Consider the following 144,179-nt stretch of genomic DNA (forward strand, 5'->3'; position numbering starts at 1 on the left):
TCGTCTTTCTCCAAGCTCTTATAAATCACCTCGCTCGGTTTAAGAAATTGATCGACTATGGATCACAACTTCAAAAGCGCTGTTTGTTGCTTGCCACGACTTTGCTCAGCCAGTGTTAAAGCATTCTTTAACAGCGTGTTAAAGCATTCTTTAACAGCGTGTTAAAGCATTCTTTAACAGCGTGTTAAAGCATTCTTTAACACAGCGTAGTTTAATCCACCGTATTGTTATCATCCCAACTATACTATGCAGCGTCTTGATCAATCCACTGCTGGACGATGGCCTCCCCACGTAGGCGTCTCCTACATTTGGCTTGTGGTGGCCACACTCGGCACCACGTGGGCTCGCACCACGTGTTCTGTAGGGTGGTGGTCCACACAAGCCGCTCAGTATATGCAGGAACAACCCTGGTTTGCTTCTAATATCTGACGAGATGTGGCTATGGGTATTGCTCGTGATCGAGGTGCAGGCTAGGCGTATTTTTTGTAAACTTCGGGGAATTTCTGTGGAAACAGACGTCTTGTAACCAGCTGCAGGTTGGTTCAACACGGACCTGTAAGTCAGTCTGGCAAACATGAAATCGCACATGAGTGGAGGAATCGGCAAAGGACATCTAACAAAGCATTCGCATTGCTGTGGAGAACACCATACGGGTATTGGCATCCTATCGCGACCTTCAGGGAGTGCATTACGCTATCAACACGACAAAACGCGGAAGAGTTGCCCACAATTGCGGATGGCAGCTCGGTGGTAACGTTTGTCGAGGACCTTTGCTCGATTCCCGACACCTGTGGGGTTTGTTTCCCCTCTGTCCTGCAGTGCGAATGTTCAATTTATAGTCAGGGCCGACATCAGTACAATGTACACGATCCCAATCCTGGGCCTTCCATAGATCGACTCGGCGTCAAAATACAGTACCTTTGCGATATGTAAACACCGTCACTTTGGTTGAGATTCCAGCCACCCACCCCCTCGTGTGCCGTGCCGGCCTTCCTAGGGGCTCGCCAACAGCGATTGCCCCCCCCCCCAACGGCCTCAGGCTACACGGGGGATGTTCTCCATGTTGCGAATGGGATTCCTCAATTATCCGAACTCCCTTCTCCTTACAATGCAACTCATTAGCCAAAAACAAACTAACCTTGCAAATTGACAAATGGGATTACTGCACACATAGCAATCAAGGCCGTTTTTACGCCTGCCCTTCACCAAAGCTTAATCTTCATGCAAAGCGCGTTGGTGCCATGCACGCCGTGCGCCGTAGAACAAAAGAACATTTAAAAAAAACCCTCGGCCCGGCCAGACCGCGGTCCCGCGCACTCCTCCCTCGTGGGAACACGGAAACCAAACTCGCTTGGATTTGCTTCAATATTTTCAGGTAGTACTGATCAAAACCTCAAGTCATAAATAATTAAATGGTATGCACTTAATTCTAGATTTGAAGCTTTCGTGACTGCAAGGATTCATATTCTTAGGTTTTTTCGGTAAAGTCACGTAGGTAAAAACATTAAAATTAATAAAAGTAAAATAAAATAAAAATCACGACGTTTCGGAGGCAACACAAGCTTCCGTCTTCAGGTGGAACCGTCACAGCCACGACAGCTGTATCAAGTAAATGAGAGATTGCAGGAGCTACCACTCCGTTTATATAATGGTTGGAGAGGGGGGAAGGGCCAAGTACAGCACACTTTTTATTCATATGGTAAGGTGAGGCTTAAGAGGGTGAGCCTTTGTTATGGTTTGTGACAACTAAACATGGTGAACATGGTAAACATGGTACACCTGTAATAGTTGTCTGTCAAATAATAAATAAGATTGGTCAAATAAGTGTAGTTAAATCTTTTTTGCATGGTTAATCACATCTTTACAATGATTACTCAGCTTGTAACCATCATCACGGTTGAAATTACTTTTATTAATTTTAATGTTTTTACCTACGTGACTTTACCGAAAAAACCTAAGAATATGGTATGCACTTCCCTGAAGTTTCTATCTATAATATATAATGTAACCAATATCCATGTTTTACTCTGGGAACTCGGGAAATTAACATGTATTTGGTAGTAGAGTAGTTCAACTGCTGTAAGTGCATTTATTGAGAATGATCAAGTGTTTAAAAAAATAAGTAATATTATTAAGTTGCCGTGGTGTTGTCGATTCACATGATACAAATTAATAAAGTGCAGCTCACTGTGGCTTGTTTATAAACTTTCATTTCTGAAGATGTGCGCATCAGCCTCTTGGTCTGATGCGGTTGAGAGCGAATGAGTGGTCAGCACCCGCCGAGTGCCAAGATAGCAAGTCTCCGAGCAGTAAACGTTGACAACATTGATCCAGGATGGCCCTCTGCTGTCAGAGCCGTGTTACTCCACTCGAGACGAAACTTTCAAAAGCCCAAGATGCATTTTTTCGATTTAAAGCTTTCGTGACTGCAGGGATTCATCTTCTTGGTTCTTTCGGTAAAGTCACGTAGAAGGGAAATAATAAAATAATAAAATTTTCATATAATAAAAGAATAATATATTACTTTATTATTTCCCTTCTACGTGACTTTACCGAAAGAACCAAGATGAAGCCCAAGATGGTCGAATGTGCAGGCGTGCACCAACCCAGTCGCTTTTCCAATAGAAGTACTTCCTAATGTACTCGATTTCCCTTCCATCGTCTTTCTCCAAGCTCTTATAAATCACCTCGCTCGGTTTAAGAAATTGATCGACTATGGATCACAACTTCAAAAGCGCTGTTTGTTGCTTGCCACGACTTTCTGGGCCTTTGCTCAGCCAGTGTTAAAGCATTCTTTAACAGCGTGTTAAAGCATTCTTTAACACAGCGTAGTTTAATCCACCGTATTGTTATCATCCCAACTATACTATGCAGCGTCTTGATCAATCCACTGCTGGACGATGGCCTCCCCACGTAGGCGTCTCCTACATTTGGCTTGTGGTGGCCACACTCGGCACCACGTGGGCTCGCAACACGTGTTCTGTAGGGTGGTGGTCCACACAAGCCGCTCAGTATATGCAGGAACAACCCTGGTTTGCTTCTAATATCTGACGAGATGTGGCTATGGGTATTGCTCGTGATCGAGGTGCAGGCTAGGCGTATTTTTTGTAAACTTCGGGGAATTTCTGTGGAAACAGACGTCTTGTAACCAGCTGCAGGTTGGTTCAACACGGACCTGTAAGTCAGTCTGGCAAACATGAAATCGCACATGAGTGGAGGAATCGGCAAAGGACATCTAACAAAGCATTCGCATTGCTGTGGAGAACACCATACGGGTATTGGCATCCTATCGCGACCTTCAGGGAGTGCATTACGCTATCAACACGACAAAACGCGGAAGAGTTGCCCACAATTGCGGATGGCAGCTCGGTGGTAACCGTTTGTCGAGGACCTTTGCTCGATTCCCGACACCTGTGGGGTTTGTTTCCCCTCTGTCCTGCAGTGCGAATGTTCAATTTATAGTCAGGGCCGACATCAGTACAATGTACACGATCCCAATCCTGGGCCTTCCATAGATCGACTCGGCGTCAAAATACAGTACCTTTGCGATATGTAAACACCGTCACTTTGGTTGAGATTCCAGCCACCCACCCCCTCGTGTGCCGTGCCGGCCTTCCTAGGGGCTCGCCAACAGCGATTGCCCCCCCCCCACCCAACGGCCTCAGGCTACACGGGGGATGTTCTCCATGTTGCGAATGGGATTCCTCAATTATCCGAACTCCCTTCTCCTTACAATGCAACTCATTAGCCAAAAACAAACTAACCTTGCAAATTGACAAATGGGATTACTGCACACATAGCAATCAAGGCCGTTTTTACGCCTGCCCTTCACCAAAGCTTAATCTTCATGCAAAGCGCGTTGGTGCCATGCACGCCGTGCGCTGTAGAACAAAAGAACATTTAAAAAAAACCCTCGGCCCGGCCAGACCGCGGTCCCGCGCACTCCTCCCTCGTGGGAACACGGAGCCAGGCGCGATCGTGTCCGGGAGGCGCGAGGCTGTCGCGGTGAGAGCTGCGGAGTTCGCCGCGCCGGATCAGTCCCACCAGGTTTCACGCAGCGCCTTGCGGCCTCGTCTATCCGTTCGGGTTCATCACGTCCAGCGCGGTCGGGCCGAGCTCTCACCGCCCCCGACTCCCCATTGGGAGGTGGGGGGCTCGCTCTGCCGCTGTCATCATCTCGAGCCCCCCATCGCGGAGGGGCTCTATCAAATAAGATCATGTGTAAGTTGTAGAAGTATCTCGAGGGGAAACGGCGCCACACACACGGACTCGCACATGTGCGGTGTGTGATCTATGTGTAGGCTAGGTGCAAAGGTTGTGTGTGTGTGTGTGGTCGCGAGTGTCGTGGTGAGTGTGGTGGTGAGTGTGGTGGTGAGTTTGGTGATGAGTGTGGTGATGAGTGTGGTGATGAGTGTCGTGGTGGTGAGTGCAATCAGTTGTGTTTCACACACAAACTCTCTCACTCCACGCCGCTCCCCTCTGTTCTCACCCGCCACGTGTTGCCGTATTTATACCCGCGCGCAGGGCAGTGTGGGTAACAACTACGGTGCGCGGGCAGCCAATTACGTGAAATAAAAAATCGCGTTCTGTCTCGTTCACCACCTGCGCATTCAATGACGAGTTAATTGACCGATTAGTGAACTCACCACCCTCGTATTTACTCGCCATTTAGCTAATCCACATACTCATTTACTCACCCACCAATGCAGTCACTCATTCCGTCACTCACCAACACTCTCCCACGAACACATTTAATTTCCTGCTTAGGGGCCGTCCATAAATGACGTCACGCGATTTTGGACGATTTTTGACCCCCACCCCCCTCGTCACACGGCGTGACAAAAAGTCAGACCCCCCCTCAAATATGACGTCACAAAGCTCTGCCCCCCCCCCCCCCCAAAAAAAAAAACATGCTTCAAATCGCTTTAAACTATTGTCATTGTAGTACGTATTTAATGTGGCGCTGCACTCTGATGTAGGAGAAAACATTTATTTAAAAGTCTAATTAATCAAATAGAACGTGTTGTCTATATTTATTTAAAGTTGCGCAATTTGACGTGACGTCACATTTCTCACACCCCCCCCTCGTCACACATCATAACAAATGTCTGGGGGGGGGGTGCAGAGCTTTGTGACGTCATATTTGAGGGGGGGTCTGACTTTTTGTCACGCCGTGTGACGATGGGGGTGGGGGTCAAAAATCGTCCAAAATCGCGTGACGTCATTTATGGACGGCCCCTAAGCAGGAAATTAAATGTGTTCGTGGGAGAGTGTTGGTGAGTGACGGAATGAGTGACTGCATTGGTGGGTGAGTAAATGAGTATGTGGATTAGCTAAATGGCGAGTAAATACGAGGGTGGTGAGTTCACTAATCGGTCAATTAACTCGTCATTGAATGCGCAGGTGGTGAACGAGACAGAACGCGATTTTTTATTTCACGTAATTGGCTGCCCGCGCACCGTAGTTGTTACCCACACTGCCCTGCGCGCGGGTATAAATAGGGCAGCACGTGGTGGGTGGGGTCAGAGGGGAGCGGCGTGGAGTGAGAGAGTTTGTGTGAAACACGACTGACTGCACTCACCACGACACTCACCATCACATTCACCATCACACTCACCATCACACTCACCATCACACTCACCACCACACTCGCGACCACACACACACACAACCTTTGCACCGAGCCTACACATAGATCACACACCGCACATGTGCGAGTCCGCGTGTGTGTGCGGCGCCGTTTCCCCTCGAGATACTTCTACAACTTACACATGATCTTATTTGATCGAGCCCCTCCGCGATGGGGGGCTCGAGATGATGACAGCGGCAGAGCGAGCCCCCCACCTCCCAATGGGGAGTCGGGGGCGGTGAGAGCTCGGCCCGACCGCGCTGGACGTGATGAACCCGAACGGATAGACGAGGCCGCAAGGCGCTGCGTGAAACCTGGTGGGACTGATCCGGCGCGGCGAACTCCGCAGCTCTCACCGCGACAGCCTCGCGCCTCCCGGACACGATCGCGCCTGGCTCCGTGTTCCCACGAGGGAGGAGTGCGCGGGACTGCGCTCTGGCCGGGCCGAGGGTTTTTTTTTAAATGTTCTTGTTTGATTTCTACAGCGCAAGGCGTACATGGCACCAACGCGCTTTGCATGAAGATTAAGCTTTGGTGAAGGGCAGTCGTAAAAACGGCGAGTAGCGGCCTTGATTGCCATGTGTACAGTTGTCAATTTGCAACGTTAATTTGTTTTTAGCTAATTAGTTTTGTTGTAGGGAGAAGGGGGTTAGGTCGGATAATGGAGGAATCTCATGCGCAACTTGACGTGACGTCACATTTCTCAACCCCCCCCTAGGTGCGTGACGTCATTTATGGGCGGCCCCTTACTCGCCCACCCGTGAACTTACCTCGTAGTTCACTTGGCCATTAACTAATTCACGCAATCACGCACCCATTTACTCACCCACTCGGTAACTCAGCCTTTCCTTGTCACCCACCCATTCACTCATCCACCCATTCACTCACCCACCCATTCACTCACCCACTAATTCACTCACCCATTCACTCACTCACCCATTCACTCACCCACCCATTAACTCACCCACCCATTCACTCACGCACCTATTTACTCACCCACCCATTAACTCACCCACTCATTCACTCACCCACTCACCCACCCATTCACTCACCCACTCACCCACTCACCCACCCATTCACTCACCCACTCATTCACTCACCCACCCATTAACTCACCCACTCATTCACTCACCCACCCATTCACCCACTCATTCACTCACCCACCCATTAACTCACCCACTCATTCACTCACCCACTCACCCACCCATTCACTCACCCACATTCACTCACCCACCCATTAACTCACCCACTCATTCACTCACCCACCCATTCACCCACTCATTCACTCACCCACCCATTCACTCACCCACCCATTCACTCACACACCCATTCATTCACTCACCCACATTCACTCACCCACCCATTCACTCACCCACTCATTCACTCATCCACCCATTCACTCACACCCATTCACTCACCCACTCATTCACTCACCCATTCACTCACCCACCCATTCACTCACCCACCCATTCACTCACCCACCCATTCACTCACCCACCCATTCACTCACCCACCCATTCACTCACCCACCCATTCACTCGCCCACCCATTCAACGTCTGACAGTTCGCCAGCGTTGGTTCAAGCAAATGACTGGTGATGAGACACTGAATATTGATAACTGCTCCAGAGTTTGCTTGTTGAACCAATTCTGCTAAAATAATCTTCCTCTTTCGTGAGGCTGATGTAGATGTAGAACACCAACTCCAATTTCACATTCAGGTGGTCAAGTCGGATAACCGCGTCAGGAGTAACGGAGTGTATCGCTGCGATGTCTCCTTCGTATTTGTGGATCGGGAATTGCGCCGTCATATGTTGGATGGTCTGATCTGGAGACTGGATGATCATCGTCGCACATTGTGCGGCTGAAATTATGCACTCTCAGAAGGCCGTGCGGCTGATGGGATTTGTAACTAATAGGATTACCACCGAGATTTGAGAGATTCTAGGATTACCACCGAGATATGAGAGATTCTAGGATTACCACCGAGATATGAGAGATTCTAAGATTACCACCGAGATATGAGAGATTCTAGGATTACCACCGAGATATGAGAGATTATAGGATTACCACCGAGATATGAGAGATTCTAAGATTACCACCGAGATATGAGAGATTCTAAGATTACCACCGAGATATGAGAGATTCTAAGATTACCACCGAGATATGAGAGATTCTAAGATTACCACCGAGATATGAGAGATTCTAAGATTACCACCGAGATATGAGAGATTCTAGGATTACCACCGAGATATGAGAGATTCTAAGATTACCACCGAGATATGAGAGATTCTAGGATTACCACCGAGATGAGAGATTCTAGGATTACCACCGAGATGAGAGATTCTAGGATTACCACCGAGATGAGAGATTCTAGGATTACCACCGAGATATGAGAGATTTTAGGATTACCACCGAGATGAGAGATTCTAGGATTACCACCGAGATGAGAGATTCTAGGATTACCACCGAGATGAGAGATTCTAGGATTACCACCGAGATATGAGAGATTCTAGGATTACCACCGAGATATGAGAGATTCTAAGATTACCACCGAGATATGAGAGATTCTAGGATTACCACCGAGATATGAGAGATTCTAGGATTACCACCGAGATATTAGAGATTCTAGGATTACCACCGAGATATGAGAGATTCTAGGATTACCACCGATATATGAGAGATTCTAAGATTACCACCGAGATATGAGAGATTCTAAGATTACCACCGAGATATGAGAGATTCTAGGATTACCACCGAGATGAGAGATTCTAGGATTACCACCGAGATGAGAGATTCTAGGATTACCACCGAGATATGAGAGATTCTAAGATTACCACCGAGATATGAGAGATTCTAAGATTACCACCGAGATATGAGAGATTCTAGGATTACCACCGAGATATGAGAGATTCTAAGATTACCACCGAGATATGAGAGATTCTAGGATTACCACCGAGATATGAGAGATTCTAAGATTACCACCGAGATATGAGAGATTCTAGGATTACCACCGAGATATGAGAGAATCTAGGATTACCACCGAGATATGAGAGATTCTAGGATTACCACCGAGATATGAGAGATGCTAAGATTACCACCGAGATATGAGAGATTCTAGGATTACCACCGAGATATGAGAGATTCTAGGATTACCACCGAGATACGAGAGATTCTAGGATTACCACCGAGATATGAGAGATTCTAGGATTACCACCGAGATATGAGAGATTCTAGGATTACCACCGAGATATGAGATATTCTAGGATTACCACCGAGATATGAGAGATTCTAGGATTACCACCGAGATATGAGAGATTCTAGGATTACCACCGAGATATGAGAGATTCTAGGATTACCACCGAGATATGAGAGATTCTAGGATTACCACCGAGATATGAGAGATTCTAGGATTACCACCGAGATATGAGAGATTCTAGGATTACCACCGAGATGAGAGATTCTAGGATTACCACCGAGATGAGAGATTCTAGGATTACCACCGAGATGAGAGATTCTAGGATTACCACCGAGATATGAGAGATTCTAGGATTACCACCGAGATATGAGAGATTCTAGGATTACCACCGAGATATGAGAGATTATAGGATTACCACCGAGATACGAGAGATTCTAGGATTACCACCGAGATATGAGAGATTCTAGGATTACCACCGAGATATGAGAGATTCTAGGATTACCACCGAGATGAGAGATTCTAGGATTACCACCGAGATGAGAGATTCTAGGATTACCACCGAGATGAGAGATTCTAGGATTACCACCGAGATATGAGAGATTCTAGGATTACCACCGAGATATGAGAGATTCTAGGATTACCACCGAGATATGAGAGATTATAGGATTACCACCGAGATATTAGAGATTCTAGGATTACCACCGAGATATGAGAGATTCTAAGATTACCACCGAGATATGAGAGATTCTAAGATTACCACCGAGATATGAGAGATTCTAAGATTACCACCGAGATATGAGAGATTCTAAGATTACCACTGAGATATGAGAGATTCTAGGATTACCACCGAGATATGAGAGATTATAGGATTACCACCGAGATATTAGAGATTCTAGGATTACCACCGAGATATGAGAGATTCTAAGATTACCACCGAGATATGAGAGATTCTAAGATTACCACCGAGATATGAGAGATTCTAAGATTACCACCGAGATATGAGAGATTCTAAGATTACCACCGAGATATGAGATGTTAGGATTACCACGGAGATGTGGGAGATGACTTCCTCAGTGCCCGCTCGCCCAGTGAGATGTGATGGCGGTGGCACTTGTCTGAATTTAAACATCAACTAGATCTGAAGCTTTCGTGACTGCAGGAATTACTATTTGGTTCTTTCGGTAAAGCCACATAGAAAGGAAATAAATTAAATAATAGAATACGACGTTTCGATTGCAACACAAACAATCGCCATCAGGTATAACTAAATTTGAGAGACAAAACACAGACACGGAGACACACACAGACAGACAAACACAAGCAGAGACACAACACAACTATGTTGTTGTCTCTCTGCTTGATGAAGATTGCTTGTGTTGCAATCGAAACATCGTATTCTATAATTGTATTTATTTTCTTTCTACGTGGCTTTACCGAAAGAACCAAAGAGAAACATCAACTACTTAAACCGTGGAAGTCAGGATTTCGTTTGAATAGATCAGGGGTGGGGAACGTCCGGCCCGCAGGCCCGTATGAGGCCCGCGAAATAATTTGGTCTCTGGCCCTGCCAAGGCAACCGCAGGCGGGACTCGAAATTCAATAAATCTAGGAGCAAACCTGGAAAAGCAGTTGCGAGTAGCAACATCATTAATACCAGCTAACATCACACGCCTCGCCAAAGAGAAGCAGTTCCAGCAATCCCATTAGGGGTGAGTTAATTAAATGTTAACCAAATATAACGGCCTAATTTTTAAGTTGATAATTTTGTATGGCCCGCGAATGATGTTATAAATATCAAAATGACCCTTGGCAGAAAAAAGGTTCCCCACCCCTGGTATAGATAAACAGAACAGTGGAGACAGAAGAGAGTGGAACTGCTCCAAACGTCAGCTGCGCCCATCTCTGGTGCCGAACGGAGAGAACTGGGTAACTCTGCTCAGTGTTGGGGCCTCAGACTGGAGCTAATCCTACCTTCAACCACGGAAAAAAAAACACGCATGTATTTTTCACTAAACATATGGCAGAGAGAAACGGTTAATTTTTTCATGAATATTGCTCTGAATAGAACTGAAATGCACATTGCAATCACAGCGGTTTGGTGCTGATTTATTATCATCAAATAAAACGTCATCATTCTACATTTATATTGAAAACACAAGTTATTGCCACCACGCCAAGTTAAATTCACCAACTATATGAATTGGCCAATGTTCAGGAGACTGAAACACAGAACATATCAGCATTGGCGAATTCCAGTGTCGATTGCATTGATTTTTCAAGAGGCCTCCGCAGCATTAAACGCCACCCTCCTCCGTGCAACTTGCAGTTTGGTTGTGATGGTGAATTGCTCCTCGTGCTTAGGTACTCGCGAGATTGGGGTTATGGATTATGTCGAGATGGGTGCAGAACTCAACATGCCAAATGTATACCTCGAATGAAGTGTTTCAATTATGTTTTAGAACAAAAAAAAACTTTCTTTCACTTGAGCATTAAAGAGCTCCCAAAACTCAATTAACATTTTAAACTATTTACCAATTGAAGGCTACCCGAATTTCTACGACTCGTTCAGATGGGTCCTGTTTGGAATATTTACCCAGTTTGAGATTCATATTCAGGAGGAATGATTCCCGAAAAATAACCATACATAAGAGAAAGTGACCAGTTTATGGGAAGGCAGCCATGCATAATATACCTGCTTGCTGCACCTGCTACAGGCAACACTCCTCTTTGCTCAGAGTTGCTGAAATTGAAAGTGTCATCAATGAGAACCATGGTAAATAAAAACCCATTCACAACTCCCCAAAGCACATCTGCTCAAGTGAAAAGAGTTTGGTTCCTACAAAACATACCAACATTGAATTACACACAAACACGTTTTAAGTATTTTCAATTGAATAAAAACAATGTAAAAGTTCGTTTCTAATTTAACTTTATTCAGCATTTCTGCGATGTCTGAATTTAAGAGCAGATGTGAGCAGCCTCGAGTCTCATGCCGAGGTCTCGCTAGCGCTGCTGTGGTACACAAGCGAGACTCTTGGACGGGGGAGAGGGTTATCCGGCCCAGTGAGCTCGGCCTTTTGGGTTCATGGCCTTTAGCTGGAGCAGCTATCTTGCAAGCAACGACGTTGACATAAAATTGCGATCGTTAACCTAGGCAGCTATGCAACGACTGGAAATCGCAGCAAACACCGCGGACAATAATCCTGCTGTTTCGCTTTAGCTTCAACACAAACTCCGAGTAAAGGTTTAAGGCCGGAGATGCCATCGCATTTAATAGATTTATAAATGCAAAGCCGGGTCCTTATGTGAACTCGTTGGGACCCAAAAATGCCCGAGCCAACCTCTTAACACTGCTGCTGAGAAAAAACAAAGCTGACCATGTGTAGTCGTTTAAACTTGAAGTGAACAAGCATGACATCAAAACCGATGTTGTCCAATTTCGCTGTGTGACGCCACAATAGCTGTGTACCGATATAACATTCATCCTCAATCGCTAGTCTCAGATCTATCCCACTCTCGTACTGCAACTGAAAACAGCCCTCTGCACAACCTGTAGGGGTCTCCGGTTAAAAGCTCTCCAGCCGTCGGGAGAAGGGAAAACTGTTAAGGCCGAGGTAAAAATGTCAAACCTTGCATGGGGAGCGGGAGGGGTTTTCTCAAAGTGAACAGGATGTCGGGTGGAGCAAAAGCAACACGCTTGAGGCCAATTCCTTCGGAGATATCGAAGTTCGCTGTAATCACACTTCAGCAGGATACTTTTTTTTCCACAATTGAATACTAATTTTATCAACGAGCAAAATTTTGAATTCACCAGCAAAAATAATGATTGTTGAGGTCATCTTCCGCTGAAGACAAGCACCTCCTACATAACGCACCGCGTGGTGCGGCCGATGCCCCCAACCCTCTTCTGCTCCTTGGCCGGCGTGCTCCCTCTTCACCGCTAACCGTCCTCGCTGGGTTTACCAGGTCCAGCAAAGCCAAGAGGTAAAAACCATAGGATCAACCCAAACAAGTACCCTTTATATTCTTGGTTCTTTCGGTAAAGTCACATAGAAGGGAGAACATTTTTCAAATTTTCTTGCTGTGGATTTCACACCTGATGATGATTGCTTATGTTGCAGTCGAAACGTGAGAATTTTTATTGTTTTATATTTATATTATTTTATTATCTCCCTTCTACGTGACTTTACAGAAAGAACCAAGAATATGAATCCCTGCAGTCACGAAAGCTTTAAATCAAAATTTAAGTACCCTTTAATTTGTTTAAATATCGCAATATCTATGCTACGGTGACAAAATGAAACCGATTTCTACAGAAATGTTTCTCCTTTAAACTTTGGCCACCAGATTTGATGCACGAAAGCCGCCTCCGTTACTTTTCTAGGCCAATGACGAGGCATATTACGATCCAACCATTTACTGCACCGAGTAATATCAGTGTCGTGGAGATGCTTGCTGACTCAAGTTACTTAATAATGATGATGCTAGTGAGTTTTAATTAATATTGGATAAATAGCAACACGGATGAGTCTCTAGAAATGTGTTTGTGGGTGTGGATAAGACTTGATACTACAAGCTATGAGGACACATTCCTGTGCAGCTGTAGTGAGAAATAACAGCAACGTTTGTAAATTGTTCGACAATTATTTTGCTAATTAATATCCCCCCCCCCCTTCATTCACTTCGATCAACTCCTGCCACGAGTTCCAGCCCACAGCTCACTCAGCGCAGGGTCTCACTCTTCTCAGAGCACGTTTCTCAGCGCCGTGGCTCTCATCGATTATTTGATGGCCCAAGTGACAAGATGACCGAACTGTCGGCACAAGTGCCACACCTGCCGATTGCCCATTTGGATGACTGACAGCAATCTGTCCATCTTTACCATGAACACACCGAGTGTATGGCTGGTGACAGTGATTTGACAGCAATCTGTTTTGGCTTAAAACAGGGTGTTGTGATAGAGAATTGATGAGATGTCTGGTAGTGGCAGTGTTTTATGGACAAGACAAACCACGTTGGAAGGGTAGAGCTGTCAGCCTTAGTGTTAGCAGATGAGTGTTTGAGGTAGCAGTAATGTCAACGTTAATGTATGGGTCATGGATTTGGCCTTTGAAAGCCAACCATAAAATAACCTTCTGGCCTTTTAAGACACGTGCATGCAGATGCTGCCAAGAATGTCTCAGAAGAATAGGGTGAGAAACTTTTAAATTTGGTTTAAAACAAGGGAACGGTGTTGGTAGATGTAACGAAGATGGGTAGGAAGCGTGCGGAGGGTGGAGAAGGGCCGGTCACCGAGACAGGCATCGTCAGGGCACCCAGAGGTCGGTGACCTTGATGGTCAGATGTCGACTCGACAGCAACTGTAGTAATTAGCGGAAGCAATTGCGATGTATGGTGATATTAGCGGCACCGGTCGCGATGACTTCTTGACCTTGAATAATTGGAATTCTTAACTAAAAAAAACATTGCTAAGGTTTCGATTTAAAGCTTTCGTGACTGCAGGGATTCATCTTCTTGGTTCTTTCGGTAAAGTCACGTAGAAGGGAAGTAATAAAATAATAAAAATAAAACATAATAAAATCAAATAATTCTCACGACGTTTCGGCTACAACGCAAGCAGCCGTCTTCAGGTGAAGAATGAGACACTGCCAAGTTAGGAGCTTATATATAAGCTGAGTTGGAGGTGGAAGAAGAAGAGAGCCTTAACAAAAGAATGTGCATATCAATAGGAATTTAGCATATTCATGGGAAATGCTTAGGAGGTGGGCGGGGGGGTTTCAAAGTCATATTATGCCCATGCATTATGCAGGATCAGCAGCACCAAAGGGAGGGGGGTAGCATTAACAAAGGGAGGGCATGTTAATAGTATGTAGAAGCAATGAAACATGTGAATGGGAAAACGGTGGCAGGGGATCCGCAGCGGAGCAAATAATGCCTTCCCTGTGGAGAACACAAGATACACAGTTAATGCCAGTGAGTGGACTGCGGTCTGAAAGTCACCATAAACGTGAACAACAATCAGTTAAGATCCGAAGTGGTTTATTACGTCCTTCCAATGATTGCTGAGCCAGAATCCATCTTCTCGGTTGAAATTGTCTCCGTGTTTGTATATGTGGATCGCCTCATGAACGAATCTCTCATGGTAGCCAGATGGCTTGCAGAGAACCTCTGTCTTGGAGAAGGCTCAGCAATCATTGGAAGGACGTAATAAACCACTTCGGATCTTAACTGATTGTTGTTCACGTTTATGGTGACTTTCAGACCGCAGTCCACTCACTGGCATTAACTGTGTATCTTGTGTTCTCCACAGGGAATGCATTATTTGCTCCGCTGCGGATCCCCTGCCACCGTTTTCCCATTCACATGTTTCATTGCTTCTACATACTATTAACATGCCCTCCCTTTGTTAATGCTACCCCCCTCCCTTTGGTGCTGCTGATCCTGCATAATGCATGGGCATAATATGACTTTGAAACCCCCCCACCCACCTCCTACGCATTTCCCATGAATATGCTAAATTCCTATTGATATGCACATTCTTTTGTTAAGGCTCTCTTCTTCTTCCACCTCCAACTCAGCTTATATATAAGCTCCTAGCTTGGCAGTGTCTCATTCTTCACCTGAAGACGGCTGCTTGCGTTGTAGCCGAAACGTCGTGAGAATTATTTGATTTTATTATGTTTTATTTTTATTATTTTATTACTTCCCTTCTACGTGACTTTACCGAAAGAACCAAGAAGATGACATTGCTAAGGCTTCTAGATTACCATTCAGAAGGGTTTTGGGATTTTTGACAAATCCCTCGATAACATTGTATGCGTGTGAAAACAGCACCCAGAGAAAATCCACATGGGAAGAACGCTCAAACCATTTTCTGTACTGCCCCTTAAGAGAAATTGCCTTCAAGCCGATGAAGTGGGGGTATTTTTTGCACATCATCACGAGTTCACCCGTGTAATTCACCAACCTGACTACTTTGTAACTGGATTAGACGTGCATCATCGCTCCGGCACTCCGTGTAAAACGTGGTTGAAACTGCTCATGAATTGGACTTTTTTTTGTTGGTGGTGTGATGTAGTAATTTATTTTTTATGAGATGCCAACCTAATCACAACCCAAGGCGCAAATATACATTCTAAATTCAATACCAAAACACGGGATGGACGTTGCAATATGTAGGAAGGCTTTATGTGGGCAGCTCTGAGTTGCTTGTGGTTCATCGTTCCGGCCCGGTCACAGCACAGCCATGCAGGGCAGCCATGCGTGGTAAATCTAAACATATTCTTAGGTTTTTTCGGTAAAGTCACGTAGGTAAAAAATTAAAATTAATAAAAGTAAAATAAAATAAAAATCACGACGTTTCGGAGGCAACACAAGCTTCCGTCTTCAGGTGGAACCGTCACAGCACGATAGCTGTATCAAGTAAATTTACTTGACGGTTCCACCTGAAGACAGAAGCTTGTGTTGCCTCCGAAACGTCGTGATTTTTATTTTATTTTACTTTTATTAATTTTAATTTTTTACCTACGTGACTTTACCGAAAAAACCTAAGAATATGAATACTTGCAGTCACGAAAGCTTCAAATCTAAAATCTAAACATCTGATAATGGAATCCTACAGCAGCGTAACCCAGTGTAATGTCTACATTTTGTCACTAATTTTATCCCAATTGCGCTGTTGGGAGTCCGATGTCGAATGAACGCAATTTAAGAACTGCCTTCATCAGCCGAGCCTCGTGTCAGGCCAAGGAATGCCCACGGAGAATGACAACACCAAGCCACAGTGGAGTGACTCGTCACGAGGCCATGGGTGGTGAAGAATACCAACTGTTGCACGTTTCATGTTTGCTGCAGAGGTTCATGGTTCAAATCCAGCAACAGTCCTGATTATTCCTGCGGTTGTAATGACCGTCAAAATACTACGGACCGTCTGCTTCACAGTGGACGTCAGAGTCAGCATTTGCCAAATTTAAACATAACCCGCAAATTACTCAATTGGAACTATACATATCAATCATTATCCCCTACTGGCCGACTAATGCCCCGGGTCATTCTTGTAAATGAGACTCATGCTGGTCTCTTGAAATCTTACCTGCTTAAACAAAATAAACTTGAAACTAATAGAACACACCTTCATGTTCTGTAATATGTGGTCAAATAACCGACATTTATCAATTTCACGCATCAAGTGGTGGCCTGGACTGAGTGAACTAAAAAAACAATCGGTGAAATGTTGTGCCGTCATTGGCCATCTAACATTATCCGACTCATGTCAATGTCCACACTCGAGGCAGCTCAGCCACAGTGAACACAGTAGGAGACACGTCCCGAGTTAGAACCCAGGATCCTGGCTGTGATGCCTCGTTAATCTGGTACAATAGTTGAGCCCCCAACTCACCCAGCCACCTCCCCAGCTACTTTAAAATTTAATTTAATTTCAACATTTTAGTAAGTAACAACCAATGTTGAGTTGACTGGCCATGCTTGAGAGTAGACGCAACACCAATGATTACATTTTCTACTGCAGACTCATCAAGGCCATGCCCAGACGTGCTTCTGCAGGTTTCCACTTACGACGTTCACGAAACACTGTGCAAGATGCATAGATTGTTATATCTGCAGATGGGATTATTGAAGCATAGTCAAGGCTTTAGAATACACTCGCTAAAAAGTGCAATTATGAGACTTATGACAGACACAGAAGCTGAGGTTGCATGTGGAACTTTCTACAGGCAACAAGAGGGCGATTACAGATCAAAGTGTCACCTCCATAGTGACCAGCGACTCGGAGTCTCATCACCGTCAGACTTTGAAGATCCAAGGGACGCATGGGGGGGGGGGGGGGGGGGTGAGAGGGCAATGTGACGTCACTGTCAAAGACGAAGAGTCGATTGTGGACATTCTAACAGAGTTGATGTGCACGAGCACCCATTTAGCCCCCCCTAAAGGGGTCACACACCAACCTATGGATTTGTTGGCCAAAGATAGCCGGCGTTTTGCAACGTAAAACAGTGATGCGACCTCGTAGAGTGCCTAGTGAGCTTGCTGGGCGTGCATCGCCCGTTGTCGGCCTGTGAACGCTGCGCATGCACCACGCGCCACGCCTCTAAGCCCTCACGCGGGCTGCCAGGCCTTAGCCAGCGTTACGCCGCCTGCAGCCACTGTCTCACGTCATCAGTATTTTACAAATGGTAAACTTGCCGCTGAATAAAACTTCAAGCAAACCCGTATGCCCAGCCGTATCCTACAAATAAAAACGATTCGTGTCAGCTATCTTACATCGAAGTCAAGTGAATTCAAAATATCTGAAAACGTTACGCGCCGGGCAACACGACACGCTTATCCCCCGGCTCCAGCTGGAGCGACCGTTACACGCAACGGTCTACAACCACTTCTGCATTCGTCTCAATCAAAGTAGGGTCACTTTAAAATTTACATTTATAGGAACAACCCAAAAACGTGTACATTGTTTTGTTCAAATGCGTGATTTGGCAGCCAAAATAGGATTTTACATTATACTTTATTCCTCAACTGAAATGGTAGCTGCCAGGGCCCTTTTCGAGCGGATGTGCTGAGTGCGCAGCCGAACTTTAACAGAGTTCATGTCCATCGTGTCCAAATGTCACGAACATTGGGCAAGAGATTGCTTCAGCGCCAGGTTGGAATCTGGGTTTGGAACACGAGCAAAAATCGAGAGAAGAGCAGCTCAGGTGGACATGGCGTCCACACCTTGACATCTCAAGACACGGAACTTGGGTGGCAGTCCCCCTACTGGCTCCGCCGTGACCCCACGCGCCAGCGCCACTGCAGCTGTCATTTTCTGCACGCTACGATGTCAAAGTGGAGCAGCACTTTCGCTGACTTTGCTCCAGGAAGAGAGCACAAGTGAACCATGACAATTGTGGGCTTAGGTTTGAAGGTCCCTTATTGTGCAAGTTTACAATGCGCTCGTAGAGTGAAGGGTGCATTTATAAACATTTTAAATGTTTACGATGAGATTTTCAATGAGGTATGCCCCTGCTTCAAATAAATCAGTCTATGCTCAGGTGACACTTCCTTCTGCCTCGGAATTCCAGTCGTCAAAGTGCTGCAGTCGAACTTGTGGGATGCATGGCCGCCACGTGTAAATGCTGCACAATAATCTCCCCCTCCTCTCGGTGACTGACCCCACGACTGGCCGTCCTACCTGACATCTGTGAAAAAGATTCAGATTTTTAATCCCTCACCCCTCGGATTTCCACTTAACAAAGCATACCCCTCCCCAGTAGCGATTCATTGCACTCGTGTCAGGTGACCGATGACGCACGGCTTAGTTGCATCCGCAGTTTGTTGCACACTGCTGTTTGGGTTGCTCCTGCAAGTGAAGTGTGAATGATTTATAGGCCTGCGTAGCATTTCCCCGGGAAGTCGCCATGCAGGACCGTGATGGCGCCAATCCAACGGCGTCTCGATGCCTCTCTGTGAAAGAACGCACGACGCCGGCAAAGCAGATAGGCGCAACCCAGCGATACCGTGGACGTGAGCATAAGATGACGGACCTTGCGATGAACCACTGCCTCCCTTGTCATGCCGCTCCGACAATGCCTCAAGCACTAGCATGAGGGGGCACCGTCTAAACCCGTGCTCTCGCCGCCGAACACGGCGTCCGCGGTGCCCCGGCTTTTACAAAACGCGCAGCGCGCACCGTCCTGCTGGGGGCGTCTTCACGGAAGACGGCGGGGCGGAGGGCGGGGGGCGACGTCAACGACGCGAGTCGGGCGGCCGCGTCAGTAGGTGAGGGGGTTCATGATGAAGAGGCGCTCCTCCTCCTTCTTGATCCAGCGAAGCAGCTTGGTGATGGCGTTGATGGCCGCCGCCTTGGTGACCAGAGGGCTGAAGCAGGTGTACAGTTCGAAACCGCTCGTCACCTGCGCGGCACACACGCGGGCATCGAGAGCACCGCTGTAACTATCACACTGTTGTAACTGAGCTTTAATCACCAGGAAGGTGCTTTTAAAAAGTACGTTAAGCACACACACACTTCACAGCAGTTGTACGTTGATAACGTTCATCTGAACCGTGACTAACGTGATGGTCGTACACTTCCTACATTGACCGTATGGTGATAAACGTGAGGGAGATCGACCTCTGTGGAAATGAATGGCAGTCGGCCAGTCACCTGAAGAGAAGTCTCCTCAAGGGTCATCCCCACGGAACCTGCAGCTCACCCTATCGCGAGTGCTCTACTCATCAGTCCTCGAGCACGCACGTTTGTCCGTATGTTTATTTCATTGCCCAGAATCCTTTTTCTCAATGCACAATGTTTATGGTTGAGTGAACCCCCAATCCTCTGGATGCATTGTGTATTCCACAATGTGCATTCTACAATATGTATTCCACAATGCGTGTGTCATGACGATTTCTTGTGTTGTCGCTGAGGCCCGCTGGAGCCCAGCGGTGGTGTGGAACCACACCGGGACCTGTGCGGCGCTGGTTCAGTACTCGGACATCAATCGTGAGCCCTGCATTTACACTGCGAGATAATTACATGTGAGAACAAAACGGATGAATGAGAGGTTATGGAGAGTGTATAAAGTTTGTGCCCATGACCACATCACCTGGAATGCACCCAATCTCATCAGATCTAAAAAGATAAGCGGGGTTGAGCCTGGAGAGTGCCCGGATCAATCGCTGTGTGCGTTGGTGGGCGTAGAGCGTGTGGCGAAATCCGCTGTTGTACTTTCCATCTATGGTCCGGCATCTACGCCACCTGCCATCACCAACCAGCAGAGCGAGATTTTGTTACATGGCCGCCACGACCCTTGCTGCGTGTGGCAGCCCTCATCAAGCATCGGAGTGACCCGCGAGTGGCCGGGCGGCAGCGTGAGGCCACAGAGGAGGCCCCCACGTGTGCCTGCATTGGCACTCACCCAGGCGAGCAGCGTCTCCTGCTGGCGCACGTGGTAGATGAGCTTCAGCGGCCGGGCCGCGTTGTGCAGGCGCCCGTGCAGCTGCTGGTAGAGGTCAAAGAGTCGCTGCCTCGACTCAGCCGAGCAGTACGGGGCCTCCAGCTCAGGGCTGAGACACGCACAGATACACACACACACAAAGGTCCCCCGTATAGCCTTAACAGACTTTTGGGGCAAGTGCTGTTAGTAAGGCGAATATTATAATTTAATTATGAATCATGATATCGGCTACGAAAGCCAACGTGTTAGGCATGGACCGTAACGAATGCATTCAGTCGCTGTGTAAACCGCCTTGCACCGGCGCTGTGACCCCCTTCCCACCCGCTCCCACCTGGTGAACTGCGAGGTGCTGCGGCACTTGTACATGAAGTGGCGCAGGTCCGGGATGCCGGTCTGCGCCACGCTGTACGAGTCGCTGCCCAGCGCCGCCAGCACTCCGCTCAGCGCGTCCTGCCGCCGCATGCGCTCGAGCGCGCGGCGCCGGCAGTCGGAGGCGGTGAAGAAGGCCTCGCGGTCGGCGCACAGCAGCAGCAGGCACAGGTTGCAGGCGTCGTCCAGGTAAGAGACATGCGCGTAGAAGAAGCCCGACGAATTGAATTGTGGCAGGCAGATGGGCAGCCACACCTCACCCTCGCTGAACGAGGTTCGCGATGCGCTCACCAGGTTCAGCAGCAGGTGCAGGTCGGCCGGGTGCAGCGATTGCTCCTTCAGGCGCACCATGCTCACCTGCGCAAGAGACAAAGATCCCCCCCCCCTCCGTGTAGCCTTTGAAAGACCGCTGGGGCAAGCGCTGTTAGCGAGCGCCTATTAAGGTCGGCAAGGTGCACAAGCGGAGGCGTGGCAAGCAGTACGCCTGACCCTCTTTGTCTCTTAAGTAGTCATGTTTAGTACAAACCGTATCAGGTATTAATTTAAGTCGACTTAGGGAAGGCCCAGGACCAGTTCAGATATCACTCACAGGGCCGTAGCACATTGCGATAACCGCAGCGCCACCACTCATACACACGTGCACATGTACGCACGTGCAGCCAAACACACAAGCACAGGGCAGTGAAGAAGCCTCCGGCTTGGTGATGCCAGGGCTGTCTTCTAAAGCTTTGTGGTGGGACTGGTGGACCTGCAGACTTCATCAAGAGCGTGGCATGCACAACGTGTGAGGATACGAGGGGGCCAGGAGGTAACAGCATCGTAAGTAGGTTATTGATCATTCGATGAGGAATTTCATCCCACACGCAAATACTAGGGACACATTCGGCTCCAGATCCATGCTGAACTCCGCAGTGACTGGTACCCACTAGGTGATTCTTGGCCAGGATGACGGAGAACACCAAGTCCTTGTCCTTGGCCTGCTGCAGGCTCTGGCTGACGGAGTCACGCAGGGAGCCGGGAAGCGGCAGGCAACGCACGGCCGACAGCAAGAAGCAGGGGTCGGTCTCCATGAGGTCCAGCAGGCTGTCGAGGAAGCGCTCCGTGCCGGCCAGCAGGCGGCGCAGGTCGTAGCTCTGCTTATTCTGGAAGACGCGGTTGAGTTGCGTAGCCGTAAGCACGCTCAGGATCTGACTGTAGACATACTGCAGCTCTTGCGCCAGCTGCTGCTCCGACTGGCGGCTGCGCGACACGGCCACCAGCACCAGCGGGCCCCGCTGCAGGAACACGACGACGTGCGTGCCTGCGCGCCGGGAAACGGCGAGGATATGGACAGCAACATTGACGCCACAACTGCGCAAAAAGAAAACAACACTATTCTATACTTGTGAATGTTCCGGCGCTAGATGCCAATGTTGGGGTGTACTTGTCATGAGAGGGCATCAGTAGTTTTGCTGTTCCTCCTCCTTCGTTGAGGGAGTGCAGACTCCAGTGGTTTAGTTTAACACGTAGGCTTTCGCGGTCAATATTACAGTGGTTTAACTATATTAGGGTTAGGATTAGGCATCTACGTGGCCATCCTCACCCCCCAACTTTAAAATCTGGGCAGGATCCTCCTGAAATCGTCACGACTCTCATGGCCCAACCGACAAACCCAGTACAGCTCGCGTGCCAGCACATCAACGCGCGTGGCAGGGCGTGCGTCCTCGTCACCTGTGTGTATGGAGCGGATGGCGTTGCGGCTGGCCTGCACGAAGGAGACGAGCGCGAGCATGACGCCCATGATGGAGGAGAGCGCCTCCTCGCTGCCGTGCCGCGAGTAGATGGGCTTCCCCGCCTCGCTGAGCACGAAGATGTGCTTGCGGTGCTGCCTCCACTCGGCACTCGTCACGTCCTCGCCGTCCCGCGACGCCGCCTCCTCTTCCTCCGCCGCCGCCGCTGCCGAGTCCGACTCGGCGCCATTGGCCGCGTCGCGCTCCGACGAGACGTCCGACTCCGACAAGAAGTCGGCGTCGTGGGGGCTGATCACGATGCCCGCGTCCTCCTCGTCGTCGTCGTCGTCGTCACCGGCGGCGGCATCGCCACCCTCGGGCCTGCGGAAATGAGAGCGTTCATGCGGCCCAACTGGTCCGCTTCGAGCGGCCTGCGTTCACGCGGACACAGCTACGCCAAACAGGGCACAGCCAGGACGAAATGAACCGGTGCTTCACCAGTTCATGCTGAGATGCAAAGGGGAACGATCAAATGTCTAGCGTTTGACTGCCGATGTCCCTTGAGTTATAATGACCACTGGCGTTTCTCTTCTGGTCGGTAGCCAGGTGGTTCTCATATGACAGAATTGACACAACACTACTGGATCTCAGCCACCCGTGTGATTAAACTAACGAGTGGGTTTTCAAGTGTAGCGAGTTGATGGTCTCAACCCAGGCAACAATAGAGACACGAAATCATTTAATTAATTTTGGTTTTTCATTCAAAATTTGCTACATTACGGATCTGAGAATTGAAAATATTGGTTTGACTGTTATAGGACAAAAATATTTCGCTTCAGAGTGGAGGAAAATGAACCGCTTTGGAGTGCGGAATAATAGCGTAATTCGAAGGGATCACACAATAATGTATAGAAAACATGCGTCTGGGGGCCATCCTCAAACGGAAGATTTCCCTAGGGATTCTTCACGTCGTGGTGTGATGCCCACAACGCAAGAGGGGAATATCACTGTAAAAACACAGAAAAAAAGTTTCAAATCTCATTTGTATGAGACGTGTGAGCGTCGAGACCGGATTACAAACACACGGCCAGTGGCTGTGCACCACGTGGAGAGTGGGAGAAAGGAGTCCGTGCGCGCCGGCGCCCCTCACCGCGCCACCGTGCCGTCTGTGTGGTCGCCGAGAGGCGCCATCGGCCGCACCGCGACAGACGGCGCGTCGCGTGGTTGCCGGGCGCTGCCGTCACCGGCGGCGGTCGCTCCGGGCTGCGCGTCCCCGGGATCGTCGCAACCCAGCAGATCGGCATACGTCTTGACGGTGAGGAACATGGAGCTCCGCTCGTGATGCATGGCGCCTGCCGGAAAGTGGGAATGACGCGCCAAGTGAGACGCACGACACACAACCGCACACCCTGACGGCTCACTACAACACCCTAACAACTCACTACAACACCCTGACAACTCACTACAACAACCTTACGGCTCACTACAACTCCATGACAGCTCACTACAACACCCTTACAGATCACTATCACACACTAGCGACTCACTACAACACCCTGACAGATCACTATCACACACTAGCGACTCACTACAACACCCTTAAAACTCACTACGACACCCTGACAACTCACTACGACACCCAGATAACGCACTAGAACACCCTTACAGCTCACTATCACACCCAAGCAGCTTACTACCACACCCTGACAGCTCACCATCACACTCTTACAGCTGACTATATCAAACCCTGATGGCTCACTGTCACACCTTGATGGCACACTACCACACACCCTGACGGCTTCCTGTCACATCCTGACAGCTCGCTACAACAACCACATGGTCGTGTGGCATGGGCCGGTAGCCAGGGGCCAGGGAGGCAGTGAGATGCCCTCCGCCCACGGCCCACGGTGTGTAGGGAGCGTGGGTTCCCGACACTACAGCTACATGTGCTCCTCCTCTGCCACATTGTATCACGCGTCGCTACACTTATAACACGATCACGAAGGGTTGTTTTAGTGAATAATCTGAAAGGGTACCCTTGGGTATTACAGTTACACAAGGACACGTATTACCTGACCAATTTAGAGCCTCACCGAACCTCAGGGATTTTATATGGAGGGTCCTGCTACCACAAAACGACTTGCTGTACTGCCTCGCACAAGCACCAATGACCGGGGCTCCTGCTACAGCAGAAATTATTCAGGACTCCTATGCCACTGCGCCGGCATTGACGCTATTGAGTCGGGTCACAGCAAGGTCTCTTTTATAATGTAAAGCACATTCGTCATAAAATATGGGTATCTCAAGATAACGCGCAGAGAAGATGGACATCTAATGGGAGTTGGTGGCAGCAGAGTGAACATAAGCATACAAAGCAAAAGAGATGGTAAAGGGATTGTGGGGTCAAAAAAAGTAAAATTTTGAGGCAAAAAAGGAAACTGAACAAGGGGAGGAGGCAGCAATGCAAACAGCCAGAGTCAGGATAATCTAGAAACGGGCGACACCAGAAGAGAATCAGCGACCTCCGACTGAATTAAGATGACGGGGGCTGTTAATAGGGGTCCTTGGTTGTGAGTGTGGGGAGCGCAGGCAAGAGAGCAGACTGAGGTGGAGAAGGTAGGCATGGATGGGAGGGTCCACAGGGTGAGGGCGGGCGCGTCGCCGCTGTGGTTGGCCGGGAGCAACAGCAGAGCGGCGTGCTCTCGCTTGCCCCAGCCGCTCGGAGAGCCCCGCTCCGGCTGAGCGGGGCAAGCGAGCGCGCACCGCTCACGCACTCACCCGGAGCGGGGCTCTCCGAACGGCTGGGGCTTCCGTCTGCGGGGCCCGGAGGGGCCAGGCTGCCGGGGAGACCCTCGGCGGAGCTGGGCGGCACCGCGAGGACCCCCATGTCCTCCTCCGCCTCCACCGCCTCCTCCCGCCCGTCCTGGGCAGTGCAGTGTGACCGGTGCACGGCTCCCTCAGAGGTCACGGGCAGCGAGGTCGGAGATCGTGAGTGCGGCGCACTGCTTGCTACCGCGTCACCCCCCGGGGGGTCAACATCTCCCCACTGTACAACGCCAGGCGAGAGCACGATTGTGTACACATTACACACGAGTCAAGCACACGTGCACACATTACACACGTGCAAGGCAGTCGGTGATTTTGCACTTTCCCTGTTAAATTTACAGGTCCGGCCACTCCAAGAGCAATGCTTCACCTCCCCTAAAGGGTAGGAGATTCCAAGGTAAACTGCCACATTATGTCCTCAAAGTGTATTTGTGTAGCACCCGACAGCCTCCACGCTCACACCGAGCCATGTAACGTGCACGCCATCGGCTAAGAGAAGCACGCACGGAAGGACAGATGGGCGCGCGGCACCGAGCGTTGTGCTCACCTTCTCGCCAAAACCTGGGACCTCCTCGAGATGGGCGTCATCGCCCCTCGCACACATGGGCGCCACGCAGTTGGGCACAGGGGGACTCGTGAGAGCAACGCAGATGCAGGGCACGGGGGCCTCGCCGGGGACGTGCCCATTGCCCTGCGGCAGAGTCGCCATCGTTGCGGGCAGCACGTCTACACGAGGACATGCAGGACACGCGTGTCAAATCGCAAATCGCCAAGCTGCGCTGATGGTTCTCACGGCAGTACAGTTTGCAGTTGCATATTTAGATCTCTTCTACTGCCAAGCAAGCACCGAAATGTATCATACCCGTCTCACTGTTCTCTAATGCCATCTCCCAACAACGTGGGGCAAAGCGGAGCCCAGTTTGTGGTCGGCGGTGATGAAGAGCCAGCTCTGCATTTTACGGGCGGTGCCAGATGCAGACTAATTGCTCTCTATTGTATGGCATTTGAAAAGCAACTGCCAAAATATTATAGCCGAGTGTTGAATCTGGCAATCCATGCGATCACACTTCACGAGAGCTTCAACGTGTCCGTGCATAACATATGGCAGCAGTTGCTATTTCCTTCACAATTGGAGAATGAAAGAGGTGCCCTGTTGTCAATCTGGTTAAGTGCAATCTGCTCATCACATAAACCAGCACTGCCCATTACAAGCTTACATAAAGAGGAACAAACTCTGTGCATCAAGCAGCTTCCGATGCCATCGCATGGTTTACCAGATTCAACACGTGGCTATGTTTTGCTAGTTTATTTTTAAATTCCATACAATAGAGAGTTTAGTCTGCATCTGGCACCGCTCGTAAAATGCGGAACTGTCTCTTCACCACCACCCACCTCAAACAGTGCTCCGCTTTGCCCCACGTTGTTGGGAGATGGCATTACAGAAGGGTGAGACATTTACGATACATGTAGGTGTTTGCTTGGCAGTGCAAGATATCTCAATATGACAGCTGCAGGCACTCAGAATGAACTCGTCCAATAGCAAGGGTGGTGGTGCCATGGTAACACTCGTTTCTGACAGAAATACATTCCTGGGTTCGATTCCTGATTTGAGCATCTTTCTGCATGGGGTTTGTACATTCTCTCTCCCCCTATTCTGCATGAGTTTCCTCCAGGTTCTCTGGTTTCCTCCCAGAGCAAAAAAAAACCCCATACAGTGTAACTGGTTTGAAGCTTTCGTGACTGCAGGAATCCATACTCTTTGGTTCTTTCGGTAAAGTCACGTGGGTATAAAATAAATCACGACGTTACGGGCGCAACACAAGCTCCGTCACCGTTTAAAACAGTCTGCCTCAGCAGCAGACCATGCTTTCCCACCTGATGACGGACGCTTGTGTTGTGCCCGAAACGTCGTGATTTATTTTATACCTACGTGACTTTACCGAAAGAACCAAAGAGTATAGTGTAACTGCTGTTGGCTAAACATCCCAATGCTGAAAAATGACCTGGAAATTACTGCACGCCGAAGCCGGCTCATTGCTGCGCCGGGTCTTCGATTAGTTTGCCAGCTAAAGACGGCCGGGGAGGCACCGAGGGATTTATGGTTGTGATCATTGTGACCAGCGTCACGTGGAGTGTTGGTTGAATTGGACGCCCATGGCACTGCTTCCTTTGGCGCGACCCGCGCCTCCTCCCAGCCACCACGTGCCGAGCTGCTATAACAGGCTCTGGTGGTGAACTCAACACAGAAGGTTTCATTGTTCAAAATCTCACCAAACCCACAACGGCATTCCTACATGTAAATGTGTAATGGGCGTTTCTGGAACACAATAGAATGTTTTATAATAAAGATTTTCTGCCCTTTTATCAATCCACAGTTGGTCGTGGGCGTTGTTTAATCAAACATCACCACACTGGTCATTGCTGGCCCTCACCCTTATCACTGCCATTGGGTCTGATCCCAGGGCCTGCCCAGTTGCATTACGGCAGTGTATGGGTGGCACGGGGACCCCAGGATCTGCCGCTGGTACATCACAAAAGAGTGTGCAGGGGAATCTCCTGGGCTTTCCACCATCTATTCAGTGTCATCCTCATACCCAATGGTCAGTGCCGATGACAGATGCATCCTACTTATTTCAATCTTTAGCATCTCTCACGGAGAGACCTGTCCAACTGCTCACATTGCCCCACCATGCCAATAGTCTGTGCCAATGACACCGAGACTCTGCTAGGCCTTGCCACTGACAGCAGGGTGGTGGCGTGGGTGGTTGGTTCTGATTGAGTGGGGGTGCCTGGACAGCAGATTAGGGCAGTCATTTAGTTCTCTCTTGTTGCTGGACTCTAATTTGTGTTATTATTTTTCCGTTTGGTTTGTCCAGGAAAGCCCCGCCGAGTCTCAACTCTTTTTCAGGAGGGTCCTGACACGTTTTAGCAGTAGGGGGGACGATGTTGCTGATGTGTGTCATCCCAACAGAGTAATTTGCAGCTGATTGTTCGGCATTGGGATGTTTTGCCAATACCAGTTACGCCGTATGGTTTTTGCTATAGGAGGAAAGCAGAGACGCTGGGGGAAAACCATGCAGAACAGGGGAAAGAACAGACTCCACAAAGAAAGGCACCTGAGTCGGGAATCGAACCCAGGTACTTTATGCCGCGAGGCATGAGAGTCACCTCTGCACTATCACCTTAATGCTGAGGGTCTTGGCAGTGACTGATGTGACCTGGTTTGCGTCGGTCGCCCTTTAGCCTTGCGTCTGTAATGTCCCTCACTGCCGTAATCTGTTGTCTTTTCCCCTCTCGAATAATAACGATAATTTATATCCATGTGGAAACTTAATACTGGAAGGATACTACACACTGTACAGGAACAATTATCTACAGCGAATAACACAGAGGACACATCAAATATCATCAAAACTAGCCATGGTGTCTGAACACAACGGTAATTGCATACAACTAAATCGAGTTAAACCTGGACACAATATTAAAATCATAACGCTCTCTTTTGCTCTTTTGCCCAAGTGATTGCTGTGGCTTGTGTTTTGTAAGCGTTTGGAGATACAGTGGCAGTTAAGCACTTAATAAACACAGATCCTTTTACCCTGAGTGTGGATAAGAGGCCTAGTGAAAGGACTTCAACTGTGGTGCTGAGGTAATCTTCCAAAGCTGTTTTCTGACACGATGTGACACTGCACCCCTCGCTGTGAGGGTTCAGGAAATGATGTCACACTGCACCCCTCTCTGTGAGGGTTCAGGACACGATGTGACACTGCTCCGCTCGCTGTGAGTGTTCAGGACACGATATAAACTAAACTATTTTAAACTAAACTATTATATTTACCAGGTAAAGCCAACTGAGCCATTAACTTTATCAGAAGCGATCTGGTCACAAATGATAGCTCAACGAGTGGCTTATCACATGTAGGAATGTATAGTCGCAGCCAAATTATCTAAACGCATGTCTCTAAAAGTGGAGTGAAAAACCGGAGAACCTAAAGAAAAATCCACGGGGAGAACATGCACATTCCAAATATATAGGCTTCAGGGTTGTGATCAAACCACTTCCTCCTGCATACCAGGTAAGAGAGAAAACATCTCAGCACCATGTTGCCCCACGATGTAACACTGCGCCCTTTACTGTGAGAGTTCAGGACACAATGTAACACTACACGACTCACTGTGAAGAGTTTAGGGTGGGAAGTAGTCTCGTGACTTAATGCCCATGGCATAATTGCAACCCAATGGAAAGCAAAAAGCCAAAATACACATTTACCACAGCACTTGAAAAACAAAATCAACTACACTAGCAACAACGATTTTCATTTAGAGACATTTACTCAGGAAAGCTTTATTGAGTCTCAGGGCTACTGAAAATGTTAATGAAATCAGTTTCCTGCATAATACATTTTGTAAATGTAAGAAAAAACTTGAGTGGCCAGAGTAAACCCAAACCTCCATTACTAGGAGGCTTGAACTTATAATCGATGTATGAATATTAAAACTAATAACGCGTTGATGTTTACCCATGCATATCTGTTGTATGGGGGGAGCAGCCGCACAGTGGTTAGCACAATGCTCTGTGAACCTGGATACCTGAGTTTGATTCCCGGCCATGGCTTACATCATTGCCAAGTGAAGTCTGAAATGGTTGTGGGGTTTCCTGTTAACCAACCTGCAAACAAACCCCATAGCCAACACTGACGAACAGCTAATTATGATTGTATACATAATATATGTTGTATATAATGGGTTTATGTGACCCTTGGAGGGACCAGTGGTAGCTGCTTTCACGATGTAAAAAGATAATGGATTCTTGAATCAGACCACAACTCTGCATTGTGACAATTCATCGAATCACTGGGAATGATGAGTATTCACACTGCTTTGCAATCTGCAGGCAGCCTGCTGAGGCCTCCTTGTCTCTCTGCCTCCTGCAGACCCTGCTCAAAGGATTAGCAAGGTTGGCTATGTACGGTACAACAGAAGATAAAAAATACATACTACAGCTCTCACCGATGCTCGAACCATCATTCAATCAATGAATTACTTAATGGTTTGCGGCCTTATCGCCAATCCCAGCCTCAAAACCCCACACCCATTCCACACCTCCCATTGCATGGAAGGACAGGAGGTGCTGCGCGGACCCTTCACTTTAGGGATAACGTCACCTGGTCTCGGCGCAGGGCCTCCCTGACTCACTCCGTCCTCTCGGTTCCACGCCGCCCGTGCCTTCGCGAAATCGGCAGTGGCCTCAGTGGAGATGCCGCGCTGCGAGCCCAGAGACCGTGGCTCCACTGTGAGGTACGGCCATCTGGGTACGGCCTTGGCTCCCGTGCAGTCGACGCAGCTTGATGTGCGGAGGGCCTGAGTCGGGGCCGAGGCTGGGCTCTGTGCCACCTCAGTTGTACTCGTCCGCCTCCCGTCCTCTCTCCCCTCTGGGATAGCACTATTCAAGTGCCATAGCTGAATGAACAACTTAAACCGGCAGTGCTCGCTCTGTAAAACACAAACAGAGTGAACACTGTAATTGACAGCATCGAGTACATCCACAGTGCAGTAGCAGTAGGTGTTGGAGTAACAGCGACCTAACCCAAAAAACGTTATCATGAAGGGTGGCGTTTGCCTGCAGACTGCTCTACATGATATAATCACAACTGTCTGGACCACAGGATGGGTTCCGTAGGATTTGAAGGATGATCTGGTGGTCCTCCTCAAGGAGCATAAACTATCACATTAACTCTGGTCATCCTCGCAGCGACTTTTGCCTAGCCATCGAACAAAGACGCGCGCTTTGAGATGCGCTTCTGCGGCCGTCTGGAACGCTCTTCCTTCCAATATTAGGAAGCCACTGGAGTTATGCACTTTTAAATGTAGATTTAAAACGAATTTCTTCATTAAGTCTTTTATGTGTTGAGTTTGTTGTTTCCCTCGCACCTCCGATTAGCGCGGTTGGCTACGTACGGCACAAAAGAAGTTCAACATATATACAAACGGGCGCAGTACGGCCTATAGCAGAGATTGGCTGATGTGGTACAGGAGGATGTGGAGCTGAATGGACTTTCCGATGACTGGTACCAGTGGTGTCAAGATCGGCGTCTCGGGAGGAGGCTCGTAAAGGACGCTACTGGGCAGTTGGAGGCAATCGCCCTCCAACAACAGTGGAGGGCAGAGGAGCGACGCTCACGAGCGGAGCGCCGGAAGGCTAAAACAGAGCAATTTGGCACAGTAGGGAGCATATTTGGTGCATCAGGGGCACCGCAGTGGCGATAGAACGACCTCGCCTGATATACACGAGGTTGTGGGTTGGATCCCGACCGTGACGCCTGGAAATTTGGAATTTGAATGTTCTCCCCGTGGTCGCGTGGATTTTTCTCCGGCTCATCCGGTTTTTCCCTCTATATTTCAACAAATACACTAAATGCGCGTTTAGGGGCCGTCCATAAATGACGTCACGAGATTTTTGACGATGTTTGACCCCCTCCCCCCCCCCCCCTTTGTCACACGGCATCATAAAAAGTCAGACCCCCCCTCAAATACGACGTCACAAAACTCTGCCCCCCCCCAAAATAAGTATAAAACATGCTGCCCCCCCCAAAAAAAACTATAAAACATGCTTCAAATAGCTTTAAACTATTGGAATTGTCGTGCGTATTTAATGTGGTGCTGCACTCTGATGTTGTAGGAGAAAACATTTATTTTAAAAGTCTATTTAATTAAGTAGAACGTGTTGTCTATATTTATTTAAAGTTGCGCATTATGATGTGACGTCACATTTCTCAAACCACCCCCCATCGTCACACATCGTCACAAATGTCTGACCCACCCCCCCCAGGTGCGTGACGTCATTTAGGGACGGCCCCTTACAGTATTTGGCTGCTTTACATTTCAACATCATACGGAACTTAGCTGAGCTATCATATGCGGCCAGGTTGCTTCTCAAAAAGTTTTATAGCTCAGTGGGCCTTACCTGTAAAAATATAAATAGTTGTAGTTTTTAATTTAGTGAAATCTGCCAGTCATCTCAATCAACCCATGGCACCTGGGTCTGCCCCGTGACCTCCTGCCAGCGGGCGTTCGACACTTCACGTGGCCTCAAGGTGCACATGGCCTGGCACAAGCGTCGTGGTGACATCACGGCCACTTAGTGGCGAATGTCGGCTGTTGTTTTGCTTCTTGTGTGTGCACGTATGTGCCTGTGTGAGTGTCTGTGTGAGTATAGTGGAGCGAATGGGGAGCGGTAGTGTAGCGGTTAGCGCGTCTGCGCTACGAACACGGTCACCCGAGTTCGAGTCCCGTTCAAGGCCAACACCGATGACGATTGTCTGGGCCTCTCCTAGGTCGACTCTGCCTCAAATGAGTACTTAATCATCTGTGTAAGCATCGCTACTGGGGCGACAAAGGCGGTGGTCACCCACCACCTCGTGCGCCATACCGGCCTTCATACGCTCGCAAACTTTCACAAAAGTCAGTGAAGGGCTATATATGGGGGGGATCTTTGTCGCTGATACAGTGTCTGCGAGTAAGACTAGCCGAGTGGACTTGCCGATGACTGGTGCCAGCCGTGTCAAGATCGGCCTCTGTGGAGGAGGCTCGTGAAGGACGCTACTGCTGGGCAGTTGGAGGCAGTCGCCCTCCAACAACAACGGAGGGCGGAGGAGCGACGCTCACAACAACGAGCGGAGCGCCGGGTGGCTAAAGCACAGCGAGTTGGCACAGTAGAGGGCACAGGTGGTGCATGTGCCAGTCATCTCGGTCATCTCAGTCAGTCGACCCGTGGCACCTGGGTCTGCCCCGTGACCTCCTGCCAGCGGGCGTTCGACACTTCACGTGACCTCAACGTGCACCTAGCCTGACACAAGCGTCGTGGTGACGTCACGGCCACTTAGTGGCGAATGTCGGCTGCTGTTGTTGTTGTGCGAGTGAGACTGTCCGTGCGTAGTGAGTCACGAAGTGACTCCCTCCCCGTCCGTCACTCGTCATGCGGCGCAGCAATCATCACCTTAAAGAGGAACTCGCAGCTGGTTGTAGACACCCGCACACAGATAACGACACACACACAGAGACACACAGAGACACCAACAGCCGGCACTCTACACACACACACAGAGACACACGGAGACGACACCAGCCGGCACTCTACACACAACACAGAGACACACGGAGACACACGGAGACACCACCAGCCGACACTCTACACACGCACAGAGACACACAGAGACACAGAGACACCACCAGCCGGCACTCTACACACACAGAGACACCACCAGCCGGCACTCTACACACACACAGAGACACACAGAGACACAGAGACACCACCAGCCGGCACTCTACACACGCACAGAGACACAGAGACACCACCAGCCGGCACTCTACACACACACAGAGACACACAGAGACACACAGAGACACACAGAGACACCAACAGCCGGCACTCTACACACACACAGAGACACACAGAGACACCACCAGCCGACACTCTGCACACACACAGAGACACACAGAGACACCAACAGCCGGCACTCTACACACACACAGAGACACACGGATACGACACACGGATACGACACACACACAGACACACAGAGACACACGGATACACCACCACACGGCACTCTACACACACAACAGCGGCGTGCAAGCCCCCGGGTGTGAGGCGCGTGACAGACACGCCGGGTACCGAGAGCGCGAACAGAGAGAGACGCCGGCGATGGACGGCGGAGTGGGACGGAGCGCGGCGACCTCGACACGACGGTCATTCCGCCATTTGGAAGCGGCTGACACGATCCGTGTCATTGCCGCTCGCGTAATTCATTGGCAAGCTACGGTGAGAGGTGATTCGCGCTGACGAGAGAACAACAACAGCAGAGAGAGAGAGGGGGAAGTCAGCAGAGAAGGGAACTCACCAACGCTGCCGCCGCTGCTGCTGCTGTCTGACCCGGCACGGTGACGATTCGGGGTGAGAGGTGAGGGACCGCGACGAACAACGGGCGGGAGGGAGGGTTCCCCGAACGACGAACGAGTCGCGTTGTTACGAGAGACCGCGGCGAACACGCGCACAAGCCACACATACACACGTGGGCGGAGATTCACAGAGGCACGGCGCTGTGATCGTGTCATCCGTGGGCGATGATTACACTGGTCAACAAAAAAAAACATTTTTTTCTGGCCTGGACTTTTGCAGCTGTTTTAGACTAATTTTAGGGTGCTGATTCCAAATCTGATCTCAGATTTGCTCTACCACATCTAATTTTTATGCTATCGGCATACCCCATTTTCAATGATTTTACCCGAAATTAACTCTGTCACTTATGATTGCAAGTTGTTGCGAGTCAGTGACTGCTTTAGTGTTAAAATATGGTGCTGTATTTTTAGGATAGTGTGTTTATAATATAATTTTATGTAGATATCCACATTTATTTAATATTTTTCTTCTGAAGATTTTATTGAAAATGCAATATTTGATATCTCAAAAACCTGATGTGATAGACAAAAACTGATGCCAGATTTGAAATCAGCATCCCAAAATTACCTTGAAACGTTGAAATACCTTATGCCAGAAAAAGTGTGTTGACCAGTGTTATAGGGGTAGTTGTTCTGTTGTGTGGTCCACGCCTTGTAAAATAACGAGTTGGGGATTTGGTGAAAACCCCAAAAGGAACGTATTGGCGGGAGAGGAGAGAGATGTTTATAAAGAGGTGTGGGACAAGGATTCGGTGCTCCGGGAAGGAAATGCGAGAGTCAAGGACATTGTCCCCGTGCCGTGTTAGACGGAGCATTAGTCCGCCTCGCAGGTCTCCCGTGCAGTTCTTGGTAGCAACACGGACTGTGATTGACGGCAGTAGTGCCAGGTGACACATGGGGAGGCTCCCGTCCAGACACTGCTGCACCAGCCTATGGGGCATGGCAATGCGCCACTGTCAAAAGCCACTCGAGAGGGCCCAGTTTCCCTTTAAATATCGGAGGTGGAACATTCAACATTTTTGGACGACGTGCCATGGAATATCTTAACCACTGGCACATTGCTAACATGAGAATTTTTCTGTTTGCTCATAGTCACTTTAAGATGTTTTCTTGTTTTTGTTTGTTGTGTTTGCACCCGATTCAAGAGCCGAATGGCTCACAGGGCTCTTTCCTAATAAATGAAACCTGAAAAACTGAAACATGCAGTGCAGCTTCATCGTACACTGCTCATTTTATCGTCCTTGGCGGGGGGGGTGATGGTAAGCGATTGGTAATTGGCAATTATAATCTTGATTTTATGAAACGTCTTTAATAACAAAATCTCGAAGCGCTGTACAAACAAAACGATACTCCCGAATTTGAATTGGCTTTTTTGAAGATAATGATTGGGCTGCTTTAACCTCAGAGTTTGGACAACACAGACCATGAACACCGCCCAGACTGTTGGTTAAACGTATATTAACTCAGGGGGGAATAACTTAAGTAGAGGGGAAATGACTTTAGTGCAGTGTTGATGGTTGAGAATGTTTTTGTTACAATGAGTAACTGTTCACAGAAATTTGTACAATTCTTTTTGAGACATTCTTCACGTGAGCAGTAGTGGGAATGTGCCGGGACTCCACGCCGAGACTGCTCCCAACACTGACCACACGCGCGTAACCAGCATGCCCCAGGCCGGTTGCTTTGGCCACTCTTGACTGTAGGGATCCATACTCTTTGGTTCTCTCGGTAAAGTCACGTAGGTATAAAATAAATTAAATCACGACGTTTCGATCGCAACACAAGCGGTCGTCCTCAGGCGTCACAAAAGAGGCAGACCCCCTCAAATATGACGTCACAAAGCTCTGCCCCCCCCCCCCCAAATAAAACATGCTTCAAATCGCTTTAAACTATTGTCATTGTAGTGCGTATTTAATGTGGCGCTGCACTCTGATGTTGTAGGAGAAAACATTTATTAAAAAGTCTATTTAATTAAGTAGAACGTGTTGTCTATATTTATTTAAAGTTGCGCATTTTGATGTGACGTCACATTTCTCACCCCCCCCCCCTCGTCACACATCGTCACACATCGTCACAAATGTCTGACCCCCCCAGGTGCGTGACGTCATTTATGGACGGCCCCATAGTGCTGTGTACACGCGTGTGCAGGTTCCTACAAACGAGCCGAGGCACGTGCTGTGTCCGCACCCGCTGCGTCGTCAAGGTGACGAGGCCCCCCCCCACCCGGCCCCCCACCCGGGGCCCCGGGAGCTGCACCGCTGCGAGATGCTACGAGGGGGGGGCCCATCCCCTGCCTGCCCTCGCGTCCAATCAGAGCTCCGCGCGTGCGCGCGCGGCCCCTTGCGAGACGTGACGTCATACAGCACAGTTTGGGATGACGTCTACCGTTGCGTGACGTGACGTCATTACCATGCGTGACGTGACGTCACACAGCACACTTTGGGATGACGTTGTTACCGCGCGTGACGTTATTACCACGCGTGACGTCGCGAACTCGGAGAAGGGCTTGGCTGATGACGTCACCAGGGCGGGTACAGTGAGAGGGAGCGCTGTACAGTGAGTTTCACTGCGTTCCCGTGTTGTTGTTGCGCCGTTGTATAATGTTACACACGCATCTGGCTATTGTTTCAAGCAGGCTTGGCTCTGCCGCTGCTGATGAGACGCTGGATGTCGGTGCAGCCCGTGCTGTGTTCGCGTGGATGTCGAGCGACAGCTCAACTTGTAACGTCGAGGCGGTTTGATGGGCCCCGTGACTGCGTCTGGAGTGACGGGGCGAGTGCATGGCCACTGTGGTGGTGGTGGTGGTGATGATGCCTCCCTGCGTCTGCTTGTTCTGAACCAATGCTGCTGAAGTGATGCGCTCACAGGAGGAAGAGCCGCGTGGCTCATGGGATGTGTAACAATTGCGTGTGTGTATATATATACACGCTTCCAAGCCTGGTGGTGCCCATTCAGACGCTGTCTTTCCGACAGACCTGTTCTTCACCTGAGGACGGCTGCTTGCGTTGTGGCCGAAACGTCGTGAGAATTATTTTATTATGTTTTATTTTTATGATTTTATTATTTCCCTTCTGCGTGACTCTACCGAAAGAACCAAGAAGATGAATCCCTGCAATCACGAAAGCTTTAAATCGAAATCTATATATATACTTGTGTTTTAGTCGTGGTTTAGTGGTAATTTATTGAAGGTGGAGGGGTTACCAGCCTTTCGCAGTTGGAGGCAGTCGCCCTCCAACAACAACGGAGGGCGGAGTAGCGACGCTCACAACAACGAGCTGAGCGCCGGGTGGCTAAAGCACAGCGAGTTGGCACAGTAGGGGGCACAGGTAGTGCATCAGCCAGTCATCTCGGTCATCTCGGTCAGTCGATCCGTGGCACCTGCTGAGTCTGCCCCATGACCTACTGCCAACGGGCGTTCGAGACTTCACGTGGCCTCAAGGTGCACATGGCCTGGCACAAGCGTCGTGGTGACGTCACCGCCACTTAGTGGCGAATCGCGGTTGTTGTTATAACCTTTGCGGAATGGCAGCTTGTAGTTACCATGAATTTAATACCCATACCCTATGACAGGCGTCCGGAACGATGAAATGGGAATTATTACTGAAAAACTACGTCGACCAAAGCCAGTTAGGTCACAAGCTGGTCTTTATTGGTTTAATACACAAGGAAAACAGGATAATTAGGCATTATAGTGAGGTCAGGAACTACTTGAATATAATACACATTCGCATATACTTAGTCAATGATACATGTAATCCCATATATATCGTTAGTGATAGGTATATGTGAAGGTTACATTATTATCAAGCTCTGTGTGTACTTACATGGTGTTAACAAGGGTAACCAAGTCCAGAATCACCACACTGTATCAATGTATACTGCAACTACCACAGTAATACCATCAGAATCACCACACTGTGTCGCTCATCAAACTGCTCGTCTATCTCGTCATTTGACTCCCCGAGTTCAAAGTGAGGTTCTGGATCATCCTGCAGTTTTTGGTTACTGCATGTGTGTAACCTGCATAGATATAATACCTCATACAATGATAATGACAAAAGATATTTAAAAAATCCCTCTGAACATTTCAAGCTACTCCAAGTAGGAAGCAGTATGTAGAATGATGTGGCTTTACCTATTATGAAACGTGAGTTGTCAAACTCGGCATGCAAAATGCCATTTCTGGCATTGTGATGCTCGTAGCAATGAGATTTGAGAGTTCTACACTTGTGTTCCCCCTCTTATTGCCATGACAGCAAAGTCAATAGTCAACAAGACTAAGCGAGACATCTGCTCCAGAGAATAAGCTGGTCAATGATATGCAATTCAACTAGGTTATTTCTTAAAATGCGGAGATAAATTGCGATGAAATATGCAAAAAAACGCTCATTTAAGGTTTGAAGCTTTCGTGACTGTAAGGATTCATATTCTTAGGTTTTTTCGGTAAAGTCACGTAGGTAAAACATTAAAAATAATAAAAGTCAAATAAAATAAAAATCATTTTTATTTTATTTCACTTTTATTAATTTTAATGTTTTACCTACGTGACTTTACCGAAAAAACCTAAGAATATGCTAATTTAAGGCTTTGTTTACTTGGCGAAGTTTGTGTAAAATCGTAAAATATTTGTAAAATATAGTTAGTTTATGATTTTAATGAATTATTACCAATAAAGTTATTGGTAATAATTGTGCGCATGTGTGGTGGGTTATTGTCGGGCGTCATACGCCGGCCACCACTACGGTTAAACATGTACCTCCAGTCAGGGCCCAACAGGGGGCAATAGCGGGTCCGGTCTGTACTCAGTAGGACTTGTGGGTCAGGCAACCTGGGGGTCGGTTAGGAACCAGAGGGGGACACCCCAGGCCCCCGGTGGGGGCTGGGGGATTGCGCAACAATCTAGGTCCTTCCAGAAGGTTCCAGAGACTGGGCGTGGCCAGGGGCGGAGTGACCCTGGGAGCCCCATAAAAGCCGGACCCCAGAGCAGCTAGAGTCGGTCAAGATCATGTATTTATATTTTATTATTTATTTATTAGGTATAGCCCTGTGAGCCATTCGGCTTTTGAATCGGGTGCAACCGCAACAAACAAAAAACATGAACAAGAAAGCATCTTAAAGTGACTATGTGCAAACAGAAAATCCAAGAAAAGACAGCAAATTATTGGGTCAGCGTCAAGCCGAAGACCCAAGAGGTCGCCTGAAGACAGGACCCTATACCCCAAGCTCCGCCGTCCTTCTAAGGGCCGGAGCTCAGTGAGGCCAGTGGTCAGTAGGCTAGGACCCTGAAGAACCCCGGACCCGATGTCCTTCTCAGGGCCGGGTCTGAGTGGGCCAGCGGTCGGTACCGAGGACCTTGGCTGGGTCGGGTCAGCCTCCCCGAGGTCCCGTTAGCCGGAGGGCTGAGAGTGGTTGGTCCCAGTGGCTAGGGCACTTGACCCCGGAGGCCGTGGTACCTCCTTAGGTTGTTGGGTAGAAGGGGGACATTACCCCTTCGTGTTAGAGACCTTGTGTGTTATTGTTAAATACGTGTTGCCTCCTAAGAAGACTCCTTCTCCATACAACCCACTACACATGTTATTTATAGAAGCAAATTATAAAAAATATAAAAAAAATTGACAAACTGAACAAATCGTTTTTTATTTTTGTCTGTAGTACCTGGCCTTAACTAATACTCTTAACAGGTACATTAACAATACATTGATGGTAAAGTTAGCACTTGAGATATCTTGACTGAACAGAAATAATACAGAACCACCAGGATTTGCCTCACCTGCCAGTAAATGATGATGAGCAAACAAGCTGCTAGAAACAGAAGGAAAACAGATAGCACCAATCTATTCCAGACTTAACTAAGTCACTGAAATTGAAGAACAAGCATTAATAAATGCAATAAAATATATTAAATACATGCCTTGGGGACAAACATCCATTTTGGCAATTATTTATTGTCTTAATTAACAGCAGAGGTGTTGGAATGTTTTATTTGTAACGTCCGGGCAAATAGGTGTGATTGTGATAGGTGCAAAAACAGGTTTCCTGCGAGAAAAAATAAACAGCTGCTCATTTGGAAAGGTCATGTATGATTTTACTTCTGTTGGTGTAACAAATAAAATGGCACCATTGAAGTTTTGCCACCTTGGGTGGTACTGATATCTGGTCTGGCCCAAGGACTATTACCCGCTCACTCACTGTGTTCAACTTTATTGCAGTTTTGATAGATCGAGGTTGACCGAGGAGAAATGTGCCCGGGCTCAGTCTGTGGAAAGAGTGACGACCCCAGTGCGTGCTGCTGTTGCACAGGATGGACGTGCTCACATCCCCCGTGACGCTCTCTCTCCTCACCGGCCTCGGGTGCGGATACTGCCTCTGCCTGCTGTTGCGAGGCCGCGGCGCCCGTCCGGGTTCGGCTACGGGGGGCAGCAGCGGGCACCCTTCTGCGGAGGGAGCCCAGGGAGCAGGGGACTCGGCGGAGGTGATGAGCGAGGGCGGGGAGTGGAAGCTCGTGCTGGTCGTGCGCTCCGACCTCAAGATGGGCAAGGGCAAGGTGGCGGCGCAGTGCGCGCACGCGGCCGTCTCGGCGTTCCGCCAGGCGGGCGCGCGCCACGCTGACGCCCTGCGCCATTGGGAGCTGGGCGGTCAGGCCAAAGTGGTGACGCGCGTGCCGGACGAGGTCGGTCTGGCCGAGCTGCTGGCGCACGCGCGCGCCCTGGGCCTCCCCGTGTCACTGGTGCGCGACGCCGGGCGCACGCAGGTAGCGCCAGGGACGTGCACGGTGCTGGGGGTCGGACCCGGACCCGCCGGCGCTGTCGACCGCGTCACGGGACACCTCAAGCTCTACTGAGCGTCGCCAGGATGGGGGGAGGGAGCAGCGTCTATGTGAATGCGATCGTGCGTGGAGCGGGAGTGTAGCGGTTAGCGCACTGCGTTAAGGACCTGGTGAACCGAGTTAGATTCCCGCTCATAGCCAACATCCGTGACAAATATCTGAACGGGTTTTGAATCTCTAGGTCGACTCGGCCATAAAGGAGTACCTGGTGCAGGTGTCCACACATTAGCACGAGTGCACTAGTCTGCTCGATAACGCTTCCCCATTAGTCAAGGTGATATGGGGGATCTTTTATATTTTGTGGTAGGGGAAAGACCTGCAACCCACGTGTACTTTTTCATGAATTCCTCGTGTGTTCAGGTCTTCTAAAGATAAATCACCGTTTTTGTTAATTGTTTGAATTTTGATTGCCAACTAACCAGGTGATGGCAGTGGCAATGCACATGGCCTGTAATCCAGCACTATGGAGGCAGCGAGGGTTGGTGGATTGCACGACATTTTGCAAAACTCTTCCTGTAGGCATCAAGGAATATGCGGTACAGCAAAATGTGAACAAATATATCTCATCTGTATCGGATGGAGTGTTACCCCCCTCGTGCAGTGCTCGAGTTTACTCTCAAACATTATCATTGACTGGCCAAAACACCTTAATCTATATGCACCTCCATGTTTGCGGATTACGCGGTGTTGTGATATGCAGCTTGGATGAATGACGCAATATTAAAACGCTCATTCTCAGTAATGAGTTTCAGTTAAGAGTGCTTCTCCATCACCAGTCATGGTAATTCGCTGATGAAGGCCTCAAAGCTGCCATCTCTCGTGATCCTGCCATCTAATAACCTGACACCTGCACAAGAACTGGTTTTACTGCTCTATCGCCATGGACCTCCCCTCAAATGCACTCCATTCCTCCATTGCCACTCCGTAAATTTTTGACCACCGGAAATTGCACCTTCTCGCGATGCGTCCTGCCCAAATCCACTTTTGCCAACGGTTTGGAGGATCGCTCCAATAACCTGTGAATGTTCCCCGAATCACGTGTTCCTCTTTTTGTCCCTCAATGTTATTCCAATCGTACATGGATCTTAGTTTTACATTTTTGTTTCATTGTGTTCATTATGTTTTTGATTGATGTCAGCGGGTAGTCTGGCCTCGTTAAAAGCAGCCTTTGTGCACATTGCTCTTATTTTCATTGTCAAGTTTGGATTTACAAAAGTGCAACAGCCCGCGCTGTCTTTTGCCTCATTAATTCATTGTTTTGATTCCGACCAGGTTCAGTCCGCTGTTCTCAGTGCACTCACAATGTTGACTTGAGATTCAAATCAATATTTGAGCGGTGTCCTGCAAAAAAAAAAACCTCTATCCCACATTTGATTTTACATCGTGGCTTCATCAGCGAGGGTGAAATCCACTCTTCGTAATTTTCTTGCATCTCTCCACACTTAGCCCTCCTTGGTATTTTCTGGACATTGGCGCTTTTGTGCATCGTCAAGTTTCTCCAGGATGCTTCCGTTTGCAGCATCTGATTTACAAATCGGCGGACCTGCGTTGAGCTGACCCGCCGGCTTCAGCGCAGCACGGGCAGTGCTGGGCCTGTCACTTCCGCGCTGTAAAGCCGCGAAATTAATAAACGAGTGGGGAAATAGCGCGCTGTCCGAGAGTGAAGTTTAATCCGTATACACAAAACTAAACCAGAGCAGACGAGATTGCGCATTTCAAATAATTCATCACTCCGTAAGCTTGGGTCCATGTATACAGAATACACTCGGTAAATAACAGTAAAAATATATTAGGGTGCAAGGCTGTGACCTGTAAGCAGTTTGCAAAAGATGACACTCTACCAATGCAGTCTGCAGGTGGGTCTTGTAAACGGAAAATGTAACAATTGAAGAGAAACCATTTAAACTGTACACGTAATTTTGGTCGCTTTAAAGAAATGTGTCCATAATAACCTGCAATGCCCCCCTCCCCACGCATGTCCAGAGTGATTAGTGTGAATACAGGATGCAAGTTAAATACAAGTTGCGGATGACCCTGGGAAGCCTCGCAGGGCTAGGCAATTATTTATCCGTGTACCAATCGAGACGCGAGCGAATTTTCTTTTTACATGTTTGTGTCGCGAGCACACCAGAGTACCAGGAGAAAACATTTGCATAAAGCAGTGCGATCGTACAGTTCCATGAGACTAAAAGCTGTGCCTACACGAGGGCGCTTCGGAACACCGACTTGATCAGAACGTGCAATGGAATTGCAGGTTCAGTTCCCAACGTGGACTGGAGACAAACGCTTGGCAGCCCTAAAGCAGTTTCTGATGTGACGGGGGAGGACTTAGCGTTTCCAGGGAAGACAGGGAGGGAAGGTCGAAAGGCAGGCTTAGAAATTACCAGGGCTTCCTTACATCAGGGAGGTTCTCTGTCGGGTGGACATTTTGTAGGACTTTTGCTTTAAAAAAAACAAGATTCAACGGGAGATTACTACAAGTGGCATGTCCGAATTCGAGATTGTGGTCGTATAAACATAAAACCACGTGGGTATGGGCAGTGGTGGCGTAAGGGGATGGACTTTGACAGGGCTTTCTAAACCTAAACAAACCCCAGTTAGAATTGGTTTGGTTGAGAGCAATTCCGTTGTGGCCTGGCGCCCTCGTGTAAACACAGCTGCGCGGACCGTGGCACGCCTGTGCTGATTGCCAAAGGCACCTTCTGCTGCTGCTGCCGTTTGCTCGGCGAGGCAGGCGAGTAGGAGCCAGAAGGATGCAGACGCGGCGAGTAAATGCAAGTGAATACAAGTGCAGGTAGAGCCGGTCCCACACACTCCCCCGACCAGACCCCGCACTCGGTGACCTCTAAACGCAGTGGCTCACCGCCTGCCTGCTCAAGATGGGTTAGAAAATTTAAGTTGGAAAACGATGGCTTGGAATAAGAAATCAGTGGTTGTAGCGTTTGCATGGATCACAGCCCCGGTAACACCACTAAGTTGCATTTTGGGTATAACTTTTTAGCATAAAATATTCTTTGTTTATATATTTAGTCAAAATCATCAGAATTTCCATTGTTTCAAATATAAACTTACCAGCTGCCATACAAAACATTAAAAACACTCTTCATTAAACAAATAAACATAACATATTTGGTCTATTCACCTATGAATATAATGAGATTTTTCAAGGAATCCAGTCCTTTTGTAATATATACGTAATCAATATAAGAATTCAACAGTTAGCGTCCCACACCTTGTACCGTTATGGAATAAACTTCGCCAGAGCCTAACGCTGCCATCCTGCACAATAGGACGCCGGATTTCACCACCCCGGGCAGCAGCGCGCACGAGCATTAACCATTCATATAAAGTGTTTGCACATACGATTTTTACCAAAATCCACAATGCGCAGCGCATTCAAGGGCAAGCAGAACAACTTCCTCGTGTGCCTCCCCACAGCACAGGGCCCCCCACCCTATGCCTGGGGCACCACAAATCCACAGCGCCGGTGCCCATGCAGCCCAGAGGACCAGCAGGGTACGGTGGCCCCCACAAGGAGGGAAAATGTCCCGTTAGCCATTTCCCGACGGGGCGCGTGCCACGGTGCTGTGGGTGGTGACCCGCGGGGCCACACGGCGCCGCCCGGCATTGCACAGAAGACGCCCCACCCGCTCGATACAGCGCGCAATCACGTTAACGCCAACTCGTGGCCATGTAAAAATCTTAAGTTCCAAATGTTGTCGTTCACGCCGCACCTTCGTTACATGCATATGCAGTATACAGATAGTATAAACAACGAGTACCATGGTAGGAATAATATACAAGGGACACGAGGATGGAACCTACCTAGGTGTGGACGTGCGGTGGTGTTGGGCTACAGCTGCACGTCACTCGGTGTGCTCCCCTTTGCGTGAGCTGTGCTCAGGACTTCAGCATCACCACCCGCTCACCATACCCCAGTGTTGTCAAGAGAAGCAATCCCACGGTGTTTATGCAGAATATGAAAAAAACTCGAATGAGGAATTCCCTTTGTTGTCTAAATCCGTGTCCATTAAGGGAGCTTTCCGCTTAATACACGCGTCAGCCAGGCCTAGCACTAGGGTTACCACCTTTTTCAGACTGCGTTTCCATTTCCCAGAATGTCCAGGTCAAATCCTGACAGGTGACTACCATACCTAGCAACCCAGTGGCCGCTGCTTTTCCCATTCAGCGTGGAGAAACGATCGGAATGTTGGTGCGAGGGACGGGGTCGGGTAGACGAGTGGAGGTGCAGGAGCGGACCGCGTGGCAAGGAATAAGCGATGCCCTTCGGTTGACCCCATCCTCGTGGCCCTGGCAGCAGCAGCAGCAGAAGCGACACTCAAGGGTTCCGTTGCTTTAGAATCAATATGGTCAACGCAGCAAGTGAATCCACCGAGGTCGCGCATGCACGGGCCACGCATGGTCACGATGCCTGTGGGGGTGGGGAGGTGCGCCCAGGAATGTTCGTGATCTCAAAGCGCGACTTGTGAAATCGGCGTGGCCCGACGCGTGAACGCCACGGTGCCGAGCTCGGCTCTGTAGTTTGCCTCGGCTGGAATCGCACTCCCATACCAGACATTTCCAAGGCAGCACGTCACCTTGTAAAGTGCAATTTTAGTACTCGCCGCATACTGAATGCGCGTTAAGCAACGGGATAGACTCAATAACAAAACTATGCTCGTTGTCTCAAGAGCATGTCCAAGTGCTGCCGTCTCTGCATTTTGGAGCCAAACCACACTCGTGTGTGTGTGTGTTTACGTACACACACATGCGCGCATGCTTGCAGACATAAAACCGCGCTGGGAAAAAAACAATGCGTCGCAACCGCATCTGAGATCGGAGCCTCGCACTGTGCGGAGAAGACGCGGTCGCGTGGAACGGAGGCCACGGTGCTAGAGAACGGGGAATTGCGCGACCAGAAGGCTTTGCTGGAAAACAAAGGAGGAGGGGGGGGGAATGGCTCGAGTTTTTGAGATAAAGCTTTACACGTTGATTGTCGTCATCACCCCACAAGAGCGGTGCATTCACATCCTTCACAGTGCCACCTTTGGCCACGACTACGCCAATTGTCAAACCTCCAGAGAACTTTGAGAAGGCGCTCTTTCGTCGCCTTCGCCCTCCCTAGCTCGCCGCCCTCGCCCCACAATAGACAACACGTGGGAGCGAGGTGCGATTCCACGAAACGAGAGGCCTGGCGCTCCTATCAAAGCGAGAGGTGCATTTAGAGGACCACGACAACTGCTTGGAATGTGCAATCCCCAGAGCCGAGTCCGAGAGGAGAGCAAACTGCAGCGGACGCTGCGGGGAACCGCGCACGAGTTTGCGAGCGATCGAGCCGGCCAACACTCTGCCAGGGCAGCTCACACCGACCCCGGATCGTCTCACACGGCTCACACAACACTCGAGGAACTCGCCGGACAAAACCTCGCCACCTAAACAGGGGCCAAGTGCAGTGGCTTAACCTAGGATCCAGATGATATACTTTATACACTTTGGAAATAATACAATGAATTCACAAAACCCGGCATCCCTGATCATGTTTGGACATCATTGCTTCTCATCAGCAAGGCTTGGGCCTGAATTGTTAATAATTTTCTTTCCATTCCATACCTCGGTAAGTTATTCAGAAGACGTTGCCTCGTCATCTTTTGCCAAACAATAAATTAGTTGCACAGGTGGTCAAGGGGTGGCGCATTCGCCGCTTTTTGCACAGGTTCCGTTTTGCATCCAGTGGCCGCCCTGGTTATTACTGCTGGTGGAACAACCGTAATAATACGCGCATTCTGCTTATCGATCGACGTCAAAGATCCCGTGTCATCATTCGCAAAGAGTAGGCCATTGTGTGCTGGCGTCAGGGTGAAAAAAAGACACCGCAAATTACTCAATTTGGATCACATGCAGCAATCATGGCCTTACTGGGAGACTAATGCCCCGGGTTACTTGCAATTGAGACTCATCCTGGTCTCTTGGATTCTCAACTGGTTCAACAAAATTAACTTGAAACATGCAGCAGCAGCAACGGATTTCGATATGCGCAGGAGCCTCGCGAATGGCCGAGTGTTAGGGCTCATCACAAGTTCACAGGTGACACCTTGCTGATAAGGATCAGTTCTGTCAAAACTGCGCAAAGGGTTCTGTTTATACAGAGAACTGCTCGGCTAAAGGAATTCATGTTACTTGAGCTATTTAATAAATCCCTTTTAAAATTACTTAAACGTTCGGTGAGCGGCTGGGTGTCCCATTAAATGGGATTGAAAGTCCGGCATCTGCAGCTGACCCCGTGTTCTTGAATTGTTTTTCCAGTTGATGACAATTCTCAGTGGCTGGAGAAAACCTCGCCTGGTTCTTTAATCAGAATTAAGGAGATATCAATTCAAACGTTTAAATCCCCAGTGTGAGTGGGAGCGGATGTCCTCTAAACAGTTTGGTGGAAGGGTAGCAGAGTCCCAAATAAATTAGAAACCAGTCAACTGGTATGAACTTCTTTCGCACCATACGTAGCCAACTGTGCAAATCAGAAGTGCGGCAAACAATGCTATTTGACCGATAATTGTTTATGCCGTAACAATGACCCTCTCAAGGCCAAACGCTGAAATGCAAGGTGCAGTGGGACATTGTACGACGGAGTCCACACAGGAACACGTTTGAGCTCTGTGCAAACGATCGGATAAAATCACGCTGACGCCGTAAGTGAATGGACGCCGTTTGAACGGGCGTGCTGGCCAGAGCAAGCCCACTCCGAGTGCGAGCACCTGTGCCAGTGAACAGGCGATTGAGGTAGCGTGGAGCTGATCGTCGTAAACAGCTGCTGCTGTTGCTTGCACACGCGGACCCCGTGTGACCACGGTTGGCGTAGTGGACACGAGTCCCATTGGTGACCTCCCCAGGGGACACGCGCGTCCACACGTGACGCCGGGAGCGTTGACTGCCGTGCCCGCCACCTGCGTCGCTCGTTAAACCGAGGCCTCGGTCTAGTCAAGCGCCTCACGTGCACTCAGTGCAAATGCTACTATTGTTCATAACCACCGTCTCAGTGCGTGCATTATTTCATAAAAACCATCTCCATACAGAATAGAAACGAATGGGCCAGGCCAGTCCTTTAAAGGAGGCAGCACTTTCTGATAAAATGTCAGAAATGTGCACATGGGCTTGCCCGATGGGCACACGCATACACACGCACGGACATGCACATGCACTTAAGCATAGGATCGCCCGATCCGTCACAACCGCGGTGACGTAGCGTGCGTCGCACACGGAGCTACGCAGACTTCCTCTGGTCCACAATGGTGCCATCCTTCGGGAGTCCGATTGCTCTCACCGCCTCCTGCGTAGAGCGAGGCAAACAGCTCCACTGTACCAGGTGGCATTGCCCAAGGAGGGGGTGAGAGTCTCTTCCTGCCTTCTCTGAATCAGCCAATGACAGTGAGCCAATCCACACGCATCCTGGGCTGCAACTGCCGTACAGAGATTCACATCTGTAAATCAACTTACATCACTTCCCATTGCTTACTGCGTTATTAGTGTGAATCCCTTGAGTTTTAAATCAACTCTGTATTGAGTTAGTTTCCACAAAGCATAGAAAATGTCACGTGCATATTTGCTAAAATTTCTTAGCGACAGGTTTATATTTCCCATCTGCTTATGTGCATTATTAATGTAAAGTAGAACTACATCTCAGAGGAGCTGCTTCTGCTTACTATTATTTTTTATTTTAAGAAAAATTCTACATTTTCTGGGAAGCCCCCCCCCCACCCCTTCCGAAATCCCAGATGGAAGCGACAATCCTCGTCGCGGTCCGGCCGGTGCGCCACGGTTGTGAAGACGGCGACAGAGATCGGCGCCCTGCTGTGCCGACCTCACCGCGCATCGCGCAGGGAGACCATCCCTTGCCTAACTTGGCCACGGGCGTCGCGCACGGAGCACGACACCTCGACACCCGCCGCCGGACGCTGATGAAGAATTCGTGGCGATGACGAGCGGCGAGACGGCCGGGAGCCGTGATGGGGAAGACGCTCACGGACGCGGAGCGCATTTCACCTCCCCCGCGAAAGGCCATGGGACCCTGTGGAATGATTCGAGCGTTCGAGTAAAGGTTGTTGAGGTTGTGATAATTGTGTGACTTCGCCTTCTCATGCAGTATCTGTGAAAACCAGAAACGACTGCTCCCCCCATCACCGCAGATGGCGGGACGCGTGCCGAGTGGGCCACGTGACCGAGAAGACAGCGGAGTCTCGTTTGGGACTCTTGCCGTGTCCCTGAGCCTGCGGCGTCTTGCGACAGAGAGGGTGGACGAAGAGGGGAGCCGGTGGCGTCTTCAGGGGTCTGGGTGGGGAGATGGAGTCAAACTCTAGAGGGAGAGCAGGGATGGTGCAGTCCCCGTGGCAGTCATCAGCAGTGCTGTACCCACAATAAACCGCTTCACTCACACTACTTAGCCCTTGTAGCCACAGCTATCACTTCAACAGAGGCCATGGCGACACAACGCACGGTGACATTCCCCAGACTTGTACAAAAAAAGTTAAATTCTGGTCAGTGGCCACACGCCCTTGGGTCCTCCGTGTCAATGCACGGGCGGGCGGCTGTCGCTGTCTCTGGGCACCACCGCTGCCGAGCGGCGCCGATCGACCTGGCGCCTCACTTCCTGCTCGCTTTCCCACGTGACGATTTCAGCGGAGCCGGGTACTTGTCGGAGGCCGGCACCTTCCAGGGCCCCGGCGCCAGGGTCCTGCGGCCCGTGCCATCGTCGGTCCAGCCCGAGCTCGCGCTGTCCACGCGAGGCCTCGCGTCGCCTCGCTCCGCCGACCCCGGGCCCGGCGGCGACTCAGTCTCTGGGCCGCCCTCCGTCCTCCGTGGATGACGGCCGCCACCGTTGCTCGGCTCCACGCGTTGTGCGGCAGCGTCCAGCGCGTCCGCGGTCTTCTCCCTGGGGGGCCGGAGCTGCTGCTGCTGCTGCTTTCCAACATACTTCACCGACTGGTGGTCGACCTCATCCTGCACGCTCGACTTGCTGGCTACAACGCCGTCTTGCTCCTTGCCCCGAGCGAACCTCAGCCTCTCCTGCTCCCTCTCCATCAACTCTCTCTCCTGCCGCACACTCTCCCGTTCCCGCTCCCGTTCCCGCTCCCGTTCCCGCTCCTTCTCCCGTTCTCTCTCCCGTTCCTTCTCCCGTTCCCGCTCCTTCTCCCGTTCCCTCTCCCGTTCTCTCTCCCGTTCCTTCTCCCGTTCCCTCTCCCGTGCTCTTTCTTTTTCCCGTTCCCTCTCTCTTTCCTTCTCCTTTTCCCTGTCCCTATCCTCCCGTTCCCTCTCCCGCGCACTCTGCTTTTCTCGTTCCTTCTCCCTCTCCTTTTCCCGTTCCCTCTCCTTCTCTCTCTCCTGCTGCCATTCTCTCTCCTGCTGTCTCTCCTCCCACTGTCGCTCTCTCGCCTCGGCCTCCCTCTCCCTGTCTCTCACGCGCTCGCGCGCATGGAGCCGGGCCGCGTGGGGGTCGGCGCCGCGCTCCACGCGGGGGGGCAGCGTGGAGCCGCCGCCAGCGCCGGTGGGGACCGAGGCGGCCGGCGAGCCGAAGGTGGCGCGGCGAGGAGCCGTTGGGCTCCGCGAGGAGTTGGGATCTGCAACACAGAGAGCGGAGACCGTGAGTTCACGAGGCCAAAACTGGCGCCGAAGCGCCACGCAACACGGCCCTACAACCAGGCCCTACGACACGGCACTACCCTACGACACGGGCCTACCCTACGACACGGCACTACCCTACAACACGGCACTACCCTACAACACAGCCCAACAATACGGCTCGACCCCACAACAACACAGCCCTAGAACGTGGCTCGACCCTACAACAAAACCCTACAATATGGCCCTACAACACCGTACGGCCCTGACACGGCTTTACGACACAACACTATGACACTACACAACACTACAACACGGCCCTACGAATCAACACCAACCTACGAAATAACCCAATGACACGATTTCACGACATGACTCCTAAACACAATACGAACCTACGACACGACCCTGTGACACAACCTTACAACTGTAATATCTCAACCCAAAACTTGAATCAACTCTATCCAACAATCCAGTGGTGTGATATCAAGGGCATTATTACGACAGACATGACCAACCCACGCTAGACGTGCAGTCATCGCTGGTGGACCGTGCAACGGACCGGTGCCCGGGTGGCACCAAACACTAAAACCGCTGAGTTACGAGAACGGATCGAATGGCGAGTGTGTGACCTACCTACACGCGTCATGTTACGCACATGTGGGACTGCAGCAACTGTGAGGCTCCGGGCCTTGCGCACCACTACGGCTGCACCCGGCAAGCGCAGCTGTAGCGAGGTGGCGCGACACGGAACCGTTTAATGGAGCCCTGGCCGTGCGGAGTCTGGGCGAGGGCGCGCCCTGTGCTGCAATCGTGGTGCCGCGGTGGGGCACACGGGGGTGGGAGCCGTGTGCTGCGATGTACCAAGCGGCACCGACGGCAGCGCTTGGTACAGGGGGTCATTACCCATCCTTCGAACAAAATGTGGTCCCCTGGTAAATAAACGTGGGATTTCCACCATTGGTTCGGGCGATGAACTCAGGTGAGTTTCACCTGGTTCTCACAATGGTTCAGGAGCCATGATGTGTTTTGACCGATGGATGCCAACACGTTTTGTTGAGCACCCGATCTCGGTGAGATCCATGCCGTGCCACTATCACCGCCCGAATCCCTGTGGGAAACAATCGAACTGCAGCCAACTCTGCCAACAGCTGTCCTCACCGTATATGCCGCTGTGCCTACATAATCAGCACTGGCCATGGTGATGCACGCTTCTACTCCTATGTCGAAGAGGAGATGGAGTGGCGAGCAGTACAGCAAGTTGTGTGCGTGGGGATTTTTTAAGAATCGATGGCTAAATGTGATTCGCAGCACCATCGTGAAAACGAATTTTGAACCAATATCACGCCTTGGCGAGGCTCTACTGTACAGTTTGGATAGACCTGGGCGGACTGAAAACTATTTTCAATTTGCTCTGTGTGTGCACAGGGTATATCTGTGCAAGTGCGTGCTGTGTATGTGTGCTGTATGCGTACTGTGTATGTGTGCTGTATGCGTGCTGTGTATGTGTGCTGTATGCGTGCTGTGTATGCGTGCTGTGTATGCGTGCTGTGTATGTGTGCATGTGTGCTGTATGCGTGCTGTGTACATGTGCTGTATGCGTGCTCTGTACGTGTGCTGTATGCGTGCTGTGTATGTGTGCTGTATACGTGCTGTGATTGACTGCTGTATGCGTGCTGTGTATTGAGTGCTGTATGCGTGCTGTGTATGCGTGCTGTATGCGTGCTGTGTATGTGTGCTGTATGCGTACTGTGTATGTGTGCTGTGTATGTGTGCTGTATGCGTGCTGTGTATGTGTGCTGTATGCGTGCTGTGTATGTGTGCTGTATGTGTGCTCAGTATGTGTGCTGTATGCGTGCTGTGTATGTGTGCTGTATGCGTGCTGTGTGTGTGCTGCATATGTGCGTGCTGTGTATGTGTGCTGTATGCGTGCTGTGTGTGTGCTGCATATGTGCGTGCTGTGTGTTTGCATGTTGTGCGTGCTGAGTGTTTGCATGCTGTGTGCTGTATGTGTGCTGTATGCGTACTGTGTGTTTGCATGCTGTGCGTGCTGTGTATTCGCATGCTGTGCGTGCTGTGTGTTTGCATGCTGTGCGTGCTGTGTTTGCATGCTGTGCGTGCTGTGTGTTTGCATGCTGTGCGTGCTGTGTGTTTGCATGCTGTGCGTGCTGTGTTTGCATGCTGTGCGTGCTGTGTGTTTGCATGCTGTGCGTGCTGTGTGTTTGCATGCTGTGCGTGCTGTGTGTTTGCATGCTGTGCGTGCTGTGTGTTTGCATGCTGTGCGTGCTGTGTGTTTGCATGCTGTGCGTGCTGTGTGTTTGCATGCTGTGCGTGCTGTGTGTGTGCATGCTGTGTGTGCTGTGTGTTTGCATGCTGTGCGTGCTGTGTGTTTGCATGCTGTGCGTGCTGTGTGTTTGCATGCTGTGCGTGCTGTGTGTTTGCATGCTGTGCGTGCTGTGTGTGTGCATGCTGTGCGTGCTGTGTGTTTGCATGCTGTGCGTGCTGTGTGTTTGCATGCTGTATGTGCTGTGTGTTTGCATGCTGTGCGTGCTGTGTGTTTGCATGCTGTGCGTACTGTGTGTTTGCATGCTGTGCGTGCTGTGTGTTTGCATGCTGTGTGTTTGCATGCTGTGCGTGCTGTGTGTTTGCATGCTGTGTGTGCTGTGTGTTTGCATGCTGTGCGTGCTGTGTGTTTGCATGCTGTGCGTTTGCATGCTGTGCGTGCTGTATGTGTGCTGTATGTGTGCTGTATGTGTGCTGCATGTGCGTGCTGTGTGTTTGCATGCTGTGCGTGCTGTGTTTGCATGCTGTGCGTGCTGTGTTTGCATGCTGTGCGTGCTGTGTGTTTGCGTGCTGTGCGTGCTGTGTGTGTGCATGCTGTGCGTGCTGTGTTTGCATGCTGTGCGTGCTGTGTTTGCATGCTGTGCGTGCTGTGTTTGCATGCTGTGCGTGCTGTGTTTGCATGCTGTGCGTGCTGTGTGTTTGCGTGCTGTGCGTGCTATGCCAGGATGGGATTGCTCCTTTACGTGGCTCTGTGAGCACTGGGGAATTCCAACCCCTCTGCTGCCTCCCGTCTCCTTCCTGCCCACACGCACCGCCCACCCCGACCTGGACGTCTCTGCATCTCCAGTGTCTGTGCTGCATGTATGATTGGTCACCTGATAATAGACGCCATGTGACATACACCACAGGGTGGCTTTTGGGTCACGTGGCTATTGGCAGGCCTTTGAAGGGCTCCGTGGAGCACGTGGTCAGCAGGGCTGCAAATGCTGCACTGTTTATATTGGGAGGTCTGTGGCATAGTGAGCAGCACGGGCCAGATGGACTTTCCAGCACCCCAGAAGTCAAGTAATCAATGGGTCCCAAGATACTGCTGTTGAGCTGTTCACTCAGCCATGATACAGGGCCATGGTGAAACGAACCGACTGAGAGGCCCTGTTGTACTGTAATCCATCCTCCCGTGCACTTCTGTCCCTCGCCCAAGCAACAGCCTCGACCTCTCTACACAAAATCCAGGCTGCGTGTGTGTGACCTGCGCAGCGCAGGATCATCACGAGGACCCTCCCTCCGAGCCACACCGTCTCAATTCAACAGGAGCAACTGAGCAGAGCCACCAGAGTTGTGGAGGAGGTGGTGCTGGTGGTGTTGACCATGCAGGAGTGAGCGGGTGATTGGGCTGATAACCAGGTGAGTGGAGACAGCAAGTGAGCGGGTGAGAGAGCTGATGAGCAGACTGTTGAATAGGTGAGTGAACGAATGAGGTTGTGTGTGAGTGCATTAGCAGGAGAACGGATAAGCAAGTGACCGAGTGAGCGAGTGTACAAGCGAGTGAGCAGATGAGCAAGTGAGTGAGCGAGACAGAGGATGAGCAAGTGTGCAAGCTCGCGAGCAGAAGAACGAGTGTGCATGCAAGTGAGCCGTCGAGGCGAGCGGGCGGACGGGCGTGCATTCAAGGAGCTCGCGAGGCTTGCAAACATTTACAAACCGTCTCGCCCAGGGAGGCCCAGAGGAGGAGGGAACAAAGGGGTTCGTACTTGTGTCATTTTTGCAAATACATGAAGAGATGGGAAGGAACCACCCCTGAAGGGAGACAAAGGAGAGCCCAACATTCAGAGTTAGAGAGCGGGGGAGCGAGGGTGCACAGACGCCACGTGGCATCTCTCAACGAGCCCTGATATAAATCTGCGGAAGCGACAACTCCCTAATCGCACGTGGGAACAATGGATTCCTGTCAATAAAGTTTCAGCGCTTCACTTGGAAGGGTGCAACTGGAATCTGGTGTCGAGCACAATACTACAGTCTTTATCGCCAAAACATTCACGCAAATTGCGTCTGAAACGCTGCAGAGTTCCTAATGCGTGCAGTGTTTGCACGCACGCGCAGGAATCTGCAGACCATCAGAATCGGCTCCAACAATTGCCCAAACTCTGTGGTCCGATATGGGATGTTTGGCCCGCACCAGTAATTGGTGTTTATACATGCCGGAGGAAACCGGAAATCCGGCGAAAATCTACGTGTGCGAGACGGGGTAAAAGACTCAATCCCCGTACAGATAGAATTTAATTAACTTGCTGTACTGCCATCATACCCTGGCCAGAAGCCAGGCGATGGCAACCAAATTGTGACATTTTCTGCAATTTGCCAACCATCCCTGCATCCACAGGGCTGGATTACAGATGTGTTGACAGTACAGTATTACTTCCGCAGATTTCTATTCAGCATGCACATTATACCCACACACCAAAGACATTGCACGCTTACACATTTACAAAAATCACTACGGGAATATATTTTACACACAATGCCAAGGTGACGTAAAAGCCTGGAATGTGTCTGAACACCGGTAAAGAGTACACAATCAGGGCACAGAGTTACGGGACCAATCCACAATGCCTTGCAAGCTCAAAAGAGTGACCGTATGTGAACATCAACCTGAACGTTTACCAAGAGCCTAGACCGCGTACCGAGAGCCATAAACGTCAGAAAGTATATAACCTTCTAAACCGCACAGGCAGCAGAAGCTTGGGAAACTGTGTAACAGGGATCTCATTTGCGAGTGGCACCATCTCTCTCCCTCAGCGGTGTTGGGATGACCGCTGCGGACAGTGGAGAGCCTCCTTTGAGTCATCCGATGGGGTGAGGTCTCCTCCTTGGAGGGCGCCGTGGTGCAGCCGCAATTGGTTGCATGGCGAGTTCACCATCCGACGCACAGATGGACTCATGCATGCATGGGAGTGACGCGCAAGCGTTCGTGCGTGCAAGAGGCTGCACGATGACCAGTGGACAGAAAGTCGGTTGCTCACTCGTTTATACGGAGCTTTCAGTGTTATACCCTCACGTGTAGCGTTGTGCTAGCGATCCACTTTCTCTACATATGCACAAACTCCCCGAGAGGTCAAACGCGTCCAAGCAGGACAGTCCCGAGCAAGGCTCGGTGGAGCGTTTTCCGCTCCGCTCTTCTCATGTGCTATGCGCGTCTAAATGGGTGCTCGCCGACAGCGCTTACGGCAACAGCAGCAGGGTGGTGAGCACGGGTGAGCGCTGCCGAGCACAGAGTTGTGTGCGGTACGCGTGTACTCATCGCCACCGGAGCGATGCCTGTGGGTGAGGGCGTCCTCGCTAACCGTAGTCCGTGACGGGCGCGCCGCGTCGCTTGAGGAGCAGGTGTACGCGCCGCCCGCTGGCCTTGATGGCGTCGATCGCGCGCTGGTACGTCATGTCCTTGCTGCTCTCCCCGTTGATCTCCATGATGCGGTCCCCCACCTGCGCGGGACACGGGACTCGCGTCAGCCACCGACGTCGTCATCCGGGAGTTACGAGACGCAGAGCGGGACTCGGGGAACTCGATTGCGAGGTGCTACTCACCCCACGGGGGCACGGCGAGACCCGGGGATGTCATGAAAGCAAAGCCAGGGATCGCAGGAGACCATGGACGCGGCATATCAAGAAACCAGGATACCGAGGGCAAAGGTTCTGAAGGACCCGAGGAGATCCATGACCCAGGAGATGCACAATCCGGCAGCCGAGGCAGCTGCATGCACGGGAGGCGTCACCTGTATCTTGCCGCTGCGCATGGCGGGGCTGTCGGGCGCGAGCGACACGATGGTGAGGTCGCGGTTGAACTCGCGGCCCCCGTCCAGCTTCAGCCCAAACCCATAGGGGCCCCGCTCCAGGTCCACCAGATAGTACATGGACACCTGCGGTGGCGGCGAAAAAGGCAAGTGCGGCTGCTGAACGAACACCGAGGTCCGCGTGGCACGCACGAGGGGGAGGGGGGCAGGCCTCGCCTGTCCAGGACGGACAGCGGCGCCCGCAGCACCATCGAGTCTGGCGCTCGAACAAAGTCCACCCAGGGGATTCCCGGGGGCAATGGTGAGGTGCACGGCGGGGTTACACCGGGGTCACGGCGGGGTCGTGTGCTGCCACGGGCAGAGCCGACCCCGAGTTACCAGGGTCGTATCACGGTGAGCAAAGCGTCACACAGCAGCAGCAGGCCCATCCGCCCAATGCAAACACACAATGCGTGTGTGTGGGGTGAATATATGGTTAAGGTGTAGTTAGTGTGTGGTCCGTGCGTCGTTAGTGTCTTTTCAAGACTCATCTGATACCTAATGTAAAGTGTAGAGGCCAATATGAAGTCAGTCTGGGTGGCACCGTCAGCTGGGTTCAGTGAACCCATATGCTGCAAGGTGCACACCTCTTGGCGCGACTCACAGGGTAGAGCAAATTATTGTGTACTTGATTCATGTATACAGTAAACCCTCGCTATACGCGAGTTATGGATTTGCGAGTTCACATATTTGCGATTTACTAAGTGCACGCTAATTCCCTATTCGCGACCCGCCGGACTCCAATACAGTAAAACCTTGGATTGCGAGTAGCTTGGTCTGCGAGTGTTTTGCAAGACGAGCAAAAATTTTAAGTAAATATTAATTTGATAAACGAGCGAGGCCTTGCAATACGAGTAGTACGTGTTTACGCTTTGTCTGCCGAGCGTCACGTGATCACAACTGATACACGAGTGCTTTGATATACGAGTGCTTTGGATTACAAGCACGTTTCCGGGATGAATTATGCTCGCAATCCAAGGTTTTACTGTATTTGTGAGTGTACGTAGTGCCAGACCGCCGATACCGGGGAGGTACGTGTAGAATGTTGATACATTTGAAACTGTCTGCGAAGATTAGGCACGCACCCTCAGCTGCCCGCTGAGTCCTTAGTCTCACAGTAAGCTATTGTGCATTTTTATTTCATACGTACTTACAGTCGACTCGTTTATACATACTCTTTGGTTCTTTCGGTAAAGTCACGTAGTTAGAAATAAAATCAAACAAATCACGACGTTTCGATCGCAACACAAGCGGTCATCATCAGGCAAAGGAGTCAGCCTCTAAAGGCAAACTGTTTATAAAGGTTTGGGGATGGGCATAGCCCCCCAAGTGTATCAACAGCAGCAGGAGCACGGACGGTGCACAAGTGCCAATGCTATTTATTTCTAACTACGTGACTTTACCGAAAGAACCAGCAGTCACGAAAGCTTCAAATCGTTTATACATTTTGGTATAAACGAGTCGACTGCGAGGTCCATTAAAAAGAACGCGAATACAATCAGGGGAAGTGTTGCTGCTGCACTCCCCAGTGGTAAAACGATAACTGTGTGTTATCAAACACCGGCATCTCCAGAGGAGTCATCCTCCTGAATTCATCACCAGCACCAGCACCACCACCAACCAAATGTAATATTTTAAAAAAATATCATTCTTTATTATTTATGTATTGTAGTCATTGTTATTAAACATTTAGCAATTTCCCCTTATGCTCACTCGTACCAGGAACGTAACCCCACTTTTCCCAATGGAACAAGGTTTCTGCAAGGACGATGCATACATTATCAGAGTGTGTTTTTTGTTTGCATTCTGACTGCAGGTATTGTGGTTAATGCAAACATGATTCCTCGTAAAAAAAAGTTCAGTTTTGTTGCCAGAAAAAAGGGTAAAAAACCTATTATTAACGTTTCTGCATTCACGAATTCTGCATTCGTGAGGGTTTACTGTACTTGTTAATGTGTACATGTGTGCGTAGATACTGTATGTGGCTATCTTGGTGACATGTGCCGACCCTCTGTGCCCAATGACCTCTCCTCCTCCCCCTCCTTCCCCCCCTCACCTGTGAGGACTTGGGGTCGGGTTTCACGTCCTTCCTGCTGCGCGGGTCAGGCCTGGGACAGCAATGGCACAGCAGAGGGCAACACGACTCAGCTTGCACGACATTGAAATCTTCTCGTTATTCTCTCGCCGCGCAGAGTTTGCGTTTACTCTGGACGTGCGGGCGTCGGCTCAACTCTGTCACGGTTTGATGTGGGAGGAAAGCAACGTGCATACGAGGGGAGAGAATCCAAATCTTTTCCCAAAGAGGTGAGAAACTGGCTGTGTGCGCTGCCTCTACAAGAAAACCCCATGCTGCCTGTAGGCTCTTGGCAGACGCACCTGTTTATACCCAGACGCGCCGGTTACCCCATCATGCGAGTCACCACGACGTGTCTCGTCGTGTTTGTCATTGTGACGCGTCTCGTCGTGCGAGTTACCCCAGCGTGTCCGTGGAGCGGAAAGCGCTGGACGCATGGCTGCCGGAGAAGTTGTCGTCGTTGTTGATGGGGGAGAGGGCGGCCGAGTCTGTAGGAAACACGGCGGAAGTGAGCATCGCGCTCGCGGCGTGGGAACGTGCTGCGTCCACCGCTGGCTCGGTAGTGGGCGCGAGTGTGGGTGGGCGCGAGTGTAGGTGGGTGCGAGTGTGGGTGGGCGCGAGTGTGGGTGGGCGCGAGTGTGGGTGGGCGCGAGTGTGGGTGGGCGCGAGTGTAGGTGGGTGCGAGTGTGGGTGGGCGCGAGTGTGGGTGGGCGCGAGTGTGGGTGGGCGCGAGTGTAGGTGGGTGCGAGTGTGGGTGGGCGCGAGTGTGGGTGGGCGCGAGTGTGGGTGGGCGCGAGTGTAGGTGGGTGCGAGTGTGGGTGGGCGCGAGTGTGGGTGGGCGCGAGCATATCAGTGTGCATGTCGACGAGCGTCTTCGTAAGCTTGATAGTGAGCGTGCGAGCAAGTGTGCTAGCGAGTGTTCGGGAGCGTATTAGCCAGTGTGTTAGTGAGCATGTTAGAATATTAGTTATTGTGTTAGTGAGTGCGGTGAGCGCGGCGAGTGTAGCGGGAGGAGGGGGAGGGGTCTTGCCATGGGCAGGCACGATGCGTAGGAGGATGGTGTTGCCCTCGGCCTTGATGAGGCTGACGATCTGGTCGTGGCTCAGGTGGACAATGGGCTGCTTGTTCACCGCCACGATGCGGTCGCCCACTTCCAGCTGGCCCGAGCGCGACGCTGGGCTGCCCTCCACGATGCGGTCGATCTTGTGCGGGACATCCCCATCTGCACGAGGCCCACAATCCCACTCAGCCTCGCGCCACGTGGTCCCACCGAGCCTTTGTCTTTGTTACGTGGCGAGTATGGTTGGCGAGTGTCGGCGCTGTGCTGTGCACACTCCGGTGTGGCGAGTGTGGTGTATATAGTGTGGGTGGTGAGTGTGTTGTATATGGTGTGGTTCGTGAGCGTGTCTGGCGAGCGTGGGTGCAGCCCGTACCCCCGTGAGTGCCGTTGCTCTCTGGGAAGGGCAGCGCTGAGATGAGCACAAATCCGAAGCCCTCGTTGTCCCCGCGGTGCAGGAGGACGTCACGGGTGCCGCCCGTGTAGGCCCCGTCCCCCCCGAACGGGGCGCGTGCGTTCCCGGACCCCGACGGGCCACCGGGGAACCCCTCCCGGCCACCGGGGAACCCCTCCCGGCCACCGGGGAACCCCTCCCCGTGCAGCAGCGTCGAAGAGTCGTGCCCCTGCCACTGCTCTCCCTCTGTTGTGGTGGCACGGGGGTCGGGGGTCAGAGGTTAGGGGTCCACATAAATCTGGCGCCCAATTACAATCGAGGTTTTGCCCAATTCGGCAAAATTGTAATGGAACTAAATTAGTTGAAACCCGATTCTCATTATCGAATCACTCCGGCCACTCCTCGCCGCTTGGCATGGGGGTTAAAATCCTCGCACACACTCACCTACAGATTCACACACAAAGACACCCCAGTATAGCCTTAACAGACTGTTGGGGCAAGTGCTGTAAGCGAGCACCTATGAAGGCCGGAACGGTACACGAGGGGGTGGGTGGCCAGCACCACGCCCGACCACCTTTGTCTCCCCAGTGGCGATGTTTACGCACTGCTCCAGGTACTCATTTGAGGCCGAGTCGACCTAGGGGAGGCCCAGGATCGGTTCAGATAATCGTCACTGGTGTTGGCCAAGGGCCACAATCGAACTTGGGATGCTGGGTTCATAGCGCAGCGCGCTAACCGCTGCGCCACCGCTCGCCACACACACATGTGCTCTCACACGCGCACCCGTGAGCCCCGTGAGCCCCGAGAGCCCCGTGAGGGTGCGGTGATACCTGCGGGCGAGCCCCGACGCCGCACGGTGAGGCTGACGTCGCCCTTCTTGGCCGCCTGCTGCATGAGGCCCAGGACGTGCGTGTGGGACTGGCCCAGCACGGCGACGCCGTCCACGCTCACCAGCTCGTCCCCCGTGCGCAGGCGCCCATCCGCGTCCGCCGAGCCCAGCGGCACGATCGAGCCGATCACAATCTGATGCACGCCATCACCGCCGGTCACAACAACAACACCTTCACTCACCCACTCACTGCACCTTGGATTTCTGTTTGCACTTAGTCACATATTCACTTTAAGATGTTTTTTGTTCATGTTTTAGTTTTTTGTTTGTTGCGGTTGCACCCGATTCAAGAGCCGAATGGCTCACAGGGCTACACCTAATACATGAACTTGAACCCCAAGTCACAACAACAACCTCACTCGCACTCAAAGGCAAAGATCACCCATCCACAGCCTTCACAGACTGAGAGAAAATGCTGTTAGTGAGCACCTATGAAGGCTGGCGTGGCACACGACCGGGTGGGTGGCCAGCACCACGACCAGCTACACTTGTCTCCCTAGATGCGATGTTTACACATCGCAGCAGGTCCTCATTTGAGGCCGAGTCGACCTAGGGGAGGCCCAGGACTGCTGCAGATAATCGCCGGGTTTGTAGCGCAGCACAATAACCACAACACTACCGCTCCTCACACACATATATATATTTGTAGTGACATCGCGGATGTCACTGTGTAATGCCGGCCCAAGAGAGGCACGGTGTTCGATGTATTGACATCGCGGGCACCACGTGTATGTGGGTGCAGTACCGGTCCTAGAGAGGCTCGGTGAGCCCTGGACTGGCAGTGCTGGATGGCACCACGCTCTGCGTGCAGTGCCGACCCCTACAGGGTAGGGTGTGAGAGTGCCGGCCATGGGGTTACTAAGGGCCATGGCACTCTGGTTGACCCCGAAGGCCACGTGACCGGTAAAGTCTACACAGGGCCACCCCAGGTGGGGGCTAGGGGTGGTCGGTCACGTGTCAGGGCCGAGATCCTGCTCGAGGATTCTAGAAGGTGGGCGTGGCCAAGGGCGGAGCCAGCCCCGCCGCAGGGGATAGAAGCCGGATCCCCGAGAGGGACCGGCTGCTGCTGTTCATCCTGAAGAAATCTACATTCTACGTTCTACGTCCTACAGACTCTCCAACACGTGGACCTGGACCCGAGCTGGGGTCCGGTCCGTTGTAGCTACTCCCAGTGTGATTAGTGTAGTTAGCCGGGTGGTCCACCACCATAGGGTGTAGTTAGCATGGTGGTCCACCACCATAGGTTGTTATCCGGTTAAGGGGCAGTTACCCCTTTGTGTAGGTGTTAATAAATGTGTTGCCTCCAAAGAATATGTCTGTGACTCAGTTGAACTCACTACAAATACACATACAAAAGCATACATACAAGGACTCACACACACTCCCCACTTCACGTGCCGCTCCCCACACACATCAACTACAACACTCTCACTCTCCCACTGTCCCACCCACTCGCCACACTGCAGGTCACAACAATTCCCATTCTGCTTTTTCCCTCGCACCGCTCCACGCGATGTTCCCACAGGAGGAGCGATGCGCTCACAGTTCCTTCTCCTCTAGAGGAGCCGGGTGGCGGCGTCTCGAACCAGAAGCAATTTATCCGAGCTCGGGAGACCGATCGCCACAATCAGCATCACGAGTGACCAGTCGCGTCGCGCGACAAACGTGCATCCCAGCATTTTTATGGCCGCTCTGTTAAAGGCAGGGCCTGGTGTGGGCAATAGTGTGCAGATGAACCAGATATTATTTATGTGAGCGAGGATTAAAAAGCACCACACCCGACTGGCTTGCAAAGTTAACTATGTAGTGTCAATGCATCAGGCTGTGTTCGTGGCGGTATGCTGCCAGTGATGGCGCAGTGCCAGTGGTAGTGGCGCGCCACCCACGGGTTCTCCAGGCTCGTTCCCCCCCAGGATGCGGAAGCCGAAGCCGCTCTCGTGCCGCCGCAACAGGATGTCCATCTCCCTGTAGTCGGACGCCGCTGTGGGGAGACACGCGGCACGTGTGAGGCAGCCGGGTGCATGCTGCCCTCGGCCCAAAGCCCGCCTGCTCGCCTGCCCGCCTGCCCGCCCGGGGCACTGCCCCACCACCCCGAGAGATGAGAGCTCTGGAGACGCGAACTTCACGTTCGTGGTCAGGTGCACAGGATGGAGAGGTGCACGCCTACGATTCCACTGAGAGGAAGGGTCACACGTGGATCAGCAAGCGAGCCACTACACCGACAGCACATGGCGTGTGTCAGCACGTGGGCTGCCAGCGCACTCCAGTGTTATCAAGTGGTAGGCCAGTCTGTGACTGGGACTGTTTCTTTGGCCATCGCAAAATGACTTTCAGTGGAACCGAAGACCCCTCTGCTGTACACAATACGGTACCCAAAACACGAGATAAACATTCCACGGTATTGCCACTGCTCCCACACAAGACGTCACAAGTCCAACGTTTAGCACCAAACGGCCAACGCAAGAACACGGCCGTCAACGAGACGGGATGGCTCTGCAACGCCGCAGCGATGGTTTAAAAATCCCCGCACTGACGAGTCGGGGGCAATCGGCGCACTCGGAGCCGGTGCGTACGTCCGACGGGGGCGGTGCCGTCGGCCAGGCAGCCTGGCATGGGGACACTGACCCTTGCTGTCGAAGATAGAGCGCGACTCGCGGTACAGACGGTATGCGTCCGGGTGCCGGCTGTCGGGGCTGCTGGAGGGAGTGGGGGAGCCGGAGCGGCCACCGCCGCCACGTGCCAGCCCCTGGTTCACCAGCGATGGGAGCATCACGTCCTGACTCGACTGAGGCACGACGTGCCGCCTCGGGCCCTGAGACACACACATACATACACGTAGGTATAAACACGTGGACACACACACGGATACACACAGACACACATGGATACGCATACACAAATGCACGCACAAAGAAAAATATACCCTGTTAGCGAGCAGCACCTATGAAGGCCGGAACAGCACACGAGGGGGTGGATGACCAGCACCACGCCCGACCGCCTTTGTCTCCCAAGTGGCCATGTTTACACACTGCAGCAGGTACTCATTTGAGGCTGAGTCTACCTAGGGGAAAGCCTAGGATCCATTCAGATAACCGTCACTGGTGTTGGGCATGAGCAGGAATCGAACTCGGGTTGCTGGGTTTGTAGTGCAGCGTGTTAACGCCACACTACCCCTCCCCACACATACATACAAACAAAGAAACACAATAATGATATACAGGGTGTTTAAAAATGATGGACCAGATTTGAAATCGCTATATCTCTGCAACCACGAACCGCCCATGAATGAAACTCTTACCACTTGAAAGGGCGGGGCATAGAGGGCGGGGCATAGAGAGGGCGGGGCATAGAGAGGAGGGCGGGGCATAGAGAGGAGGGCGGGGCATAGAGAGGGCGGGGCATAGAGAGGGCGGGACAGAGAGGAGGGCGGGGCATAGAGAGGGCGGGGCATAGAGAGGGCGGGGCATAGAGAGGAGGGCGGGGCATAGAGAGGGCGGGACAGAGAGGAGGGCGGGGCATAGAGAGGGCGGGGCATAGAGAGGGCGGGGCATAAAGATTCAAATGATTACCGCTAGATGCCTCTCCCAGCGCACTAACAGCCCCTAACCTCAGTCATCCGCAAGAAAACACTGCCTCAACGTTGGATAGGTCGCACGGGACCCCAAGGCTTGGCGCTACACTCTTGGCCCCTAAGATCCCCAGACATCACACCCTGCGACTTTTTCTTGTGGGGATACGTCAAAGACCCGTGGTGTTTTTGTGCCACCATTAGCGACTAATCTGGATGACCTCAAAAACAGAATCACGGCAGCGGTGACTTCAGTGGAAGAAGACACTTTGAGAGGCGTTTGGGACGAATTCAACTATCGTCTCGATGTTGTCCGTACAGCTGGTGGAGGGCACATAGAGCATTTATTAAATGGTTAGTGAAACTTGATAACTCATTAAACCGTTTTTAACTTTTGTGTAATTGTAACATGTTGCCATCGTGAAATAAACTGCTTTAAAATTGGGTCCATCTCTTTGAACCACCCAATATTTACACACCACACATACAAAGCCAAATATCTCCATATGGCGTACACAGGCTGTTCGGGAAAGTGGTGTTAATGAGCTGTGAATCGCACCCCTACCAACAGATTTGTAGTCCACTAACCGCTGTCACCACTCCACCGGACATAAAAACACACAGACACATACACATACAACACACACATTTAAACACACAGATACATACACATACAACACACACATTAAAACACACAGATACATACACATACAACATACACATTAAACACGCACAGATACATACACATACACCAAAAATACACGCAAATACACAAACACTACTACAAATACAGACACTCATTCCCGACACACAACAAAGACAGATCCCCCATATAGCCTTAACAGACTGTAGGGGGCAAGTGCTGTTAGCGAGCACCTATGAAGGCCGGAACGGTACACGAGGGCGTGGGTGGTCAGCACCACGCCCGACCGCCTTTGTCTCCCCAATTACGATGTTTACACACTGCACCAGGTACTCATTTGAGGCTGAGTCGACCTAGGGGAGGCCCAGGACCGGTTCAGAAAATCGTCACCGATGTTGGCCGTGAGCGGGAATCGAACCCGGGTCGCCGGGTTCATAGCGCAGCGCGCTAACCGCTACACCACCACTCCCCTACATACACACACACACAAACGAGCTGTCGCCTAAATCCAGTAGAGGTCTCCCAAACAAGCGATGCCCGGGCCTCGCCGCACGTGCCGTGTGCTACACAGGGAACACCGTCCCAGCGAGCGCCGGCTCCTACCGAAGCCGAGTCTGCTTAGGGGAGGCCCGGGCTCGGTACAGATGGCAACCGCCACGGGCAACGCGCACGCCCAGGAAGTGAGCGCAGAGGCTTGGCATCATAAACGAGGTTAACGGGGAGAGCGCTACCACCCAGCAGTGCCACGCGATGTTCTCGCAACTCTGCATGAAACGTGCGTAGGCATCGGCTACTCACCGGCTTGGGACTCTTCTGAGGGTAGGAACCTGGAAACAAGAACACACCACAGCCTTCACCATCGGGCGCACAATTCACGCGCTCAGCAGACAACACGAGCCGACGTCCACGCACACACAACCGATGTCAACTTAAAACAGGGTGTAGAGTTAAGACTAAAATTATTTTCTCGTTGCTGCTTCCGAAAAGACAGCGAGACACACCAGCATATTCTTGGTTCTTTACCGAAAGAAACAAGAATATGAATCCCTGCCGTCACGAAAGCTTTAAATCGAAACAAACCAACATGTAGCGCAGTCGGTACGCGTAGATCATCCATGTGTGCTCATCGCTGTTAAGTTCATCGCTGTACTTTGTTATATTTTATTTGCTTTTCTCTGTCATTTTGGTGACCAAGGTCACTCTTGCAAATTAGACTCATCCTGGTCTATATTATTTAATTGTATACCTACGTGACTTTACCGAAAGAACCAAAGAGTATCATCCTGGCTACTCGAGTACTCACCTCGGTTAAACACAACAAAACTTGACACATGACCCAAATAAAATCTCTAACTTCATAAAATCATCAATTCAATTTATAATTGTTTATGATCGATACCAGTTAGACTAGCGTGCCTCGTGCCTTTAGGCTCAGAGTATTGCCAAATCGGTACAAACAACATTGTGCAATCGTATCGGGGTGAGTCATTGAATTGCTATGGCCGGGGGGTGGGAATCATTGTATTCCCAAGACGAGAGAGGCCCCTGCACCAAGCCTGCTGCTCTGTGTGTGGTGTTTATCTGTGCGACGTTCACAAGTAGGCGTTAGGCTGGGGTGACACGGAACCACAGTGGGACCCGTGCTATGCCTGGCTGCGTTAACGTCAACACGCTCCACGAGATGCACATTTAAGGCACAGCCAACCTAGAGGAGGCAGTGAAGTGTGTAACTGTCAACGCAGGTTAGACACAGCCAGGCGTTGCTGCTGGTCGCACGATTATCGAATGCATCTCTTGCCAGCCATGATGCCAATGGGTGCGACGATGCGGTTGCATTGATAGGCCACGTAGGGTGACACAGCACAGATAGACACAGCGTAGAGACACAGCGCAGAGAGACACAGCCCAAAGAGACAGCGCAGAGAGACATAGCACACAGAGAGACACAGCAGAGGCACAGCATGCCAAGACATAGCACACAGAGTCAGCGCAGAGAGACAGCGCAGATTGACACAGTGCAGAGACACAGCACAGAGTGACACAGCACAGAGAGACATAGCATACAGAGAGACAGCGCAGACAGACAGCATGCCGAGACATAGCACAGAGAGACACAGCAGAGAGGCACAGCATGCCAAGACATAGCACACAGAGACAGCGCAGAGTGACACAGTGCAGAGACACAGCACAGTGCGACACAGCAGAGAGAGACATAGCATACAGATAGACAGCGCAGACAGACAGCATGCCGAGACATAGCACACAGAGAGACACAGCAGAGAGGCACAGCATGCCAAGAGACATAGCACACAGAGACAGCGCAGAGAGACAGCGCAGAGTGACACAGTGCAGAGACACAGCAAAGTGAGACACAGCACAGAGAGACATAGCATACAGAGAGACAGCGCAGACAGACAGCATGCCGAGACATAGCACACAGAGAGGCACAGCATGCCAAGACATAGCACACAGAGACAGCGCAGAGAGACAGCGCAGAGTGACACAGTGCAGAGACACAGCACAGTGAGACACAGCACAGAGAGACATTGCACACAGAGACACATCGCAGAGCGAGTGCGAAGCCCGGCAGGCCCCGTGCTCACCCCCGCGCTGGATCAGGAAGGTCACGGTGCTGCCAACGTTGAACTCCTTGAGCCTCTGCACGACCTGTGCGTGCTTGGCGCCGTGCAGCCCCTCGCGGTTGATCTCGAGCAGGAGGTCGCCCTCCTTGAGGCCCCGGCAGCGCTGGGCGTCCATAACCTGCCGCACGCGCTGTCCGCTCGGCCCGTCCGCGATGGAGAACCCGAAGCCGCTTGCGCCCTTGGCCACGTGCACGGTGATGAGCTCGGGCTGTGACGTAATCGCCAGGGCCTTGTCCTGTCGGCACACATGCTCGCTGAGCGTCTACGAAGGGTGCCGGCGGACCACGCTGGCGAAAAGGAATCCGCAGAGTCGACGGAGTGGAGATAATTCTTTCGGTAAAGTCACGTAGGTAAAAAATGAAATTAAAATTAATAAAAATAAAATCTTTTTTTTTATTTTTTTTATTGATTTTAATTTCATTTTTTATCTACGTGACTTTACCGAAAGAACTAAGAGTATGAATCCTTGTAATCACGATAGCTTCAAATCTAGAATGGAGATAATTCATCGGGACGACGCTGTGAGGCGTGCTGGCGCTGTGCGTTTACTCGCCTGCAGGAGGAACTGATTGGCCTACACCAGAGACAGCTTTCCTTGTAATTTAGTCTCACCAATGTTAGACCATAGATCGTCAAAAGGAGCACGGTAGTTTCAAAGGCAATGAATAAATATTCCTTGCAAAAGGTACCTATTTGGTGTTTGAACATCTTAACACCTGTTTTACTGCCAGAAAGGGTAAAACCAATTCTTATTTTTCACACTTTTGATACTGGCAAAACAGGCCCCATGATACAGCACTAAGTTGTAATGGATGACAGCGTGACGTGTTGGAGCTGAGCAAGGTTACTTAGAGGGGGAGAGCATTCCATCGTAGATATAGCAGTGTTGTGGCCTGAAGTGTGTGGTGCGTGGGTGGGTGAATGGGTGGGCGAGTGTGATGTTGTGACCTGCTGTGTGGAAGAGATGGAAACAGTCTGGTGGGTGGAGAACTCAATAATTAAAGTTCGTGGAAATACAATACCCATGGTAGAAGGGAAAGCAGAGTGATAAGGGGCGACTAACCATCTGACTGCAATCACTCAGCCTCATTGGTGGAGAGGAAAGAGCGTACAGTATCTATAACACTGGTCAACAAAAAAAAGTATTTTTCTGGCCTGGACTTTTGCAGCTGTTCTAGACTAATTTCAGGGTGCTGATTCCAAATCTGATCTCAGATTTGCTCTATCACATCTCATTTTTATGCTATCGGCATACCACATTTTCATTGATTTTACCCGAAATTAACTCTGTCACTTATGATTGCAAGTTGTTGCGAGTCAGTGACTGCTTTAGTGTTAAAATATGGTGCTGTATTTTTAGGATAGTGTATTTATAATATTATTTTAGGTAGATATCCACATTTATTTAATATTTTTCTTCTGCAGATTTTTATTGAAAATGCAATAATTGATATCTCAAAAACCTGATGTGATAGACAAAAACTGATGCCAGATTTGAAATCAGCATCCCAAAATTACCTTAAAACCGGGAATTTTGTTTTGTTTTATATTTATATTATTTTATTATTTCCCTTCTCCGATTGTCGTCCGTGACCAGGCAGCCCGTCACCTGCCCTGGTCACGTGGTGTAGTATTCCCTGAGTGTTAGTGAGGTGAGGAACGGTGGTCACCACCTTGTGTATAATGTTCACGTTGGTTGTTATGCGTTAATAAATAGTGTTGCCTCCAAGTTGAGTGTGCGCATCAATTGAACCCACTACAGTTGTAACACCAGGACAAAGCTGTCCTGAACGCGATGCTCTCTCTTGGTTCGTTATCCCTCTCCAATTTCTCCGCTGTAATCCTCTCGAGTTGTCTTTCCTCGTTTGCACTGTGAAGCGCTTTGGGTTGTCCACCTCGATATTTAAGCCCAATCAGGAGGAAAATCATCGACCCTCAAATGTCGACTTCCTCTGCAGAAGGCAGCTGGTTCTGCGGGACGGTGTCTGCCACGATGGATCGCGAGCACCGGGGCAACAACGCGTGCCAACCCCACGCGATGCAACCCAACGCCCGGCGGCCGGTGTGACCCCGCTCACCTGCGGCAGGTTCATCTTGCCGGGCCGCGTGCCACCGCGGTACTCGGGCGCCGGCACGTAGGAGCGCGCGCTGCGCACGCTCATGGTGCGGCCGCCGTTCACGAACACCGGCTCATCCGTGATGGCCACCGACTTCACGAGGTGCGTGTTGGGGTCGTCGGGGTCGAAGGGCAGCGGGTAGCCGCGGCACAGCTCCAGGTCGATGTGCTGCCCGATTGGGATCGACTTGAAAATCTCGACCACCTGGGCGTGCGTGTGCCCCAGCACACACGTGTCGTTCACCCGCACAATCACGTCTCCTGGAGAGGCGTCAACAACCGGCAGAACAACAACAACAATAGTACGGTATCCTATACAAAAAGTAAAGAATGAAAAAAAAAATATTAATTTTAATTTCATTTCTTACCTACGTGACTTTACCGAAAAAACTAAGAGTATGAATCCTTGCAGTCACGAAAGCTTCAAATCTAGAATTATCCTATACAAGTCATATATAGTTATAGTGATAGGTTTTTACCCTTTCAACTGGTACAAAAACTGACACCTTTATACAAGGCATCATGTTAGCAATAACCACAACACAAGCAGTCAAAATGCAAACAAAAAGAAACAAATCTGAAAATGATATGTAGTCTCCATTGGTGTTGGACCAGATGACGCCACAAAAATAAACAAGCGACATCTCTCCTTCATAAATGTCCCTCTGCATAAACAATATAATTGTAATGAAGATAAAAGTAGATTTTACACTTCAAAATATGTTGTCTGCTTGTCACAAGAGTGTTTGTGCCAGGCTAGGTCTACTTTGAGTCCAGCGCATTAAGTTTGGAAGGCTCTTGCTGCTGGCAGGAGGTCGCGGGACGGACTCGGGTGCCATGGGTTGACCGATTGAGATGACTGGCAGATGTACCACCACCGCACATGTGCTTTAGCTCTCCACACACAGGAACATAGACATGTACTCCGTCACATGCACACAGACAAGTTGAATAAACACGCACAAAGATGCAAGGCAGCACACACACACACAAAGATACCCCTTGTAGCCTCTAACAGACTGGTGGGAGAAGTGCTGTTAGCGAGTACCTATTGAGGGAGGATGGCACGGTACATGAGGAAGTGTGTGGCCAGCACCACGCCCGGTCGCCTTTGTCGACCCAGTATTGATGTTTACATACCCCACCCAGTACTCATTTAAGGCTGAGTCAACCTAAGGGAGGCCAATAAGCAATTCAGATATTCGTCACTGATGTGAGCCGAAACTGAACTCGGGTTGCCGGGTTTTAAGGACTCCACCCTCAGGTCAAACGTGCACACACACATAGCATCAATGAACACACACAAGGCAGCTCACACATGCGCACACACAGACACGCACGCACAAGCACCAACAGACAGGCCGTACATACACATACAGATGCGCACACACAGACATGCATGCACAGACGCACCCACAGACAGGCTTGTATGCACACACAAGGACACGATGCACACGCAGACGCGCACAGACGCGCACACACATGCACAGACGCACGCACCGGTCTCCATGAGGCCCTCTGCGGCGGCGGGGCCGCCCGGGATGAGGCTCTTGATCTGCAGGAACTCCTCGGGCTCGTCGCCCCCCACGATGGTGAAGCCGAAGCCGCGTTGACTTTTCTGCAGCCGCGAGCTCAGCGAGGAGCCGCGCAGCTCCGTGGGGTCGCGCGTAAAGAACGGCTTCCCCGCTGCGAGCACGCACACGGTGGCACACGGTGGCAAACACAAAGATCCCCCGTATAGCCTTAACATACTGTAGGGGCAAGTGCTGTTAGCGAGCACCTATGAAGGCCGGAACGGTACACGAGGGGGTGGGTGGCCAGCACCACGCCCGACCGCCTTTGTCTCCCCAGTGGCGATGTTTACACACCGCACCAGGTATTCATTTGAGGCTGAGTCGACCTAGAGGAGGCCCAGGACCGGTTCAGATAATCGTCACTGGTGTTAGCCGTGAGCGGGAATCGAACCCGGGTCGCCAGGTTCATAGCGCAGCGCGCTAACCGCTACACTAGCGCTCCCCACTCATACACGTAGAAGGACAAAGATCCCCCCGTGTAGCCTGAACAGACTGTCGGGGAATGTGTTTTTCGTGAACACCTATGAAGGCCAGCACGGCACACAAGGGGGTGGGAGTGGCCAGCACCATGTGCGTCTGCCATTATGGCTGCAGAGTTTGGTAGTGCATGTTGTTTACGTCGTTTATTGTGAAAATTCGGTCACAGTTCCTATGATCACTATTTCATTGCTTTTATGGCTTTATTTTGGTGATTTTTAAAAAGTTTTTCGGTTTGGCCATGTTTGTTTGTTGTAGTACAGAGTTAGACTGATGGCCTTAATCTAAGTTGTCTTGTGGTTGTTGTTGTTTTGACTTGCATCCCACTGGGATTTTTGCACACAGTGTTGGTGTACTGTGCTTTTTCTGCAATATTTTGCTGTCTTTTCTTGGATTTTCTGTTTGCACATAGTCACATTAAGATGTTTTCTTGTTTTTGTTTTTTTGTTTGTTGCGGTTGCACCCGATTCAAGAGCCGAATGGCTCACAGGGTTATACCTAATAAATTAAACTTGAAAATTGTCTCCCCAATGCTGATGTTTACACAATACACAAGGTACCCATTTTAGATAACTGGGTGAGTTAACTGGCACTGATGTTGGTCTTGGCCAGGAATTGAAATTGGGTGACCTGGATGATCAAGCAGTGTGCAAACCACTGTGCCACCAGTATTTGCCCTAATGACCAACGCCAATGATGGAGCCGAGTGAATCCTGGTCAGTATTGCAAATCATCATCTGATGACAGGGAGCCCCCTCCGGCTCCATAAGCTGGGCTAAACCCACACACGCGGTCCCCGATTCATGCAGCTTGCGGCATCAGACAAAGGCGCAAACCCCAGTGACCCTGTTTTGATCAGATCAACAGACGTGGTCTGAACGCAGGCGGAGGTCACGGAGAGGCCACGTGGTTAATCGCCTTAGGCAGGCAGGCGGTCTAATCGACAGTTATCTCCCCAAAACCCTCGGCCCGTGCCAAGCCACAGCATGCCCCCGCTTGCTCTGTGACTGATGGGGCAATTGTGGAGAAAGTGGAGATGTTCCTGTACCTGGGCAGTGTGCTTATGACCAACTCCGGTTAGGCATCTTTTCATCAGCTGCATAACGCTGTGTGGCGGTTGTCTGGCCTATCACCCCACACGAAGCCCTAGGTCTTCTCAGCCACAGTTAAGCTCTCCCTTCTCTATGCTTGAGAAACGTGGAACCCTTTAAAGGAACATCTGTGCCAGTTTGAAACGTTCAGGATGGCCTGCCTACAATCCATCCTGGGTTTAACCAGGCTGGATTGTGGGAGCTCACAGATCCTTGAAAGATCTAGACATGGTCCCATCAGTGAGCTCCTCCGACAGGCGAGGCTGCGTTTGCTGGGTCACGTAGCCTGCATGTACAGCCATCGAATGCCCAAGAACCTTCTGTTTCATTAATAAAGAGGGCTAAACGGGCGAGGCATGCGTTTCTGCATATGTGCGCGTGCATCTGTGCACGTGTCTGTGTGTGTGCTTGTGCTGCGATGCCCTCCATACCTGGTTGAGGTTTCTTCGCCTCTGTCACGGGGTTCTCGTACTGCGTGCACTTGTTGATGTGGCTGTGGAGGGGGTGGCGGTGGCACAGTCAGTGAGGCCCAGGGCGTAAGTGGCATCCCCAGCGATGCGTGATTTAAATGCAAAGTTTCAACATTGGGATGTTTGGCCAATATCAGTTACATTGTATGTGTTTTTAGTTATAGGAGAATAGCAGAAAATCCGGAGAAAGCATAGACAGACGTGGGGGAGAATAGACACCCTCCACACAGAAAAGTGCCCGAGTCAGGGTTCAAACCCAAAGGCTTTTTGCTGTAAAGGCACGAGTGTTACTCCTGTGACATGGGTACAGCAGCTGCTGCTTTGTGATCAGATTCTAACACAGAAGGGTGGTGGTGAGGGTGCAGGGCTCACTCAACGTAGTAGACTCCGTATTCCGGGTCTTCGATCCTTTCCCAACCGTACGGCAGCTCTGAGCCACACACGGACACAACACAAATCGTAGGCGCACGTTAATATTTCTATTTGGAGCAGGTATTCATATAAAGGGCTCCACATTTCATAAACACAGAGAAGGGGGAGCTTCATTGTGGCTGAGAAGAGACAAAGCTTCGTATGGAGCGATAGGGCAGACATTTTTCAGAAGGCGTTACGCATCTGATGAAAAAATGCGCTCGACTGATATGAAGTGAGACCTCCGCTGCCAAAAGAGAGTTGGTCATTAGCACACTACCCAAGTCTATCACTCATTGATTTGGTAGTTGGCACAAAATACGGAGGAAGGTGCTTTGTTTATGTGGGGCTAATGGTAAGGCCCCATCTCTTAATAGTACACTCCAAGTTCAGCAGTAGCATCTCCAACTCCTTCTCACGAGTGAGCAGCAATTATCCGATCATAAAACTCAAGCTGGTCGTGAGCACTCTTCCCAGGGAAAATAACTCCAAACAAAGCCATCCCCCGTATAGCCTTTAACCGATTGTTGGAGCAAGTGCTGTTAGCGAGCAGCACTTATGAAGGCCAGCACGGCACACGAGGGGGCGGGTGGCCAACACCACACCAGACCGCCACCATCTACCTAGTGGCAATGTTTGCACATCGCACCAGGTACAGTAATACCCCGGTTAACGTCGGGGATGCATTCCTGAAAGTTGCGACGAATATTGAAATTAGGTCAATCAAAAGGTATTTACAGGGTAGGTGGAGGCCAAGGCTGAGTTGACGGGTACGAGAAAGGACGGACGATGCTGTCAGCGATGCAAGCGTGGATTGAGGCAACGAAAATCAGGTAGTGGTATTAAATGACGACGTATTTGCAAAACGACGTAAAATGGAGGGACATAAATCTTGGTATTACTGCACTCAATTGAGGCCGAGTCGACCTAGGAGAGGTCCAGTACTGGTTCGGATAACTGTCACTGGCCTTGGCCGTGCATAGGAATCGAATTCGGTTCGTCGGGCAGTTAACCGTTGCGCCACCGCTCACTGCTACCAATTCCCCACAATAACTCCATTCCCCCCTCCACGTCGACCCCACCATGAATCAAACAGACAGCAAGAGCAAAGGTTAGCTATTCGTTTTGTGGGGCTGATGAGAAGGCCTCACCTGTGCAGCCCAGGAGAACCACGCGGAGATGAGGAATTCTATAAGGGCTGTTGCCGTTTATTAAAACACTGTTACACTCGACATCCTACGCTCACACCAGTGTACGTGCACTCTCTCACGGTCCTTTGCCCCGGACACTGAATACTATTTGGGTCCTACCCACGGCTACCCTATGGGCTTTCTCACTCGACCGCCCGGAGCGGGGGTTCAGCTAACACCGCTCCACGACGAGGAGAGAAAGACCTTCTTCCAGCCGACCCTTTACTCAACACCTACGGACCCTACCCTCGGCCATCCCCTTGGCTCTCCCACTCGTCCGCCCGGAGCGGGGGTTCAGCCAACACCGCTCCGCGACGAGGAGGGAGAGACCCTCTGCAGCCGATCCTTACCCTGGCTCCCTACGACGACCACGCCTCCGTCACGGGGCCCCCCTTAAGAAGCCTTTGGGCAGCTCCTCCCCCCGGCTCGACTCCGCCCATGTTCCCGAAGGGGCTCTCCAAAGCCCCTGACGTAACCCGTGACGTTACGTCGTTCTTGACTGTCAACCCGCTCCCACCTCCTTCTGCTTGCCCCCTTATAGGTTACTCACAATACTCCTCTACACCTGCATGTGCCAATCTCCAGCCTGGGTTTCTTAATTCCTTATTTGAATGGGAAGCAATCACCAACAACCAGCATAAACCATACAATTTACCAGGAGGAAGCCATCCCTTGACTGCGCCCAGGTATCAATCAGCCTCCTATTATATCCGGACCAAATGTAAATTCCATTGGCACGGCCATGTAATGCGTAACGGACTCCGTGGTGGGACAGAGCACATCTTCGGTGGACACCAGCTTGAAATGAGCACCTTGTGCCGGTTTTCAACGTCAGCACCAGGAAGACCAAAGTACGAGTGTGTTGTTGGTCACGACCCGCGAAGCGTCGTGCCAGCCTTAGTGGGTGCTCACGAGCAGGGGTTTCCCCAATAGTTGATGTGGTTAAAGAGGGTGTGTGTTAGCTTCCGTGTGTGTAGTGCTCGCGAAGAGCACTTACCCATTAGCATGGTTGGCTACATACCGTGCTAAAGTGCAACATATATATATACACTGCCCAAACAGCCTGTTAGAGGCTATATGGAGGATTTGTGTTTGTTTGGGTGTAGTTATCGCACTGCACGACGAACCCGGCGACCTGGGTTCAGTTCCGAGCCACAGCAGACATCAGTGACAAGTGATATCTGAACCTGTTCCTGGGCCTCCCTTAGGTTAACTCAGCTGTAGATGACCACCAGGTGCGATGTGTATATTTCTGCATCGGGAAGACAAGAAGCCGGGTGCGGTGCTGGCCATCCACCTCTCACACTCGGTGGCAGCCTATACGGGCACGAGCTTACAACACTTGCCGCAACGGTGTGTTAAGGCTACACGGGGGATCTTTGCCTTTGCGAGTGCAGCCCTCACCATCCTCGGTGCAGTCCTCGGGGGCCTTGAGCTGGGTTTTGAGGCGAGGGTCGAGCCACGTGGTGGTCTTGGTGCTGTGGCTGTGGCGCACACACGCACGTACGCAAACACCCACACGCACGCGCACACGCACCCACACACTCCGTGGAGATTCCCTGCATCCACTTCACACTGTCATTATAGACCAGTGGTTCTTAGCCCTTACTGCATCCTTGCACCCCCCTTTGGTTCTCAACCGTTAAAACATTTATAATGTTAATAAAGACATAGGGTAATTGGTTTTTTACCCTTCTATCTGGCAACAAAACTGACACCTTTTAACAAGGAGTCATGTTTGCATAGACCACAATACCTGCAGTCATAATGCAAACAAAAAACACAACTCTGATAATGTGCACTGTCCTTGAAGTTGATTGGTCCACACCCGAGACAGCTTTCCTTAGAGCCTAGTCTCACATGGGTTGGACCAGATGACGCCAAAAGGCGCACAACTCAAATACAATGCACCATCAGAGTATGAGAGCTCGGGGCAAGCATCTACACTATGGGAACCTCATTTGCCAGTAAAAATATGATAATTGGTTTTTTACCCTTCTATCTGGCAACAAAACTGACACCTTTTTACAAGGAGTCATGTTTGCATAGACCACAATACCTGCAGATGACGCCTTTTGGCGTCATCTGGTCCAACCCATGTGAGACTAGGCTCTAAGGAAAGCTGTCTCGGGTGTGGACCAATCAACTTCAAGGACAGTGCACATTATCAGAGTTGTGTTTTTTTTTGCATTATGACTGCAGGTATTGTGGTCTATGCAAACATGATTCCTTGTAAAAAGGTGTCAGTTTTGTTGCCAGATAGAAGGGTAAAAAACCAAAGACATAGGGGTTTGATGGGACGAAGTAGTTGTGCTTACGTGCCCGTGCTTAATTTGTTGTTTCGATGATTTGCCTTGTAAAAAAATATGGCATGTCTCGCACCCCCAGAAAGGGCATCTCGCACGCCCTGGGTGCGTGCACCCCAGGTTAAGAGCCACTGCTATAGAGAATGACATGGATTCTAGATTTGAAGCTTTCGTGACTGCAAGGATTCATACTCTTAGGTTTTTTTCGGTAAAGTCACGTAGGTAAAAAATAAATAATAGAAATAGAAATAATAATAGAAATAAAATAATAATTCACGACATTTTGGAGGCAACACAAGTCTCCGTCATCAGGTGGGACCGTCACAGCTAAATTTACTGTAACAATGAATGACATGGACCCTAATATGGTCGCTGTCATAAGCACGGCAATAGACCCTACCATAGTGCCTGCTGTAGTTCCTGCCATAGATGCTGCTATCGACAATGTTGACCCTGCTGTATTCTATGCCGTACTCCATGCTGTACCCCCTGCTGTGCTCTATGCTGTACCCCCTGCTGTACTCCATGCTGTACCCCCTGCTGTGCTCTATGCTGTACCCCCTGCTGTGCTCTATGCTGTACCCCCTGCTGTACTCCATGCTGTACCCCCTGCTGTGCTCTATGCTGTACCCCCTGCTGTGCTCTATGCTGTACCCCCTGCTGTACTCCATGCTGTACCCCCTGCTGTGCTCTATGCTGTACCCCCTGCCGTACTCCATGCTGTACCCCCTGCTGTACTCCATGCTGTACCCCCTGCTGTGCTCTATGCTGTACCCCCTGCTGTACTCCATGCTGTACCCCCTGCTGTGCTCTATGCTGTACCCCCTGCTGTACTCCATGCTGTACCCCCTGCTGTGCTCTATGCTGTACCCCCTGCTGTGCTCTATGCTGTACCCCCTGCTGTACTCCATGCTGTACCCCCTGCTGTACTCCATGCTGTACCCCCTGCTGTGCTCTATGCTGTACCCCCTGCTGTACTCCATGCTGTACCCCCTGCTGTACTCCATGCTGTACCCCCTGCTGTACTCCATGCTGTACCCCCTGCTGTACTCCATGCTGTACCCCCTGCTGTACTCCATGCTGTACCCCCTGCTGTGCTCTATGCTGTACCCCCTGCTGTACTCCATGCTGTACCCCCTGCTGTACTCCATGCTGTACCCCCTGCTGTACTCCATGCTGTACCCCCTGCTGTGCTCTATGCTGTACCCCCTGCTGTACTCCATGCTGTACCCCCTGCTGTGCTCTATGCTGTACCCCCTGCTGTGCTCTATGCTGTACCCCCTGCTGTACTCCATGCTGTACCCCCTGCTGTGCTCTATGCTGTACCCCCTGCTGTACTCCATGCTGTACCCCCTGCTGTGCTCTATGCTGTACCCCCTGCTGTGCTCTATGCTGTACCCCCTGCTGTGCTCTATGCTGTACCCCCTGCTGTGCTCCATGCTGTACCCCCTGCTGTGCTCTATGCTGTACCCCCTGCTGTGCTCTATGCTGTACCCCCTGCTGTACTCCATGCTGTACCCCCTGCTGTGCTCTATGCTGTACCCCCTGCTGTGCTCTATGCTGTACCCCCTGCTGTGCTCTATGCTGTACCCCCTGCTGTGCTCTATGCTGTACCCCCTGCTGTACTCCATGCTGTACCCCCTGCTGTGCTCCATGCTGTACCCCCTGCTGTGCTCTATGCTGTACCCCCTGCTGTGCTCTATGCTGTACCCCCTGCTGTGCTCTATGCTGTACCCCCTGCCGTACTCCATGCTGTACCCCCTGCTGTGCTCTATGCTGTACCCCCTGCTGTACTCCATGCTGTACCCCCTGCTGTGCTCTATGCTGTACCCCCTGCCGTACTCCATGCTGTACCCCCTGCTGTACTCCATGCTGTACCCCCTGCTGTGCTCTATGCTGTACCCCCTGCCGTACTCCATGCTGTACCCCCTGCCGTACTCCATGCTGTACCCCCTGCCGTACTCCATGCTGTACCCCCTGCTGTGCTCCATGCTGTACCCCCTGCTGTGCTCTATGCTGTACCCCCTGCTGTACTCCATGTTGTACCCCCTGCTGTACTCCATGCTGTACCCCCTGCTGTGCTCCATGCTGTACCCCCTGCTGTGCTCCATGTTGTACCCCCTGCTGTACTCCATGTTGTACCCCCTGCCGTACTCCATGCTGTACCCCCTGCTGTGCTCCATGCTGTACCCCCTGCTGTACTCCATGTTGTACCCCCTGCTGTACTCCATGTTGTACCCCCTGCCGTACTCCATGCTGTACCCCCTGCTGTGCTCCATGCTGTACCCCCTGCTGTACTCCATGCTGTACCCCCTGCCATACTCCATGCTGTACCCCCTGCTGTACTCCATGCTGTACCCCCTGCTGTGCTCTATGCTGTACCCCCTGCTGTGCTCTATGCTGTACCCCCTGCTGTACTCCATGCTGTACCCCCTGCTGTGCTCTATGCTGTACCCCCTGCTGTGCTCTATGCTGTACCCCCTGCCGTACTCCATGCTGTACCCCCTGCTGTGCTCCATGCTGTACCCCCTGCTGTGCTCTATGCTGTACCCCCTGCTGTGCTCTATGCTGTACCCCCTGCCGTACTCCATGCTGTACCCCCTGCCGTACTCCATGCTGTACCCCCTGCCGTACTCTATGCTGTACCCCCTGCCGTACTCTATGCTGTACCCCCTGCCGTACTCCATGCTGTACCCCCTGCTGTGCTCGAGGCTGCATACTCGATGTAGTAGACCGTGCCGTCCTCTGTCCGTGTCTTCTCCCAGTTGTCGGGCATGGGGCTGTCGTCATCCTCATCGTCGTCGTCGTCCATCCCCGCGTTCACATGGTGCGCGGGGGGCAAGAGGGCTCCCTCGTCGAGCTCCCCTCCTCTCCTCCTGCTCCTCACGTCGTCACCCTCCTCCTCCTCCTCCTCGTCCTCCTCCTCGTCTGTGCCGCCCCGCGTGTACCGCGCGTGGCTCGCGTGCGGAGGCTGCGGCTGCGATTGCTGCTCGTCGTGCTCGCTCGAGTCTGCAAAACAAAACACGGCACAACGTGCCCTCAGGACAGAGCGCTTCGCAGGGTTCGACGCCGCATCCGGGAGGTGAACGCTACTTCTAGATTTGAAGCTTTCGTGACTGTAAGGATTCATATTCTTAGGTTTTTTTCGGTAAAGCCACGTAGGTAAAAAATTAAAATTAATAAAAGTAGAATAAAATAAAAATCACGACGTTTCTGAGGCAAGACTGAAGCTTGTGTTGCCTCCGAAACGTCGTGATTTTTATTTTATTTTACTTTTATTAATTTAAATTTTTTACCTACGTCACTTTACCGAAAAAACCTAAGAATATGAACACTACTTCAAGCGCACGACTTCATCGCCGGCATCCTCTGAGCGTTTGCGTTGCCTGCGTGTTTATTTTGCCTTGGCCACCCCTCTGCCACATAGCAATTGGCCGTGGTGGTCATGTGATTCTCCACGAAGATCACATGGCGTGGCATAGTGGTCACGTGACTCGACGCTGTGATCACAAGACTAGGCACGGTGGTCACGTGGCCTCGACACACCATAACTCGTCATGGAATAATTACAAAGCTTTAGTGAAGAATCACAACCTACCCTGCTGCCAGTATTCCTACCCACCACAAACAACCTCTCTACTGCTTGCGCAACTGCCGGTGTTGCTGCTGCTACTGGCGGTGAGGAGCGGCGAGCACCTGTGAGCACGCTGGCCGTCTCACTGCTGTTGATGGGCGAGTGCGGGTGCTCGCGCGGGGTGCCCGGGCTCGCGCTGCCCGCGGCCCCCGTGCCCACAGGCTCCATGTTGCTCACAGACTTGCTGCGCCTGCGAGCGGTCAGGGAGCCTGGCCTCCACGCGGCCTCTGCGGGGCTCCCGGCGGGGTCCACGCCCGGCTCCTCCGGCGGCATCGGGGTCCCGTAGTAGTTCCCTGCGTGCAGTACACACGCACACACGGTCACACGGCCATACGTACACACGGTCACACGGTGCCACACAGCCACACCACAGGTACACATTGTCACATATACAAACGGCCACACAGTCACATAGTCACATGTACACATGGCTACACGTACACACGGCTACACACAGCCACACGACACATACACACGACACACGTACACACAGCCACACGTACACGGTCACAAGTACACTCGGTCACACACAGCCACACCACACGTACACACGTCCACACACAGCCACACCACATGTACACATGACACACACATACACACATGTACACACAGCCACACGTACACACGGTCACACGTACACACAGCCACACGTACACTCGGCCACACACAGCCACACCACATGTACACATGGTCACATGTACACACGTCCACACACAGCCACATCACACGTACACACGGTTACACGGCCACAATTGCACACAGCATGTGTGTGCGCACAGCATGTGTGTGCGCACGTGTGTGTGAGTTAGGCCATGGGCCCTCGCACCCTCGTAGGTGCCGCTCTCGAGCAGCCTGCCCTGGGCCTCGAGCTGGCGGAACTCGTGCACCGAGATGAAGTCGTAGTCGAGGCCCGGGGCCTCCCCATCACGCGGCTCCCGCGTCGTGCCTGCGCACAGCACCGCCACCATCGCCACGGCAGCACGATCATCACAACACCCCGCTTTCCGAAGGCAGGAAACTCCGTACAAGCCACGTCCAGTGTGACGTGGCTGATCATGTCACCAAGCACAATAAGAGGTGTGGGTTTTTGGCACGTACATTTTTTTTTATCTACCTAGACTTTCCCTCTTCCACTCAAACAACGAGCTGAAAACCACTTGTTTTGGTCACGTCCCTAGAACAGTAGTTGCGAGACCACAGTAAAACCCTCTCTATTCGCAAGGGTTGCGTTCTTTAAAACGCTCGTAATGCAGAATTCTCGAATGCAGAAACCTGACTGAGTATGGATTCCTGCAGTCACGAAAGCTTCAAATCAAGATTGCAAAAACCCTGTTCAACAGGAAAAATGGGGTTACGTTCCTGATATGAGTGAACATAGGGGGGAAATGGTAAATGTTGAATAACAATGACTACAACAAATAAATAATTAAGTATAAAGCACACTACAGTAAAACCTTGGATTGCGAGTAACTTGGTCTGCGAGTGTTTTGCAAGACGAGCAAAAAATGTAAGTAAATATTAATTTGATAAACGAGCGAGGCCTTGCAATACGAGTAGTACGTGTTTACGCTTTGTCTGCCGAGCGTCACGTGATCACAACTGATACACGAGTGCTTTGATATACGGGTGCTTTGGATTACAAGCACGTTTCCGGAAAAAATTATGCTCGCAATCCAAGGTTTTACTGTATTTTGTATTACTTTTGATGATGATGATGATGATATACCGACGATGGAGGTGGTGGTGAGGATTTCAGGAGGATGACTCCTCGGGAGATGCAGGCATTTGATATGATACACAGTTGTTATCATTTTAGCACTCTGGTGCGCGCTAGCTGCAACACTTTCCCTGACTGCATTCGCTTTCTTTTTATTGGACGTCACAGTCGACTCGTTTAAACCAAAATGTCGGCCTACCACAGATGGAGTCCCACCGGTATCTAGCTTATCTAACACTTTTACCTTTTAACTCAAACGCATCACTTTCATCTATCTTTTCTCAGAAGACACACTTTCCTCTCTCACTGGATGCTTGGGAACCACGATAAAGGGAAATTAACAACCAAATACATATTCAGTAAAAAATGTGAGTTCAGAGCGGGATTACTGCGCGACTGAGAACAAAGTTAGCAGCCGAGGGTCGCGTGCCTCATCTTCCCGGAAAGTTTCAAATGTAACAACATTCTGCGCGCACCTCCCCGGTGTAGGTTGCCTGCCACTACGTACACGAGTGAATACTGAAGTCCGGAGGGTCGCAAGTAGGGAATTAGTATGCATTTAGCAACTTGCGAATATGCGAAACTCGCGAATCTAAATCTACAAAATAAAACAATAACATGTTGCGATTTCAATGGAAGAACCATGCGAGGTGGCTGCCAGCGTGGTAACGCAGGCTTAAAATGAAAGGAAAACGACGTTAATGATAATCTACAATGCGTTAGTTAATTGGAGAGCGGTGCTGGGAAGTGGTATGGGGGAGTGTGTGAGGACTGTGGTGCTGTATGGGCAGTGGAGGGAGTGGATGGAATCGAGGGCGGGTCGTCCGTTGGCTGGGCACCATTTACCCCGTCTGTAGGATCGGCTGCCCCACGTAATCATACAAATTTAAATTGCCGAATCTGTGGGCCTTCCCTAACTGTGTGCGGTAGCAGCGAAGACGCGCGACTGCGTGGACTCAGAGCCGTGCACGGAGCCACCTCACACACACACGGGGTGGGGGGGGTTCACTCACACAAATGGGGGGGTTCACTCACACAAACACGGGGGGGGGGGTTCACTCACACACACACGGGGGGGGTTCACTCGCACAAATGGGGGGGTTCACTCACACAAACACGGGGGGGGGGGTTCACTCACACACACACGGGGTGGGGGGTTCACTCACACACGGGGGGGGGGGGTTCACTCACACACACGGGGGGGGGGGGGGTTCACTCACACAAACACACGGGGGGGGGGTTCACTCAGGGGGGGGGGGTTCACTCACACACACGGGGGGGGGGGGGGTTCACTCACACAAACACACGGGGGGGGGGTTCACTCGCACAAATGGGGGGGTTCACTCACACAAACACGGGGGGGGGGGGTTCACTCACACAAACACACGGGGGGGGGGTTCACTCGCACAAATGGGGGGGTTCACTCACACAAACACGGGGGGGGGGGTTCACTCACACAAACACACGGGGGGGGGGGTTCACTCACACAAACACGGGGGGGGGTTCACTCGCACAAATGGGGGGGTTCACTCACACAAACACGGGGGGGGGGGTTCACTCACACAAACACACGGGGGGGGGGTTCACTCGCACAAATGGGGGGGTTCACTCACACAAACACGGGGGGGGGGGGTTCACTCACACAAACACACGGGGGGGGGGGTTCACTCACACAAACACGGGGGGGGGTTCACTCGCACAAATGGGGGGGTTCACTCACACAAACACGGGGGGGGGGGGTTCACTCACAAACAAGGGGGGGGGTTCACTCAGGGGGGGGGTTCACTCACACAAACACACGGGGGGGGGGGTTCACTCAGCAAACACACGGGGGGGGTCACAACACGGGGGGGGGTTCACTCAGGGGGGGGGGTTCACTCACACAAACACACGGGGGGGGGGTTCACTCACACAAACACGGGGGGGGGGGGTACACACACACACACAATAGTCACAGAAATGTGTCATACACAGTGGTGGTGGGAGGGTGGGCGAAGCTCACAGGGCACGGTGCGGAGGTAGAGGTTGTCGCGGATCGTCTGCTGCAGGTCGTGGTCCACCGAGCCCTTCTGGAAGCGCTGGTTCAGGTAAAGCTTCAGGTCTTTGTTGATGTCTTTCCCTGCAAGGCACAAGCGAGCCACAATCAGCGCCGAAAGACAGCAATGAATGCCTCCTAAAGTAAAGCTCAGTTTTATATAGTGCCATTCACACAAGGCCTCACAGTGCTGAACAACAGATTTACAGGAGAAACCCTTCACATTATCATTCCAATGAGCAACCCCCTCGGCAGTGGGAGCCACACTCACCACTACTCCCTCTTCCCTACCTCCTCTCCCCACTGAGTCCAAAGACTCTTTTTCAGGAGAGTCCTGACAAGGTTTTGCAATAGGGGGTGATGTTGCTGTGTGCGATCCAACTTTTCAGTGATACTGCCTGTGTGTTTCTTTTAGCTCTGGGAGGAAAACCGGAGCACCTTGTAGGAACCCTATGCAGAATAGGGGAAGAACATACATACTTTCGATTTAAAGCTTTCATGACTGCAGGGATTCATCTCCTTGGTTCTTTCGGTAAAGTCACGTAGAAGGGAAGTAATAAAATAAAATAAATATTTTTTATTTTATTATATTATTATGCTATTTTATTATATTATTTTATTATTTTATTATATTATTTTATTATGTTTTATTTTTATTATTCTATTACTTCCCTTCTACGTGACTTTACCGAAAGAACCAAGAAGAAGAACATACATACTGCAGAGGCATGAGTGTTTTGACTATGCTACCTTGCTGGCAATTCACGGCGATGGCCAGGAATTTAACTCAAGTCGTTGAGTTAATAGCGCGCTGCACTTGCCACTGTGCCATTGCAATAGAGAAAGAATTCTAGATTTGAAGCTTTCGTGACTGCAAGGATTCATACTCTTAGTTCTTTCGGTAAAGTCACGTAGGTAAAAAATGAAATTAAAATTAATTTCATTTTTTACCTATGTGACTTTAAATTAAAATGAATTTAATTTTTTACCTACGTGACTTTACTGAAAGAACTAAATTAATTTTCGATTTAAAGCTTTCGTGACTGCAGGGATTCATCTTCTTGGTTCTTTCGGTAAAGTCACGTAGAAGGGAAGTAATAAAATAATAAAGAGAATTGTGAGAATTGTTTTATTATGTTTTATTTTTATTATTTTATTACTTCCCTTCTACGTGACTTTACCGAAAGAACCAAGAAAACTAAATTAATTTTAATTTAATTTTTTACCTACGGTAAAGTCACGTAGGTAAAAAATGAAATTAATTTTAATTTCATTTTTTACCTACGTGACTTTACCGAAAGAACTAAGAGTAATAGAGAAAGAAGCCACTTAGACCACGAGCATTCACCTCAATGGCGATAAGGGTTAAAGGTGTCAGTTTTGTTGCCAGATAAAAGGGTAAAAAATCTATTATCATATTTTGCTACTGGCAAATGAGGTTCCAATGGTGTAAATGCTTACCCCGAGTTATCATACTCTGATAGTGCATTGTCCTTGAGTTGTGCGCCTTTTGGCGTCATCTGGTCCAACACCATGTGAGACTAGGCTCTAAAGAAAGCTGTTTCGGGTGTGGACCAATCAATTTCAAGGACAGTGCATACATTATCAGAGTTGTGTTTTTTGTTTGCATTCCGACTGCAGGTATTGTGGTCAATGCAAACATGACTCCTTGTAACAAAAAGATGTCAGTTTAGTTGCCAAATAAAAGGGTAAAAAAACAATTATTATATTTTGCTACTGGCAAATGAGGTTCCAATGGGGAATAAGGGTTTTTAAGGCGCCAGGCCCGGCAAGCTAGACTAGGACAATGCATTCGCCAATGCCACAGACAGCCAGGCAAGGCCCCACTCACACAATCCAGCTCCTTCACTGACGAGCACCATGGAAACTACGGGGAGATTACAAACGCATGGGAATGCGATGGAAACCTGGTTCACAGAAACGATAGTCATGAGGTTGCCAAGACGATTGAGAACAGCCAATTGCTAAAAACAAATATTAACTTCAGTGAAGCAAAAGCCTGAAGAGAATTGAGAGCAAACAAAGATATCCAAATTCTTGCTGCTGATAAGGGCCGATCGACTGTTGTGATGCCCCGTGAGGACAACAATAATAAGATCAAAGATTTTCTTGATGAAGGTACCTGCCTTAGAATTAAACGAGACCCAACCAGCACCTTGGAACGTAAAACAACGGCAATCATTGCCAAGTCATTAATTCCCAAGGAAGAGCAATACCTGATCAAACCCAAGGGCATCAAAACCGCCAAGACTTTATGGGCTACCAAAAATTCACAAACCTGATGTCCCATTAAGAGCCATAGTTAGCACAATAGGCTCTGCCACGTACAAATTAGCACAATACGTAACTAAACAAATACAGCCTTACATCGGTAGGACCTCTTCGTTCATCAAAAACTCTGAACATCTCGTAAATATAATTAAAGATATGAAGCTTAACCCTAATGATGTTCTCGTAAGTATTGATGTAACCTCTCTGTTCACGAGAGTTCCGGTCAACGAGTCAATTAAATTACTCGACACTCTGGTAACGAACAAAGGATTAGCCAAAGACATCCCAAGACGAGCTGAACACCGTCTAAAGAACACCTACTTCTTCTGGCAAGGTGACTTCTATAAACAAAAGGAAGGAGCAGCAATGGGCTCTCCTTTGTCTCCTGTGATAGCGAATTTGTACATGGAAGATTTTTAAACAAAAGCAATAGCTTCGAGCATACTAAAACCATCTGCTTGGTTTAGATTGGTGGATGACACATTGGTGGGCTGGCCACACGGCAAAGATACACCGAACGCATTTCTAAATCATCTCAACTCGCAAAACCCATCCATCCAGTCCACCATGGAAGTGGAAGCTGACAGAAATCTACCATTTCTGGATATTATGCTAAGACGGGGTAGAAATGGTAAAATAACACGCAGCGTTTACCGAAAGAAAACGCATACTGATGCCTATGTGAATGCAGTCACACCATCACCCCGCACAGAAATCTGCTCTTATCAAGACGCTCATTCATCGAGCAAAGAAAGTGTCAGATGGTGAGAGTCGGAGAAGTGAAATTCAACATGTTAAAGCGCTGCAAATTAACGGTTACAATGATGCACAAATCAACAGGACATTGAATATCAAATTAAATAACAAGAGCAGTGAAACTGCCCAAGCAATTGCAGGAGTAACTTATAAACTAGCCAGATGTTTGGAAAAACAAATATCCAAGTCAGATTTGGCATGGTACATAAAATACAAAAGATGCATTACCGAAGCAATCAACAGAAGGTGTGTACAGGATTAACTGCACGTGTGGTAAATGTTATGTTGGGCAAACAGGACGAATGATCAGCACAATACTAAAAGAACAGATAAATATTAGGTTCTCCCAAATACAACTGTCAGCAGTAGCAGAACATGCGTGCCAACAAGGACACTCAATTGATGTTGATCATGTTGAAGTGTTGTGCAAAACTAGCTACTATTGGCCAAGACTAATTAGAGAATATATCGAAATTGAAATAAATAAAAATAACTTTAACCGTTCGGATAGCTATCGCCTTTGTGCTGCATGGAAGCAAATCATCAAATAATACGTTATTTAAATGTGTAGTGACATCGCGGATGTCACTGTGTGGTGCCGGCCCTAGACATGCACGGCCTGCGATGTACTTACATCGCGGACATCACGTGTGTGGCGACATCGTGGATGTCACTGGGTAATGCCGGCTCTAGCGAGGCACGGAGTGCGATGTATTGCCATCGCGGACACCCCGTACATGTGGGTGTAGTACCAGCCCTAGAGGGGGCTCGGTGAGCGCTGATAGAGCGCTGAGTGGCACCACGCTCGGCGTGCAGTGCTGTCCCCTATAGGAAGGGGTGTGAGGGTGCCGGCCATGAATGGGGTTAATGTAGGCCATGGCACTCTGGTTCACCGTGGAAGGCACGTGGCGGGTAAAATCTACACAGGGGCCCCAAGTGGGGGCTAGGGGTGGTCACGTGTCGGGCGAGATCCTGCTAGAGGATTGGAGGTGGTCGTGGCCAAGGGCGGGGACAGCCACGACCCGTGAGGATATAAGCCGGGTCCCCAGAGGGACTGGGGTTCAGCGTTGCTGTTGTCATCCTGAAAATCTACATTCTACGTCCAAGAAGAGTCAGCAACACGTGGACCTGGACCCGAGCTGGGGTCCTGTCCATTGTAGCTACTCCCAGTGTGATTAGTGTAGTTAGCCTGGTGGTCCATCACCATAGGGTGTAGTTAGCCTGGTGGTCCACCACCATAGGCTGTTATCCAGTGAAGGGGCAGTTACCCCTTTGTGTTGGTGTTAATAAATGTGTTGCCTCCAAAGAGTACGTCTGCGACTCAGTTGAATCCACTACAAATGCATGCCTACAAAGGGCAGCGTACTTCAATCGGGGATTACCGTTGGTAGGGCTATCCTAATCAACACAATAGACAGGAAGGACAAGTTCAAAGGGCTCGCATAATGCACATGCATAATGAACGTTGCCTCAGTAATCACCCCCCCCCCCCCCCATCATTGTGCAAGAGCGCAGAAGCGTGGTCACCACAGCTAAGCCTCTATATAAGGAATAAAACAGTAAGACTTCTCCACAAATCTGGCTGTCGTTTGATGAAGCTAGTTGTAATTACTGGCGAAACGTCGTACTGAAATTTCGATTTAAAGCTTTCGGGACTGCAGGGATTCATCTTCTTTGTTCTTTCGGTAAAGTCACGTATAAGGAAAATAATAAAATAATAAAAATAAAACATAATAAAATAAAATTCTCACGACGTTTCGGCCACAACGCAAGCAGCCGTCCTCAGGTGAAGAACAGGGCTGTCGGAAAGACAGCGTCACCTGAGGACGGCTGCTTGCGTTGTGGCCGAAACGTCGTGAGAATTTTATTTTATTATGTTTTATTTGTATTATTTTATTATTTCCCTTCTACGTGACTTTACCGAAAGAACCAAGAAGACGTCGTACTCAGATTGTAAATGTTGTGGCTTGGCTCTCCAACACACCCGTGTGCTGTACTAGTGACCAATTGCATGTTCTGTTTACGTGACAAACCTTACTAGTTGGCTGTGACGGGTAGTGGTGGGTTTTAACGACACATTTATATATTTACGCGATCTAACCCAAAAACCTCTATAATGAATGTAATAGTGCTCGCGAAAGTCTCCGTGTTAAACCGTGACTATGCATTTCACACATGATAACAAAACACAGCCCACACAAACGCACTCCGCAAATTACTACCGTGCACACAATTTCTATTTAACAAAGTTGCTGAGTACAGGCCTAACGGAACAAAACGTCCAGTGACCAGGAACAAACCGCACTATCAACGTTGCACATCAACACGGGTCAGCGGGAGTTGGAACGAGCGGCATGCAGCACACGTGCAGAGCAAGGCCCTGGAGGGACCAGGTTGTGTTGCCGGAAAGTGGCAGGGCCACATTCCGCACACAGGCCCCACCTGTGAGAACAGCAGCAGCATCATCACTCGGAGGGTCGCGTGGTCGCGTTGGGTCTCACAGCAACGCGGTGACGCCGCCGTACTCCACATAGCAGGATCAACCACACAACACCCCCCCCTGCTCTCTCACCACATTCCTGTCTCTCAGTACACACACCCAGCTCGAGCAATAACCCCATTCTCCGAATACACACTCCACTCAAAACACACCCTGCTCTCTCACCACATTCCTGTCTCATTACCCCCCTCTCCAGAAACCCCTCTTCTAAGACTCACCACGATATACACTCCCGTCTCCCAATACACACACACCACTCTAACCGCCCCACCATTCGCCACTAATTGACCGTGACGTCACCACGGCGCCTGTGCCAGGCTAGGTGCACTTTTAGGCCACGTGAATTGTCGAAGGCTCGCTGACAGGTCTCGGGACAGACCCAGGTGCCATGGGTTGGCTGACTGAGATGCCTGGAAAATGCACCAGCTGTACCCCCCACTGTGCCAACTTGCTGTATTTTAGCCACCCACGCTCCCCTCGTTGTTGTGAGTGTTGCTCCTCTGTCCTCCGTTGTTGCTGGAGGGCGACTGCCTCCAACTGCCCAGTAGCGTCCTTCACGAGCCTCCTCCACAGAGGCCGATCTTGACACCGCTGGTACCGGTCATCAGCAAGTCCACTCAGCTCCACATCCAAATTGGTTTTCTGTATCGACACAAGCATTGCTTCCCCCCTGTGTTCCATTTGGAATTGATAAAAGCTACCATACATCCTCTACTTGATTACTGTGACATCGTATATAAATCAGCCCCCAGTACTGTACTGAAGAAGCTTGACCGAATTTATCACTCGGCCTTAAGATTTGTGTTAAACTGCCCATATGGGACCCAACCACTGCGATCTCTACATTGGGTCAAACTTAACATCTCTTAATGATCGACGGCGTATGTATTAGATCTTATTTATTCACGATGTCGTTACAACACATCAGCAGACTACCTGCTGGATCTCCTCACTGTTTCAAAGAACAAATTTGACCTAAGGTCTTCGTTCATTTACCAGCTTCACATTCCTTATTGCCGTACAAATACTGGAGGAAGAGCCTTTGTTGTTGATGCCCCCAGGGTCTGGAACGCTATCGCCAATAAACTGCAACTTGGATCATTACCTGAGATCTGCATTCAAAACTGCTCATGAGGACCTGTACACCCTAAGCTGCCACTGCTATGCAGAGTGGCCTGAAATCAAATGTATCGCTCCGGATGTCCGCTGCAAAGTATGATCTTGTGTTTTGATTATAGTGTGCTGATCTTTAAAGGTGTATTGAACATTTTTGATACTTCTGCTGATACTCCTGCTGTTATGGAGTGACACATGCAGCCAGCTATGGCTGCAAAGATGGGTCGTACATGTTATGTATATCGTTTATTGTTAAACTTGAATCACAGTTCCTATGATCCCTGTTACACTGTTTTTATAGCTCTATTTTGGTGATTTCAAAATGTATAGTGAAGCCATGTTTGTTTGTTAAAGTACGGAGTTAGCCTGATAACTTTAATCTAAATTCTTATGGTTTCGATTTAAAGCTTTCGTGACTGCAGGGATTCATATTCTTGGTTCTTTCGGTAAAGTCACGTAGAAGGGAAATATTGTATTATTAATATGTCTTGTGGTTGTTATTGTTTGACTGGCATCCCACTGGGATTTTTGCACACAGCGTTGATATACGGTGCTTTTTCTGGAAAATTTTGCTGGTTTTTCCTGGATGTTTCTGTTGCGCGTAGTCACTTTAAGATGTTCTCCGTTCATGTTTTTGTTTGTTGCGGTTGCACCTGAGTCAAGAGCCGCATGGCTCACAGGGCTATACCGAATAAATGAAACTGAAACTCCCGTATCGCATCAGTCCATCTCTTCTTCAGCCGATGGCATGCCCATTTAGCCCCCTTCTATGCGGCCAAACAGAAGCTGCTTGGGCATGCGGTGGCTGGGCATGCGGGCTACAAAACCCAGCCAATGCAGCCTTGCCTGCAGGAGGAGCTCACTGATGGGAATGTGTACATATCCTTCAAGAATTTGTGAGCTCCTCACACAATCCAGCCTGGTTAAACCCAAGATGGATCGTAGGCATTCCAGCCTGAATGTTTATAACCAGCACAGATGTTCCATTAGAGGGTTTCACGTTTCACAAGCATAGAGAAGGGAAGTCATGACTGTGGCCGAGAAGACCCGAATCTTCGTGCTGAGCAACAGACCGGGTAGCTTCCACACAGTATTGTGCAGCCGATTAAATGATAATGCCACCCGACTGATTTGGAGTGAAACCTCTGCTGTCAAACTGGAGCTGGTCATAAGCACACTGCCCAGGTATGTAAAACTCTCCACTCTCTCCACAACTGCTCCATCAACAGCTGAGGGGGTGGAGTGTTTGGTGGCACAAAATACCCAGGCAGGTGCTTAGTTTTGGTGGGGCTGATGGTTAAGACCCCACCTCTTAGGAGCACACACACTCCAGGTTCAGCAGGAGCGCTTACAACTCCTCCTCCGAGTGAGCAGCAATCACCAATCTAACCACACACCCCACGATTGAACAACATTCCTGTCTCCCAATACACAAAGACAAAGACCCCGTATAGCCTGAAAAGACTGTTGGAACAAATATTAACTGTGAGCCACTATGAAAGCCGGCACACGACTCACGAGGGGGATAGGTGGCTAGCACCACACCCGGCCGCCTTTTTAAATCCTTTATATTAAGTTCACTTGCTTGCGCGCTTACGACCGTGCAAATCTTTCGGTCGTTTTTTAACCCACTTCCCGTGATCCAATCGAGCTGACATTTTGCACACAGACTCGTTGTGCGTGACAATTTATTTTCGTGAAAAAATTTTTAAAAAATTTTCCACTTTTTAGGAAAAAAAAACGTCATATTTAATTTAAAATACCAATGTGATAAAAATGAAACTCTTACTCAAGAAAAACAGAAATGAATAATAAAATAAAACCGATGCCACGCATATAAAGGATTTATAGTGAAAAACTTTGTTTTTACGGGTTAATTTTTATCCCTGATGATGATGATGATGTTCACACATCGCACCAGGTACTCATGTGAGGCTGAGTCGACCAAGGGGAGGCCCAGGACCAGTTCAGATAATCGTCACTGATGTTGGCCGTGAGCAGGAAACGAACCCGGGTCCCCAGGTTCATAGCGCAGCACGCTAATAGCTACACCACCGCTCCCTAATACACACAACGCTACACACCACAACCTATTGCAACTATGAACGTCGTTGTGGAAAACATAAGCAACAAAATGATACGGGCAGAAAATTCACGTAATCTGTCCCTCCACAAACGACCTTCTGGCAGTGCCTAATTTCAGCAGCACTGAATCAGTGCAAGCCTGGACAAGTTTCGACATCTGTTTCATCAGCAGCCATGCGAGCTTGAACTGATACTGGTGGCGAACTGTTGAAACCGGTCACGAGTTGCTGGTATTGAAGCAATGTCGATGAAATGGGCTCACAGAAGGCTGCTTAGCTGATTAAATGTGTAAAAGACTTATGGGACAGATATGGGGAGGTGAATTGTCTGATGTAACCCAAGTCACTCTTGCCAAAGTGGTAATGTGCCATTGCGTCTCAATGAGCCTGCATTTCATCTCCTGCTTAAATAAAGGAAGACGCCCACAAATAAGGCAGGTGGCCTACAATCCCTGCGTCCCCTTCCTCCCCCAACTCCCACCCATCTCCCTCTTCAAAACATTGGGAGCAAACCACGAAAACAACACTGGACAACACACTTTTTCTGGCATAAGGTATTCCAACGGTTTTAAGGTAATTTTGGGGTGCTGATTCCAAATCTGGCATCGGTTTTTGTCTATCACATCAGCTTTTTGGGATATCAAATATTGCATTTTCAATAAAAACTGCAGAAGAAAAATATTAAATAAATGTGGATATCTACATAAAATGATAATATAAACGCACTATCCTAAAAATACAGCACCATATTTTAACACTAAAGCAGTCACTGACTCGCAACAACTTGCAATCATAAGTGACAGAGTTAATTTCGGGTAAAATCAATGAAAATGGGGTATGCCGATAGCATAAAAATGAGATGTGATAGAGCAAATCTGAGATCAGATTTGGAATCAGCACCCTGAAAATAGTCTAGAACAGCTGCAGGCCAGAAAAAAAAAAATTGTTTACCAGTGCAATTATTGACTGACAACATCAAAGCAGTATCGGCAAGGAGGAGGCCTGTGTCACAGGACTCACCGAGAGAGGGGCAAGGCAAACAGTGATGCGGGGGCCCAATCTATGGCTACCAAATCTAGCACGATGGACTGGAGAAGTGCAAACCCCACGGCTCAGCCCAGATTTCGGTGCTGGGAGCCAGATACTAGCGCCACACTTGACAGCAATCACGTGCTCACACGCACATGGTAGGAAAACCGCACACTACAAAATCACATTCTGTCGCAGTGAATACTATCCCGTGGATATGAGAAAAGTCGACTTATTGCGACAAACTTGAGCATGCACATCCCCTTTAGCCAGTCCACTGCTGGATGAGGGCCTCCCCATGCCGTGGTGCGGGTCATCAAAGGGGTTACTAGACCAGGCACCCCCCCCACCCCCCATGCTGCTCAGTGTGGTAGGATATAAGCGGACATCAGACAGTGGAGCATAGTACAGCACAACAATGGGTTTCTCTGCACTGCCCTCTGCCACCCACAACACAGTCCCAATGGCTTTGAACTCTGACTGCAACCTAAATGCACAAAGGTCAGATTGCCTGATGTTCCAGCACTCACTGATTCACACTGTAACGACTGTAATAGTGCTTCAGTTTAACACGTGGCAGGCTTTCGCGACCAATATCATCCATAATAGAGGTGTTTGGGTTAGATCGCGTAAATATATAAATGTGTCGTTAAAACCCGCCACCACCCGACACAGCCAACTAGTAAGGTTTGTCACGTAAACAGAACGTGGCCAATTCGTCACCAGTACAGCACACCGGTGTGTTGGAGAGCCAAGCCACAACATTTACAAACTGAGTACGACGTTTCACCAGTAATTATAACCAGCTTCATCCTTCCATGCCATCCACACTCTGGTTGCAGAGAGAGGCTTTGACACGCACAGCTCCACTCTACTCTCAGTGGCTGGCGCTACACCACAGGGACTCACTATAGATCACTGCATAAGAAACGAAACAGTAAGACTTCTCCAGAAATCTGGCTGTCGCCTGATGAAGCTAGTTGTAATTACTGGCGAAACGTCGTACTGAAATTTCGATTTAAAGCTTTCGTGACTGCAGGGATTCATCTTCTTGGTTCTTTCGGTAAAGTCACGTAGAAGGGAAATAATAAAATAATAAAAATAAAACATCATCAAATCAAATTCTCACGACGTTTCGGCCACAACGCAAGCAGCCGTCCTCAGGTGACGCTGTCTTTCCGACAGCCCTGTTCTTCACCTGAGGACGGCTGCTTGCGTTGTGGCCGAAACGTCGTGAGAATTTAATTTTATTATGTTTTATTTTTATTATTTTATTATTTCCCTTCTACGTGACTTTACCGAAAGAACCAAGAAGACGTCGTACTCAGATTGTAAATGTTGTGGCTTGGCTCTCCAACACACCGGTGTGCTGTACTAGTGACGAATTGGCCACGTTCTGTTTACGTGACAACCCTTACTAGTTGGCTGTGTTGGGTGGTGGCGAGTTTTAACGACACATCTATATATTTACGCGCTCTAACCCAAAAACCTCTATTATGGATGTAATAGTGCTGTTTGTTGCTGCCTGTTTGACATTTTAGGCCTGTGCTCAGCAATTAAAACTGCGCGACAGTGAGACACAAGTTCAGTGTAGGTTACATCCAGACTCAATGCTCGCTACTGCCCGTGGTCTCCCCCCTGTAGCACGTGACCATTCGCAAGCATGGCCGCTCGTTTGGTTTGTAAACTTTTCCATAACGTGACTTAAAACTGCAACAGTTTGCTTAAAAAGAGCGTGCATTCCTGACCTGAAAAACGGGTTCATCTGCTCCAAGCACGGTCCACCGCCGCCTCGGCTGCGTGGAGCAGAGGTCGCAACCGGGTACCCGATACCCGTACCCTACCCGATACCCGGCTACCCGTACCCGGCCAGGTACGGGTAGCCGTTTGCGACCCTGGTGCGGCCGGGTACGGGTAGACCGTGAGTCACTGGTGAGTAACCGTTTGTCACTCATTTCGGGTAGGGTACAGGTACGGGTAGGGAACGGGTACCCGTACCCGGCCGGGTGCGGGTACAGGTACCCGTTTGCGACCCTGGTGCGCCCGGGTACGGGTAAGGAATCAAAACCCGTTTGCGACCTCTGCCACAGGGTCCCGAATGGTGGCACCGAGATGCCGTGTGCCGTGCAGTGAGGAACCGCGGGGGCCCGAGGGCGGGGATGACACAGAACCACCGCGCAGGCAACATGAAAGTCGAGGGCAGGTCTAGAGGTGCCACATTTTTCACTATAGACCCGAGACGAAATTCTCAGCCAGCCGAGGGAGGTCCAGTCTCAAAACTGTGCAGTATCCTGCAATATCGTTGAACAGAAGACGGGTGCCAGATATAGGTACAAATCAATTCCTGCCACCTGATCACAGATGCTGTTTTCAAGACTGGTGGCAACCCACAACGGGGGACACTGACGTGTCGGTGATGGACGCAGTAAAAGGGTTTGAGCGTGGACTGGAACGACAAGATTCAATGTTGTGGAAAGCACAGAAAACGGAGACAACAGAGCCTCGGCCATTCTACAGATTCGTTTTTAGGAGTGCTAGGCATTGGACATTTTGGTCACTTCCATTGGAAGACATTGAATATGGTCCATAGGAAACCAAACTGTGTTAACAACGCCCACGCATAACAACGAGGAAAACACTTAAACACCCATTTGGTGTGATGCTGATGAACAATAATGCTGATGAACATTCACTGTGCTGCCATTACCCAATCACCTCACAGGCACACCTGGCACATGAACAATTCAAGTCCCACCAATTCCACCTACGATGCGCGTCCATCCCTGGCCCAGCACGCTCGCAGCACGTGTGTCGACAAGGAAAGTCACTGTCCTTTGGCATTGCGGCAAGGGATGACGGCCAGTGGTCTAGTGTAGGGGAACGCACCTGAAATAACGTCCACCACATAGACGGAGCAATGAAATTACCAATCTATATAATTACAATACCCTCCCCCCACTCTTTGCCTCGAATCACTGCACCAGATTGAATTAAATGATGACGTCACCCTGCTGCTGCTCTATTTAATACCAGAAGCAACAGGAGAGCTTCACCATTCTTGCCCGATGAAGCTGATTGTAATTACCAGCGAAACGTCGGACTCAAATTTTAAAATGCTGTTGATTCTCTCTTCAACACACCGGTGGGCTAAAGAAGTGATTTATTTTGTCCTTTGAAAAACGTGACACATTTTTTACTGATTGGCCGTGTCGGGTGGTGGAGGGTTACGACACATTTATAAATAACGCGATCTGACCCAAAAACCTATATTGTGCTAGATGGAATGTTGCACCCCAGGACCGCAAAATGGCAACAGCTTGGGGCGGCTTTAATCCAGCAGTGGATTGACCATTACTCCTGCTGCTGATGATGCTTCTCGACAAGAAAGCAACTCTTTACGGCCATGCAGTTCTACTAGACGGAGAAGTCGGTTTGATTTGGATGCTTCAGTAGAGCCACGGTTTCCACCTCCTCCCATCATCACACAGTCATGAAATAAACACGAGTTTGTTAGACTCAAAGAGCCCTCTTTGGCGCTCACTCATTATGCATGAGATGTCTGCATGGAAATAACAACCACGCTCAAAGGGAGCTACTCCTTCCTAAAACAACGTAAGTCGGCACGCCGAAGACAACGTTTCCCCTTGCAGCCTGCAACAGACCGCTGGTGCATGCACTGTTAAAGCGAGCGCCGAGTTTTAGGCCGTGAGGCCCGGACGCTGGGCTATTCATGCGAACTTCCCCGATGCGGCGGTCGCTGCCGTGGGTAGAGGTGGGCCCCGCCGCGCCCTGTGTAGGGGCGTCCGTCCAAGGGAAGCGAGGATGAGGGCGGAGCGGAGGGGGTTGGCATTACATGGGTCATGGTGCACGCACAGGGGTCGTTCCGTGATCTCGGATACAGTAAATGTGTGGGCAATTAATCAGTGCAATCACAAAGTGGATTTTTAGTCGGGCATAGTATGCATCAACAAACACCACAAGTCGGACAGAAATCATTGTGTCCACCCTTCTTGGCCAGGGAGGTACGCTCGTAAAACACCGCAGTGTCAAGAGGCACTCACACAAATGGATATTTTCATCCTCGCTGGGATAGCGAGTGCGTTCCGTTTTGTGTACGTGTCCAACCGCTCACTTATGCCAGAAGGCATTTATTGTCAACAATAATATATAACTTATAAATATATACAGCATTACTACAACTATGTATATTGCAAGGGTAATTTTACATTTTTTTATTGAGGTTCCTTAATTGTGGAACTGCCCACGCCCAGACAAAACGTAGCAGCACGCAACCCTTGCACCTGGCACGATCTTCCAAACGAGCCGACCCTCCCTCTCCCCACGTGGACCCCCTCTCTCTCGCTGCATGAGCCCTCTCCTCCCTCCTCATCATCAGCTGTAGTCACAGGCCATGGCCTTGCCCATGGTCGTCTCCCCACTGGGCATATGGCAAACAGAACACGGCCGGCAGGGTCATCCAGAGACATCCTGGGACATATTCTTGGTTTTTTCGGTAAAGTCACGTAGAAGGGAAATAATAAAATAATAAAAATAAAACATAATAAAATAATTCTCACGACGTTTCGGCCACAACGTTCCGTCCAGTGTCTCCACTGCGCCACCCTGCTGCCCAACCTCAACGTAACCCCAACGTTAAACAGCGTAGGCCAAGTTTCTGCCTGTGGTTCCTTCGTAATGGAATACCCCTTCATAGACACAGTGTAAACATAACTGTGCATGAAGCGAGGTACTTCCTTCTGTGACTGCTGCAGGACAGGGAAGTAGCGTTGTCGTTCATGCAAATTGCATTTCACAATCACTGAAGAGCCACAGACTGGAGCTGTAAGGCAGTCGCCACACGGTAAGCCGGCACCAACAATTGCCCAAACTCTGAGGTCCCCTGTATATTAAGATTAATGAATGTTTATAAATGTGAGGAATCCCACGCACGCGACGGGGAAACACCAGCCCGTACAGAAGGTGCAGATGATATTTACTCTGCACTTTGCCGGCCCGCATTCTCCTGGCGAGTCAGGGTACGGCACCCCCTCAACGCCCACGAGAAGAGAGTTTCGCAAGATTTGTGAGACCCACCAACCCTCGCCGCTCCAACGGTGCGGTGCTACAGGCCACATGCAGCATAGCCACCACTGCCACCACGGCTGATGTGGATCGTCATGGTGCGTCGGATGACGTTGACTGCTGAAGTCGTGCAGTCAGGGACTGTTATGCAAGCGGGTGAGAGTCCACCGAGATTAATTGTTGAACACCTGAGTAACCATGGCTACCCCCCCACCAGGCATGGTGCAATTCTATTTTTTTTGCATGTGGGCGATGGTTCGGCTTGAATGGCTTGGCTGCAATGCTGTGACAGGTAATGCTCCATTCTTTGGTGATGTAACCTGAACTCGAGATTATATCGACGCGACGCAGCCGACTTCGTCCAATTCCCTCGTACATTGGCGCATTGCTGTAAAGTGCAGCGACAGCCCTGACAACCGGTTCAGGGAGACCATGCTGACCACTAGGCACTGCTAGGTTAGCTATGTGAAGTAACAATTACCACGTAGAGTCTGGAGTTTTATGTATATACCGGATAACTTTATGCCCAGCACAAACGTTAAAGATTGGCTCGCATTGGAGCATGTGTCACATCAGACTAATCTTTAACACGTAGGATTTCGCGACCAACTTCATCCTAAATATAGGTTTTCATTTTGGGGTTAGATTGCATAAATATAAATGTGTCCTAAAAACCCCCCACCAGCCAATTTGTCAGGTTTGTCACGTAAACAAAACATGCCAATTCGTTACGAGTACAGCACAACAGTGTGTTGGAGAGCAAATCCACAACATTTACAACACATTTATATTGACGAGATCTAACCCAACAATATATATTATAGACTTATCTTGATAGGCCTGTAGACCTGCTCAATTGGAGCAAGAGCTGTTAGCGACTGCTTGTTAAGCAGAGGTCGCAAATGGGTTTTGATTCCTTACCCGTACCTGGCCGCACTAGGGTCGCAAATGGGTACCCGGTACCCGTACCCGGCCGGGTACGGGTACCCGTTCCCTACCCGTACCCTACCCGAAATGAGTGACAAACGGTTACTCACCAGTGATTCACGGTCTACCCGTACCCGGCCGCACCAGGGTCGCAAACGGCTACCCGTACCCGGCTGGGTACGGGTAGCCAGGTATCGGGTAGGGTACGGGTATCGGGTACCCGGTTGCGACCTCTGTTGTTAAGGCCGGCGTGGCACACGAGTCGGCAGTGTGGGCAGGGCCGCGCCCAGCCACCTTTATCCCCCCACTGCTAGCAATGGTTTACAAAGAAACGTGGCGAGGATTGGCAAAGTCTGCTCTGCTCACACAAATAATGGGAAACACCAGGAGGGGGCTCGTCTTTGTCCGTGGCCTCAAGCTAGTGCTGCAGATTCCACATTCTCATGGCGAACGGCTGGCACAATTCAGGAGGGAACGCTTGTAGCTTCCAACAAAGCAGCACACCTGTTGTCAACCCAGAATGCCCCATATGTGCCGACATGATCCCAGAACAAAGGTTACTCTCTGCCTGCCCGCCGTACCTTTCTTCATTATTGACAACTTGCAGATCAGCACACGGCAGATGCCTGCGCAGTGCAACTCACGACCTCCTCTTGATACCAAGATCCAGGATGGTCATGTCTATGCGCTGCTTCTCGGTGGCAGCCCCAACATTCTGGAACGATATCCCTCTGCACATTCGCAGCATCACCTCAATCGCCTCCTTCAAGAGAGACTTAAAAACTCACCTCTACAATCATGCTTTCGAGCGACTCTGAGCTTGGCTCCGCGCCTCTGAGTTGTGGCCGTTACGTCCGCAAATTTGCGCGCGTTATAAATTGCATTATTATTATTAAACCGACCACAACCCCACGACCGGCTCATATCACAGAGCGAGAGCAGAGATTTCAACCGTGAACGTGATGTCGGCAGACACCCAGCTGCACCGACAGGAGAGGTTTTTTGCTGAGCACGTAAAGCCAGACAAAGCCGGTTGAGTGTTCTCATGATGCCACCCAGTGGGATTACTCCAGGAGGCTACACCTTTTGCTGATGAGACTTGAGGGTTCGCTTGTTGAGACAAACGCTACTGGGGAACATCAGTGTGGCAGGGTGCCAGAGGAATTCGATGTACAGTCATACCTCGGTATACGACCGCTTTGGAATACGTCGAATTTGGTATACGTCGTGTTTTGATGAGAAAAAAATGTCTTGGGATACGATGTCTTGTTTGGGATACGAGGTGCTTGCTAGAACTTGTATGGGTCGGGATGAGTCACTGTGTACCCGCGTAGACCCCGTTCACGACTCCTCCCCTTCTTCCCCACCATCCTCGTAGGCTATCAACTCCTCTCAGCAAGGTAAAGTGACGCTAAATTTTATTTGTATAAAAATTTATTTTGATTTTTTATGCATTTATTTTTATTTACGTATGCATTTTAGTAATACGTGGTGTCTAAATTATTTTATACAACCCCATTAATGTATAATATGCCGTATAAAATATAATTCCTTATACTCTGGAACGGATTATTTCCTTTCCCTTTATTTCTTATGGGAAACATTCGTTTGGTCTACGTCATTTTCGATATAAGTCCGACCTTCTGGAATGAATTAACGACGTATTCCGAGGTACCACTGTATATTATACTTCCTTTAAGCCATTCATTGCTCAAGTAGCGCAGTGGTGCAGTGTTTGGTGCACTCAGCAATCTGGAGTTGATTTATGGCCACGGCTAACATCAGGAGCGAGTGGTATCTGAACCGGTACTGGGCCCTTCCTCTTAATTATTCGACACTGGTGGCAACTATGGTCAGCTCCCACAACCAGACAGCTCCCACAACCAAACGACATGCACAGGCCTTCATCCAGCAGTGAATTTGAAAAGGACCATTCACGATCGTTTACGTAACAAATTCAGTAAACTCGACGATGGGAAAGTGATGTCCCCTCTGCTGGCTCACGGCCGCAGAGGTGAGTGCCGCCCGTGGGAGTAGAGAGATGCCCAAGTTAGGCCTTCACCGGTCCTGTCCATCCTCAATCACTCGCGGTGACGCACATACTACGGCGGCCGCCACGGTGAACCCGGCCGCTCGCCCCGTTTGGACGCTGGCACGAGCGCGTTTTTGTTAGAATGTGTCAACAAGCGTTGGTGCCGACTGGACAGCGCCGCCACACGCACAGCCTGCTGGAGCTGCCCTCAAACCGGATCACATTCACCGCATTCCAATGCCCTCAGCAAATACCAGGGCTATCTATCGAAATGGGCCCGGCACTGGCCTGGCACTCATAGCACAGTACACAACACAAGCCCAGCATGAACGATCGGGGGACTGCAGCCTGCACGCTGCTCACTCACGCACACAGTGCACAGCTCCACTGCCGACAAAAACATAAGGACAAAGATCCCCCTCCTCTTAAGCCTTTACGACTGTTGGAACAAGTGGGTAGCGAGCGCCTACGAAGGTCGGCATGGCACATGAGGGGGTGGGGGGTGGGCCAGCACCACGCCAACTTTGTCTCCCCAGTGGCGATGTTTACACACTGCATCAGGTACTCATTTAAGGCTGAGTAGACCTTGGGGAAGCGCGAGATTTGATTCAGATAATCTCCGTTGTTATTGGTCATGAGCAGGAATCGAACTCGGGTCGCCGGATTCAGAGCGCAGCGCACTAACAGCTACGTATTCTGACAGCCTGAACACTGCACAATCACACAGTTTAGCCTGCACCCTGCACTCACTCTCACACAGCACTGTCACATGGCTTTTCATTCTCCAAAAATTGCGATTTCTGTCCGAAACGTTAACTTTTGATTATAAATTCATGTTAGGGCTGAGAATTAAAGTACCTGTCAATAAAAAAAATAAGCTCTTGTCGAAGAGCACGTGCGGATGCACATCACTCACTCACACAATCGCAACCAATGGCGGAGCCAGGATTTTCAGGTGGGGGGGGCAACCCCTCCAGCAATGAAAAATAATAGGTGTTGGTAGCAAGGACTCGTTCCTTGCTTTTTATTCGACGCGTGTGCGGCGATGGCGCAACCATCGATCGAGGGTCGAATTCGAACCGCGTTGTGTGATCGGCATCGCGCTCGCTGAAGGTGAATGCCTTCAGGGAAGTCGTGTACTGTATACGCAACTGCGCACAATTATGCGAGTCACTTACAACTGCTTTGCCGTTACTTATTGCCAATTATGGACTCAGACTATTGTCCTATCATCTCATAGAGTCCCTGGCACATAATAATATGCGACACAGTGGCAGTGGGGGTCGTGCACAGACACTGCTGGCAGGCAGCTTCATGTATTTTCTGTCAATTACACAAATTCCCAGTTTAGTCGGAGTGAGCGTCGCTCGTACGAGGCCACAGATGCGCTTGGGTCATTAACGTGCATGATTAGCTGCACGGAATCCTCAACCATTGTCGACCCTCCCTCACCCACAACGCTCCCCGTCTCACCCGGTGGGGCATCGCTCTGATGACTCACCACAGCTCTTCCCAGAAGACCGAGACCAGTGACCGAGCCACCGATCAACGTTATTGAAATTCTTTAAGTAATGTTGTGGAGCAAAGTACGGTCTCCCAGTCTACTGCCTAGAGACTCCATCGCAGACTGGCCTGTCAATCTACTGCCTTGACATCCCGTCAGAGACAGGTCTGCTAGTGTATTGTCTCGAGACCCCGAAGACACTGGTCTGTTAATCTAAAGACAAGGGTCCCACTTCATCCATAATTCCATTAAATGACAGAGAACACTCAAAGAGATCTAGCTGGTTAAATGCGCCGTGTTAGGAAACGCGTGCAGGTTTGTTTCATGTCAAGAAGCACTTGCGAGGAGTAGGCTTCACAGCCGAGTAGCGCGAGTGCCCGGGGAGTTGCGTGCCAACCCGTTCCGCGTGAGGGCCCACGTGCCGAGCGAGGATGGATGCTGGAGTGGAGAGACACTTCAACGAGCCAGTGTCAGCCTCTCCGGGATGAGACTCTGACACTCGGATGCAATGGCCGTCGACATTACTGGGCACGTGAGGACTCGTGGATCCACAAACTGTTACGAGTCAGGGTCATAGCTTCATTCAAGAATGAATTAATTTCGTCTCGGTCTGTACTTCCTCTCAAAGCCGATATTACTCTGCGTGACTGAGGCTATGAACTCCAAACCATGGACCATGCAAACCAAACTCTGCCCCAAATATACACATGAAGGTGGTGGGTGAGCGCATGAGTGGGTAAGTGGGTGCGTGAGTGGGTGGGTGAGTGGGTGATTGGGAAGGTGAGAAAGTGTGTGGGTAAGTGGGTCAAGTGAGCGAGCGAATTGTTGAGTGGGTGGATGATTAGGTGAATGTATGGGTGAGTGATGAGTTCGAGTGGGTAGGCTGATTAATGGGCCAGTGCGTAAGCGAGTGGGCGAGTGGGTGAATGAGTTTGAGCAAGTGAGTGAGTGAGTGGGTGCTTGAATGGGTGCGTGATTATGTGAGTGGGTGAGCAGTGGGTGAGTGTGAGTGGGTGAGTGTGAAGGGGTGAGTGTGAGGGGGTGAGTGTCTGAAATTCACCAGACAATGCCATTTATTTTCTACATCTCTTACAACTGATTCCCCGATAGTTGCTCTAGATAGGCCACCAAACACAGAGGGGACGCACCATTGTCTCATTAGTACTGGCTCCTCTCTTGTCTGACTCATTTGTACAGTTTCGTTTGCTTCATTAGCCCATGGATCATGAATAACCAATCTCATACGCACGCTCCAATGTGTGTGTTGTGAGCACAGAATTAATGTTGCTGGATAAACCCATGAACTGTTGCCCATCTAGAAACATCGACAGCCATTTCTACGAGGCACTGTATTTGCAGTGTAGCGGGAAGCAAACGGCACAAACTAAAACCATCACTATCTGGACAGAACCAAGCAAGCTCGGCAGGGTCAATTCCTTCTCTGTTGTTGAGAAAACGTGAACGGCAGATGCGGCCCAAGAGGTGTTGCATGCCACATCCGGCCTTGTAACACACTTTGTCATGCGCATAGCACGTAGCGAACACCTCGTGACCAGGTAAACTCACATAGGTGCATCTGGGTTGTTATACAACGCAGAAGGAAGGAATATATATCGGATGTGGCCATTGCTCAGGTATGTCGCGCTGCTCAGGTGTGACAGGAAAATCAGGTTTATCTAAAAATACCCGACACACTCTGGCTGAGAGAACCGCAGTCACGCGCTGGTATTTTGTGGTTCCAGATGAGAACGTGCACGTCAAACCCCAGCAGCAGCAGCCACGTGGTGAAAGGCGACCCATGTCGCACGGGAAGAGTCGTCTAATATTAAACGGCGACGCGGGTGATGATGTCAGCGGTGATTCCTGTTAGGCCGGTTCACACCTAAGCAACATTGCTTCGGCGAGTTTAAAGAATTATTAATTATTATTCCACCTGCATTGCCCAGAAAAGTATCGACTATTCTCAATACTCTTTTCAAGAGAGTCCTGCCAAGTTTCACAGTAGGGGGCGATGTTGCTATGCGTAATCCTCATTGAGTAATTTGCAGGTAACTTTTCCAGCCTTATTGGGATGTTTGGCCAATACTGGTTACAATGTACGTTCATTAAACTATGAGGGTACCAGAGAACCCAGAGGAGGAAACCCATGCAGGACAGGGGGAGAACATAACTCCACAATAACTCCACACTCGGGTCTCTATCTCGGGTCTCTGTCTAGAGACCCGAGTCGGGAATCGAACCCAGGTGCTTGTTGTTGTGAGACGCGAGTGTTGACACTGTGCGCCACACTGTCGAGTCGAATTCATCGCTCGCTTAATCATAAGCAACAATCTCCTCTAGCGCTATTGAATCGAGATGAGTGTGAGCACACTTCACTCATTGATGCCTCTAGCCATGTGACTGTTTCATCTCATCCACACTGTGGTCATCCACCACCACACTGCAGATCACAACAACACACTCACTCACTCGCTTACCCACTCACCACATTGCAGGTCATAACACTTCTTCGCTTGCTGCGTCTTCCCTCGCATCGTTTAACTTTGGAATTCCTTCCCATCGTCTCTTTTCCCCGAAGCTTTCATAATAACCTTGCTCAATTCAATAAACGTGTCACACTCTTCGCCTATTACAACTTTGATCATGCTGATTGTAACTGGCCAAGTGAGATTTCAGATCTTTAAGCCTGTGCTCAGCAAATGGGTAAAAACGGACCTTGAGTGAACTTAGCCATGCAGACACAAAAAGGTCCCCCCCAATGTGACCCAAAATGTACCCAGCGGTGTCCATGGCAATACGTTTATCCATCTCCTTGTCACCCAGCAGCTTTCATCCCGACAGCTGGGGCGAGACAGCACTCACTGCAACCCCACTCAGCCTCTGTCCTCGTTATCACAGCTGCGTATCTCAGCAGCGGCTATCGGCCCCACAAGACAACACAACAAGCAATGCCTTCCATTGATAAGGCGCTAAATCGTGTAACGAAACGTCTTCAAACGCCGCACAATGGGCGAATTGGACACCGACCAGGAAAAAGGGAAACCTGGGAAGGGTGGAAAGCATGGAGATAGGTATCAAGTATAAACATCGATGCTGGAAGTGAAGAGGTGGAGGGGCTTCGATTTAAAGCTTTCGTGACTGCAGGGATTCATCTTCTTGGTTCTTTCGGTAAAGTCACGTAGAAGGGAAATAATAAAATAATAAAAATAAAACATAATAAAATAATTCTCACGACGTTTCCGCCACAACGCAAGCAGCCGTCCTCAGGTGAAGACCAGGTCTGTCGGGGAGACAGCGTCTTCAGACACTGTCTCCCCGTTGTGGCCGAAACGTCGTGAGAATTACCTTATTATGTTTTATTTTTATTATTTTATTATTTCCCTTCTACGTGACTTTACCGAAAGAACCAAGAAGAGGTGGAGGGGCGTTGTGGAGTTGGGAGTTCCAGAGGGCGGTGGCAGAGTTCCTGAAAAAGCGGCCACCATGAGGCCCGAAGCGGGCAAAGGGCACGGAGGAGGCCAGAGTGGGCCCTGCGAAGAGGGCGCGCAAGTAAGCGGGCGGGTTTGTATGTTTGGAGCAAGTCACTCGTTAACATATGTCGTGACGGAACTGCAAGACCTGACCATGGCCATCCGGTGCTCGCCAAGCTGCATTGGCTTCCGGTTGCCAAATAAATACATTAGAAGGTCGCACTCATTACACACAAACTGATTGCCACAAATAAACCACAGTACCTTGCTGATCTCGTCAAGGAACATAAAGTATCATGTGAACTCCGGTCATCCTCTCAGTGGCTTTTGGCTTGCCATCGAACAAAGACGCTCACTGCATCTTGTGCTTTCACATGTGCTTCTGTGGCCGTCTGGAATGATCTTCTTTCCGATATTAGAAAGTCACTGGAGCTATGCACTTTTAAATCTACAGTGAAAACTAATTTCTTTTACAAAATCCTTTTCCGTTTAGCTTGTCCTTCCCCCGCACCTCCGATTAGCACGGTTGGCTACGTCCTGTGCGAAAGAAGTTGAACATCATACATACTCAGTTGGAGAGGTTAGGGGGGCAAGACTACGGAGGGACGGGTAAACTAGGAATCACTCCTGGCATTACTTCAATAGGCCTATGTCCAACACCGGCGCTCCTATATGCTCCTTACAAAGTAGTCGCCCACAACCTCAGAAGACAGCTTATGTTAAGTAACGTGAGAAGGCAAATAACATTGAAAAAACACTCGGTGCAGTCATGGGTGACTAATTTTACACTTACTACGCTTGTAAACCAGGTTTAATCATTGTTGGTTTTCTGAATTTCAATCCATGACCTCAACAATGTCAAAATAATTAAGCAGACAATAACACACCTTCCCACATTTCTCTCTCCACGTAAAAAAATTCATATTTTTAAACATCCCATGAGCCACATGGCCTTCTGGGGGTAGATATGTTTTCGTAGCACTGGTTTAATACTTACAAACTCTGGACCGGTTTTGACATTTGGCGTCTCATCAGCAGTCAGTCTTGCTTTAAAAAATACTGTGAATAGTGGCAGACGTTTATCGGCAAAGGCCATCTGTGTTAGATACGGGGCACTTTCACCATACCTGGCACTTTTACCAATAACTTTTGAATCACCCGGCCACACTCACGATTCTGTCTCCAATCAAACGCAATTTACAGTAATCCAATAATGAGATGGTGGGCGTGCCACACGGAGCCAAGTGCCACAACGAGGCGATGGGAGTTTTGGCTTAAACTCCTGGCGTGGCTCAAGCCTGATACTATGATGGGCGAAACCGGTACCGCTGGTTCCTGATTGAATCGTGGGCAGGATTCACACGCATTTTGGTGTCATCATCGTCAAAATAACTGCAGTCAACTAAGAGATCGTACTGATCGTTACTGCGGGTGTAATAACCGTAATAATAACACTGGTCACACTTTTTCTGACATAAGGTATTCCAACGATTTTAAGGTAATTTTGGGGTGCTGATTCCAAATCTGGCATCAGTTTTTGTCTATCACATCAGGTTTTTGAGATATCAAATATTGCATTTTCAATAAAAACTTCAGAAGAAAAATATGAAATAAATGTGGATATCTACATAAAATAATATTATAAACACACTATCCTAAAAATACAGCACCATATTTTAACACTAAAACAGTCACTGACTCGCAACAACTTGCAATCATAAGTGACAGAGTTAATTTCGGGTAAAATCGATGAAAATGGGGTATGCCGATAGCATAAAAATTAGATGTTATAGAGAAAATCTGAGATCAGATTTGGAATCAGCACCCTGAAATGAGTCTAAAATAGCTGCAAAAGTCCAGGCCAGAAAAATATGTTTTTTTTGTTGACCAGTGTAATCCATGCCATCCACTTTACTCAGAGTGGACGGTAACGATCCCCAGACGTCAGTCACAAAAGTAGCCCATCGTGTGCCTGTGTCAGGGTCAAATTTGTGATCAATTCCGAATAATTATCTTCAAATTACTCAATTGGGATTATACACAAAGCAATCATCTAATAATAGATGGGAAAAGGGCAGCGTAGAAAAAATATACCGTTTTGTGGATATTGTGTTTGGGCGATTGTGAACGTCAGTGGTCAGCGTTAAATTTGAGGTGGTTAGTCAGGGCACAGGTCTAAGAGACAGAGTGAGTGTAAAGCTGGGGTCGTGGATATGAGGTACAGTAAAGGAGTAGGGGTTTGTGTCATTGACCAGTGCAATGTTGCCGCAACATTGTTGCTAACAGCACTGTGTTGTTCCTGTTGCGCCGCATATTTGGGTGTGCGGTAACACTGGGGGAAATATGTTGTTTGGTGATGGTGCTGCATTAGCAGTGGTGCACAAGCAACACAAGTTCAAAACATTGCGTCAATAACAGTGGTGTTAAAGCCAGTGTTTTTTGTCGAATGTGCTGGGTTTTTTGGGGAGAATGTCAGTTGCACGTGCATTGGCAACATAACTTTATTTGCAGAAGTTTGCACGTTCAAAGGCGCTGTGGATTGGCTGGACGAGGGCACGTAACTCATCAAAGTTCAACATGGCAGATTTATTTGTATTATAGCCTAGGGGTCGTGATCAATCTGCCTTTATGTAATATATGCACCTCATTTATCTGAACTGCTTTACATGATTGCACCCTTATACAAAGTAGGCACATGCCATTTTTGTAACTTTCCGACCCGTCCCTATTGGACATCTGTTAAAAAAAGCTTCATAGCTCATCGGATTCCTCGGGGATAAATAAACATTCTGATTCTGCTGAGTGCGGGTGAGCTCCCAGGGCTGGGCATTCAGGCAAGGGGGGGATGTTGATGCCAGCACTCTGGCCTCTATAGCCCGAGCTGAATCAACCATTAAAGACTAGGAATGTGACCGAATCCATTTTATTCGTTCTCTTTGTAAACTTGTGTCCCCGCCCCCACCACCACAGTTTTGCACCACGAGACGATTAAATTCATTCAGATGCACCGTACAACATCGTGGTGGAGAACTGCCCGCAGATGCGGATATCAGAGAGCTTCCACTGAGATCGCCTTCAAGTCACCTCTGGTCCACGAAGTTGGGGGCAGCACTTTCGGGCACAAATTAATCGCCATGGGCTCAGTAACGTGCAACTGCCTTGCACATGAGAAACAACCGAGTTGCAGGGTTTACATCGAACATTTGAATAAAGCCAGAAAGTCAGATTACAACGCGCGAATTTTGCTCAAGGCTTGTGTTGGGGTTTGGGCTCAGAATAGATGCTGTTGGACAGGAGGCATGGGGAAGACGGAAGCTTGTGTTGCCTCCGAAACGTCGTGATTTTTATTTTATTTTACTTTTATTAATTTTAATTTTTTACCTACGTGACTTTACCGAAAAAACCTAAGAATATGGGGAATGGTTGTTAGCATGAACAGAACCATCGCCGTGTTGGTCATCGGGTTGCGTGATCATACTTCGCCGTGCTGGTAGATGCAGCACTGTGCAGAGAACAGTCCCAGAACCGGCTCACACCTCACTTCGCAACTTACGTCAGCCGTGGCCGAGAATCAAACGCAGATCGCTAAGATCATTGCGCAGTGAATTAGCGACTGCGTCTCCACTCTCCACCCAGCAGTGTTGTTATAAGGGTCAAGGTCATGGGTTACGGGAGGTGGGGTCACTGTTTGGGGTATAGGGTCGGTGTCATGGGTATAGCATGAGTGTTACGGGTACAGTTGTAATCTTAAGAGTAGAGTGTTTGGGGTATTCGCATGTGAGAGGCAGTGTTTATGTTAGGGGCTTAGGGTGAATGTCTGGTGTTTCGGGTTGGTGTTTAGGGTATTGGGTGGTGTTAGGAGTAGAGGATACGGGTTTAGGTGGTAAAGGTTTCGTTGTAGGGGCGTGGTTGTGTGTGTGGGGTTATGCTTTGAAACTATGTGGTGTTAGAGACTCAGTGTTAGACTTGCTGCATTAGAGCCATGGTGCGAAACTATCAACATTCGACTCGTCGTGTGATGTTGGATGGTGTTAAAATCAGTGTTAGTCTCACAGTGTTGGACCCCGGGCACTAGAGGCTGTGTTAGTCTCACAGTGTTGGACCCAGGGCGTTAGAGGCTGTGTTAGTCTCAGTGTTGGACACATGGCGCTAGAGACTGTGTTAGTCTCACAGTGTTAGACCCAGGGCGTTAGAGGCTGTGTTAGTCTCACAGTGTTGGACCCAGGGCACTAGAGACTGTGTTAGTCTCACAGTGTTGGACCCAGGGCACTAGAGGCTGTGTTAGTCTCACAGTGTTGGACCCATGGCGCTAGAGACTGTGTTAGTCTCACAGTGTTAGACCCAGGGCGTTAGAGACTGGGTTAGTCTCACAGTGTTGGACCCAGGGCGCTAGAGACTGTGTTAGTCTCACAGTGTTGGACCCAGGGCACTAGAGGCTGTGTTAGTCTCACAGTGTTGGACCCATGGCGCTAGAGACTGTGTTAGTCTCACAGTGTTAGACCCAGGGCGTTAGAGGCTGTGTTAGTCTCACAGTGTTAGACCCAGGGCGCTAGAGACTGTGTTAGTCTCACAGTGTTGGACCCATGGCGCTAGAGACTGTGTTAGTCTCACAGTGTTGGACCCAGGGCACTAGAGACTGTGTTAGTCTCACAGTGTTGGACCCAGGGCGCTAGAGACTGTGTTAGTCTCACAGTGTTGGACCCAGGGCGCTAGAGACTGTGTTAGTCTCACAGTGTTGGACCCAGGGCGCTAGAGACTGTGTTAGTCTCACAGTGTTGGACCCAGGGCGCTAGAGACTGTGTTAGTCTCACAGTGTTAGACCCAGGGCACTAGAGGCTGTGTTAGTCTCACAGTGTTGGACCCAGGGCGCTAGAGACTGTGTTAGTCTCACAGTGTTGGACCCATGGCGCTAGAGACTGTGTTAGTCTCACAGTGTTGGACCCATGGCGCTAGAGACTGTGTTAGTCTCACAGTGTTGGACCCATGGCGCTAGAGGCTGTGTTAGTCTCACAGTGTTGGACCCATGGCGCTAGAGACTGTGTTAGTCTCACAGTGTTGGACCCAGGGCGCTAGAGGCTGTGTTAGTCTCACAGTGTTGGACCCATGGCGCTATAGACTGTGTTAGTCTCACAGTGTTGGACCCAGGGCGCTAGAGACTGTGTTAGTCTCACAGTGTTGGACCCAGGGCGCTAGAGACTGTGTTAGTCTCACAGTGTTGGACCCAGGGCGCTAGAGACTGTGTTAGTCTCACAGTGTTAGACCCAGGGCGCTAGAGACTGTGTTAGTCTCACAGTGTTGGACCCAGGGCGCTAGAGACTGTGTTAGCCTCACAGTGTTGGACCCAGGGCGCTAGAGACTGTGTTAGTCTCACAGTGTTGGACCCAGGGCGCTAGAGGCTGTGTTAGTCTCACAGTGTTGGACCCAGGGCGCTAGGGACTGTGTTAGTCTCACAGTGTTAGACCCAGGGCGCTAGAGGCTGTGTTAGTCTCACAGTGTTAGACCCAGGGCGCTAGAGACTGTGTTAGTCTCACAGTGTTAGACCCAGGGCGCTAGAGGCTGTGTTAGTCTCACAGTGTTAGACCCAGGGCGCTAGAGACTGTGTTAGTCTCACAGTGTTGGACCCAGGGCGCTAGAGGCTGTGTTAGTCTCACAGTGTTGGACCCAGGGCGCTAGAGACTGTGTTAGTCTCACAGTGTTAGACCCAGGGCGCTAGAGACTGTGTTAGTCTCACAGTGTTGGACCCAGGGCGCTAGAGGCTGTGTTAGTCTCACAGTGTTAGACCCAGGGCGCTAGAGGTTGTGTTAGTCTCACAGTGTTAGACCCAGGGCGCTAGAGGCTGTGTTAGTCTCACAGTGTTAGACCCAGGGCGCTAGAGACTGTGTTAGTCTCACAGTGTTGGACCCAGGGCGCTAAAGGCTGTGTTAGTCTCACAGTGTTAGACCCAGGGCGCTAGAGACTGTGTTAGTCTCACAGTGTTAGACCCAGGGCGCTAGAGGCTGTGTTTGTCTCACAGTGTTGGACCCAGGGCGCTAGAGACTGTGTTAGTCTCACAGTGTTAGACCCAGGGCGCTAGAGACTGTGTTAGTCTCACAGTGTTAGACCCAGGGCGTTAGACTCACCGGGCTTCACGACCTTCACCCGCACCGGCTGCTGCTGCTGCTGCTGCTCCTGCTGCTGCTGCAGCACCAGCAGCAGCAGGGCCCGCGCGTCGTGCAGGATGAACCCGGCCACGGGGGTCGCGTCCACCTCGAGGACGACGTCCCCGGGGCACAGCTGCTGCTCCCCCCCGCTGCTGCTGCTGCACCGCTCGGGACCCGGGGCCCACGCGGCCACGCACACGAAGAGGCCCCTCTCGGCGCCGCCGCTGAGCTCCAGGCCCAGGGTCCCCGCGGGGCCCGGCCACAGGGCCACGTCCCGAACTCGCGTGGCCCACGCAGCGCGTCTTCTCGCCGCCTTCGCCATCGCTGGGGCAGCCTCCCTCCCTCTCTCTCTCAACAACGACCCCGACAGCAGCAGCAACAACAGCAGTAGTAGCAGCAGTCCCTCTCACGCACTGCTAGCGGTGGCGAGCTCGAATCAACGCATTGTGGGACACCCCCTCCGTTCACCCGCAGGCCTCCATCTCCCCGTGTCCCTCCCTCGGTGTCTCTGTCTCTCACCTTGCGTCCACCCCTCCTCCTCCCACGGTGTCCCCCCCGTGTGTGTCCGTGTCACTGTGTCACTCTCGGTCCCTCTCTCTCTCTCTCTCCCTCCCCGTGTTTGTCGGGTTTAATCCTCTTCTCTCGTCGATCTCACGGCGCTCACAATCCTCTCCGCGGTCGTGGCGGATAAATTCAAGATCCGTTGGGTGGGGAGGCGGTGATGTTGCTGATGGTGATGATGTTGCTGATGATGATGATGGGGGAAGGAGGAGAGCGAAGCGGAAAGGGCAGAGGCTGCACTTTGCCCGCTGTTCGCAGCTCCGCCCTTCCCTCTCAAGCCCATCGCTCCCTCCGTCTCCTCCACTCTCACGCCTCCCTCTGGACAATCTTACCCATTGCATCTCTCACCCATTGCATCTCTCACCCAGTGCATCTCTCACCCATTGCATCTCTCACCCAGTGCATCTCACCCATTGCATCTCTCACCCATTGCATCTCTCACCCATTGCATCTCTCACCCAGTGCATCTCTCACCCATTGCATCTCTCACCCATTGCATCTCTCACCCAGTGCATCTCTCACCCATTGCATCTCTCACCCAGTGCATCTCTCACCCAGTGCATCTCTCACCCATTGCATCTCTGACCCATTGCATCTCACCCATTGCATCTCTCACCCAGTGCATCTCTCACCCAGTGCATCTCTCACCCATTGCATCTCTCACCCAGTGCATCTCTCACCCAGTGCATCTCTCACCCATTGCATCTCTCACCCAGTGCATCTCTCACCCATTGCATCTCTCACCCATTGCATCTCTCACCCAGTGCATCTCACCCATTGCATCTCTCACCCATTGCATCTCTCACCCATTGCATCTCTCACCCAGTGCATCTCTCACCCATTGCATCTCTCACCCATTGCATCTCTCACCCAGTGCATCTCTCACCCATTGCATCTCTCACCCAGTGCATCTCTCACCCAGTGCATCTCTCACCCATTGCATCTCTCACCCATTGCATCTCACCCATTGCATCTCTCACCCAGTGCATCTCTCACCCAGTGCATCTCTCACCCATTGCATCTCTCACCCAGTGCATCTCTCACCCAGTGCATCTCTCACCCATTGCATCTCTCACCCATTGCATCTCTCACCCATTGCATCTCTCACCCATTGCGTATCTCACCCATTGCGTCTCTCACCCATTGCGTCTCTCACCCATTGCGTCTCTCACCCATTGCATCTCTCACCCATTACATCTCTCACTCATTGCATCTCTCACCCAGTGCATCTCTCACCCATTGCATCTCTCACCCAGTGCATCTCTCACCCATTGCATCTCTCACTCATTGCATCTCTCACCCAGTGCATCTCTCACTCATTGCATCTCTCACCCATTGCATCTCTCACCCATCGCATCTCTCACCCAGTGCATCTCTCACCCAGTACATCTCTCACCCATTTCATATCTCACCCATTGCATCTCTCACCCATTGCATCTCTCACCCATTGCATCTCTCACTCATTGCATCTCTCACCCATTGCATCTCTCACCCATCGCATCTCTCACCCAGTGCATCTCTCACCCATTGTATCTCTCACCCAGTGCATATCTCACCCATTGCATCTGTCACTCATTGCTACTCACAAATCACACGTCTCACGTATTGAAAAACAATCCGGAGTTGAGGTCTGGCACGGTACACCAAGACCGTAATTATCAAACATATTGGGGGGAGGACACCCCCCCCCATATTCAAATATGCTCAAAATGCCCCCCCCCCAATATATTGCTATAAAAAAAGATTTCTGTTTATATGATTGTGGTTATGGTTGTACTTTATTAATCCAGAATCTCTGCCATTATATACAATGAAACAAGAAACGGTAAAAAAAAAAGAAAACCAGAGCAATGTAATACAATACACTATTAGACATTATTGTTAAAAATAAATAAAAAGTCAATCCTATGTGTTAGTGAATTTTCTTATATTTTAAGCAGGAAATGAGTTTTCAAATTTAGAACATTTTCTGGGGGGGGGGGGGGGCAGACCCCCTGGAAAATTTGGTCCCCCCCAATGTTGACTTCATGGCTACGGCCTTGCGGTACACAGAATATACAACTCTTGCCTGGTACGAAGGAATAACTTTACCCAAATAATATGAGTTGAACGGATTGTTTGTTCCGGTGTTAATCATGAGATGTTGCTGCCCAGACTAACGACAATAGCAGACACGCACATTCGCCTGCTATTCGTAATGTTGATTCTTCTATGCAAAGCAAACAACTATTGGCCAAGACATTAACGGTGAGAAAAATAAAAAAAAATCAACAGAGTTGATGGGTTTGGCCTGAGTGCAGCGTGAAAACGCATAATTCAGACACCACGTGACCACATGCATAAGTCTTGACTTAAAGCTTAAAAGTCACGTAGATAGGTACAAATTAATAAAACATAATAAATATAAAGTCAAGATTTAACCGCTTCTACGGGGAGGGTTTCCACTTAACTATAAGATCTTTCAACAAACTTCGAGACAGGAAGTCTCATCTGATCGAGTCAGTCACATTTCTGAAAAGATGCCGCGACTCTAAGATAATACCGACCGCTTTTACACTTACATCTGCTGCTGTCACATCTCCTAATGCTAAACGAATCTTGTTAAGGGCAGGCTTTGCCCTGATCTCAGAGAGAATTAGATTGCTCCGAATTGAACAAGACCATGTGGATAAGATACTCTTGAAATCACACTTAACATTGACAGAAAAAATGTGTACATCTGATTGGGAACATGTAAATAACATGACAGCTTCGTCAGCCGCTACAATGTCAGCTAAATGTAAAGATAACCTGATTTCCAAGTTCAACCTCCATTCCAAGAAGAAGCCAGATCAACACATTAAAAAGTTAGACGTTGTTATTAATCTGAGTCATAATCCAATTTCGGACGGCCTAAAATCGTTTTTGGCTAAAGGGTTGAACTTTGAAGTCACCCCTAAACAAATCCCAGTGGATGATATAATTGCCCATGTCGATGTAGCCCTTAAGGGGTTGGGACACATCGCTGCAGACGTAGCAAAATCGGAAATCTCAGCAATCCTCAAAAACGCCAAGACACCAATCAGCAACATCAGTAAGGATGAATGTTTTGAACTATCTCAATTAAAAAAAGAGGGATGACATTGTTATCCTCTCAGCCGACAAGGGCAATGCCACGGTCATCATGGACAAAACCACATACAATAACAACATTCAAGACCTACTTAATGATGGTAGCTACACACAAATTAAAAGAGATCCCACCAACAGCCTCGTCACAAAAACCAACAACATCATCACTGATTCAGCTTCATTAATTGACATCTCACTATATCCAGGTGATTTTCTCGGTAGTTTCTTTTTTTCACCAAAGTTCCTGTGCCGACACCATTGCAATCAACAAGGATGGAATGCTGATGTACCGGCCCTGGTTAGACACTGCCTCACCAATACATACTTCACCTGGAATGGAACATTTTACAAACAAGTTGAAGGCACCCCAATGGGTTCTCCCTTATCTCCGGTTGTAGCCAATGTTTTCATGACAAATTTGAGACAGACGCCATCCAGGCATCTACATGACTTTACCGAAAGACTCAAAATATATAACCTGGATAAGTGTTTTATATTCATTGTGACTAACAGCATGAATTAGAGTTGTTTTGGTACAGTTGAAATCCACTGGGCAATAAATGCACATTTTCGATGGGAACCCGGGGTTCCAAAAACCTGCAGGTTACAGCAAAACATGAAAATGATCCAAAAACAAACTGTACACTGGAAAGTTCCAAATGGCAAGGTCGTACAATCAGCACACAGACTACCCATACAAAGCTCGTAGAAATCTGAGGTTATTCCAGAGATTAGCAGCCGTGACACGGAAATCATTTAAACCAAGGTTGGATCTCACATCGTGGAGGACTTTGAGCAGGAACAGGGAGGAACTTCTAACGATTGAGGAGTTTACCTGGAGGATCAAATCATCGGGAAGATATTTAGCAGACTTACGTCGTAACACTTTGATGAGGAAGATAGCCCAATGCCGTTCCATGCGTAGATTAAGTTGGGGCTGATTAGAGTTTAAGTAAAGTTCATAATGATGAGTTCTGCATGGGACAATGAGGGTGAGACGGAGTAGGACAATGGAACCAATCTGTCTCCAGAGCTGAGCCCACACGAAGCCTGTAAATGGCATCACAATAGTCGAAGATGGGGAGTCTAGTGGCTCTAACAATATCCAATCGCAGTCGGGTTGGAATGCAAAGCAAATTATTTGTGTATAGGAAGCCAATCTTCATCTTGAATTTGTCTTGCACATATGATCTATATGTGCAGCAAAAGATAGCTTGTGATCGAGGATGACGCCTCGATAGTTCACGTAATGTATTATAATCCAACATCTAGTACAATAAACTATGGCTAACTTGTTTCACCTCGTACGTACTGGATATTGTATATACTTTAGATTTCCGTCAGTGGCGGCTCCTGCAAAATCTCTCAGGGGGGGCAAATGTCTGGATGATTGATAAGGATTAGGTCCACCCATGCAATGGATAAATTAACAGCTTAAGCATGTAAAGGCAACTTCACTTCTTTAATATTAATGAAAAATAAAGTGACTTACAATACATCTTGTTTGTTTCTATACTCACTATTAAAACAAACCACTCAAGTTTATTTTATTAAAGATTCCACTAGGTGGCGACAATTTATATTATTGGATGAAACGTGCTTACGTATGATGACGTAAGCACGTATGATGACGTAAGCACGTTAGGGCGAGCCCTCCCGGAAGCCATAGAGAATGCATTGCAGCGCCCCCGTTCGAAAAAAAACATCAATGAATGTAAGTCTATGGGACCACTCGGGGCGATTCTCAGCTGGAGGGAAATCGCCCAAAAAGAGGCGGTACTCCACAGAACGTAGCATGACGCTGATTGGACTATATCCAGAGGCACAGTGACGGCTAGCGTGACTCTGTGGTTGAATGACATTGGTGGTGCGTCGCCCAATCTCCCTAATGAAGAAACCGCCCCTGATTTCCGTATATAACATAATTTATTGTAAACTAGCGGGAAGTACCCGGCGTTGCCCGGGTCAAACAAATATTCCAAACCTACTCTTAAAAATCTAACAGCAGTGCATACTGACTGTGGTGGTACCTGCTATGATTATAGCAGTGCATACCGACTGTGGTGGTATCTGCTGCTATCACTACAATAGTACATGCTGACTCTATAGCAGTATTTTTCGACTCTATAGCACAAAGTACTCACCTGACAGAGTGGTGTGGTGAGGCCTAGTCCCGTGCAGAACCTCCGGCCTCGCCTAGATTGTCCAGCCGGCCGAGGTGGCACCTTGGCAGGCTGGGGCTGAGATGCTAGCCCTGACCACACCCCCCCCAGCCATGATCTACCCGGCCGCTCTGCAGTAATATCTACGGTCTATAGTGGTAGCATCTACTGACTGTATAGTAGTAACTGCACGCATCGGGGTGGGGGGGACATCACACAGTGAAGAATTTACCTGATCGTTTAGTATATTTTAATAGCATTTTTAACGCGAAAGAAAATGTCCCCCTCAGTCCCACCGAAGGCGTGCGACTTGGCATGGGCCGTCCCCTCCAACAATGGCATGTGAGGTGGTACGGTCGTGCACGCGTCATGAATAAATAAAAAGAAAGCACACAAAAATCGCTAATTAAACTAATTAAAAGTTGACGGATGTAAAAAAGGAATAGCGCTTGCTCACATCGCAAGCGCACAAACACAAACAAACTCACACAAACCCACACACAAACCCCACCACAAACCCACAGACAAATTTTTACTTTTATATATATAGAAGAAGATTAAATTAACACGTAGGCTTTAAAAAAATTGTAAGTACTCAAAAATTGTAAATATTGTGGTTTCACGCTTCAACACACCGGTGGGCTAAAGCAGTGAACTATTTGTCTTTTGTCAACGTGACACTTTTTTGCTGATTGGCCGTGTCGGGTGGTGGAGGGTTACGACACATTTATAAATAACGCGATCTCACCCAAAAACGTTGATTATGAAGAGGATTAAATAATATCCTTCATATGAATATATTGACCTGACAAGAATCAAACTTTGCACCCTTATGTGCACGTTGATGACATCACTGCCCATATTTAAGGGCCAAGACTGGAGCACATTGTCACAATTCTGGCCACTGCCCGATGATGCTGGTTGTGACCATCAGCGAAACGACCGATACCCGATTGTTAAGGGCTGTGACATTGCTCGCCATCACCACACCGGTGGTGCTGCTGATGCTGGAATGAATTGCCACGTTTGTTGATCACGTGACAACTTTACATATTGGCTGTGACACACATTTTACTTACGCGATCTGACACAAAAATGTATTATGAATTTTATTGGTTGCGAAAGCCCACGTGTTCAATGTATTGTTGTGTTATCCAGTGAGTCGAGTAATCGAACCGTATATAATTCGGCGCACACACGTAGCACAGCACCGCAGGTATCCGTGTCGCCCTCTGGTGGATACACGTAGCACGGCACCGCACGACACATAGCACGGCACAACACGGATCCGTGTCGCCCTCTGGTGACCACACGTATGTATGTACGTGTATGTATGTTGAACTTATTTCGCACCGTACGTTGCCAACCGTGCTAATCGGAGGTGCGGGGGGAAACAACTAAACACAAAAAGCAGTTATACAAAAATCAGTTTTCAATGTAGATGTAAAGTGCATAGCTCCATTGGCTTCCTCATATCGCAAGAGCATTCAAGACGGCCGCAGAAGCGCATCTGAAAGCGCGCAATGCAGTGACCGTCTTTCTTTGATGGTTAGCCAAAAGCCGCTGCGAGGATGACCGGAGTTTGCGTGATGGTTTATGCTCCACACGCTGCACTATAGCAGCGGCTACTGGGAAGATACGGCGTTTGAAAGTTCCTGAAGCTACTTGGGGCCGTTCATAAATGACGTCACGCACCTAAGGGGGGGGGGGGTGAGACATTTGTGACGATGTGTGACGAGGGGGGGGGGTTGAGAAATGTGACATCACATCAAAATGCGCAACTTTAAATAAATACAGACAACACGTTCTACTTTATTAAACAGACTTTCCAATAAATGTTTTCTCCTACAACATCAGAGTGCAGCGCCACATTAAACACGCACTACAATGACAATAGTTTAAAGCGATTTGAAGCATGTTTTATTTTCAAAATGGAAATATGTTTGGGGGGGGGCAGAGCTTTGTGACGTCATATTTGAGGGCGGGTCTGACTTTTTGTGACGCCGTGTGACGAAGGAGGGGGGGGGGCAAAAATCGTCAAAAATCGTGTGACGTCATTTATGGACGGCCCCCTTCACGCTGAATCATATTCAGTGTAATAGACCTCCATGCACAATGTTCACATGGTGGGTGGCCGTGGTGTAGTGGTGAGCGCCCTGGATTCAATCTCCAGCGGAAAACAATAGCGCAAGATTCTCAAATCCCTCTGCCACGGCAGGAGAAATGGGTTCACCCCATACTCTTAGGTTATTTCGGTAAAGTCACGTAGGTAAAAATAAAAATAAATAATAAAAATAATAGAAATAAGAATAGAAATATAATAATAATAATACTGGTTCACCCCAGTTGGACTATGACCAGGAGGTCGCGTGTGGTGCGCGAAGTCAGTATGGGTAGGCACACAACTTACAACACCTATTGTCTACGTGGCAGAGTACCCAAATAGGTTCCAGAGTTCTGCTTGAAGCGTCAGCACCTTCAACGTTTACAGCGCGGCTCTGTGTTGGTCCAGGGACGAGCGGGTGGGGTGGAAGCTGGCAATTTAAAGCGCCGCGTGGACCATGTACCATGTTTTTAATGACGATGTCGTGAAGATTCTTATCGGTGTCGGGATCAGGAATTTCAGCACAGATGATGTCGTCCATTTGATTTGTTTTGAGTCCATTCATCAACCAAGTCAAAATATGTGCATGTGGAAAACCTCTCTTTTGCCACTCGATGGAATGAAGACAATATTTAACCGAGCTCAAAACTTCGCCTTTGATGAGAACATTCATGAATTTGATGAGCTTCTTCTGGAAAATTCTTGCCACCAAATCATATCGGTCTGTTTTTGATTGGCCGTTAATAAAATAATCTTCCATCTCTTTGCCATTGTGAGCGCCTCAACCCACCACAGTCACAGCACACGTCTGCCGAACGACCCTTGCAGCACTCTCCGATACAGTGATACAATGTCTGACATTGTATCACTGTATCACATTAAATGTCATACAATACGTACATTGCCATCATCGGCCACTGTCAATCCTCCGCTGGATGGCGGCATTCCAAGATGCAACAAACTTACTCAGCACCTGCATACGAACCGAGCCACTCTCTCGCACTCAATATTCCTACGATATCACCCAGGAATGTCCTTAACGCTCGTGACGTCACTCCAAATCGACCAGCCCCCCTCATTAATATTCATGAGCAGGTGACGTCTTCCAAATGGACCCCCCCCACCCCCTCTCATTCATAATCATGAACAGGTGACGTAACTCCACATCTAACAGCCCCCCTCATTAATAATCATAAGGTGACGTACTTCAAATGGACCCCCCCCCCATTCATAATAATTAGCGGCTGACGTCACTCCACATGGGGGGCCGAGGCGCCTCCTCCTCCCTCCTCAGCGTCAACTTACAACCCTCACTACAAAGGCAGAACCCTCACGTCACGTGATCTCCGTAACGCTGTTGAGACATGGAAGTAAAAAGGACGTCATGATGAACAAGGGATTATAACCTTAAAATGAAATAGGTCTGTGTCACCGCGCCCTTACAAATTGTACACGAATGGATGCAATGCATATCATGTCACGGTCTGCTTTTCGCTTGCAAGTTTCAGAGTTACTGCCATACACCCGTCCTTGGACGGGCCAAAGGCTAGTATATAATAACGGACGTCCACCACTGTGTGACGGTCACACTCTCCCTCCCACATAAATATCCCCCATATAGCGTTTAACTGTTGGGTCAAGCGCTGTTAGCGAGCACTTATGAAGGCTGGAACGGCACATGAGGGGGTGGGTGGCCAGCACCACACGCGGCCGCATTTGTATCCCTAGTTGCGAAGTTTACACAGGTACTCATTTGAGGCTGAGTCGACCTATGGGAGGCCCAGGACCAGTCCAGATAATTGTCACTGGTATTGGCCATGAGCGGGAAAGAACTCGGGTGGTCGGGTTCGTAGTGCAACACGCTAACCGCTACACTACCACTTAGCCCTCGGCAAGGTAAGGTAAAAGTTAAACGGTAAAAAAAACAAGACAAACTTTACCCTACCTTTTACCTTACCACAATACAATCGCTCTACCCTACCTTTTACCCTTTAGCAGGTAAGGTAAAAGGTAAACGATAAAAAGCAACGAGCCTACCTTTACCCTACCTTTTACCCTTATCCCATACAAATTACCCGATTACAGGGAAATTACTGGGGTACAACACATGAAAAAGGTGAATAACGATAAATGCTAGGTAGAGCACTTTATTCATATAGAATACTCTCGAATCGGGCTTTGAGGCTGTCGACCACACCGTCCTCCATAACCTCCTCGTCCCAGTCGTCTTGGTCGATGGCGATCTCATCAACAACCTGATCAAGTTCGTCATTGCCATCGTCCTCGGACGAACGACAGGCAATAAGAACCTGCGCCGCTCCAGCCCAGTTAGACGGAACCTTCAGGAAGCCGGCCGTGATCCACGAGCGCAAGCACATGGACTGGATGAAGAGCGTCGTTGACAGCGACTAGCGAATGCACGTGAACTCCCGCCCGGCTCCGCTATTCGCGCGTTCACAGGGAGTTGACGTCGCCGGCGCTCCCAAGTAGTCGCAGGCCATCTTGTAGTGGGCAGGGAGCAGCTCTTTTGGGGTTTGAATTTCAAATTAGCAGCCCGCATCTTTAGGAAAACCGCCCGCAACCTCTGGAGATGTTCGTCAAAAGTTTTACTAAAGACGATAACGTCATCCAAATAAATCAGGCACGAATCCCATTGCAATCCAGCCAAAACCAATTCCATCAAACGCTGGAAAGTTGCCGGTGCTGAGTGGAGTCCCATCGGCAACCGGTTGAATTGGAACAGGCCGTGCGGTGTACGGAAAGCAGTTTTAGGCTTTGAATCATCGTCCAGAGGAAGCTGCCAGAATCCCGAAAGTAAATCCAATGTGGAGAAGAATCGCGCTCCCGCCAAGGCGTCCAGCGATTCGTCCATCCGTGGGAGCGGGTATGCGTCGGCAACCGAAATTTTGTTAAGGCGCCGAAAATCAACGCAAAACCGCAACGAGCCGTCCTGCTTTTTAACCAGGACGATCGGCGCTCCCCAAGGGCTGGTGGAAGGAGAAATGATGTCGGCGGCTAACATGTCATCAATAGCCGATTTGACATGGTCCTTTTCGGCGGGACTTAACCGAAACGGATTCTGGCGTATTGGCGCGCTGTCACCCGTATCAATATGGTGACACAGCAGATGAGTGCAACCCAAATCGTATTTGTCCCGACTGAAAACGTCGGAAAATTCCCGCAGTAGCGTTTTAAGCTGTTGACGCTCTGAATTTGACAGGTCCGTCGATCCCGCACAAAGCGCCTCGAGCCACCCTTCATCGCTGTCCGAATGTGGTCGCGGCGCAGGGACAGCACTCACGTGATTCGCGACGGGTTCCTCACAGGGCACCGGCGTCGCGTGAGCAAGCACGGTCCCCTGCGGGACCACCACCGTCTGCGAGCCCACATTGAGGACCGCGATGAAGGGGTCTCCGTCCCCTCTTACTATGGTCTGGGCCGGAAGTAAATGAGGTCCACTAACCCCGGCCCTAGATGGCCCCAGCAGAACCCCTTGGGCCCCAATGCCCTTAGCGAAGGGCCGCCGAAGTTTCAAAGGAACCAACATTTGTGCCCCCGGAGAAACGCGCACCGTTCTATCTACAAACGCCGGCACCGTTGCGAACGCCGTCCGACTCGTACCGGGGGATGGCAGAAACGCCATGCGTCGGCCCGACGGGAGCTCAATGCATCCCTGGTCGATTAATATCCTAATCGGCATTTTGGCCAGGAAGTCCGTCCCCAGCAGGCACGGAACCGCCAGCGAGGAGGAAACAAAAATCGGCCCAGACAATTTAATATCCCCGATACAAATTAGGGCTCCAATCTGTCCGATGATGCCAAGTGAGCCCCCGTTAGCAGCAAAGAATGGCACGTTAACAGGCATCAAAGGACGGCTCTGGGCAGGGAGAATATTGTAAATTAACCCTGAAATAATGGTCGCCGATGCTCCCGTATCGACCAGGATGCGCACCTCGACCCCGTCGATGTGCCCCACAACGGCCGACGACCCCGACGACGCGGCTACAACACGATGGGCCAACACGGACCACTGGCTGGGTTCAATCTGAGTACCCAGAGCGGTGCGTGTTGGTGCGATGGTGCGCGATATTGGCCCCCCAATCGGTGCGGTGTATGAGTGTGTGGCGGGTGTGTGCGTGGGCCAAACATGTGAGGTGCCGCGACTCGCCGGGTTATGATGATGGAGCTTGGGAAGAGGGCCGGCGTCCCGTCAAGGTGTCGTCCCACGCTGCCGAGGAGAGCGGCACCCCGAGGCGACATGGCCCCGGATGCCGCAGTTGTAGCAGCGCGGGAGCGCTGGTGACGACGACGGATGATCGGGATGGCTCGAGCCACCCCGGTCCGCCCGTACTCCCGCTCCCTGCCGCCGTTGATGGTCGATGGCGCAAATCTCCTCCGCCGGGAGGGTGGCTGCGGCCACGGTACGCCCGCTCGCCGCCTTGCTGGCCTTGCGTCGTTGCACGAGCAGGTTTGCGTGGAGGAGTCGTGCTGCTTGGAGGGAGCACATCTCCGCGTCGTCCTGTGCGACGATGACGATCTCCAAGTCGTCCGCCAGCAGGAGTATCTTCTCTGTAACCATGGCGTCGACACCTTCGTTGTCCATCCGTGGAAAGGCCGCCTTTGCCAGTGCCAGGAGGCTTGTGCGGTACGCCAGAGGACTCTTGGACACCCGGGGTTGAGGTACATGTCTTTATTCCGCAACAGTTGTCACAACCGCGGACATACAATACTGGAGGGGGTATCGGCCCCCTCACCCGGCTAGCTGGGAATGCACTGCTAGCTATCTCTGACCTACCTCCTAGTCCTCCACTAACGGGCTAGGGGAGGCTGTCTGGCCCGACACTGGTAAGTCGGGCTACGGTACCCGGAGTCCCAGAGCACTAGCTCTGGTTCTCGGGACCACGCCGCTGGCTCGGTCCTGCGCGGCCCTGACAAGGGCGGCGTCCCAGGGGAGTCCAGGGCTCTAGCTAGACGATCTTCGGTCTTCACTGGTTTAGCTTTAACATTCTGCCCCGAGCCCTCTGACACATCCCCCTTTATACTCAACCCCCGCTGAGGGGTGGGGCCCCGGGCTGCCTGGTGCGGACGTCGTTGAGAGCACCCCCCCCGTGCACTCACGTAGCCCCACCCACTGTGTTTGTTTCCCATAAGCTGCCATGCATAACGGCTCTCTCTCTCTAACACCCCTACACATGGATGAAGATGAAGATTTGGCATTAGCGTGATTGGTGAACATATGAAAGGTGACGTCCTGACTATGTGTACACATTGTGGTCACCTTACCTCAACTATTTCGACTTCCATGGTCGATGTAACTTAGGGGATGTACGCAATGGGACCTGTGGGCAATGTAGCCACGCCTTGTCTCCAGCTGTCCAGGGAAGTGTATGATCCCGTTGCATTTTATTTAAAATTTTAGCTCATCGGGGTGGTGTACCTGTCCTGGTGGCCGGTGGCATGGCCCTTGCCGGATCAGTCGGCCGTGTCCATTACGGACGCATTCCATCACGGGTATGTTTTGGATAAAGGGGCCCTGAACGTCTCCTTCAAGATCAGAGCCGAAATGTTTCTTCTAAATTATTAAAGGAGGTGTGCGACTCCCTGGGGACTAAAAAGATCCGGACGTCGCCCTACCATCCCCAGATTGACGGGATGGTAAAGCGCTTGCACAGGTCTCTCACGTCCATGCTGTGCCAACAGGTCAACGAGGCGCAGTCCAATTGGGATTTACACATTCCGGGTGTTCTCGTTGCGTACAGAATGGCTCCTTCATAATCAACGTTTTTGGGTTTAGATCGCGTTATTTATAAATGTGTCGTAACCCTCCACCACCCGACACGGCCAATCAGTAAAAAAGTGTCACGTTGACAAAAGACAAATAGTTCACTGCTTTAGCCCACCGGTGTGTTGAAGCGTGAAACCACATTTACAATTTGAGAACGACGTTTCGCTGGTAATTGCAAATTGTAAATGTTGTGGTTTCACGCTTCAACACACCGGTGGGCTAAAGCAGTGAACTATTTGTCTTTTGTCAACATGACACTTTTTTACTGATTGGCCGTGTCGGGTGGTGGAGGGTTACGACACATTTATAAATAACGCGATCTAAACCCAAAAACGTTGATTATGAATAATATTGGTCGCGAAAGCCTACGTGTTAAACTAGTAAAATATTGGTCGCGAAAGCCTACGTGTCAGAATGGCTCCTCACGCCTCAACCGGGTTCTCTCCTTTTTTCCTCATGTACGGGAAGGAATGCAACCCCCCCATGGAGGCTCAGTTGGACATGGAGCCGGGCAAAAAGAAGGTTGCTGTGCCATGCCCATGCACCTTACCCGCTGTTGTATATATTGTCTTGAAAAATGATAAAAATTATGAAAATAAAATTTAAAATAAAAATGTGTAATTTTATTAAATTATGCTAATTGTTGGAATTATGCAAATTAGGCTCGGCTTCGTTGTCTAGGGGTGCATTACCAATCGTGATAATACAATGATTCTCGCTTTGACCTTTACTGATTATGTTTTAGTGTGTTTATGTCAGGTCTCAAAATTCAGATCTCACCGCAGGATACATGTCTTATAATTAAGATTATTTTGCACGAACTTATGAAAAAAACACTCAGACTCTTCTGTGTTAAGCAACTTTAATATCTAAAAACACTCTAATATGCGAACACTTATGCTCAGACACAGTACTCCTGGAGATGCCCTACTCATTGATCCGTACAATTAACTCTCAATGGTTACGTTTGTTAAAACTGAGCAACAGAACAATCAGCTTATTTCTCAGAGTAGAGCAACCATACACGGCGATAGGAAAAGTCCTAAAAAAAAGACAATATTCATATGAACAATGATAAAGAAACATGTGCCCAAGGCAAAGTAGACATCAATGAATTCATTGGTAAGATTATGTAATTAAGAAATGTCCCGCAACAATATTGTATGTGCGAGTGTATGTTTAGCTAACAGATGCATATCATCTTCTTGGTTCTTTCGGTAATGTTACGTAGAAGGGAAATAATAAAATAATACAAATTAAACAATAAAATAATTCTCACAACGCAAGCAGCCGTCCTCAGGTGAAGAACAGGTCTGTCGGAAAGACAGCTTCTGAATGAACACCACAAGGCTTGGCAGCGTATATTTAAGCTGGGTTGGAGGGGGAGGAGCGCCTTGACAAAATAATTTGCATATCAAGAAGAATTTAGCATAATTATGGGAAATGCAGATATGGGATTAGTCACTACCTGTGGAATGCGTACACAAGTAGTGACTAATCCCATATCTGCATTTCCCATAAATATGCTAAATTCCTCTTGATATGCAAATTCATACACAAGTAGTGACTAATCCCATATCTGCATTTCCCATTAATATGCTAAATTCCTCTTGATATGCAAATTCTATGGATCAAGGTATATTGTTACGTGTCAGGCTCTTGATCCGGCCCTCAACTATCTTTTGCCTGTGTGTTGCGATTTAACGGAGCACTCTCACGAAATAGTAGTTGTACCAGTTTTCCCTCGAAGGCTTCACTTTGATCGGAGCACAATCGGAACAATTATCACTCTATGATCGTAAGTGTTGGCCGTACACCGCGACCTTGCCACCGGGAATAGTAATGCTACAGCACTCTTGCCCATGTTGTATTGTAATACTGCAAGTACCAGTCTTGGCTGACAGCCTCTCTCAATAACGAAAACAAAAATAATTAAAAGAAAAACTCTCCGTGATGCGTGGCTTCTGCCGATGCAGAGCTTCCTTTCAATTTGCCTGTTACGGGGGCAATTCCCGGATTCTGCTACTCGCAAAGCTGGCTTGCATGTTTTGGCTCCTTCATTATATTCGAAAATCTCCCACCTCGGCTCGTCTGCTCACAAAGGACCGAAATTCCTCTTGATTTCACTCTCAGCTGTTTGTCCGGTGTGCTTGTTTGTGTCTGTGTCTGTCTGTTCTAATTTATTGAAGTAATTTCCTAGATCACATCAAGGCCTGGCACCTCTCTCTCTTCCTCCAGCCATCCAGCCATCTGTGGAAAACAGATGCTTTCAAATGCCCCTAAGTGTGTTTTACTAGTTTTCAACTTTCTGCAATAATTTATCTGAAAGGGGGGGGGGGGGGTTCCTTTTTTGGCCTTTTTTTTGGAGTCCGTTTGGAATTTCCCGCAGAATATCATTATCCCCCCCTGCACCGGGGTTTTTTATAATCAAATTTTATGACCTCCCCAGCTGCCTTTGTGTGGCGAGGCAGGAGACAGCGGGGGGTGAGTGGTGACACCCCCCTCCGCGCCCCCGCGCTACATTCTAATTAAACTTAAAAATAAAATAGGCTAAATCATTCTTAATATACATTTTCGGAAAGCGATTGACGGAAGCATGGGAGGCATCTCGGGGGAATTCAAAAAAAGGACAGGCCGCAAATGAAAAACTTGTGGGGCTCCGGGGATCCGAAAACCCATGGAAACCTGGGGACAAGGCATGGCTGCATTGCCTCCAGATGCCCTTGGGCACGTCCCCTAAATTGCATAAGCCATGGCAGGGCCCGGTTGAAGTGATTGAGGTCAGGAGGCCGCAGTGCGTACGAATCCAGGTCGGCCGCAGGCGTTGGTATGTGCACCCGTCACGGCTGAAACCCTATTTCCCACCTTGCGGGGTTGTTTCATCCCCACTACCTGAAGGCTGGGTGTCTGATGTATCTGATGAGCCCGGACGTACGGTCACGGAGGTTGCGCCTCAGCGAGACTCTTTTCTTCCACCCACAGAATCCCAACGCCTGACACTCATGGAACCACCAGTGGCGTCGTCCATGGATGGGCCAGGGGTGATGGAACGACCGCCACCTGTTCCTTCTTCCCCTTCATCTTCTTCCCGGGAGGGGCCGCGCCCGTTAGGCCATTTACAAGTTGTCCCCGAGGTCCCCAGGGAACCTGTTCTTGTCCCGCCTGTGGCCCGGCGACGAGGACCCGCTCCAAGACTGTTCGGTTTAAATAACCCACCCCTTCCCGTTGTCCTAATTATTCCAATGCCGTCTAGTGGGTAGTCACAGACGCGAGTCGGGCTGTGGCTGTCGGTTGAACTTAGGTCCTTCCTGTGCTCGCGGGCTGCGGCACGCTGACGGGTGTTGGATGTTGTTATGTCCCTAGTGGCCGGCTTATTGCTGTGCATTCGCGATTTTTACTTTTGAGGTTATTTATTGTTCTCGTTAAGTTCAACTCACGGGAGGGATGACAGTTGTTTTGTTATGTTCGTTATCCTGCTGCGCAAGGTATGGAGGTCAGCCAGGATGGCTGTTTTTTTTCACCGGGGGGGGGGGTGATGTAGTGACATGGAATGTGTCACTATGGCGCATAGTGTTGGATGCTGTTATATCCTTAGTGGCCGGGTTATTGCTGTGCATTCGCGATTTTTACTTTTGAGGTTATTTATTGTTCTCGTTAAGTTCAACTCACGGGAGGGATGACAGTTGTTTTGTTGTGTTCGTTATCCTGCTGCGCAAGGTATGGAGGTCAGCCAGGGCGGCTGTTTTTTTTTTCACGGGGGGGGGGGGGGGTGATGTAGTGACATGGAATGTGTCACTATGGCGCATAACACTGGTTGCTGGCAGAGGTAGATTAGCAGGTGTAGTAGCCCTGTCTGCCAGCAGGAGGTCATGAGCCGGGGAAAAGGGACTTGAGGCAAGGGGGGCAGAGCGGACGTGAGGCAAGGGAGATAAGGGGGACATGTGGTAAAGCAGTGGAACATTCTAGTGAGTTCTAGAAGGGGGGCGTGGCCGAAGGCGGAGTGGGGTCACGCGAGGTGGATAACAAGGGGGCCCCGAGCGAAGTTTTGTGGCTGTTGTTGGAGTGGAACCGTCAAGCTGTTGGAGTCTTCGTCACCGCCTTCACCTTCTCGGCGTTGTAAGTTAGGCAGCCTGTTAGCTGTCCTGACCCTAAATGTAGTTAACCCTTGTGCCTGTGAAGGCTGTAATAAATAGAGTGCCTCCTACAATTAGTGTCTCCGAGTGATTCACTCCACAAACAAGACTTGACAAACTAGACAGCACAAACGAGGCGGACAATACAATCTAGACAATACAAAATGAGACAGAGATACGAGACATTATAACTAAACATAAAATATCAATACCTGAGGCTCATAAAGCCAGGTTATGGCAGCCCACGTGCTATAATTGACAGGATTTGACATGTCAGCGTTTACCAAGTCAACCACCCTATTCTCCTCTCCTACAAGTGTTACACTTGTGGATATATGATGCTAGACCCTGACCCAAACCTTGAACCCAACAACTCTATGGCTGCCATACATTAATAACTACCGCTGGGGCTCGTGCCAATGACACTGGCTGCAGTTTCCCCCCACATGGAGGCTTATTTGGCCAAGTTGCTTGAATGCATGCACGCACAACTCAGCCCCTTGCCTCTTCAATGTGTTCATTCAGGACCACAATCCCAGACGGACCACAGCACTATATACGGTGAAAAAGACTCACATGGTGCTGACTTTCCGTGGATGCCTCAAACACCTAAAATTCCATTGCATAAAAAAATATCCCTGGTGACTCTTCTGTCTAATTCACAATGTGATGCCGGGCTGTCAATCCTCATTGATTCTGTAATGTTGACGATAGATTTTTATTTTTAAAGGAATTGTCAGAACAAACGTTAGTGGCCAGAAACATTTTTGTTTATATTGATGGATTGTTTGCGACTTTTTTCTGTCATGTGTTTTTTTTCTATGATTTTTATTTTCTTCATCGTTGTACTTTGTTTTTATTTCATTGCTGTTGTCGTTTTACTGACCCTGTAAAACCACCCGGTCTTTTGAGTTCTCACCTTGTTAAACTAATGAATTGTAACTTGAATGCTGCAGCTGTTTTCAACCACAGTAATTCATACCAAGTTGCTCTATAACGTACGCATCTCAGAATAGCTGCAATACTGCGATAACCACGATATATCGAAGATATAACGTTGGTTGACACCATTGGAACCTCATTTGCCAGTAAAAAATATGATAATTGTTTTTTTACCCTTTTATCTGGCAACAAAACTGACACCTTTTTTACAAGGAGTCATGTTTGCATAGACCACAATACCTGCAGCCATAATGCAAACAAAAAACATAACTCTGATAATATATGCACTGTCCTTGAAGTTGATTGGTCCACATCCGAGACAGCTTTCCTTAGAGCCTAGTCGCACATGGGTTGGACCAGATGACGCCAAAAGGCGCACAACTCAAAGACAATGCACCATCAGAGTATGAGAGCTCGGGGTAAGCATTTACACCATTGGAACCTCATTTGCCAGTAAAAAATATGATTATTGTTTTTTTACCCTTCTATCTGGCAACAAAACTGACACCTTTTTTTGTTTGCATTATGGCTGCAGGTATTGTGATCTATGCAAACATGACTCCTTGTAAAAAAAGGTGTCAGTTTTGTTGCCAGATAGAAGGGTAAAACAACTATTATCATAACGTTGGTTGAGTTCAGTTCTCTCTTTGTTTCATCAATCACACACCTGCGATAAGAGGCAAATGGCTCTGCAGTTCTTCAAGTCTGTTGTATCACTCTTTCTCACGATTGAGGCATCATTCGGGCATTGATGTACGTATTTCATTTCCGTGTAAAGATCTCGTGAACACATCTTCTAATCATTTACACTATGAGGCATCTCCTTTACCAGTGGCAAAATATAGTAGTAGGTTTTTACCCTTTTAACTGGTACAAAAACTGACACCTTTATACAAGGGATCATGTTTGCAATAACCGCAACACAAGCAGTCAAAATGCAAACAAAAAGAAACAACTCTGATAATGATAATGATATGCATTGTCCTCCATTGGTGTTGGACCAGATGACGCCAAAAGGCGTACCACTCAAAAACAACGCACTATCAGAGTATTGAGAGCTCGGGGTAAGCATTTACACGATAAGACCTCCTTTACCAGTGGCAAAATATAGTTGTACGCCTTTTGGCGTCATCTGGTCCAACACCAATGGAGACTAGGCTCTAAAAAAAGCTGTCTAGGGTGTGGACCAATCAACTTAAAGGACAATGCATATCATTATCATAATCAGAGTTGTTTCTTTTTGTTTGCATTTTGACTGCTTGTGTTGCGGTTATTGCAAAAATGATCCCTTGTATAAAGGTGTCAGTTTTTGTACCAGTTGAAAGGGTAACAACCTATTACTACATCTCGTAATGTTGTTTGAGCAGTTGGTAGCGCTCCTCTGGTAATGTCCAGTTATACCACCTGGTTCAGCAGCATTCCCTTGTTTCGTGCTTTGAAGCGCAGAGTTGACTTTTTAAAGTGTGACATCTGGAATGTTTTCCTTACATTGTATCTGAGAGAAAGTATGTTCCTGGGCTACGTGCAGTATTTTGCTTTGTGCAATATTTTTTTATACAAATATTTGCATATAATTCCTCCAATCATTTTGAGATTTTATGTATATCATGAGCTATGCTTCTGTCTTTCGAAGAGCTATCGTTCTGAATGGCCAATTCATCAATTAAATTTTGGCTGCTTTAATGTTCCTTATACGTTTTTGACCATCTTCAATTACCTATAAATTGTGTTCTATTTATTTTCTCGTTGTTTTCCTCATCGTTTTCGGGCATAAGAATGAGAATATGAATCAGAAAACATAACTCAAATGATCGAAGACATCCGAACAAGCAATGGGGGCATGAAATTAGAAACAAGGAAGTTGCTGATCAGCAGTTCAGAAATGGTAGTTCTTTGCGAGACAGACGGGGGCATAAATTATCACGAAAATAGAATCTTAAAATTAATGGAGTAATTTTAAGAAGGTACCATGACCTCGTAATGTTATTGGGTCGTATATAATCGTAAATTCCATCTCACAAAGCCTTGAGACCAAGGGACCGCGGTCTGGATTAACTAAAAACTTTACAACGCCACTAAGAACTTTATACAGCCCTGGTTTAGAGCCATACTTTGGAGGTGGCTACACAATTAAACTACAGGCGTCACCACCTCGCCATTGCCTCCTTCCTTCTGCCAAAATTCCAGCTGTTGCATATCCCACATCTGACCTCCAAAGACAACTCTTTCTGCCTGTAGGGTTGAAATTAGCATTGTAGAGCCTGGAAAATATATCAATTTTATTGGAGCTGATTATACAGATGCTACTGCTGATGCTGGATTATTACAGCAGAAACCATCATCAGGCATAGTCTTTGAACTGCTGAATGAACGCCTCCCCAATCAGCCACCATCTCCCTTGTACCAGCGATGTCATAATTCACAGAGTACCTGCACATGAGCTGATTTCACCGCACCCATATTTTATGTGCTATGTCCTCTGGGGCATACGTGTAACTAAAACCATTTTATTTTATTTATGATGCTTGGTATTCGTGCGATTGACAGAGCGTGACGCACACGCGACACTAAACGTGAGAATGTACTGAATAATCACTAACCGAATACACGGGGAAACCGCCAAACATAAGGGTCCGGCTCCAACTCTTTCCTCTGTTGGCTCCACCACCAGCTGCACCAGCAGCAAACGCATCAGCAATATCAGCATCAGCAGTAGCATCCGTATAATCAGCATCAAATCCACAGCAAAAAAATATTATCAGCAGCAGCAATACAGTCATCAGCATTGGCTGGACCCCACCTCATCCTCCTCCTGTTCATTCTCTAACACCACATCCAATATATTTTACTACCTCCTCCACAACCGCCAATACATTCTCTCACCTCCACCTCCTCTATGACCGTCTTCGCCCCTTCCTCATACATCACCACCAGCTCCTCCATCAGCAAGACCTCACCACCACCTCGGTTGCCACGAACCACGGCGTGATGGCCACGACCACCACCACCACCACCTCACTGCCCTCGCAGCTCAGCGTGTGGGGCCGTGCGTTCACACATCCAACTCTGGTGCCGCTCGTGATGGCGCTGGGAGCGGTGCTACCGACGGTGGCGGCGCAGCTGCTGTTCACAAGCGTCACGGAATGTCCCTGCATATACAGCGTCGTGTTCACCACGGTGGCGCTCACGGGGCCCACGCTGCCGTTCTCGTTCTGGTCCTCGGCTCTGCTGCGCCGCCTATGCCGGACCCAGAACAGGGACGAGAAGGTGACGAGACTGGGTGGCTGTGTGGAGGTGCTTTAGACGAGGGGCTAGGGCTGTGTGGAGGTGCTTTAGACGAGGGGCTAGGGCTGGGTGGAGGTGCTTTAGACGAGGGGCTAGGGCTGTGTGGAGGTGCTGTAGTCAAGGACTAGGGCTGTGTGGAGGTGCTTTAGACGAGGGGCTAGGGCTGTGTGGAGGTGCTGTAGTCAGGGACTAGGGCTGGGTGGAGGTGCTTTAGACGAGGGGCTAGGGCTGTGTGGAGGTGCTGTAGTCAAGGACTAGGGCTGGGTGGAGGTGCTGTAGACAGGGACTAGGGCTGGGTGGAGGTGCTGTGGTCAAGGGTCTAGGGCTGGGTGGAGGTGCTGTGGGCAAGGGTCTAGGGCTGGGTGGAGGTGCTGTAGTCAAGGACTAGGGCTGTGTGGAGGTGCTTTAGACGAGGGGCTAGGGCTGGGTGGAGGTGCTGTAGTCAAGGACTAGGGCTGGGTGGAGGTGTTGTAGTCAAGGACTAGGGCTGGGTGTAGGTGCTGTAGTCAGGGACTAGGGCTGGGTGGAGGTGCTGTAGTCAAGGACTAGGGCTGGGTGGAGGTGTTGTAGTCAGGGACTAGGGCTGGGTGGAGGTGCTGTAGACGAGGGGCTAGGGCTGTGTGGAGGTGCTGTAGTCAGGGACTAGGGCTGGGTGGAGGTGCTGTAGACAGGGACTAGGGCTGGGTGGAGGTGCTGTAGACAGGGACTAGGGCTGGGTGGAGGTGCTGTAGTCAAGGACTAGGGCTGGGTGGAGGTGTTGTAGTCAAGGACTAGGGCTGGGTGGAGGTGTTGTAGTCAAGGACTAGGGCTGGGTGGAGGTGCTGTAGACAGGGACTAGGGCTGGGTGGAGGTGCTGTAGTCAGGGACTAGGGCTGGGTGGAGGTGCTGTAGTCAAGGACTAGGGCTGGGTGGAGGTGCTGTAGTCAAGGACTAGGGCTGGGTGGAGGTGTTGTAGTCAAGGACTAGGGCTGGGTGGAGGTGTTGTAGTCAAGGACTAGGGCTGGGTGGAGGTGCTGTAGTCAAGGACTAGGGCTGGGTGGAGGTGTTGTAGTCAGGGACTAGGGCTGGGTGGAGGTGTTGTGGTCAAGGACTAGGGCTGGGTGGAGGTGCTGTAGACAGGGGCTGGGTGGAGGTGCTGTGGTCAAGGACTAGGGCTGGGTGGAGGTGCTGTAGTCAGGGACTAGGGCTGGGTGGAGGTGCTGTAGACAGGGGCTGGGTGGAGGTGCTGTGGTCAAGGACTAGGGCTGGGTGGAGGTGTTGTAGTCAAGGACTAGGGCTGGGTGGAGGTGCTGTAGTCAAGGACTAGGGCTGGGTGGAGGTGCTGTAGTCAATGACTAGGGCTGTGTGGAGGTGCTGTAGTCAGGGACTAGGGCTGGGTGGAGGTGCTGTAGTCAATGACTAGGGCTGTGTGGAGGTGCTGTAGTCAGGGACTAGGGCTGGGTGGAGGTGCTGTAGTCAAGGACTAGGGCTGGGTGGAGGTGTTGTAGTCAAGGACTAGGGCTGGGTGGAGGTGCTGTAGTCAGGGACTAGGGCTGGGTGGAGGTGCTGTGGTCAAGGACTAGGGCTGGGTGGAGGTGCTGTAGTCAGGGACTAGGGCTGGGTGGAGGTGCTGTAGTCAAGGACTAGGGCTGGGTGGAGGTGCTGTAGTCAGGGACTAGGGCTGGGTGGAGGTGCTGTAGTCAGGGACTAGGGCTGGGTGGAGGTGCTGTAGTCAAGGACTAGGGCTGGGTGGAGGTGCTGTAGTCAGGGACTAGGGCTGGGTGGAGGTGCTGTAGTCAAGGACTAGGGCTGGGTGGAGGTGCTGTAGTCAGGGACTAGGGCTGGGTGGAGGTGCTGTAGTCAGGGACTAGGGCTGGGTGGAGGTGCTGTGGTCAAGGACTAGGGCTGGGTGGAGGTGCTGTAGTCAGGGACTAGGGCTGGGTGGAGGTGCTGTAGTCAGGGACTAGGGCTGGGTGGAGGTGCTGTAGTCAGGGACTAGGGCTGGGTGGAGGTGCTGTAGTCAGGGACTAGGGCTGGGTGGAGGTGCTGTAGTCAGGGACTAGGGCTGGGTGGAGGTGCTGTAGTCAGGGACTAGGGCTGGGTGGAGGTGCTGTAGTCAGGGACTAGGGCTGGGTGGAGGTGCTGTAGTCAGGGACTAGGGCTGGGTGGAGGTGCTGTAGTCAGGGACTAGGGCTGGGTGGAGGTGCTGTAGTCAGGGACTAGGGCTGGGTGGAGGTGCTGTAGTCAGGGACTAGGGCTGGGTGGAGGTGCTGTAGTCAGGGACTAGGGCTGGGTGGAGGTGCTGTAGTCGAGGACTAGGGCTGGGTGGAGGTGCTGTTGTCAAGGGGACGCTAATTGGGTGACTGTTGTGCTGAAGGTGGCGAGTATGAGGGGGGTCTCCCTCTTGACGGCCGCCAGCCTCACGTGGACCGTGACGGCGCTGTTCAACCAGGAGATCCTGTGCTGCATGATGACTTCTGGCGGCATTAGCAATGAACGTTGCATGACGACGCCCGATCCCGTGATCATAGAGTACTGCACATCCGTCTCCACGGTGAGTTCCCTCTCCCAGTTTTTGCTCGATAAGCTTCAAGATCGATGATCCAGCACTGACACATTCGATCCATTCATTCGCTTGCGCAACGTTGGTCGGTAGCCTCCTCGTCACTCTTCCGTTGCTAGTATCATGCTTACTGTTCCCGTGATCACGTAAATATAAATGCGTCGTTAAACCCGGTACCACCTGACACAGCCAATTAGTTACGGTTTGTCACGTAAACAAAACATGTCAATTTGTTACGAGTGTAGTGACTTGTAGCGTGTGGGCCGACACACACATACGCGTGACGTCACTACGCGGGGGAGCGTCACGACCACGCGGGTCCACACAACAACAACCGCCATTCGCCACTAAGTGGCGGTGACGTCACCACGACGCTTGTGCCAGGCCATGTGCACCTTGAGGCCACGTGAAGTGTCGAACGCCCGCTGGCAGGAGGTCACGGGGCAGACCCAGGTGCCACGGGTCGACTGAGTGAGATGACTGGCTAATGCACCACCTGTGCCCTCTACTGTGCCAACTTGCTGTGTTTTAGCCACCCAGGGCTCCGCTCGTTGTTGTGAGCGTCGCTCCTCCGCCCTCTGTTGTTGTTGGAGGGCGACTGCCTCCAACTGCCCAGTAGCGTCCTTCACGAGCTTCCTCCACTGAGGCTGATCTTGACACCGCTGGTACCAGTCATCGGCAAGTCCACTCAGCTCCACGTCCTCCTGTACCACATCACTCCATCTCTTCTCTAGCCCGTGCCGCGCCCGTTAAGCCCCCTCTATCCGGCCGAACAAAGCTGTTTAGGCATGCGGTGGCTGGGCATACGGGCTACATGACCCAGCCAAACGCAGCCTTGCCCGCCAGAGGAGCTCACCGATGAGACTTTGCCCAGATTTTTTAAGGATTTGTGAGCTCACATAATCCAACCTGGTTAAACCCAGGATGGATCGTAGGCAGGCCAGCCTAAATGTTTCTAACCGGCGAAGATGCTACATTAGGGGGGTCCACGTTTCGCAAGCGTAGAGAAGGGAGGGAATGACCGCGGCCGAGAAGACCACATACACACACACACATGACGTCATCACGTCGAATGACGTTATGGCCGGTTCGGGGGGTCTGGAGGCTGTGGGTCAGTACCGCGGGGATTGTGTGAGGCCCTGTCACTCTGGATGAACCCGGCTGGACACGTGACCGGATCAAGGTGCTGGCCGGGGGGCCCGGGGGCACCTTCGGGGCCACATGGACAGAGGAAGAGCCTTCTCGAGAGTTCTCGAAGGTGGGCGTGCCCGGGGTGTGGCCCGGACACGCCGAGGCGCATATAAGCGGCCTCCGCACCGGGTTCGGGGCTGCTTGAGTCCGGGATGAAGATGCCTCTTGGCCACGCTATCCGAATCAGTGTCAGTGTTAGCGAGTGACAGTGTGTGTTAGCGACGATAGGTCGGTGGTCACCACTCTATGTTAAGAGTTACCCGTTGTCAGTTTAACACGTAGGCTTTCGCGACCAATTCTGGCGAATTGCCCGATGATGCTGGATGCAATTACCAGCGAAACGTCGTACTCAAATTGTAAATGTTGTGGCTTCAACACACCGGTGGGCTAAAGCAGTGAACTATTTGTCTTTTGTCAACGTGACACATTTTTACTGATTGGCCGTGTCGGGTGGTGGAGGGTTACGACACATTTATAAATAACGCGATCTAAACCCAAAAACGTTGATTATGAGTTACCCGTTGTGTTAACAATAAATAATGTTGCCTCCCATGTTCAGTGTGTGCGCCACTATCGAACCATTACACTAGTACAGCACACCGGTGTGTTGAAGAGTAAATGCACAACATTTACAATTTGAGTCCTACGTTTCGCCAGTAATTACAACTAGCATCATCAGGTCACAGCCAAGCCTGACCTTCATTACATCTTTACTCTATTGACCTGGTCAAGGCCTTTGATACCATTTATAGGCCAGGGCTCTGGGTTATTTTTCGTGCTTTTGAGGTCGCCGACCCTCTGCTCACAATCATTCAGGACCTTCATCATGGTAGGCAGGTCAGGGTAAAGCTGCATAGCCTGGAGTCGGTGTCATTTCCTGTTCACCTTATGGCGCCATATGGATGTCCTCTGGCCCCTACACAATTGAACATTTTGACCACTTAGTTCGAGAAGCTTTCCATTGGTGTGTAGTAAGAATTTCCATCTGGTACAATATAATGAGAGGCTAATATTGAATGCTGATATCATAAATCCTGCTCACTCTAAGGAGTTGGAGTCTCTGTTGCTGAACATGTAGCGTGCCACTTAGAGTTGGGGCCTTGCCTTCAGCCCTACCACAACAAATCATCTGTCTGGGAATATTGTGCCATCAAACACTGCTTGCCTGTAAATCCCCATGAATAAAGGGGCAGTTATGGAGATAGTGGGGGCGTTCCCATACCGGGACTGTGTACGTGTAATGACAGTAAAGTCAGCCTGCAGTGCGAATGGACTAGTGGCCACCAGAGGTAATGACAGGGGAGTCAGCTTGCAGTACGAATGGACTGGTGGCTACGGGAATGATCGAGAATAGGAGCGTGGCCAGGTGACATAAGAGGACGGTAGAGTCTGCTGGTACAGTGAGCGTCTAGAACCAGCGAGAAGGTTCGGGAATGAGGGTGTGGCCTCGGACCGTGTATTACGGGAGATGCGCGGGAGACTCGGGGCTGTTGCAGTGGGGTCTCTGCCTGTTCGAGTGTGAGCACGTGGTGCCTTAATAAAATAACCATCTCAAGACAAGTGCGTCCAAGTCGTCATTACATACGTATGACCATCTCCTGTTTGGTAGCAGAGGTTTCACTTCGAATCGGTCGAGCTGCATCATGCGGCGTGGAAGCTACCTATTCTATCGTTTAATTTGAAGATTAGCCACAGTCATGCGATCCCCTCTCTATACTTGTGAACCATGGACCCCTTTAAACGAACATCATTGTTAGCTTTAAACAGTCAGGCTTGTCTGCCTATGATCCAACCTAGATTTAAGCGGACTGAATTGTGTCAGCAGCTCACATATCCTTGAAACATCTGGACAGAGTAAATTGCTTCATCAAGGTGAGGCTGCATTGGCTGGGTCATGGAGCCCAGCCATCGCATGCTCAAGCAGCTTCTGTTTGGTGGGATAGAGGGGAGTGAACGGGCACAGCGACATCGCTGGATGACATCGCTGGATGACATCACTGGATGACATCGCTGTATGTCGCTGTATGCGTGGCCAACCTGGCCACGACACGCCACACATTGCTCTGTCATCACGGACAACACCGAAGGCGGATACAGAACTGGCCTTAGCGGAGTTCGATGAGCACGGACTGCCAGCCACCAGTGGCACCCTGCGCTGGGTGTAATGCCAGCCCTGGAGGATAGGGTGCAAGGGGGGTGCCGGCTTCGGGAACAGGGTTCCACGGGGCCACGGAACTCTGGTTGACCCCGGACGACACGTGACTGGGGGCGTCTACCCGAGGACCCCCAAAAGGAGGGCTGGGGGGACCACGTGTCCAGTAGGGACTCTTCTCGATAGTTCGGGAAGGGGGTCGTGGCCAGGGGCGGAGCGAGCCCCGCCACGGGGGATAAAAGCGAGTCTGCCAGTGGGATCTGCTGCTATTGTTGTCTTCATGAAGAAGCCTACATTCTACGCCGGAAGAGGAGTCTCCAACCCATGGACTTGGACCCGAGTTGGGGTCCGGTCCGTTGTAGCTAGCGCAGAGTGTTAGAGTAGCTAGCCTGGTGGACCACCAACATAGGTTATCTGGTAAAGGGGCAGTTACCCCTTTGTGTTAGTAGTGTGGTGTAAAGTTAATATAAGGGTTACCTCCAATAGAAAGCCTGAGTCTCCATCTGTACCCACTACACATGCTATAAAATAGATTGTCTGATGTGGTATCGCAGCATGTGGAGCTGATTGGGCTTGCTGATGATTGGGACCAATTGTGCCAAGATTGGCCTCGAAGTATTTGGTGCGGTGTGGAAATATCACGACTGGGGAGACAAAGGCGGCCAGGCGTAGTGCTGACCACCCACACCCTCGTGTACCGTGCTGACCTTCATAGATGCACACCACCAGCACTTACCCCAACAGTTTGTTAAGGCTAGACGGTAGATCGTTATCTTTGTAGATATGGTGAGCAGTAGTGCAGCAGTTAGCGCTGCACTATGAACCCGGTGACTAGTTCGAATATCAGAACCGGTCCTGGTCCTCCCCTAGGTCGACTCAACCTAAAATGAGTATCTGTTCCGGTGTGTAAACACCGCCACTTGAGAGACAAAAGGCAGTCGGATGTGGTGCTGGCCACCCTCGTGCGCCGTGCTGACCTTCATCGGTGTTTACTAACAAATGTTCCCCAGCAGCCTGTGTGGACTTCACCAGGGATATGTTTGTGTCTGTGCGGCTACAGATCTCTGGAGCAGTAATCATGGTGATTTCCATAATTATCGTTTACGTCCTCCTCCTGGCCTCCGGCTGCTTCAAGGACAAGAACGTCCAGGACCAGGATGGGACCTCTAACATGATTGCCTACAACATGACGTCAATGCCCGGGCCTACAGAAAGGCCCCACCACACACCCAATCTTCCTTCCAACGAACACTTTTGAAGGCCCTGCACAACAGCAGAATGTGGGCCAAACGCAGCCCACGAGATCGTTATTTCGTAGAATCACTCAGGAGTCAATTCACTAAGTCAGTTCTCCCAACGTTGTGATTATACTTAGCATTTTAATTGTGTTTAGTGATTTGTTGTACTTGCAATGCGAATAAATATTTAACATTTTATTGGTTCTTTCGGTAAAGTCACATAGATAGAAAATAAAAATTTAATAAAAAATAATAAAATAAAAAATTACATTTTAAATAAAAATACATTTAAAAGAATAAAAGCAAAAAACCCACGACGTTTCCATCGCAACACAAGCAGTCTTCATCAGGCGGAGAGAAAAGAGGGGGAAAGCCTCCAAACGCAACTGCTTATAAGGGTTTCCAAAGTGAGTGGGCGGGCAACGAGAGCTGGGAGGAGTAAGGGGTGCACGGCGCAAACAGCATGGGTGGGGCAGCCAGTCAGCCAGTGGCAGAGGTGGGACAAAGTCATTGTTATGCAAGTCCAAGTCGAGTCGCAAGTCATCAAATTCATGACTCGAGTCTGACTCGA

At 50.0% G+C, this 144,179-nt stretch overlaps 3 protein-coding genes across 10 annotated transcripts; 1 reads left to right on the top strand and 2 right to left on the bottom strand.

The window, feature by feature from the left end:
• Window positions 1–16,363: 16,363 nt before the first annotated feature.
• On the bottom strand, window positions 16,364–34,644 carry MON1A (MON1 vesicular trafficking associated A). Of its 3 annotated transcripts, none has more exons than XM_078875017.1 (10): window positions 34,580–34,644; window positions 30,828–31,172; window positions 26,227–26,405; window positions 25,632–25,899; window positions 24,004–24,205; window positions 22,855–23,234; window positions 22,071–22,444; window positions 21,107–21,501; window positions 20,737–20,884; window positions 16,364–19,734 (listed from the first exon to the last, which is right to left on the bottom strand). In XM_078875017.1, the coding sequence occupies exons 3-10, from the start codon at window positions 26,386–26,388 to the stop codon at window positions 19,594–19,596; spliced, it is 2,070 nt and encodes a 689-aa protein (XP_078731143.1). In that variant the 5' UTR covers window positions 26,389–26,405; window positions 30,828–31,172; window positions 34,580–34,644; the 3' UTR covers window positions 16,364–19,593. The 3 variants fall into 3 exon arrangements, with proteins under 3 accessions (XP_078731143.1, XP_078731145.1, XP_078731146.1); XM_078875019.1 differs by having other exon boundaries at window positions 16,365–19,734; window positions 30,845–31,172; window positions 34,580–34,638; XM_078875020.1 differs by lacking the exon at window positions 16,364–19,734 and adding an exon at window positions 20,166–20,576.
• A 2,492-nt stretch (window positions 34,645–37,136) lies between these two features.
• Window positions 37,137–42,649, top strand: PTRH2 (peptidyl-tRNA hydrolase 2). 2 transcript variants are annotated; one of them, XM_078875026.1, is made up of 2 exons: window positions 37,137–37,193; window positions 40,938–42,649. In XM_078875026.1, the coding sequence occupies exon 2, from the start codon at window positions 40,939–40,941 to the stop codon at window positions 41,476–41,478; it is 540 nt and encodes a 179-aa protein (XP_078731152.1). In that variant the 5' UTR covers window positions 37,137–37,193; window position 40,938; the 3' UTR covers window positions 41,479–42,649. The 2 variants fall into 2 exon arrangements, with proteins under 2 accessions (XP_078731152.1, XP_078731151.1); XM_078875025.1 differs by lacking the exon at window positions 37,137–37,193 and adding an exon at window positions 37,200–37,409.
• Window positions 42,650–43,111: 462 nt separating this feature from the next.
• On the bottom strand, window positions 43,112–115,267 carry LOC144946191 (membrane-associated guanylate kinase, WW and PDZ domain-containing protein 1-like). 5 transcript variants are annotated; one of them, XM_078875021.1, is made up of 23 exons: window positions 114,382–115,267; window positions 85,438–85,554; window positions 82,545–82,664; window positions 81,781–82,011; window positions 80,805–81,093; window positions 77,183–77,262; window positions 74,550–74,607; window positions 74,139–74,200; window positions 72,066–72,251; window positions 70,528–70,826; window positions 68,411–68,684; window positions 66,606–66,634; window positions 64,222–64,408; window positions 63,483–63,577; window positions 61,538–61,730; window positions 60,690–60,953; window positions 60,287–60,478; window positions 59,657–59,744; window positions 59,239–59,290; window positions 57,126–57,269; window positions 56,697–56,835; window positions 55,058–55,105; window positions 43,112–51,071 (listed from the first exon to the last, which is right to left on the bottom strand). In XM_078875021.1, the coding sequence occupies exons 1-23, from the start codon at window positions 114,722–114,724 to the stop codon at window positions 50,098–50,100; spliced, it is 4,464 nt and encodes a 1,487-aa protein (XP_078731147.1). In that variant the 5' UTR covers window positions 114,725–115,267; the 3' UTR covers window positions 43,112–50,097. The 5 variants fall into 5 exon arrangements, 4 of the variants coding, with proteins under 4 accessions (XP_078731147.1, XP_078731148.1, XP_078731150.1 ...); XM_078875024.1 differs by lacking the exon at window positions 55,058–55,105 and adding an exon at window positions 55,107–55,152 and having other exon boundaries at window positions 50,933–51,071; XR_013639787.1 differs by having other exon boundaries at window positions 50,976–51,071; window positions 55,058–55,152.
• Between the last annotated feature and the right edge of the window lie 28,912 nt (window positions 115,268–144,179).

Source organism: Lampetra fluviatilis, chromosome 40 (genome assembly GCF_964198595.1).
Source record: "Lampetra fluviatilis chromosome 40, kcLamFluv1.1, whole genome shotgun sequence".
In the NCBI taxonomy this organism is placed as follows: Eukaryota; Metazoa; Chordata; class Hyperoartia; order Petromyzontiformes; family Petromyzontidae; genus Lampetra; species Lampetra fluviatilis.

What these genes read in the sequence shown, in the direction of transcription:
- PTRH2 (XM_078875025.1), top strand. Translation starts at nt 37,378, where the DNA reads ATGGGCCCCGTGACTGCGTCTGGAGTGACGGG. An exon ending in ACTGCGTCTGGAGTGACGGG is followed by an intron (nt 37,410 to 40,937) that starts GCGAGTGCATGG and finishes GCTGTTGCACAG; the next exon opens with GATGGACGTGCTCACATCCC.
- MON1A (XM_078875017.1), bottom strand. Translation starts at nt 26,388, where the DNA reads ATGGCGACTCTGCCGCAGGGCAATGGGCACGTCCCCGGCGAGGCCCCC. An exon ending in TCCCAGGTTTTGGCGAGAAG is followed by an intron (nt 25,900 to 26,226) that starts GTGAGCACAACG and finishes GGCGTTGTACAG; the next exon opens with TGGGGAGATGTTGACCCCCC. An exon ending in TCCTGGCCAAGAATCACCTA is followed by an intron (nt 21,502 to 22,070) that starts GTGGGTACCAGT and finishes TCTCTTGCGCAG; the next exon opens with GTGAGCATGGTGCGCCTGAA.
- LOC144946191 (XM_078875021.1), bottom strand. Translation starts at nt 114,724, where the DNA reads ATGGCGAAGGCGGCGAGAAGACGCGCTGCGTGGGCCACGCGAGTTCGG. An exon ending in TACGGAGTCTACTACGTTGA is followed by an intron (nt 74,201 to 74,549) that starts GTGAGCCCTGCA and finishes CCCCCTCCACAG; the next exon opens with CCACATCAACAAGTGCACGC. An exon ending in GCGTCGGGGCTCGCCCGCAG is followed by an intron (nt 60,954 to 61,537) that starts GTATCACCGCAC and finishes CCACCACAACAG; the next exon opens with AGGGAGAGCAGTGGCAGGGG.